Genomic DNA, 110,982 nt, shown 5'->3' on the forward strand with positions numbered 1-110,982 from the left:
GTTTAAGAGTTTTAAATACTAAAATCTGGATATACTTTTTCATTGGGTTCAGAGTTTTATTTTGAAAGGTTTTAAACTGTTGAAAGAGTAGTAAATGAAAAGTCAGAAGAGCAAAAGCTATCCTTTCTTAATGCTCTGAAGTATTCATCTGGGAGCAGTGAGGAAGGCTGCCAGCTGAAATATTGCTGACATGATGAAGCAAATACGGAGCTCAGTCAAGGAAATAACAGTGTATATCTAGAGGTAAGTAGCTTTTTACTCTGTATCTTAATTTGCCATACATTCTCAGACAAATACAGGACTGCTGATCTCACTGACTGTGTCACTAGCAAAATGCGTTTAAGAGCATAAGCATTTTAACTGGCACAAAAATGAGCTCTGTTTCAGAAGCATTGAGAAAGCTGCTAAAACAATCCATTCCAAAGCTGTTGCTTCTCATTTGCGGTGCCTCTGCTGTTGTCAAGGTTGTTTACTCTTCCAGAAGTAGAGGAGTACTTTCTTCAACAGGTCCAGCAGCAGGGAACAGCAGCTGTGCAAATCAGATCAAGCACATTTTCCCCTACAGTGATTGGCCCTACTTCTTTCTTTCATACTCAAAGAGAGCCAGAGGCAAAGATAAATTCTGGTTTTCTGTCACAAGTGTGGGCTGACTACATGCTAGTAAGTTCTGTCATTTTAGTCCACTGAGTAATATTAATTACTGCAGCAGTATATGGCTTGGTTTGGCCATTGGGTTGCAAAGCATTTGATTACACATTAAGTCTTGCCAATTTAATTAAACTACCATAAAAAAGTAATTGTGTATCTATTCAAATACTAAGGGGGAGGATGTGTTTATGTAAACTAGACCTGTGACCTTTTCAGTGTAAATATACAGAGAAACTTTTTAAAGTGAGCTTTGAAAGTTTTCTCAAAGATCTCTTGACACACAGAATTAAGCACAAGCATGTATCTTCAGATCCCAAAAGATCGGTCTTGCTTGTGAATTACACTGCTTGTAATTTTGATTCACCTGGATGTAGCCTTGAGATTATACCTTGAGGAACTAGTCCTAGCTGAGTTACCATAGGAGCCAAAAACCCACAACATAAATGTATGCCTGCACTGTGTTTTCTTAGGAGCTTTCAAATTCTGAAGAGCATCACTTGACAGTACAGACAGCTTGCCAACATGTCAGTGTTCAAAATATTTTGGGCTTTATAACTGAAGACAGTTAATAAAACTTTACCTGCAGACAAAATCTGGAGCACTGTTCGGAGGAGAACATTAATATTTTTTGCACAGCACAAAATTAATTGCTGCTATTTTAAATTAGATGATGCTCTAAAGTAGTCTTCAGGATCACTTACAGCAGAAGCACATATCCATTTTGGAATTGGCCAAACTATGAGTCATGGCAAAAGCAGTCCCCTTGCCCACATTAAATTCTGGCTGCCTGTCAGCTGAGTGTCAGCTCTTCTCTATAAACACTCTTGTCCCTGTATAGCTGTTTAATAGGTATGTGCAAATGAAGCCTAATATCTATATTGGGGTGCTAAAGCTATTTTTTTCTGAGCTTATTTTCTCAAACCCACAGTTTTTGACAATCAGATATTTATTTATTCACTACATTTGCAACAGTTTACTAGAAAAGCATAAAAAAAATTACTAAGTATAAATATACACATTACATTAAAGTGCATTAACAAGAAACAAAATGTCATCTCGCACAAAATTAATTGCTTCCCATAATCCTATAGACGAGTGTGGCAGAGAGACACAGACACACTACATAAGTCAATACTTACATGTTGTAACATGTAAGAGTTTGCATTCTGAAATTCTTCCTTTTGTAATTGTCTACCAAACTAAACATTTTCTTTGGGATGTGCCAATAGGGCATATATGAATTTTGCTTTTTCATTTTGAAGATTGGTTGCTTGATTAGGGGAATGTTCTAATTTATTTTAAAGAATGATTCTACATTGCCTAATACCCATTTGTGTAGATGGAATTTAATATTAGCACAAAATCTCTCCAGTCCTTTACACCATACCTTCATACCATCCATCTCAAGTCTTAACTTTAGGGAACTGGCTTATTTTGAAACAGCTGCATTACTTTAAGACTTCTAGTTCTGCGGAGGTCTTCTAGGCTCCAAATGGGTACAAAATATTTAATTTAGAATTTTCAAAAAAGCAAACTGATCTTTGTATAGGAGGAAGAAAATAATTTTAACTCTGCTCACTGTCTTATAAATGGGCAAACTGTCTGTAATCTACTCCTGTGGGTATTTTGCGTGTTTACGTATATATTTTTATTCATGTATGTATGTATGTATATACACACATATGTACATATGTATGTGCAAACACACGTATTCTTTTTTATCTAGTCTCTGTGTATTACTGGCATTTATGCACATTTCATCTCCTTGCATCAGGCCCTTACTTTCCTAAGACCCATTACATAATCAATCATACAATACTTTGCCAATAAATCCTATAGTACACAATTTATAGAATGTGTGAAGATCCAAAATGCTTTAAAAATTTCGCTAGCCTGCGGGGTAAAAGACTATTCACTACTTTCAGAGAAAGAATCTTGGAAAACTGTTTTGGTTTTTTGATTGTTTACTTTCCAGACTTCTTAGATATATTCATGATCTGTGTGTCAAAAGAAATTATATATGTTTCAATAGTGTATGATGTAGGAGTAAACTATAATCTTTGGATGCTTCGCAATTTGGTTGCATAATTACCTACATTCCCTTCCTTTTCCTTTTCCCATTTTTCAAATCACAAAATTTTAATCAGGTGAAGGTGGAACAAAGGTTCATCTGGGTAGATGTTGCATGAAACTGTTCTGCCTGTGACCCTGAGCAATCAATGTCTCCTTAGCAATGCTTTATGGCTTCGACGTGTACATCCTCAAAATATGTGGATGAGCACATCTCGCAGACCGCTCTTAAGGGCCATCTCAGTGGTATTGAGATTAAAGAAATAGAGTAGCAAAGTATCTGGAAGAATTTTAAATCAGTTCCTTGCTTTTAAATATACAAAATATTTTTTTTAAATATTTATCAATCTATTTAAATATTTACAGTAAGCAGAGTTAAATTAAAAAGGAGCCTGGCTGGACAGTGCTGGGAACCTAAGGACTAGATGCTTGTGGGGTTTAGTTTTGGTTGGTTTTGAGTTTTTAACACACTGGGGTAGAAGGAGAGAGATCTATAAAACAGGAGATGTATTGACATGGACACAAAGGGTTATTGGAGCAGTTGGGTACATGCTTCAGCCCAGTCTAGTGTAATGGCCAGCAGGTGTTCAGCCTGGATATCTGGCATGGAGGTTTCCTTCCCATCAGTTTAACGAATCTCTTTCCAAGAAGATAAAGGCAGCTGAACAGAAGGAGGACTGGAGGGCTAGCACACACTTCGGTGTTACCTTGAGTGGAACTGAATGAGAGCAAGGAGCTTAACTGGCTCTAAAACTCTGAAGTACTCTCAAGCCTGCCACTTTGGATGTTGCTAAGAGAGCTACGTTAGGAGTTTCTCACCTTTGTATTGATGCTTCTTGCAATTAATTAAAATGATAAAAGATTTTACACTGATAATATGTTTTTTTTAAACTGCTTAGTGAATTAAATTCTAACCCTTTTTTTCCTCACAGTCAATAAAGGAGTCCTTTGATTTGACCACTGTCATTCAGTAAGCATCTCCTGCTGTCATAAATACTGCAAGCCATTGGTAGGCCTGTGCTGAAAGCAGCACAAGAGCATTGGCAGTACCAGTCAATGGGATTGGTCTTTGAGTGGAAGAAAATAACTTGTATTGGCAAATGAGGCCTTTCTATTAACACCAGTTTGGCTTACAAGATGATTTATGGTTTCTTGTTGAACTGTGTCTCCTTGTCTTCCTAACTTCTTTTCCTGTCTCAAATCACATAAAATTACAACATAAAATTTTTTCCAGCTTAACTGTAAAAGTATTATGTATGGAAAATGAAACATAGTCTGGAAAGTCAGTATGATAAGCACAAATTACATTCTGTCACCTATAAAGCAGTCTGGACAATTTGCAGAATAACCATTTCATTCTGTGATAACTGCATAGCATTATCTAGCAAAGAAATCCAGTGATCAAAGCACACAGTAAGTCAAAAATGGCTGTCTGAGAATCTGAATTCACCTTTGGAAAGGTTTTTAGTTTCTGCTTTTTGAAACAACAGGGAACTCCAATCTGAAAGCTGTATCAGGCTTTCATGTATCATCTGAAGCAGCCTCCAAGGGTATAATAAATTACTCTGTGGATTCAGTTTTTCTCTTGCCTTCTGGAGCTATCAGTGTTGTGCTTCAAGTACCAATTTAGTCTTTAGCAAAGTGGAGCTAAGTTCAGTAAGCATGCTGTTACAACTGGGAAATACCATTCGCTACAATTGCTGCCACTAAATTAATAAGACTTTAAAATAATGCACTACATAGGATGTAAAACCAGTTTATTCTATGTAGCATTCATTTCTTTTTAAAGTTATATTTCTAACCTTCCGATTTCTGTGCAAGGTTGTCCTAACAATGCAAAACCATTTTGAAGAAACTTCCAAAATGGAAGTTGGTATCATTCATTAGAGAATGGTTCTTGGTTTTGGCACTTTGTTTCCGTTAGAAATTTTAAGTGGATACTGAGTTGTAAGGGATTAGGGTCTTTCAGTTTTCAGTTATTAAGCAGAACAATTTTGGCACCTGAAAGCCAATATTCCTTTGCTACTACTAAGAAAATTGAATCTGTTACATTTAGTCTGTTTTGAAGATTGTTACTGCAGTTACAAAGCCTATTCAGTTTTTTATAAGCAGATTTAAGAGATGAGATGCAGTAGCATGATTTTATATTTTAAAAAGTTACATTTCTTGAGTGGTTTTGGGTGGGAAAAAAAATACAATGCCTTTCTTTTGCCTTCCTTTTCTATTCAGTACCATGCCATCATAAAAATTATCAACAGTTCTATCATGTTTCCTCAAACAGCAAGAATGGCACTTTGAACTTCTATAGATTAAGCTGGGGGGTAGGGAAGTGGGATAAATGGGGTAGAAAAAAACCTCAAAACTAAACATATTAAAACCTTTCCATGATGCTAACATTGCATTTTATGGATGACTAACATGTTTCAAAGTAGTTCACTCTCTTCCCAAAGTCTATCCACTCTGTAAGTCATCCGGAAACTTGCACCATCATTTCTTTTGTATGCAAAATGGACACTTTTTCAGACTATTCTACTGATCATCTTGTCCATGTTACTTGTAATATTTTTCAATGCTCTAGGGAAATTTTACTGAAAACAGTGCATGGAATTGTGGACTAATTTTGTTTCCTCAGGGTCTGTCAGGATCCATTCTGCTGTTTGGGGTTTTTTTAGTACTATCTCAGAATACCACTTGTGTGATCTGCTGAGGACACTGTCTATAATGCGCCTTTCCAAAAACAGGATTTCCAGGTGATTATTGCAAAGGTTACAGGTTTAGGCAGAAATGCATTTACATAAATCAAAGTTACAGATCTTACCAAAATTAAATTAGGGCTGAGCCAATTATCTAAAAAAAATCTAAAAAGGTAAGAAATTCTAAAACCTAATGGAGACCTTTAAGTTCCTGAGATTTTTATCCATCTCAAACTCTTTTCCCTTCACAGAGAACGTAGGGAAATTATATTTTGCCACACAACACAGCAATTTCATCAATATTGTCTGAAAACATAATTCCACTTTTCTGAAAATATGCTTTTCCCGTATCTTCCAAGTGAGCAGTTTCTGGTGATGCATAGCAAGAGCCTACTTGTGTTCAGAAAAGCTTTTTTAGTTTACATAAAATACATAACCACAATGTTCCACCTTTTACCAATAAAGCTATTTTTCCGGTAAGATGTTGTCCAGCTAATCAGCTTCCAAAGAGACCTGATGAGCTGACTAGCCCCAAGTTACTAAAGCAGATGGCCCAGCCCTAAACTATTTCTGTTTCTAAAATAAATAGCATTGGAAATATTTCTTTTCTAAACACTTCTCAGTTCCTTGTTATGCTCATACACATGTTTCTGGGTTAGTTACAACTTCGCCATTTTTTTCAGGCTCATCTTTCAGAAACTGCTCCACTTCAATAGAGTCCACTTTGGCATCTTCAGGAGTTTTGTTTTCGCATTTGTTTAATTCCTCTCTTTCTGCTGCTTCTTCTTTTGTATGTGGTTCTTCTGATTTTTTCTTAATGCAGAAGAAATTCCCCAAGGCCAATACAAGGGCTGAGGTGGTAACTTCAATTCCAGCAATAATGAAAACAAACATGTACCTCCCTGTTGCATCCAGGAGTTTTCCTGAAAAAGGCAACATTCCAGGTAATTAACAAAAGTGATTATCTTGCAGTGAATATTTTTCTGATTTTTAAAGCATTTTGACTCTCCTGTCTAGAATCACCATGACTACCTAACAAGATTTTTTGAAATAGGATTAAAATGAGTTTATAACAAAATATTTCTCAATTATTTCGGTTCAGTTTAACAGTCACTGACACTACATGAGATATCAAAACACATAGTCTGCTGCACACAGAGGCATGCAGTTCATCTGAAAGTAAAACTGGCCTCGCCTTCAGATGCGAAAGATCAAACAGATGCTTTGTATTTCAGATAAAAATATGTGCATCCATGGATGGTATCTGTGTCATCTGTATCATGATCTGATCATCATTATCCTCTTGCTCCCAATTTCATTTACCTTTCTACACGGGTAGTGGACTGCCTGCTTAAAACGAAAATGTTATTCAATAGTCAGTCTGGAGTAACTGACTGGTTCTGACACTGGGAAAGGTAAATTTTTACAGGATGCGGTGGATGTGAAAGAACAGGTGGGAGGATATGAAGGAAGTGCCTCTCCAAACCTGAAGATTGGAGGAAGTGCTGCATAATACTGGTTTTCCCATGAAGGGGCTTTTGTTATAATAAAAATACTTGTCTGGTATAATAAACATTCTATGGCAGTGACCTGATGGGTCTTGGGAGGGAAAGTGTGTTTCAGTTCAGGGTCTGTAAAATGTATGTTCTTTGATTAGTAATTAATTTGTGTTTTGACTTCAAATTAATGAATTTTACTATTTTGTCATGTCCCCTTATTCTTGGGTTGTAAGACGTGCAGTAGAAGCACTCCACCTTCCTTAAATCAGTCTGGTTTTATAGGCCTCCTTGTAGGATTTTATTTTGTCCTTCAGATGTTTTCTTTCCTCCTCCAAATCTACCATGGATATAGAAAATGTATCCTAATATTTCCCAAAGAAAATTGACAGGTTTCATATTCTGAATCCCTGTCAGCTATCTACCAATAAGAAGATCAGTGCAGGGTTTCAGAAAGAAATAGCAGCATCTCAATATGGCAGTTTAACCAATCCTGAAATAGACGCAAGAAGGAAACAGGTTATTCCATCCCTTCTTGGAGTATTTCAGAGTGCAACTGCAGAAAGCCTTTGAAAGATGTGCAACACTAGCACAATCTGCACTTCTTGAGTGACTCGCATCTTTTTCTCAGCTCCCTTATATTTTGTGTAAATGAATGCAATGCACACAATTTTAAATTCTGAGCTAAATGGCATACTTGCCTGCTGATGGTGGGCCAATCAGAACAGCCATAGCTTCTGCCAGGAGCACTAAACCGATAGCACTGGAAAACTTCTGCGTACCAACGATAGCCATGAGAACTTCAAACTGAAGAGCACCTACCATTCCATAAGAAATGCCAAAGAAAATGCAAAAGACCACCAGTCCACCATAATCAACAGACATAGAGCCCATGAGATCTGTAAAACCATTAAAAATCATAGCAAAACTGAAGAGGTACACACAGCGTGGTCTAACCCATTTAAGACCAGCTACCATTCCACAGATTGGGCGAGCAAAGATATCAATGAATCCCAGAATAGTCAGAAGAAAAGCTGCTTTGGTGTCTTGATACCCTAAATCCTTGGCATAACTCACAACAAACACTGGAGGAACAAAGAGGCCAAGCACCATGATAGATGCTGCTAGTGTATAGATTACAAAACCACTGTCTTTAAACACACTGAAATCCAGAAGTTTTTTCTTCACTTTCTTCTCAGCTGGCTCTTTGGTAGCTTCAGCCTTTTTGGGTGGCTCCAAAGGTCTCATTAGTGCTCCGCATACACAGCAGTTGAGCAGCATCCCACCCAGGATAAGGAATCCTCCTCTCCAACCGTACTCATGCTGTAATATCTGCCCCAATGGTGAGAGAGCACAAAGAAACACTGGACTCCCAGCAGCAGATAGCCCATTGGCTAAGGGCCGGCGTTTGTCAAAGTAACGGTTTAACATGATGAGTGAAGGCTGAAAGTTTAGTGCCAAACCCAAACCTGTAGTAGAGGGTACATAAAAATTAATACTGGCCTACAATATCATTGTTAAAGATATTCTAATTACAGTTTTTCTGACTCATGACTTAAGAGAAAATAGTTTTGTTCCAAATGGACAGAAGAATCCCAAGATAACACAAAGTATTTTACCCCCATAGTGTTATTGTACTTTATGATTACACTTCATGCTAATAACAAAAATAAATGACCTTTTAATTTCACACTTATCTGCCATCTTTATAAAAGCCCAGTTGGGTGATCCTTATGCTTCGGGTATTTTTCACTTAAACAAAACTTCAGCCTAAAGATAAGATATAAGTGAACTCATTTTCAGCATAGTACTTACCAGTAATCACACCTGCAGTTAGATATATCTGAACGATGCTTGTGCAGAAGGAAGCTATCACCATCCCCATTGAAGCAAAAAGGCCACCCACCAGCATGACAGGGCGACAACCAAAGCGATTGACACATACGCTACAAAGTGGACCTAGGCAAGAAAAGCAAATTACAGTTGCTACAATAAACCAACTTTTACAACTGATTTTCTGATACTTTGTATTTCTTTGGTAGATTTCAAAGTGCAACGTTCATAGTAGGAATCAATGATCTTAAAGGTCTAAGGTCTTTCCAACTTCAGTGATTCTGACTTGTTTTGTACTTTGTCCATAAAGTCAGGCCAATCAGGAAAAATGTCCTTCCCTCTGTAGTCAAATACTTTTGTAGTCAAATACTTTTGACTATTTGTAGTCAATATTTTTTGTCTTCATAGTGCCTTGTGATTTTTCTTTTTCATCATCTTTAGCAGCTACTGACTTACAAAGACATAATTTTAAATAAACTGGATGGGCTTAAAAAATCTTCTGATTGATGTGATTATTAGTAATTCTTCCTTGGAATGCCTTATTTGCACACAACTAATGATATGCAGTCATGATACAGACTGTAAACGGCTGTAAGATTTACAAACTTAATTGTATGACAATAATAACTGTAATAACAATAATTGTAATTAAAAAATTGTAATAACAATACTGTTTCAAAACCAGATAACTACTCACCTGTTCCGTAAAGCATGGCCAACAGAATGGAGGAAATCCATGCAGTGTCGCTATATCCAATGCCAAATTCCCGGATAAGTTCTTTAAAGAAGACACTAACTGCCTTAGGAAAGGCATAGGAGAATCCTGTGATGATAAAACAGCCGAAAAGGACAGCCCAGCCCCAGCCTCCATCAGGGGCTTTAACACCTGAGGGACCATCATCAGCTACTACAGCTCCCATGATGAAGAAGCTTGTGTGTTCCCTAAGAAACAAAAAGCAATTAGTATTCTAAAATTGCACTACCATTTAAACTAAGGCTTGGAATTACTTTTAAAAAACAGTCTTGTAAATGCAGTGCAATTTTAACTATTTCTTGTTTAGGTTTTTACAAAGCTTGCAAAAGCACATTAAAATGAGATGCACGCAGCTGAGTTTTAAATTAATGGCCCTGCACAGCTCTCAAAGTCAAAGCTGGATTTCATCCAAAGCACTGCTTCATCAAAAAACTGAAGCTGTAACAGCATTTCAGGGGTGTATCTGACTGTCACAAATATGTAATAATTACTGCATTAAAGTCTGCAAGATATTTTATATAAGACCTTTTTACATGAAGCTCCTGGCCTATTCACTTAGGAGACCTGTTGCATCACAAATGCTCTGTGAAATGGAGGACTAATCACCTAGATTTTTTTATTCCCCACTGAGGACAGCTGTACAGCCCTGATACCCTGTTATCTTGAAAAGATAGAAAGGTCCCCTTGAGATGATGATGAGCTATCATTTTTCACACATCAAGTTCAAATGATAAACTGCAATGAAAATCCCCAAGAGCCATTTTTGTGGATGCTGGGAGTTAGTAACTGAAGCAATGCTCAGTACAGCTGCCTGCCTGACACAAATATTTGCCATTGTTGTTACTACATGATCAGTAAGAAAAAGTAATATTTTATGAATCTCGGCTCAAATGTATAAAGAACAGGAATAAGATGTAAAATTGAAGCACTTCAGGGAGTACTGTCACTCGCGCTGCTTTCAAGTTGTCCAAATATTTCATTTGAAGTGAAGGTTGAAAATATTGGGGGAAGGTTTGGGCAGTTTTCCTTCATTTCCATTACCCGTCTAATAGCAACACAAAGTTAGTAATAATACATGAGCACGCTTTGTTGAAATACAGCAACTGGCAATCTCTCCAGACTGCTTATACAGTGCTGGGTGGGGATATTCAGTGCCTTACAGCATTCGCCTCTGGGCACAGGCTGGGACTGTCTCCTTTACTGCGTCTACAGCAAAGTTGTTATAAAGGCAGTCTCTGCAGACCTAACAGGGCTGAACCCCGATAGCAAACTACATCCATGCCATATGAAGCGGCGAGTGGCTTTGAGAAGAAACACCGTTAAGAACTATTTGGCAGCACGCTTCTTCCTTTCAGAAGAGAACTGTCCAAGATTTTCAGGGGGAGAGAAGTCAACTCGGCACGCGGCGCAGGGAGCCTGGTGCGGCCGCGGTTCGGAGGAAGAGCCGGCTCCCCGCGCCGCACTCCGACCCTCGGGCAGAGGCTGCCGGAGCCGCCCCGCCCGCGGCCCCGCCTGACCCGCGCGGTGATGCCCCAGCGGGGCGCGCGCGGCCGCCGCACTGAGACGTGCGGGACGTGACTCCCGGGCCGGGGGCGGGCGCTGCCCGCCAGTTGCGCGCGCGGCCCGGGCGGAGCCGGGGCCGCACCCCCGCCCAGCGCTCGCAACCGCCGTTGCCGGAGCCCGGTGCTCCCACAGGAGAGGGAAATATCCTCCTTCCTGGCCGTTCTTGAGCTCTTCCATGCCCAGCAGAGCAAGTCAGCCTGAAAGAGACACATTCTGATGCACCTGCCTTACGGAGCTTACCATCTTTGCCATGAGGAGCAGTCTCTAAAACGGTTTTATGTTTTGCTGTGATGAAAGAGGTAGACTTGCTGATGTGAGGGAACCTGGCCTACTTTCCAGCATTTCATAAAAAAAGGTCTACAGGGGAACACACAGTAATATCCATTTACTCTTTACATCACGACTACTACCACATTTGGCTAAAAATCACCATAAGCCAGCACACCAGATCTTCAGGCACCATCCTTTCAAGAGTGATTCACGTTTGCACACGCGCGCCTCAAAAACAGCTCTCTTAAAGGGAAAGGCTGAGAGAACTTGGATGGTTCAGCATGCAGAAGAGGATGCTCTGGGGAAGCCTTATTGCACCTTTCCAGTGTCTGAAGTGGCTACAAGAAGGCTGGAAAGGGACTTGTTACAAGGGCATGCCGTGATTGAACAAGGGGGAATGACTTCAAACTGACAGTAGATTTAGATTAGGTATTAGGAGAAATTCTTTAGTCTGAGGGTGATGGGGCCCTGGTTGCCCAGAGAAGCTGTGGCCGTCTCATCCCTGGAAGAGTTCCAGGCCTGGTTAGACAGGGTTTGGAGCCATGTGGCCTGATGGAAGGTGTTCGTGCCCACAGCAGCGGGTTGGAATGAGATTAAAGTTTCTTCCAACCCAAACTACTCTATGATTCTACAATCAATGTTATTCATCTAGTTTTGTCCATTGGATATTCATGTTAACACATCAAAATAAAAAGACCATTAACCAGAACTAAATGAACCCTGTCTCCATAAACACAGCAAGAATGTACTTCATCCTGTTATGGTGTACCTTACTAGGCTGGGCTGCATTCACCTCCTTAAGAGGTGAATAATAAATAATAAGGAAGTAGTGCAGAGGTTCCTTTACAAAATGTATAAACGAGGGGTACCACCTTTAGAAAAGGCAGGCTTCTGGTTGATCTGCACTGGCAAAATTTTTACTTAGGATTTCACTACAGTGCTGGGATGCCATCAAAGCCTGCTAAGATAGAAGGCTACTGCCTAACTATTGCAACAGCTTGTTTTGCTTTCTGCTTTTGCCAGCTCAGCTCTATTTTAGAGGCAAAGGATTACATTTAACTGGCTGCAGCTCAGTTTCATATTTCCACAACAGACATAACAGTATTGTCAGTATTTGTTCCAGATTCCTTCTATCATGAATGGATTCTTGCTTTGGTAAAGGGCAAAACAAAGGTAGCATCTGGGGTTTCATCTTCCTGATATTATCTTCTTCTTGTCATGGAAACTAATATAGACTCAGTTAGGAGGAAATATTAGGTAGCATTGTGGGTGGTGTGATGGTGTGGTTTCTGGGATGATGTATTATAAAAAGGAGCAGCTAGAAAAGGGAAGAATCTATTATTTCTGTTTAGCCACTACTCTTATTGGCAACATAGCTGTACTTCATGGTCAGCAGTATGGGTAGGAAGGACACTTATGAGCATGTACACTGACTTATATAGCTTGAGAACTTCGTGTTCTCAAGAAGAATTAATTTCAGGAATTTTCAAGAATAATTAATTTATTTTAACTACAGCTGAAATCTACACGACCTTGACTTTCTATGATACAAATAAGAGATGGTTATCAAAAATAGAACATAAGCCTCCGAGTAGGGAACCCAGTTCAGCCTAGACTTCAGTCTGGAGCCACACCCAGGTAAGATTTGTATAACTACAAAATAAGGAAGATGGTATAAGCTGAGTAATGTAGACATCCTCCTTCAGTTTTTCTTATCTGTGAACAAAGAAAATAATTTCTCTCTTCATAGAGTGTTGGGGGTATGAATATCTTGAAAAGCATAGGCTGCTTAATGTTGTGCTAACAGGAATTATAAACCTCCTGTATTTACCCAAAGGTATTAAAATCTAAGTAAACAAAATATGCATGTTATTCTTGATTTTAAGGATTCCTAAGACTAACCAACTCTACTGAAATTTTTCAGGAAATGATTCCTGAAAAAAAGTTTTTATTTTAATATTCTCCAGACCCTTATGATAGCCCTCTACATATAGAACAACTACCCTTTGTATTGACATCACTGACATCTGCCTATTCAGCATGACTTTAACTCCTTCCTGCTTCTCCAAAGTACAAATGCAAAAATCTTTAAATCAGATTTTATTACAACTCAGGTAACTCATAGTAGCCATTTAGATGGGCCACTGGTATAACCCACTAGTGCATTTCCTGTGGCTTACCTGCTTAAATATTAGCCAGTAGAATTATATGCTCATTCCAAAGGCTGTTCCCTACAAAATCATTACCATATTTATCAATGCCTATTTTAACCTCCTGTCCTCCTTGCAAGGCCCCACAGTGACTGCCACAGTCCCATTTTGGCCTCCTCCATTTCAAATCAGACAATTTTTCGAGGTCTGCTGCCTTTCTTAAGGGTTTGCCAGTTTTCAGAATTCTCTCATCTCCCTCTTAGAACGCTTAGAATAATTCTGTGCTGTCTGTAGCTGTAAGTGGTGTTCCATACCAAATCTTGACTATTAATTATTCTCCAGTCCCCATTTAGCCTCAAAACAGCTGTTCACTGCTGCTGCACAGTGAGTAACGTTCATCACAAGTCATTAGCAGACCTCACTGACAGTAAATTCACACTGCAATTTTATGTGTAGCAGATAATGATAACAAGTTTAAATTCTATTATCTGGGTAGAGTGCTCTATAGGCAAAGTTGTGACTATTTATTTGCTTGTCCTATTTTATATCATGAAAAGTTGCAGAATCCCAACTTCACTTAAGAACAACTTACGATTAATTTTCATGCATCATGAAAATTAATTTCAGCTCTGTGGCTGTGATGGCTTTGCAAAATATTGAAGCTTTAGAAAAACGTAAATGCTTGACAATTGCTTATAGTGAAGATGTGTCCTTATATTGTTTAGTATAAATCCAAAAAGTGACAGAGATAGATAAAAACTAATTAAGGGTCGAGTCCTGTCACCAGCTGGGCATCTCTGCTTATTTTTGCAGACTATAATGGAACTACCTTTATATATAAAGTGCTCACATGCACATACACTGTATCTCAAGCTAGGTGAGCACTTGTAGCTGAATTTAGTGAGAAAAGATAATCTGGCTCAGAGGTAATTTTACACTTTGGACAGTGCATTTTCATAATAGGGTGTCACACATTGAGATATGTGAATTGCCACCTTCAGTCACAATTTAAAATGCCACCTTTTTATTTCTATAATATACCTTGAGTTATACTTCTGACTGAAGGTGTACTGTACTAATAGATTCTGATTTACATTTTAAAACCGCTGCCACACTGCTTCCTCTGAAATAAACACTGCAAAACCATACATGGCTTTACTCTATGACATCCTAAATTGAACGGATTGCCCAAGAGGAGTGCATTTCCAATAGTGCTAACGGTCTGCCCCTGTGAGGAAGCTGAATTACTGAAATTCAACTCCACCTTTTTGTGCTTTTTCTTCTCTCCACAGAATTGCTTAGAAGGCAAACCGCAGACCCCTTCAGGTGGATTGCGACCAGCATCAAAACAAGGCTCTTTCCCAAGAGATGGAGGGGCTTCGGCGGCCGCCGCGCGGGAGGGGCCGTGGGGGAGAGGGCTTGGGAATACAATGGTGGCGGTCGCGGCGTCGCCACGGCCACGACCGCTCGCGCGGCGCTCCGGGGCGGGCACGTAGCCCGCGCAGCCCTCAGCCGAGGCGGCTCCCGGGGAACGCTTGGGTCGCCGCCGCAGCCAATGCTCACGCAGACCGCGGAGACGCCGCACGATTCCGCGCCCGGGTGCCCCACCGTTCTTAGTGTGCTCGCTGCACCGACTAACGGGGCTCCTGCCTGGGGCTGAGACGATGTCCCTATGAGGGAACAGTCCCTCAGACTGCTCGTCACTCGCTCTGACGGACCTGAACGGTCACCGCTATGACAAAAAATTCCGAAATTCACCTCCGAGGGCTCTACACTGAAACAGGAGCTGAGCAGTAGCGAAGGGACAGCGGAGGCGAGAGACCCTCGTCCCCCAGTAACGGTGTGAAGCCACGAATGGCGAAAACAAAGCCCGAGCTCGCGGGCGTCCCACGAGCCACCGGTGTGGCACTGTACGTGCCCTCGGGCCGGCGGCACTACGCGCCTAGGCGTGACCCGGCTGCCAGAGGGGAAGCCGAGGGCCACGCTCTCTCGTAGCAGGCGGAGTGGTGCTCGGTGGCCAGCACCGCTCAGCGCCCGGACAGCGCTTTCAGGCTGGTGGCTCTGAGGACGTTGGGCGACCCATACGGCAACGCGGGTTTCCCGACGAAGAGCTGAGCCCGCGTGGCCCCACGAGCGAGGAGAAACGCAGGCAGTGGGACGACGCCGCGCCGACCCTCGTGGGGTGGTGCCAAGGGGTGCGAGAACAGTCGGCGTCGTGCTCACGTCCCCACCGGCGCCAAGCGTAGCCTCTGGGCAAAGGATGAACCCGTGACTCTTACGCCGCGCTTTGCCCAAAGCTTGGGCGGCGCAAGGGCTCATCCGCCGGCCCGGAGACCCCCACGCAGAGAAGCGCCCTCGGTCAGGTCGGCGCTCTGGGTTCGGCTCACCCGGCTCCGGACCCCCCACTCCGCGCTCCCCGCGGCGTTCGTCCGCGTGCCCCCTGCAAGGACTCCGCAGCATCACGCACGACGGCCCCGCCTCAGTACCTGAGTCACGTCCCGCGTCTCGGCGCGGGGATGCCCGTGCTGGCGCCGGACCGCAGCCCGCTGTGCCCGTGTGCCCGCGCAGAGCCGCACGGCCCGTCTGCTCCCGGGCTGGAGAGCGCTCCCGCGCGGCGGCTCTGGGGCTGCTCGCCCCGCCCTCCACGCGGGGCGCGCCCTGGGTCCTATCGCCGCCGCGGCGACTCCCCCTCCGCCACAGGTTCTTCGGCGCCCGGGCCCCGGCTGCGCGCAGCGCGACTCCACCGGCGCCGGCTCCGAGCGGGGCCTCGGCGTCTCACAAGGCATCAGCACGAGCTTTGCGCTGCTTGCGTACAGTGCAACGCGGGGCTGGTCCCTGATGGCACGAGTGCTGCGCTGGCTGTCCGGAGGAAGAGGACCTGAGCAGTGGACTTCAACTAATGAATGGATTTCTGCTGTTGAGGTTTGTTCTGTGCTGCCGTTTCTGTTTTATTGGGAGCGATCAGTTTCCTCATTGTCTCCTCCCACGAGAATTACTCCTACTAGCTTCCTTGCTTAGTTGTTTTCTTCTTAGAAATTTGAGTGTGATATTTTGTATATTGAATATTGAATATTCTGATATTGAGTGTGCATTCTGTAGACAACCGTTAGGCTTCCCTCCTCATCCTTTACCAAGGGAGTAAATATTATACTACTCCCTGCAAATACGGTTTCATAACATACTCCTCCTTTTACATCTGGATGGAATGAGCTTTCTGCATTAATCTCTTGGGACTCAACTGGGATTCCTACAAACATTTGATTATAAAACTGATGTGCTGATCTATGAAAGTTGTGGTGGGATTCTTAAAGGCACTGAAAGTAGCACTCCTATGGATACCTGGGGCTTAGGAAATTCAGGAGTAGGTGACTCCATTCTTTTGTGTGCTTCTAGCACACAATCCAATATATACGGGAGTGACACCACACCTTAAATCCTGTGTTTGGTTTTCACTCCCTCACAACAAGACAAACATTGAGGGGCTGGAACACGGCCAGAAAAGGGCAACAGAGCTAGGGAAGGGTCTAGAGCATGAGTCTGATGGACCCTAGCTGAGGGAGCTGGAGAGACTCAGCCTGGAGAAAAGGAGGTTCAGGGGACCTTATCACTCTCTACAGCTACCTGAAAGGAGATTGTACCAAGGCAGGCATCTGTCTCTTCTCCCAGGTAACAAGTGATAGAACAAGAGGAAATGGCCTCAAGTTGTGCTGGAGGAGCTTTAGATTAGATATTGGAAAAAATCTCTTCTCCAAACAGGTTGCCAAGCATTGGAATGGCATGTCCAGGGAAGTAATGCAGTCACCATCCCTGGAGGTTAACAGCTGAACTCAATGATCTTGGGGAAAAAAATTTCTAAATGATTCTATGATTCCTATAACCTATGTGGAATTACACAGGGGTAGGAGTCTAAGTAGGAGAGGACAAGTAGGATACAATATTGTCTTTTGAGAACTAGGATATCGCACAGATTAGTAGCTTCCAATGTAAAACCTACTTGCTGAAATCATGTAATACCAAGGCAGGAACTGAAGCTCTTTTAATGACTTAAAGTTTTTTCTTTCCCTTGCGCATTATGTTTGCATTGGCTATTGGTTCAATTTTGCTGAAGTATAGTACCCATTTGTACATGCTTAAGGATTCATTGCATTAATGTGTGAAGATGAGCAAGGCCATGTGGTTTATTTTAAGTAGATAACATACAGACAATAAGACTGACACTGCTAATCTTAAAGACTAGTAAAAGCAAAACCAGTTTTTGACTGTCCACTGTTATCTGAATTCAGGCCATTCACTTGCAAACTAGGTGTATTCAGATTTCAACATCAGTCCCTGAAATGACATTGTAGTCTGTAATCTTTTTTACTCACCATTAAAGTTTGTCTGTTTGGGACACTACTGAATCACTGTAAGTTATCAATTACTCATTTAGGGAACTAACATGCATTTAACTATGTGACTAAGGGCTGATTGAAAGTACATTGGAGAAGATGACAGCTAATTTGAAAGGGGGGGGGGCAGGGGTGAGGAAGGGTTGAAAAGATAATGTGGTTGATAGGTTAGGCAATGGCTAATATAAGGGTGTAAAGAATGCCAGCAGTCAGAATGGTGTACGGATTGGACGTTTGCCTGTTATGTGCTGATTCTGATGAGGGCTCTGAGGGGCCCACTGCACAATATAAATTATGCTGGGACTTGCACTATAATTTTTGTGTGTTCATATATAGAAAATCATTTTAAGCCAGGTTTCACCATTGTATTTTAAACCAGAGGTGATTCATATAAGTAAATTAACTAAATCTCTTTAATAATTGCAGTATTCTGTAACTATAATTTGCTAAATGGAACTTGCTTTATTTCGAAAGTCAAATTGTTAGTTCTGATTCTAATTTTCATTGTTAGTGGTGGAAATAAACACCTTCTTTCTTTAACTGGCATGGGGCTGGACACACAATTCCGTTCTGATGACATAAGGAAAATTATGTAAGAACTACTGATAATGCTCTATCTTCTCTAAATTAGTGTACTTCAGATATCATTTGGGTGCAGCATTCGAGTTTCTGGAAGTTTATATGATCTAGAAAAACAGAAGACTGACACAACATTACAGGAAGTTTGCCTCATGACTTCCAGACAAGCAAGTCATCTAGTGTGACTAAGGGAAAATCATGCTTTAGGCCTGCTGCACGTTACATCTTCCTCTGTCTCACCTAGACAGTGTAAAGCAGTTTAGTTGATGGATACAGTTTTTAATAATTAAGTGCCAAGCTTTTTGAAGTTTTTCACATGATGCAGTGGGAGTTCAAAGAGGACGGGAAGTTTGTTCATATCTGTTAACGGCTGTACTCGTAAGGGGCAAAGAGTCTCCTTCCTGATCTGCGCTAGGGAGAAATTGATTAATAATAAACGGTTGGATAAACAAAATGTATAGGAAGACAAGTGAACGAGAGAGTGAGATCTGAGAGTATGGAAGAAGTACTAGCTGTCTTTTGGGAGAAGGGGGTCTTACTAAACGAGACGGGGGCTGCAAAGGAGCGTGCCCGCGCTCACACGAAGCAGAGAAGAGGCTGCTGCGTGAGAGTAGTGAGGACGGAACGGGGAGAATGCGAGGAGGAGAGAACACGCTGCCGGTTCCTGGAAGTGAATGCAATACGAGGAACCGAGAAACAGGAGGGGAGGCAGACGGGGGCTGGCACTGCCTCCGTGAGCGAGGGCCGGAGCGGCGGCGGCAGCAGCGGCTCCTCAGCGGCGGCGCCATGGAGACGGGCCCGCCCCCGCGGGGCCCCGCCCGCTGCGGCCCGAGCGGCCTGCGGCCGGGAGCGGAGCCATGCGGAGGTTCGTGCCGTCAGGAGGCCGGTCGCCACTGGGCTTTTCCATCGGAAGGCAGTGCGGTCGCACGGCATCCTGTTGTGCCGCAGGTTGTCCTTCGGAGCTCCCGATGCGTCGCCTGCGCATCTCGCGCCCTCTTCTCTCTCTGGGGACCCTCTTTCTTTTCTGTACTCTTGCTGCAAAGTGCCCTCTCTTGTGCTGTCCCTGAGTCCAAAGCACTATCTTGTGCTCCTCTCTACTGTCTACATCTAACGGGTTTATCTTCGACAGTCTGCCTGCCATCTGCTCTTCTGCCTCAGAGCTGTCCATGGAATCCTTCCTTGTGGGCTCTGCTTCCTGGCAGCCAGTTCCCTTGGCAGTGTTGTCTTTTGCCGACACTCGATTGTCTTTTCCTCCCACTGTGCACTTCAAATTTAGTTAATCTTTTTAACTGTGGTAGCTACCTGATCCATTTGGAACAACTGTTGCTGAAAATGTGATACTAAAACAGCAGATCTTTCAGTGTTGCATGTTATAGGCAGGAAGGCAGTACTGTTCATGAATATCCATAATTGTGACTTTTTAAAAAGTCATCTACTTCTTACCCAAATGAAGATGTTACTTTAACACTAGCACGGTCGTGGGATTTGAACATTGCCAACAAGAATCAGAATACGAAGAGAAAACACTGTTTTAATTAACTTAGGGATAAATGTGAAATCTTGGCCAGCAGAGTTGAAAGACCATCAGATCATTGTGTCATTTAGCACTGTTTGTTCCTCAGTATACCTGGGAAGACCAAACTCGAATTTTTTTATACTTCTCACATCCAACGATCAGTGACTCATTTTTCGATCCCAGAGACCTGGAGTTGTCTAGATTGTTTGTGAAGAAAAATGTTATTTAAATTATGACATCCTTTAGCATAGAGATATTGCGTAGCATTTTCTGATCTGAAAAATCTCTCATTTAAAGATATTAAAGAGACACTATTTGAAAGGCATGCTTGTCTGATTTGTTTTCTGCATCCCTGTGCTAATTCAGAAGGGATTATCTGCAAGCAGTGACACAGAATAATACTGTACAGTGAGAGAAGCTATATTTCCCCAAATCTCTGGAGAGAGCTGAACAGAAATGACAATTTTTTAAAGCATCCATACTGCTTAAAAATGATGGGTTTTTTCATCTACAGAATTTATAATCAGATAAGAGGCAAATATGAAGAATAAACAACAGGAAGAGGTGGATGTGAAGCAAGTAAAGAGTTTTGCATGTAAAAGCACAGGCTCTCTCTGTTGATTATTTTCTTTTTAACTAAAAGCAGACAAATGGGACACAGCAGCTAATATTGTTAATGAAAGAGAGGGCTGAACTGTTCCTTGATTCGTCATACATATCTCAAAGAAAAGGTAAATATGTGTGCAGCTTGCAGGGTGGAGGGAATAAACACTTATTTCTGTTCTGTCTGCACATAATTCTTGTTTAATGTAATTACTGTCTTCAGAAATAACAGTCTCTTTGGGGTTATTCTCTGCTTAAAATGGTAATTGTTAATAAAATGCTGTAAACTGTGCTGGATCCAACTACATTTATAATGTAGAGATGGCTGGCTAAGTTTTAAATATTTTTTTTTTATTTACTGTGGGTGATCTGGTCAAGATTCTGGAATTCATCAAAGATTACTAAATTATTGATGTTAATATGGTGCATATGCAAATTCATTTAAAGTCAGTTTAGGTGTTTTACATGGAGCATGTCCTTTGGGATTGGAATGACGAATTTGAGTCTCTTAAATCCAGCAATTGCCTCTTTGCCAGGCTGAGCTGGATACTGATCACAGTACAGCAGTCGTTCTTCTGATCTGCCTTGCCCTTAAGGGTTTGGGGATGAACAAGGGAGGTGCAAAAATGTATGTCTAGACTACACTGAGACAGCACTTCTGATAGACTTGGTTTGTATACATGAGTGCTGGCTATGGGATTCAGAGTACTTCAGGTGAAGTGTAAATTTATTTTAGCAAAATCTAGCAGAATGTGAAAGTGAATATGCATTTAGCTGTTTGTTACTCTCCAGTTTTAGTTCAGAGTTTTGACTCTGTAGGTATTATATGATCAGTCTTATCTAATCTATTGCAACGGTCATTCAGCTACACAAAAACCCTGTAATATAGAGTTGAAAGTAAATAGAAGGTTGCAAAACAGCACGATAGTAATACAGGTTTGTTTGGCTGTGTGACAGGCTGCTGCAAACCTGTTAAGTCTTTAAGGGATTAATGCAGAGCTTTAAAGGTTCAGTGTATCATTAGAGAACTCACTTGATAGCAGTATCAGCTCCTCAGATTTGATCCTGACGTTACTGGTATTTTTCCACTGGATCGCAGAGAAACTTTTTTGTTGATAGCAATTAAGAATATTGGGAGAGGAGGGGAAAAGATACAGAGATGCTTCTATTTTCAAATGTATCTAAAAGATCAGATTTCTGCTGGTCAGCCCTTGTTCTGCAAATTTTTTCTTAACAGAAAATTTTGGGTGGAGGAGGAACTCAGTTATACTTGAGTGGAGATCTTGCACTACTTTTCAGCAGATCCTCTATATTCTGTATGCAACTAACCTTTGGAAGGATTGTTTGGGAAATAACATATATTGTTATAATTGGTTTCCACTAACTCACGGGGAAAGATGTTATGGTGCCTGTTTCTTTAGGAAATTACAGCATCTTATTGTTCAAAAAATTTTATACGTGGATCCCTCATGCTTTTTAATGTAAATTTATTTTTGTTAGCTCTAAGAATAGTCATATAGGTCATCTGCTTGAGGATTATGTGAACCTGAAACTTCACATGGAGCAAAAGATTCAAGAACTGGAAGACACTGATGGCAGAAATTGGTGTAAGAATGTTGGAAAAGCAATTTTGTGTTGCTGCAGTGCCATCTAGAAATCATTTTTCAGGGGTTTTTTTTGTTATTAGCATGTTCTGGTTTAACATTGCTATAGTTGTATAAGCTTTTTTTTTGGTCTATTGTTTTATCTCTCTAAAAATTGATTACACTTGTAATTACAGTTTAGAAAATTATGCCTTGCTTGTGTAGTAGCTGTTACTTTGCTTGTTTGACAGCTACCCCTTGTAAGGAATTGCTTAGAATATGTTTAGTAATGTGAGAGTGCGTAAGATTATTTTATGTAGTAAGCACGCTGCTAAATTCGTTAACCTTGAAACTACAGGAAAGGTCAGCATCTAAAAAGCAGAGGTAGTCTTAGGCAAGATGAATAAATGTACACTGTTTATCATACTCCTAATTACAAGGTGCTTCCCCCCTGCTTCTCCTTCTTATATTCCTATATTTCACCACGTTAGTATTCTTACTAACGGTGAAATTTTATCTTCAACTGTGATACCCTAGGGAGGCATTATACCATCTCTTTCTATATAACAAACTTTAAAGAAAAACAAAACTTTCCTTCTTTGTCTCTGTATAAAAATGCATTTGATATTGGAATTCCTTTTACTAATTTACATATGAATGTGTTTAGTCATTAGACCTAGAACACTTAATTTTTGTCCTGTCAACCAAACCAATATATAATATAAATGGAAGCGGTATTGTTAAGCAATTATGTCTTCCACCCAACACCTGCCAATCCAAGTCTCGCTGCCCTCAGTATAGTTGTCCTGCTTAAATAATGAATCTTCATCCAGGACTCTCTTTCTCATGGGCTTCCTAAAGACAATTTATGAACCTATCTGAAGAAGTGTGAGAACCAGAAGAATATTTGATAACTGGTTTGGAAGTTATGGTGTTTTCTGTGGTTGAGCTGTAATGTTAAAGGTGGTTAGCTGCTGTCCACCAGCGTAAGGCTACATCATCTAATACACATGACTTCTCTTACCACACTGGAGAAGAAAAAAATTATCTCAGTTGTTTATGCTTACAACTAAAGAAGCACATCTTCCGTCCTTGCCACTGGATCTCCTGCAGTTATTCCCCCTAATCTAACATGACTTTGTATCAATTAGACAAAAAGCCTTGTTATCTCATTCTTTTGTTTTCAGTTGTATTTTATCAATTTAATTCATCTAAGTAGTTTCTCTCAAACACTTTAAAAAATACTTTATCAGTTTAGCCACTGGATGGCAGCTCACTGCAACCATTTAGTTTTTTGGAAAATCCATGGTCTCTTTATGAACAGTTTTTCATACACTTATAAAACATAGGTGTTTTGAGGCAAGAATTTCACATTTGTTCGTATCTTTACTGTGGTATCTTTACTGTTGTCTTTAATTTTCATGTTTTGGAGTAACTTGCAATGTTACTTCAGGAGAATTTCACAGTAAACGCACATTCTGTAGTACTGAACTTGAGTTTGAAATGTAAAGTCTTCTAACAACAAGTGATTCCCCCCCAAGAATGACAAACAAACAAAAAATACCCACAAAACACCCTTAGTTTTTATTCTGCTGAAATCAACAGCTTTGCTCTGTGTATCATAGGTCTAAACAACAACTGTCTCCAGCAGCTGAGCTAGAGTGGATTCTGAAACAGAGTAAAATGCAAGCAGAACTTAACTGGCAGCAGCTCTGTGAGAATGCTGAATGTAATTGGTATCAGAAATCAGAGGATCCAACACACAGCCTATCTTCATCAAGAGAGGAGGTGAGAATTTCAAATTAACACTGTCTAAGAATCATTTACTGCATAGAGAGCTATGGAGTTTGTCACCATGGTGTTTCTCAGGGAAATATGAGTTTACTTGTCTTTCAAAAACCTGTAAAATTTACAATACAGTATTTCTGTATTGTGTACAGCAATTCATTGCATGTATCAGAAATCAGATTAATTTTCATGAACAGAAATCAGATTAATTTTCATGAACAATCTCTAATGGTGGCCTTTTCTCCCTTTCCATGTAAGCAAGTTAGCTTGAGAGATGTTTTTCCTTTGCCATTGTAGCAAAAGAAGAAAGATGTCTCTTAGAGCAGCCCAAGGGCAGAAAGAATTTCAGATCACAGTACCACTTGAATTCTATCAAGGGATCAATATTAGTTCTGAAAAGCTCTTGGGTATTTTTGTGTGGAAAAAACCACCTATTTTGTGCAGTGTAAAAACTTCAGCTTCTGAAAAATTAAATACATGTTTATTGTTTAGAGACTATTAGACAATGGTCTAACAATTCTCAATGCCAGTTGCACTGAACTCACAGGTACAGAGGAAACACTTGTTTCTGAAGTTCATAATGCTGGCATTTACTCTAGTGTTTTATTTTATCACTGTCTTTCCAGAATTTTTCATAGGCATCAATAGCTGCAGCAAGTGAACACATGAGAGAGATAAATCATAATTTTCCATTTTACATGAAGAAGATAAGACAGTTATGCTAAATTATTTGTCTGTTGGGGCAGTTTTGACAGAGACAAAAGGAATGTGCTTAAGTCCCTGCACTATGTTTTAAAGTATTCTTGATTTCCTTCTTTTTCTTTTAACTTCCCTTTTCCTTTCCCTTTCCCTTTCCCTTTCCCTTTCCCTTTCCAGTCCTTACCTTTCCTTTTTTTTATCCCTTTGTCCTTGAGCTACTGACATCCTCTGCCTCCCCTCCATTCCTTCTGTCCCAGGTTCAAGGTGATCTACAGAAAACAGACTACAGGTTGCATGAAGTGAAGAGTGTTCTTTCTGCTTTTACTGTTGAGAGAGAACAGACAATACAAGCATCGTTTAATCACAGTATTTCACCTGAAGGGGAGAAACAGGTTAGACAACACTTAGTGTAGACATGGATGAATTCATTCTAAGATAACAATATTATGGGCCTTGTTTCCACTGAACTTACTGTAGGCAGTTCATCTGTTTCATATGTTTCATTCAAAATATAGGCATATCTGTCCTGGAAAACACATAGATTGGGTGCCATGGGATTAATTATGACTCTCATTCATTACTCACTAGCAAAAGGAGGAAGCTGAATATAGACAGCTGCTCCAAAATGTGACAACATACTGTACCACCGTGGCAATCAAATGGGAAGAATGAATTTCTGGAACCTCATTCCTGAGGTTCTGTGCAGTTCAGGGTAGATTTTAAAGTTTAAAAGTTAAAACTTAAAGGCAATGTTTCAAAATACTAATATGCCAGCCGTTTAAAATATTTTAATGTTTTGTATTTGAATATCACTAGCTAGTTTTCCTTTCATTGCTGCCTCTTAAATTGCTTATATTTTAAAAAGCCATTCAAAGTTTTAAATGTAATGCTGGTTTGAAGTCATGCTGAAGGATAATGCATTAATAGTAGAAAACTGCCTTTGGTAAGAGTGAAAGCAAAGTGTATGCTGCAGTGCACTCTGCTGGGTGGCTACAGGTGCTCAGCAGTGACCAGTTCAGAGCATGTTACCAGAGCTTGCTAAGAAAAAGCAGTTTTGGTTTTGTTTGGTTGGTTTTTGTTTTTTCCCCGGGAATTTTCTTCCCATTTGTTGTCAGGGAGATGGTGAATGGACAGCGATCCAGAGACAAAAGACGTGGCCTTGGCATACCATTGTAATGGTTCCGGGGGAGTGGGAGAAGCAGGGGGAGGGTGCAGACATATTCTGGCAGTTTCTTAGCTGGGGGTGGGTAGTGCTTGCCCTGTTGGGAGCAGAGACGGTCGTGTGGATTTTCTTCGTCTGGGACCTGTCCTGCGCAGTGGTCTTTCAACCCTGCCGCGGAGCTCCGCCTGCCGCCGGCTTCTGAGTCTGTTGCTTGCAAGAGAGAAAGGGCGGCTCCATTGACTGAGACTTCGCGGGCTGCCAGCGCCGACGGAGACCAGCACAGTCCCCGCGGGTGCCTGGGGAAGCCATTCCCTCCGCCCTCCTCCCGGAACCGCCGCTTGGAAGGCCCCTGAAGCTGGAGCAGCACGTCCGCCGCACCTCTTCTCTGTTCCGTAGTGGGACATCATAAAGCCCGGCCTCCCTTCCCAGCGTGTACCAGCTGCCGTCAGCGATGCCGAAGACCGATCACTGCTGGCGTGGGTGTCTGAGGGACTCAATCCTTCTTCCCTCGCTCTCACCTGAGCTGCCATCATCAGCGGGGAGGTCCCGATCTTGCAGCTGACGCCGCGGCAGAGTCACCGCAGCCTACAGCGCCCCTTGTCGGTTGTCGTCGTAATTACACCAATGGGGAAATGCTTGATGGGCGGGCAAAGGCTGTTAGTGGATTTTCTTCTTATCCTTGTAAAGAACTGTTATTCTTTTTTCTACATCTTTGCCTGGAAGCCCCGTAATTTCAAATTCATAATAATTCGGAGGAAGGAGGAGATCTTTCCATTCCAGGGACATTCCCCTCTTCCTTGGGAAATATCTCTGTTTTAAACCAGAACAATGTTATTGTCAACAGATGATCTCCAATGACACTTTCAAGAATTTGACAAGTCAGAAAGGAGACTGCTATTGAGCCCATAAGTTCCTTAAGGGGAAGGTTTACCTGCACATGGAAGACAGATAAACCACACCTGCAGAACACCAGTTATAAAACAGCTCTGGCGCCATGGTCCTCTCCATGTGTACCTCCTCCTATGATGTTCTCAGTACAGCACTTCTTTCCCAGGCAAATCTTCAATAAAAAAACACATTTATTCTCCTTCTATGGTACTTTTCTCCCACATATATTCATGGGTTGAAAGTATTAGGATCTGTGTGTGTGGTGGTGGTGTGGAGAGAATATGTGTCACTTATTAATGAAGGGTTCTTTTTGTCTTGTACTTTTATTTTCCAGATATTTCCGTATGATGAGGAAAGTTCTCTGTATAAATATATCCCTGCTTTGGAAATAAAAAAGCTGCAGGAACAGAACGCCAGCCTTCGGGCTGCTATTGCACAAATGAGGAAAGAAATGGAGAGTCTTGATGAGCAGATGTTGTCTTCTCTTCCTCAAACAGAAGACAGACAGTTTACAGAGCAAGGTGAAACTCTTGACAAAGAACTTTAAATTCAGTTAAGGAAGTTTAGGAGTCTAGTCATAACCTATGAAGGCTCCCCAATCCATGAGTGTGTAAAAATTGTAATTTGATTGCACCATACACAAGAACACAGTGGTCTGAGATTCTGTTTACAAAACAATTATTAGTGAAAAGAAACACACACACACACACACACGGTATAAGTCACTACAAAATTACCACTAGAAAAGCAATCATGTCTTGATTTTGCAAGAATAAAGCAATTATATGTATATTACAGAATTCCTGATAGCGAAGCCAGTATGTAGAATCACAGAATGGCTTGGATTGGAAGGGATCTTTAAAGATCTCCTAGTCCAACCCCCCCTGCCATGGTGGTTTACAGTCCATTTACAGTCTGTCTACTGAAATGGTGTACAAAAGGAGGTTCAGGGGGAACTTACTACTATCTACAACTACCTGAAAGGGAGTTGTTGTGAGGTGGGGATCAGTCTCTGTTTCCTAGTAATAAGCAATAGGACAACAGAAATAACCTCAAGTTATGCCGGAGGAAGTTTAGATTGTATATTTTTAATTAAATATTAAAAATTATGAAATATTAAGTAGTTAAGTATTAAAATTTTCTTTTTGAAAAGGCTTATTCAAGCACAGGCTGCCCAGGGAAATGGTTGAGTTACCATCCCTGGAGGTGTTTAAAAGGTATGTGTGTGTGGACATTTGAAGATGTGATTTAGTGAAGGACTTGGCAGTGTTAGGTCACTGGATTCACTTGATGATTTTAAAGGTCTTTTCCAACCTAAATCTATGGTTTTATGATTCTGTAACTAGACAAACTAGACATTTATATGCATAAGACAGTGTTCTGAAGCAGCTCTTGCTATGAAAGTCTAAACTCTCTATAAATACATATACATTCCTATTATCCTCCTCTTTTAGGTTCATTAAACACAAACAAAATTTCAACTGGAACCACACTGAGCAACATCAAAGTCAGTTCAGCTAAGTTGGATTGTTTAGTAAACCCAGACATGGAAGAGGTATGTTGAGATTTAAACCACCTAAAAATATCTGTATGTATGTGCAGGTGTGTAATTAAATACCGAGTGTATTGTTATTGTTTGAGTAAGTATTATAAATGGAAGTAATATGTGCTTATGTGATTGGTCAGATGAAAGCCAGCAAAGATTTTTTTAGCCAAACTTACTCTTATTCTTTCCAGGCAATAAATTTTGACCAGTCAACCCTTGGCACAAGTCACTTCTGATCTTGCAAGCTGGTCTTGATGGGTTTTTTTTTCCTACTTGCAAATGCTTAAACTACTGTGTGTTACTGCTTCAGGTTTTTCATTGCAAATCCATATTTTAATGCTGAATTACTTATGCTTTATATGTTCAGACATGTAGCAAATAGGGGATATGCAGGCCAAAACTTCAAGTGAATAAAATGCTGGAATTGTAGTTGATGCTGTCTTCACTGAAGCTGGACTATTGTTTCTTGCCTATTTTTTCGGTCTGCTTTATTTTTAGTTTTTTCAGTACATAACAAGCCTTCTTAGACATAGACTGAGCTGAAAGCAGTCCTGAAAATATCTTAAAAACAATGGGCAATACTTAATTTTACTTTCTTATGGGATTTTTCAATTGTTTATCATTAGCACTTTTCTACTCTTTCTCTGTGCTTCTTACATTTATTTTTTAATTGCATACTAAGGATGTACTTAGGGCCATGAAGAATTACAGGCAAAAATATTTCTACCTCAGGGAGCTCGGAATCTGTTGAGCAATAATGGTAACTAAACATAGGGGTGCAGGTGAAGTCAGTAAGCAAAGCCATATAGTGATAGTTTTCTTTTTTCCATTTAAAATAACAGAGTTTCTGTGATTACAATCTGGAAATTATAGGCTTCAGCACTAAAGAAGAAGAGAAAAGTTTATTGTGGAAACTAGTAAAAATAGCATGTAAACTTTTGCTTGTACATATATTTTTCTATTTGTCTTTTGTATCAGCTCCGAGGAGAGTTCTTCTTCCCACTCTTTTTTAGTATCCATCTTTTCAGTGTTTTCTCTGTTTTGTACTGCAGAATTTTGCTCTGGGTCTAAAGGTTAAAAGATTTCTGAGTTCCACTCCTAATTCTACAGCTTACAGTCTGAAAAAAAAAATGTTCTGTGCAATGCTGTGGAATATTTTTCAGAAAAGTTCAGGGAAAATAAGTTTAAGCAAATGGCATTCCTTGCCCCAGCCAGGTGATGTGCTTTTGTCTTTTGATCCAGTGAAGGTGATCCACAGCGTGACAGCCAGTGGTCCCATGACTGGTCATTGCCTTCACCTTGCTTTATGTTAAGCTTTAGTATGCCAATTTCACCAACGAAGGTAGACTGTAATAATTTCACAATCACACACACACAATCACACAGAATCACTGGGTTGGAAGAGACCTTCAAGATCATCGAATCCAACTGAGCCCCAACAGCTCAACTCAACCCTGGCACCCAGTGCCACATCCAGGCTTTTTTTAAACACATCCAGGGACGGTGACTCTACCACCTCCCCATTCCCGAACTTTATCACCCTTTCTGTAAAGAACTTTTTCCTAATATCCATCCTATATTTTCCTCTGTGCAGCTTAAGGCTGTGTGCTCTCTGCCAGTTGCTGCCTGGTGAAAGAGACCAACCCCACCTGACTACAACCTCCTTTCAGGGTGCTCTAAGAGACTGATAAGGACACCTCTGAGTCCCCTTTTCTCCAGGCTGAGCACCCCCAGCTCCCTCAGTGGTTCCTCACTGGGTTTGTGTTCCCAGCCCCTCTCCAGCCTCGTTGCCTCCTCTGGATGCTCTCGAGCGTCCCAAGGTCCTTCCCAAACTGAGGGGCCAGAACTGGACACAGCGCTGGAGGTGCAGCCTCACCAGTGCTGAGTGCAGGGGAAGGATGACCTCCCTGCTCCTGCTGGCCGCACCATTCCTGATCCAGGCCAGGATGCCATTGGCCTTCTTGGCCACCAGGGCACACTGCTGGCTCATGTTCAGTTTGCTATCAGCCAGTACCCCCTGGGTCCCTTTCTGCCTGGGCACTGTCCAGCCACACCGTCCCAGCCTAGAACGCTGCAGGGGGTTATTGTGGCCAAATGCAGGACTCAGCACTTGGATTTATTAAACATCATTTTATTGGATTCTGCTCATCCTTCCAATCATTCCTGGTCTCTTGCAGAGCCCTCTTACCTTCCAACAGATCAACACATGCTCCCAGCTACTTGTGTTACTTGCTTTTATACAAACTGCTAGATATGTGTCAAAGTGCAGTTTATTTTTCCTTTCACTTTGGTGTCTTAGAATTTTTAGACTCTAGTCCTGTACTAATTTCTCTACCTTTCTCCCCCATACTCTTTGTAGGCTGGCATGCTTTCTCAGTAAGTTCTCAAGAGCCTTCCTTTTAATGGTAAAACTATCCAAAGAAATAAGAGCATGGGAGTTGCATGGCACAATAAGGCAACAATGGTTTGATTTTTTTCTCAGTATGGATAATAGCTTTCAATGTGTACTTCTTGAATCATAGTGTTTAGGGTGATTTAGTTGAAAACTGATTGAGATTGCACAGTTAGCTAGTTTATATGTAAAAGGGTAAACATACCAATGAGTAATTGTAAAACAATTTTAGTGCATGTGATACATTCAGATCCTTATGGCAATGTGTGAAATGTAAAATCTTTATGGAGAGATGACTATTCAGTGAATGATGACTATTTAAATGGCTATCAAAAAGTCTCCTCTGCGGGGGCTGAAAGAAGACAGACAGACCTTGAAAAACAAGGATGCGATCTTTTGGGTATATACCTTACCAGTATGTGTATGTGCAGGTGGACTCAGATTGCCAGAGACATAACATTGTAGAATCTTTACTTTTCAGTAAATGTTTTAAGTTATATCTACCCCTTTTGTTTGTGTGTACAAATGATAAAACAATGTACACAAGGATTAAACAAAGAAGGATTTGTAGCAGATTGCTATTTGGTGTGAAGAGCTTTTTTCCACATTTTATCTTAAAATTAAGTGCTTTTTAGTTAACAGTTATACAGTGTTTATCCTATGTGTATTATTTTACACTTACAGTTGACAATATCTGTGGGAATGTCTCAGGCTGTTACAGTGTTTTGCTTCACAGTTTAATTTGCCCAATACTGCTAAAAAAATCTGGAAAATGGGCCCGAAAAAATGGACTGTAGCCTTCAATTTTACACTTTTTCTTCAACTGATCTCTCATGCATATTTGTACAAATCTCTGAACCTGCAGACCGCATTTTCAAAATATTTATTATAAGCATTATCTGTTTTATTTAGGGGGCAGAACCCAAAGTTCTTGAAGAAAACATGGTCAATTTTGGACAACAGCTACCCGATGTAGGTACTGGTAATGGTTGTCAATATAGTGTCAAACACACTCTACAAGGAATGCAAAATAAACTCAAGGAAGCAGCAAGAAAAATTTCAATTCTGAGCCAAGAAAAGCGGCAGCTGATTGAAATGGGAAACAGACTCAGGGCAGAATTTGGAATGGTGTTAAAGGAAGGTAAATTTATTCTAAAGGAAAGTGCTAGCTTATATATTTAGAATAAAATTGACAGGGAATCAGTTCATCCTCTGAGCTGAAGAAAGCTAGGCTACATTATGAAAAAAAGGTGCTGAACCTTAGTGATCCTTGATCTACATAGCTCATGTGAGACTGTGGTACTAATGCTTGTAAGTAAGATTAGGGTTAGGATAGGAGATGCTAAGATAGAACAAAAGTCTGTGTAGTGACTTTTGCTGATAAACATCTTAGATGAAGAACTCTCTGGTGCCTAGATGTCAGTGCGGGAACTGGAACTGTAAGACTTTGTTTATGAGCAGAAAAGAGGTATTGTATTTCTTGGAATAAAAACTAATGCTTTAGGAAAGTGGAAGAGAAAGCAGAATAAGTTTACTGTAAACTTGAATTAAAAGTATATATAATGTAAAAAGATTTCACTGCGGATATCTAAGTTCCATGCACAGTTTTTCTGGCAATGAAATAAAGGGAAAAAAGCATGAGGCCCATTTCTGCATTTGCAATGAGAAGGCTTGTGTTCTGTGGTTCATTTATTATCTGCTGTAAACACTTACTGGAAATGCAATATGGTTGACAAAATATCAACAAAGAATGCCTTCCTCGGTATATTCTCTCTTTTATAGGAGTCTGGCATCCTGTTAGCTCTAAACGCTGCACAGTTTGTATTGCCTCTGGTAGTCTTCTTCCAAGAGAACTCGTCAAAAGAACACAGTGTCAGCTATCAGTTCTAAAGCATCTACAGCACAGACTCACAACACAGGTAATTGTATGCGGTTTGAAATTTAACGATAATAAGCCATTAACCCAGTTCTGATTCCATTAATATAACCTAAAATTCTGCATTTAAATTACTCTGACTGAGTTTAGCTCAAATCTATCTTTGGAAGATTCTGTAGAATCGTTGCATATCTGGAGCTGGAAGGAACCCATGAGGATCTTTGCACCCTGATGTCACACAGGACAACCTAGAAGTTAAGCCATTTAAGTTAGAGGCATTGTCCCAAATGTTTTTTGAGCACAGAAAGGCTCGGGGTCCATGACCACACCCTGGGGAGATTGTTCCACTGCTTGACCACCCTCTCAGGGAAGAATTGTCTGAATTTTTCCTGATGCAGATTTAAGCCATTCCTTCACATCCTATCACCAGACACCAAAAACAAAAATCAGTGCTTCCTACTCTTCCATCATGAAAGGAAGTTATAGAGAGCAATGAGGTCATCTGCCAGCCGCTTCTTTTTTAAGTTGAACAAGCCAAATATCCCCAGCCACTCCTCATAAATCTAGCCATCTAACCTTTACACCATCTTTGTTGCCCTCCTTTGGACATTTTTTCTAATATTTTTACATTCTTCTCATATTGTGGAGCCCAAAAATGCACACAGTACTTGAGGTAAGGCCATATCAATGCTGAGCGTAGTGGGCCATTAGCTTCTTTTGGCCGGTTAGCTGTGCTGTGCTTAACACACCGAAGACACAGCTGGTCCTCCCGGCCAGCAGGATGCACTGTTGACTCATGTTGAGCTTGCCAACAATCAAAACCCTTTCTTCAGGGCTGCACTTCAGCCTCTTGTCCCTCAAATGTATGCAGTCCATGCCTGTAGTCCCAGGTACAGAATCCAGCCTTTTTGCTCTCATTAAATTTCATGCAGCTGGTGATTACCAAGCATTACAGTATATCGAGGTGTCTTTGTAAGGTCTCTCTAGCCAGAAGGGAATCAATGAGTCCTTCTCATTTAGTATCATCAGCCAACTTTGTGCACACTCAACTCATGCATCCAGGTCATTGATCAAAGACTGGAGAATATTGACCCTAAAATTGAGCCCTGGCAAACACCATTAGTGACTGGCCACAAGCCAGATGGTTCCCCATAAGTTTAAATGGTTTGGGACTTCAAAAGTAATATTTTTAAACATTATCTTCAATCAAGGTATTTCAGAAACAAATACATTTATGCAGTGTAAATGCAATCCTAAATTACAAATTTTGTAAGGCTTACTTTTAACTGAGCAGGAAAGGCTGTTTGAAGGATTTGCACTATGTTCTAACATAAACTTTAAAATGATTAATCATTCGGGGTATTTCCAAATACTCACAATGGTGGGATTTTAAAGCACCCATGTCCAAATAACTGTAATAGCACCTTTTCCATCTATAAAAGCAAGATATATAGCTAACCTGTCTCATATATTTTGTAATTAAAATGCAACATTTCATAGTTAAATTGCAGCTTTTATCAGAGAGACTAATGAAAAAAATCCTGGCTTCCCTAGTAGTTAGTGGCAGACCTCCCAGTAACTTCGATAGTCAGGATTTCACTATGTACTTTACTTAATCGATCAGCAGATTTGTTCCTGTGAGGATTGAGTCAGAGCAGTTGATTGTTGTTGTAGTTTTGAAGGCAGTAAACAGTGTTCTTTTAGAAAGGGTGAGGTTGTTGCTCTGAGGTATAAAACTCTAGTAGAATTATTAACCAAGTTTCGCTGAGGAAACACTTCCTCTGGGAACCACTCTGTGCAAGTTGTTCCAGGGTTTGGTCCCCCTCACAATAAAGAAGGCTGTCGTTTGTTTGGGGTTTTCTTCCCCCTTATACTTAAGCGAGGTGTCCTGTACTTACCTTTTTGCTCATTATCCCTTGGTCTTCCACTGTACAGCACTGAGATGTCTCCAACTCAGTCATCCTTATCTCCTTATAACATCCTCATCAGATGCTTATACATGTTGAAAAGATTAATCTATCTCTTCTGGAGGCCAGCAAGGCCAGCTGCCCCAACCTCGTCTTCTACATCCAATGTTCCAATTCACTGATCATCTTTTTGGCTGTTTGCTATTTTGTGGAATGCCTCAGCGTGCTTGTGGATTTATAATTTTTTCTGTATGCTTGTGATCATCTCATTAACCTAAAGTCACAAGATTGGCATCCTTTGTTCACTTGAACTTTCAGTTCTCTGTTTCAGAAATAGTGACCTGTTCATTAAATGCTAACACTGGAAATAATTTTTACAAAGAAATTCAGGTTCAGCAAACCACTTGAGGAGACCTCTTGTGACCTGCTTGTTTCATCTGTGCACTGCTGGTATTGAGGTCTGAAAAAAATTCGCTAAATGGTTATACCAAACATACATAAAAGTGACTTCCAGATCTGGGCAAAATTACCAAAATTCAAAACCACGGTTTTTTTCCTTTTCCACCTCTTTAATTATTCTTTCTTTCATAGCTCACCTTAGAACTTTGCTGACTCTCAAATTAAGACCAATGAATAGTCATATCCATCCATCCCAATCTTCTCTTGCCTTATTTTTAATGAGCAAGATACTGTGTTTGTATTTTTCTACATATCTCATGTCTCCCATGTTCTGTTAAAAATCATTAAAGATGATTCTTACTTTTGTTAGAATAAATATATTTTTAAAATACTGTATGACTATGGCACTTGGAGAGGTAGAATTTGGCTGTGACTTTCCAGATGGTGAGCTAAATGCTGGGAGTAGTAGTTCAACTGCTTCAGCTGATGGGTTGCTTGGAGGTCATGGCTGAAATGGCTGTCATTGAGGATCTTTCCACCTCTGGAACCTTTGAGTCCATAATGCCTATACTAGAAAGCATAGCCCTTCTTACATCCAAGCTCATACTCTCATTCCAGGCCGCTCTTTACTCAGAATATATCTGCTGAGGCTTCAGCTCCTACACAAAAGCTGAGCTCCAGATTGACTTTCCAAAGAATACTATTATTCTAGTTTGGGTGTTTTGATTCTAGGCAACCCTCTTACTGGTCGGGCTACATTTGCTCCTGCATTCCAAGATCTTGATCCTTATAAAAAACCAAGAAAATTTATTACTGTCAATGCTACAGGAATTTTACTGTCAATTACTTTATGTGATGGGCTTACGTTTTTCTTTAGTCTTAATTACATAACAGAAGACTTCAGTGTTTATTTGCATCTCCTTTGACAGGGCTGAAGCAGTTAGCTTTTCATCAAATCTCACTTTAGTTGCTACAAGTTGAAAGTTGGTGAAACTGTGAGAGGTAAATTACTTCATTTTGGCTGCTGACTATTTACTTTTCCATAGCTGCTTTATTTTAGTTGGGGTTTTAGGTATTGTTTTGGAGTTTTTCTTCTGTAGTTTAATCACGGGAAAATATGAAAGTGAAGGACCCCGATGATATAAGCTTGAGCAACAAGCAAGGTGATAGTAACAGCACCAGGAAATGTAGATATTGAACAGATTTGATACTAGGTTTATTATAAAGGTAGTTTGACCCTGTTGATCCGAAGAGAACATAACTTAGTTTAATATTATTTATAACTGATTATTTTAAATCTAGCAGTGTAACAGCAAACTGAGCTATAAGGATTTAGTTTTAGGGACCATGAATTACTTGTGTTAATGTAATATTTCACATTAGGAGCTGCAGTGCACAAGGCAACAGCAACCTTCAAGGTTCACTTCTCTTACTGCCTGCCCTAGCTTAAAGGAAGAGGAAGCTCCAAGCAGCTGTGGAGAAGAAACAGGATTACCATCCAGTGAGGTACAGTGCAGTTTTATGACCAATGTAATTCACCTTCATTTGGCTTTTTCAGTTTGAATTGCTCAACAGTCATCTCCTCGAAGACTTAAAAACCTATGTCTTTTTTAAATGCGTTGTCTTTGTTATGCATTGTTCCTGTACAAAATAGTATTTATTAACACTAAATAAACTAGGGTTTCTCAATCACTGCCATGATGTTGTAATTAATCTTCTTGTACAACCTTTCAAAATTAAAAATAATAATTTTCTTTTGTCTTGCCTCTTGCCGAAATCCTCTTTCTTTCCAAGTCCAAGATGCCACTATGAAATGTAACCAATTTTCTGATCTCTTTGATGTGAAATGTATGTATGTCTGTAAGATTGTGTTTGGATTTTAACAGGTTTTCTCTATTGAAAATCATGGGCCAGATACATTCTCAGCAACAAAGGAAGATACCACCACAGAGATTTTTCAAACGCAGCTGCTCAGTCAGAGTCCTAGTCATGTCCAACAGGTTCAGCTTTCTTCATCTAGAATGCATAATTTCTGTCAAATTTTAGATATGGGATCAAGCCATTCTCTACTCAGTCCTCAAAAGAACACCAGCCAGGGTAAGCCTGCTTTGTAAAGCAGTCACAATATTTGACTCTTCTAGAAGTGTGGAATTACGGTGGATTCTGTTGTCATTCACTAATTCTTTTACATACTGCTCCTGTTGTTACAGCCCTGTGATCAGAATCTGAATGAGTTACTTGAAGGGAATTTCACGGTTGCCAGCAGAAGTAAGAATTAAGAGGAATGTCCATATAGCTGAGTGGTTTAAATGCCTTCATTGCAAATACTTCTTCACTGTTTTTAAGTACTCCTGTAGAATGCAAATTCCACTTTTGACATAGTCTAAAACTTAGCTGGGGCAGATAAAAATGTGTCTGTTTGAGAACTGTACACTCATATTCATATGCAATTAATCACATACAGACTGCAGGAACAAGAATGCAATCACTGGATTAAGGGAAGTGATTTGCTCCCCTAAATTTGACACTTGTGAGGCCACTGCGTCCACCTTTGGACCCTCTTGTACAAAAGTGTGACAAACTGGAGTCCAGTGGAGAGCCACTAAATGGCTGGGGCATGGGAACACATTACACAAGAAGAGGTTTAGAGAACTGGGTTGTTCAGTGTAGAAAAGAGTAGGTGAGTGGTCTGATTGGTGCTTTTTAACTCTCCAGTGAGGGATTTTGGAGAAGACAGAACCAGACTCTTAGAGATGCACCGTGAAAAGTGGCAAATGGACACAAGCTGTGTCAAGATACATTCTGAGTAGGGAGTGATAAGCACTGTGACATTTCACCCACAGGTCCCATCCAGCCTATGTTACATCTATTTTTAAACCAGTGTATGAAGGCAATGAACCATCTTTAGTAGCTCACAAGAAAAAATAATATTTAAAAGGGCTTTCAAAATGAAGAGTGGATTATAAGTGTATTTATTCACAACAGCAATGCATTGCAGGGACAAAGTAATGTGCATTGACAGACCTGTAGGACTGGAATGGACATAGTGCTAAGATTTATGATTCTCATGCTTTTTTTGTGAGGCTAGGACTGAAATAGGAAGAGCATTTCAGGCCAGGCTATATTGACAGGATAAGCAGAAGGATGTCTTTGAAACATTACTGATAGTGCCATGCAGTTTCGTGCTGTTGGATGTGTGATGCAACAGCTCTGGCAGCCTTACAAGGACATCAGTTTCTTAATGTCTAGAAATTTCCAGCCACTGTTGCAAAACTTAATGTAGATTTTCAGGGATCTAGAAATAGCAAAAGGGACAGAGGATACTGCCAACGTGGAACAAGTGAAATGTGAATCAATAAGGGATAATATTTTCCTAAGACCAAGTTTAATTTGATCTCTGCATCCAGATTTATATGAGGCATACCACAGTGGAACTTCTTACTCAACCGTGCAGGCCCAGAAATACTGCATTGCAAGAATACGATTTTTAAACACACTATATTGCTGCTTAGCTTTCTCCTCCAGGAAAAGGTGTCCTTAATTCCACTGGACTGAATTCTGTATTTCAGAAAAAAAATTATGAAAGAAAAATCTTTCTCTTTTTTTGGAACAACATCACCTTAGAAGCATTACATATAAAATTTTCAAATTCTTCTCCTGATTTTTAGCAGAGGCTTGTATTATTTTTCAGGCCTGAGCTATGGAAATGAATTCAATCTTTCCTGTTTAAAACCACTGTCATTGAGACAGAGTGACTTGGAGCTGGGCTTTCAGGTGCAAGTGACGCGTCCAGAGACTTGGAAGCTCAGTGGCAAAAAATGATTTGCAGCAAAGCATGCAAGTTAGTTTGCTTATTCAAACCCTTTTTTTTTTTTCCCAAGTTCAATTCTGTCAAAATTGGTAACATCAGTAGATGTGTTTTGTGGGAATTTCTGGTGAAACGAATTGTAGCTTGAAAATTATTTTTCTGAACCTGTTAAACAGTTTCATTTTTTTCATGTTACATGTACCAAACAGCCTATTGGCACTCAAAATGGTTGGCATGTCAAGTAAGCCCTGCAATTTGTTGTATTTCCAACCTATTACACAATGCAATGACTAAATGTGTTTTGAAGAGTTAATGACTACATCTTAATTACTGAAGTGGACTGTTAATATACTTTATTCATTTCACCATCAAATTCAGACCTTGTGTAAGCTTCCAAGCAAGTCAAAAGGCTATGAGATATTTTAATTTTCTCTCTCCTTACTCTACCTGCTAATTTTCAGTTTACTGTAAAAATTAGATGGATTTCATAGCTTGTATGTTAATTCTGCAGATAAGTAGCAGGAAGATGTTTAGAAGGATCATAGGTCCCTTCTTTAGGGGTTTTTATTGTTCTGTATTATTGAAAGAAAAAGAACCTCCTAGAGATAGACAGATACAAGCCATGATGATATTAAAAGACTACATAGGATGCATAGGCTGTACAAATAAGAAATGCACCTCTGTATTTCTTTACTTTTTAAATGCTCTATCCCAGAGTTTGAGAGCAGGTGGAGATTTTGATCGGTGATCCACATCATATGCACCTTGAATGCTGACAACAAGCCTCCCTCAAAGGAAAGCAGAGCCTTTTTTGATTTTAGAGGAAATGTCAGGCAGGAGGAGGGGAAGATTTGTAAAACATTTAGAAAATGGAAATTTATTTTCTTCTGTTTATCTTGACAAGTTTACTATTCTATTTGCTATTGAAGATACTTACCAGTTTTTCCGAGGGGAAAAAAGCAAACATCACCTATAGAAGTTCAGCTGTAATAATGCATTTAGCATGAAGCCAGTACTGTGAAGGGTTCTGTGTGGTACTGTGTGAAATGCTCCTTATCAGCTCCAATCAGCTATCCTTGGGTTAGCAGAGGATGGGTCAGTGCAGGGGGAATATGGGTGTAAGGCAAGCTGTGTCCCCACTAGTCATTTGACTTATACATATTTAGTATAGATGAAACTTTGTATTTTCACATCCCACACCCCACCACCACAAGTATTCAGAACCCTGTCCTCAGTTTAATAATTTGGGTTTACATTGTAGCCTAACAAAGAAAAGGAGTGAGCTGCTTTGGGGTAAAGTAACTTTTTTATTTACTGCTTGAGTTTAGATTGGGGAGTTTCTTGTACTGTAATTCTCACTGTAACTTGCAAAGCTCTGTTGTCTGAAATTCCACACTTCATGGATCAAAAGTTATCTTAAGTGTTTCCACACTAGACAGAATTTCAACAGCTTTGACATCACTGACAGTTCTAAGAGCAATCCATGTGGGTAAAAAGCTGGCCAGAGAAAGAATCTGGTAAAATATTAACAAAGAGAAACAGTGCTCTGGCTCGGGCTTCATTCCAGCTCCAATCAGAGAAAAACTCATGATCTCTTTTCTGCATTACGTAAAACTTCATCTTTGAAGTGTTTCACAAATATTAACTAATGCCCTAGCTACATTTTCTTCATTTCTGTGTTCTTCTCCTGAATAGGAACTTGTTTGAGTTGGTGTTCCTTCAGAAGCACTGTTAGCCATAAGCAAATATCTAGTGACAAATTTCTTAAATGAAACTTCCATCTGAGGAAATTTCAGTTTGCCTATACAACATGCCTGCATATATATCTTTTATCCTGAGGGGAAAAAATCTATGAATGTTCATTTCTGACTGAAGTTAGCACACATCAAATGGAAGATATGTTAAGCATTTCAATACACTAAACACTTAGTTCCATTTTCAAAAGCAGTTTAGATCTTAGCTATGATCTTGCTAGCTCTGCTTGCCATGGTCACTTGTGAAGTAAGTTGCAGGCTTGTAAATTAGGTGTGTTTTTTCATTGGTGTGCAAACCAAGCTATGGCATTTAAAGAGTATTTCTAATTCTGGGTATTGATTCTTTATCTTTTCCTAATTTTTGGAACTAACCTTAAAAGATTGCGGTGGTTGATTTTAAATTTCTGTGTTAGTACACATTTTTTACAGTCCAAAATTTAAAAATAGCCATGTGGAATGCTTGTATTCTGTGCTGTTGTTCCAAATACCTAACTAAGAAGCCTTTACTAGTTACAACTGTAGTTTCTCTACTAATGACAGGAGACAAGCATACAGAAGTCTTCACAGGAAGGGATGCAGTCATCCATTGGTGCTTGGTTACTTTGCCTTTAGAATTACACAATTAAGGCCTCCCACATTAATTTCTGAAAGTTATCCTCTTGGGTGAATACAAAAGGCCCTTGAAAACTGAGTATTTTAAAAAACAGACTGTCTGTAAGCAGTGTTAACTGTGTGCTATGGAGCACTGGATCTGCTCATTCCTGTTATTTAGACGACCCACAAGAAGTAGTATTATTCTACCGCTGTTCCTGTTCAAGACAGTAATCTTCGAAGCAATACCTTTCAGACACTGCTGCTTGCACTTTTTAAAATGGTTGTTGTTGTGAAATTCTGCTTTCTTATCTGCCAGATGTGGGAGAGGCATTCAAATGATTAAAGTCCATTTCCCATGCAGGAAAATACACCCAACGATCTTCATGGGCTCCAAGCATCCTCTTCCATACCTTCTACATCTGTAGGAAACCACTAGGTGGCAAGCTGAACCACAGGATATCGCATCCACAGCTCAGGAGTCCACTGAGCTTTTGTCACCAAGCTGATTCAGTGCAGAGATCACACACATGAGTGAACATGTGCTTCAAGCTAAGCCAGTGTATAAAAATTATTTTGAAAAGTGTCGTGTTTTGACATTAGCCACAGTGTCATGCATTGCACAGAGCTATAAACCTTCAATCGATCAATCCATTCCATAATTCAGGAACATGCTGTATTTCCTGTTATGTAGAATTTTGTTTAGACTTTTTACCATGTTCAATGGACTGTAAATTTACTTTCTCCTACTAGTAACTGATCTTTGTCAATTTGTGCACCTTTTATTGCTGTGATTGAGTAGTATCTAGGACTGCAGACTGATGCTTATAAAATTAAACTAGTACAGAATACTGTGGGGTGTGTCATCACAGATTTATTGTGATTACTTCTGCTGTCCGCTTTGGCTCTCCATAGAAAATCTGAAGTTAAAGTCTCAATGACTTGAAAAATAAGGGTTAAGTGCCCGGAGCCAAACACCTGTAAATATTATCTATAGTTTACAGTGAATAATGTGAATGAACAGTTCCACTTATCTTACCTAAAGAAACCTGTGATAAGACTGAAGTTCAGTTAGTTGGAGATAATAGTTTTTGGAGAATTATGTGAGAATTGCAAGATGCACTCTGACTGGTATTAAGACCAGTCCCACTGCTTCCTAAACAAAGATGTTTCTTTTTGAGTTAGTCATTTTTGTACAGACAGATATTTTAAATAACAAAACCAAATATTTACATACTAAATGCTTTCCTAAATGAAAGAAGATTGAAAAAAGACCCAAAAGATAATGGTAGCAATACAGCTTTGTCAAGCCAACAGTTACCTCTGAGTCTTTTATATTGTGCATATCCAAACATTTTCTCAAAATGGAGAGAAGGGTAAACTTGTAAAATATGATGTTTTAAAACAGCTGAACAGATAGGTAGTGCTTGACTTGAGCTGTTACACTGACCTTCCAGATGTCTTCCTCTCTTAAGCAATCTGATGCTAATGGAGAATGAACATGTACGGATGAAGGGGGGATTGAGCAGAAGATACTGTGTTATACCATCAGTATGGCAAGCCTTAATGGACTGTTCTGGGCTCCTATGTGCAGAAATGGTCCTGGTAATATAAGATTTTGATAATGTGGCACTATGGCACCAGTATATTTAGAGGAAAAGAGTAGACCAGGTCTCTTCAACTATTCAATCTCATAATTGGATACAAACATAACTACCAAGTATTTTTCTGTCTGTTTTTTGAGCAGGGGAGTTTGAAGTTGTACATTCAATCAAGCAATCTGAAGAATCTTGGCAAAATGTCAAAGCCAAGGATAACCTTGAAACATCAGCTGAAGATTTGACAGTCAGAGGAACAAGGCTGGAAGTTCAGCAGAAGTTAAAATCCAGGAGTTTAATTTGTGCTCATCTATTAAAACCAAAAATCTCTTCCAGCATGACAAAAATCCGCAATTATAATATTAAAGACTGATTTCTGTTGTCAGCATGTTGTAGGTTCACACTTGCTATGAATTTACTTTGACATCTCTATATCAGGTCTAATTATCAGCCTCAGTTTTGTATGTCAGGCTGAGATATTTGCAGCCAGAAGAGAGAACAAATACCCTGCTTCATACAGTGAAGCCTAAAATAAAGGGTTAATCTGTGTGCATTATGAGGTTACAATCTTCGTTGTTGATACTGATTTATTTTAATTATATATATTAAGATTTTCTTGCATCATGGATTTAGAAATACTCAGTTAACACATAGGTAAAGCCTTGTGCCTTCAGGCAGGACTTGCAGGACTTCAGCAGATGTTTTGTTGAGAAACTGTAGATGTGGTTTAAGCTTAGAAGTGGGATGCCTCAACCTACTTGTCTTCTAAATAACAATGCAACCGTTAATCCTGTGCAGCTATCTTTCTACTTGATAGAAAGTGGTTTCAAAAGATTGCATTTGAGTCTTGCATCTTCTGTAGCTCTTTCCACTTGTTCAGAGAGCATGAAAGAATATAAAATTAAATTTCTATTGTCACACCAGTGATTGTATTTTCCCTTGACAAGAGAATGTATGGACTTCAAAGCAGTGAGAAACACTGTTACAATGTTAGAATCATATATTCATAATAATACAGACATGTTGTAAGAAGTAAGTCTTAAAATAGATGAAACTAGAAGAAAACTTGAATGAGTTGTGATGTAAGAAAGGATAGCTATGTAGTAATGATCATGCCAGGACACTAATACAAATGTTCTGGCTATGTTTAAAAAAATCGTTTATTTTTGTAGCATTTCCAGTAATGCTGAGCTGTCCTGCAACATTACAGAGATGACCTTTCCTATAAGTAAAGGAAATGCACATGAAAAATTAAAGAAAAAACTTTTAATTGTGGGGATGGTCAAGCACTGGAACAGATTGCCTGGGTGAGTTATGGAGTCTCTGTCTGTGGAGATACTCAAAACTCAACTGGACATGGGCCTGGCCAGACTGTTCCAGCTGACCCTTGAGTTGAGGGCTTGGACTAAGTGATGTCAAGAGGTACCTTCCAATCTAAGAGATTCTGTGATTCTGCAAGTGGTATCACTGAAGTGAATAATACTTATCAGTTGCTGCTAAATATATAAAATCTAAAAAGGATAAACGAAGGAAGAGAGCTACTTATGCATGAGTGGTTTTTTTTTGTGGAGTGTTTTGTTATAGAAATGCTTGCCTGATACACTTTGCAAGGAAGTGTTCTCTTCAGCACCTGATAATATGCTGAAGAGCGTTTGAGAATTGGACTAATTATTTTGTACTACCTGCTGAAAATATTCTGCTTTAGTGCAAAGGTACAGTGATATTATAATCAGATGCTAGAAATATGCAATTTCATGAGATGTTGCTAAGTTAATATAAGGCCTGAGAGACCTTGTGAGCTTCTTTCTAAACGTTTTCATTACTTGAAAATCCTGTCATTTGATTCAACATTGTTCATAAGCCAGGACAACATGATGCACTCCCTTGAACCAGGCCCTGAATGAGTTCTTTCTGTAGCACAAAGCATAGTGGTTTCTAACAACTACAGGAATTTTGGCCCAGATCACACCAGTTAGAGCACTCACTGGTTATTTCTAGAACTCAATGTGTAAATTCTAGATTTTATAATAGCTGTAGATCATCCTGAAAATGTTTTTGTTATTTACGTGTTTAATATTGACCTACAGAGATACACAGTAGTTCGGTGGTATGAGATTCTGTGCATATGTTAAAAGCAGCATAAAAGAGCAGTTTGTTCCATGGTATTTGTAATACTACATCTGAACCTGGAAAACATTTCTCTTTATTCCTTACACCCTAAGTGTAAGCTAATGGGCTGCAGACTTCAGAAATGCCTTTGTGTAGGTTTGTATGCAGGTTTCTGTGGCTTTTTTTTTTTGTTTGTTTGTTTGTTTGTTTGCTTGCTTGTTTGAGGGTTTTCTGTTGGGTTTTTTGGAGGGAGGGGGTTGGTATGGGTTTTCTTGTTTTGGTTTGGGTTTTTGGGGGGTTTTTTGGTTTTTATTTGTGGTTGTTTGGTGTGGTGTCCCACTTACTCCCCCTCCCATGTCAACTGGCATGCCTGTTCATGCAGACGTCTTGCCAGTAATGCAGCTTTAATTTATTCAGTTTCCCTGAGAAACAGGTTTCCTTAAGTCAACTGTAGGTAAGGAAAGATGATAGCTGGGTTGTTTCATTTTATTTTACTTGTAGTAGAAAAAAAAGTAGTTGAGTCATTGAACAGAGTACATCTGAGAATATAGCATGTAAGTATGAAAATTAACAAAACATGCATAATAATAAATAATATGGACATACTGTGTGGGGCGGTTGTGCTAAGGGTGTACTAAATACAGCAGGAAAATTCTCATATATTTCTCTTATGACCAAAATATTTAACAAACTGGGCACTGATTTCTAAGAAACAGATTAGAAGAGTGGCAGCAAGGTACTACTGTGGACGCTATTGAATTGTACAAAGAAAAGAATGCCTACAAAGAAGAGAATTCAAGCAGATCACAGAGTACTGAAAAGGTAAAAGAGGACATTACTTATTGCTGTCCTTATCAAAGGGTTAAAAACCTGTTATGTTGAGGAATATATAAAGGCAAAAAGTCTGCCCGAGAAGGTCTAAATGGAGCTGTATTGCGAAGCGGCAGTGCAAGCGCGACCCGGGAGCGGGGCCTCTGCCCAGAGCCTGTTCAAAGCCATGAGGGAGAGACAAGGCGGGGAGGCTTTCCTGCGTCCCCGTGTTCAAGCCCACATTTGCCGACCGAAAGGCTTTTTTGTTTCGGAGAGGCAGTCGTAGGCAATACACAAGAAATTTGAGATTCGTTACTGTTCGTGTTTAACCGAAGGAGTGCAAGTTAAGGGAAAGTGGATGAGAGCTGCCCGCACGCAGAGCGACCCGCCCCGTTCCGGTGGGAAGGGGGGCGTAGCAGGGGCACGGCGGGGAGGGAACCTCTGGCGCCCGCCCCCCGCCTCCGGACTCGCTCTGCTGCCGCCAGTCAGGGCGGCGCGACGGGCCTGGGCACGGGGCAGAGCATCCCTGGCCGGCGTGCCTGCTGCCCTGTGGTAACCCCGGGACCGCGCTCCGCCGGGGTGAACGACCGCCGCCGCCGGAGAGCGACGGGCGCTGCTCGCTCTGCGGCGGCCCCAGCCACCCCTCGGCCGTCACCACATCGCCTTATCGCTTAGCAACACCGCGCGGGCCCGCGATTGGCAGGGCCGCGCCCCCGCCCACGTTCCCCCGCCTCCGCATTGGGTGCCGTCCCGGGATTGCGCGTCCTGCCCCGCGTCCTTTCCCATTGTGCGCCGCGGATGCGCGCGGGCGCTGCGCGATCCCACCGGGCTTGGACTGGCGCCCGCCGAGCCTTCGCCTCAGTCGCCGAGCCACGGTGCCGGCACGGCGCGGTCGTACGCCCTACAGTGTACCTACCCGCGGGGAGGTGGGAGAGGGACACGACAAGGTCCGCGCCCACGGGGGGTCGGCGCTGCCGCGTCCCCGGCCAGGCCAGGCCAAAGCCAGGCACGCCCGCAGCGCCTAGTCTTCCACGGCCTCCAGTACGGGGCGGGGCAGGGCGCGAGAGCTTGGCCCGGTGCCCGAGGGCAAGCGGGCCCGCCTATGTCCGTCCCGGCCTGGCCAGGGCCCCCTCCTCCCGCGGAGCGGCTCTGGCGGACAGGGGTTGGCATCACCCCGGGTCTGACCGGGGCGGCCCTGCCCCGGCTCTCATTGGACTGCGGCGAGGCGTAAACTGTCAGCCCATGTGGCGTGGCCGCTGGAGGTGGCGACTGCTTAAATAGGAGTGGGAGCTAGAGGGAGATAGTGAGGAGAGCGCGGAGTATCGGCCGTGCGCAGCCCGGCACCCGCCGCCGCAGCGTCCACCCCGCAGCATCTCGATCCCGCACTGAGCTGACGACAGAGTGTTACCGACACGAAGCCATCCGCACTTGTACAGGTATCGGCGGGAGAGCGGCAGCTTCTGCTCCAGGCTCCGCGGGCCGCTGCGCCCCGCCGGTGCGCTGGGGAGGCTCCATCTTGCCCTCTGCGCCGGGTAGCCGATTAGGGTCCCTGGGTTCGGTGCGAGTCCGCGGGCTCGGTCCGCACGACCGGAAGGTTCTGCTCCCGGCCCTGGGGTTGCCGCGCCCTGTTGCTGCGGGCCGCTCTCCCGTGGCCCACCGCGGTCGTTCTGGGGACAGGCCCCCACTTCAGCGGCCGGTTACCGCGCCGCAGTCTCGCACTCCGCCCGCCCGGCAAGGTGGCTGCATTGTGGTGCTGGCGCTCGGCCATCTTGGTGGCGGACGGGGACCGTCCCGCTGCCACGGCCGCGACCTCCCGCAGCCGGGCCGTGCGGGATCGGGAACGCGGCCGGGCCCCGCTGTCCGCAGTCCTCGCGCGCGCCCGGCGGCAGCAGCTGCGTGAGGGGCCGCGCCCGCCGCGGGCCGGGTGGCCTCGCGCTGCCGCAGTTCGGGCGCCGAGCTCCGCACGGCCTCGAGTGGGCGCCAGGGCCGCACGGGCCGCTCTGCCCGGGCAGCGGGGCCGCGTTCTGCACGCCGTCCCGGGTTAGCGCGAAGGCACGGTCCTGGCAGGCTGAAGAAGCTTGTGCGGGAGGATATCGGCGCTCGATATTGGGAAGGGAGATTCGCCAATAGGTTCTGGGAATCCATCTGAGAAAACGTGCCGTGTGTATTGCTAAACTGTTCTTTCCCACTTCAGTATAAACCAGCGGCCCGCACGAAATAGCCCGGTGATCGTACACCAGTATGGATTTGACGATGCGTTCCTATTAGGAATGTGATCTTCTTCTCTCTTTGGTTGGTTTTGCACCTGCTTGGTTCTTAGTCCGAATTCCTTCCCTGGAATACAGCCCTATAAGATACAAAATGCGTATTGTCCTGGCTAATAGCTGTATTTGGATGCTTAAATTTAAACAGGCAGTATTAAGGGTGTGTAAATTGCCTGCTCCGTCAGACCACCTTTGGGGGCTTTGGAGCATGTCTTGTCTTAAAAAATGGGAGAAGAAACCTCAAGCCACGTGAGCAAAGGATTCACCTTTTCCTGCAGCCTCTATCCTTCTTGAAACAAAGTGAAAAGAATAGTACATTGTGAAAGGCTGCATTTAGTGGGTGAATTCAGAGAATGAGGGCGGTTATGAACAGCTGTTTTACAAACGTGATATAGTCATACTGGGGACTTTAGATTTTTATAACTTCTGACAACTTGGGAATCAACCAAGCTGTGTTGACTCCACGAATAAAGCCTAACTTACTCTTTCTCCAGTTACAGATTTGAACTACATTGCATTTCCCCCTAAGTAGTGCTTTTTAAATATAAACACAATCTACTGCTTTTCATTTGTGTTGCGGTTGACAGGACAAATACTTACCTGAAGCAGAGGCATTTGAAAGGTCTTTGTTAAATTGAATCTGTAACATACAGATTGATGGTAGCCAAATGCTGTCAAAAGAATGAAAGCCAGACTGTGTTTGCCTCTCTTCTGTGAATGGGGTTTTTGGAGGCAAGCATTATAACTCTTTGTAAGTGCAGTTTCTGTGTAAGGACAGTTTATTACAAATTTTAGAAATGATAGCCAGAGATTAGGAAACCTGGGTTGTGATATAATCATACTGAAAAACAAAGAAAACAGTCCTTTTGTCAATATCTGTGCTGAGGAAAGCTATGGAGGAGTCATGAGTGTTTCATTTTACAATAATGAGAGATCCAGAAAAGGTGAAGATTTGGACTGTCTAGAAACAATAGCAGAACTAACTTTAAGGATTCTGTTACGCCATGATGAGAGCTATCAAAATAACAGTGAAATAAATACTTTGATCCCAAGAAAAGGAAATGTGCATCAGGCAAAACAAGATTTGGGTTTTATTTATCATTTCTTTGCAAACAGCTGTTTCTCCCTCCCTCTCCCCTTCCTTTCTTCACCAAACCCTAGGTGAACAAGGTACAGCAGAATAAGTTTATGTAGCAAGTCAGGTATGAGCGGGCAAAGGCATCAGATTATACCTTCACTTTGTGTTTTGGTTTTGGATTTTTTGGCTTTTCTTTCTCTCTGTAAGCTTATATGCTTAATGGTCCGAGGGTAATTTCTGTAGGGAAGCAGTAGAGAAAAGTATTGTAAAAAAGTTGTACAGCTGCCAGGGATGGTAGAAAATGATGGTTAATACTTTTAGAATTAATTTTTGGTGCCCAGTTAGTGAGGGACTGGAAAAAATGTTTTAAAGGCAATAGAAAACAGTATTTCAACTTAAGAGCTGCTTTGATACCAGAAGGGATTGTTAGTTATTACTAGTCACAAACTGAATGAGTCAGCAACACAATAGAATTGCTAAAAAATATTGTGCAAATCCAACAAGATGGTAGTTTAGGCTTAACTGAGGTGTCTACTGCACTGATACTTCGAGGGGAAGGGAGGGAAGGTCGGCTGCAGTGTGTTTGCTTCTCTCCACTCAAAAACGCTAGCTGTCTGAGGAGAATTCACAAACTCAGTTCAAGCAAACGCATAAGATAAACTGAGGAAGAAAAATGGTAGATGTCTGGTTGGATTCAGAAAATACAGCCTTAAGAAACAGAAGACTCCTGTTTGTCCCTCTTTATCTTGTCTCCTATTTGGACCTGTTGCTTTTGAACATTTCACTCATCAGAGGTAGTAGGAGCAGTCTGTTTGTATGTTTTCTGTAGTCTAATCTCCTTTAGAACATCTGCAGAAATAAATGTTCTTTCTTGATCTGTGCTATGCCCTATACTTGAAAATCTGTCAATGTACTGTGTTGCTGCGTATAGTCAAAAAATGCTCTATGGAAAACACGTCTCTAATAAAGTAAAATAATAATGCAATACATCATTTGGGGGCAAAGACAATCAACTTTAAAATGGTTTACCTGCTTACTATTTGTCAAGGAAGACTGAAAACATTGTTGGTAACTGTAACAACTACTGTAATCGCTGTTTAATTGGGGATGGCTTAATATTCATGACTTTTCTTCTGACCACTCTTGTTTTTCAACAGCAGATGCTCTCTGCTGTCTGCTGCTTAATCCATAATTTTTATTTTATCTTAGATGTATGCATTTGGAGCTCTTTGTGGCAAGTCTGAATCTTTCTGGTTCTTTGTGTATTAAAATATTTTAATTTGTGGCTCTTCTTACCCAAGTTAAAATTATCTTCTTGGCTCTTATTCTTCTAATTTTGATTACTGCAACATCTTTTTCTCCACCTTTGACATAGTCTTGCTCAACTACATTCAAAACAAGTTGGCAAAAATTGTTTGGTTAATGAATTTCATTACTTCACTGTCTGAAAGCAATGTTTTGTGGATTGGTTTTACCCAGATAGAGTTTTTCTGATACTTCCGGAAAAGAGACGTGGGATGAGAAGGAACAATCAGATAAGTCATGTTTCAGTCCCCTGAAACAGAAATTATATTTCTCTCCCTAGAGATCATCACCCAAAGAGCTGAGGTATAAAATTGGGTCATACTTAAGTTATCGTTCTTGTATCTCATATCTTAAACTTACATAGTACACTTTGTGCCCAAGATCTCTCTTTCCCTGCCCCAGCACAGAAATGCTGAAAGTGTAGTTGACTTGTGGCCCTTGGTTGGTTTTCACAGGTACAGTGATGAAGCCAGTAATAAAACTGACTTGCTAATTTTGTGTGAGTGGGAAAGCTCTTCAGCTCTGAGTGGACTGGGCCTATTACTACCGACTTGAGTTTTGGGGACTAGTTTCTCAGTAAGGGCTTTTCTCGATTTGGCCCTTAATGTTTTTGTTTTTTTTTATAAACGAACAAGAGTTGAATAGACCCTCTGTTGCTTGGGTGTTTGACACAAGACCTAGAAATCCAAGATGTCCTTGTGGGAGCACTTGTTTCTGCTCCCAGAAGGAATGGACTGGGTGAAGTAATCATCTCTTCTGCTTCGGTGTTAGGTATTGCATAATTCCACAGTTACTCCACAGATGTGAATCAGGATTACTGCTGAAGGAAAGAAGGGTGAAAGAAATCGGGCAGCCTCTGTGGTGTTACATTCTGGCAGAGCTACACCTCAGCTGTACAGAGGCTCTGCTTTCCTTCTGCACAGCCCAGCAACCTCGTGCAGCTATGGGAAAGTGTCATTGTGCCTGAGCAGTGTAGTCCGTGGATGGAAGAGGGGCCTGTTTCTTGCTCAAAGGCATCAGGAAGTCCCAAAAGAGGCTGCAAAACAATGCCCAAATGAAACATCCTGAGTTGGAAAACCAGCCACTAAGCACTCATCAGAGAGACTCCATTAGTGCTGTATTTTGGAGAAGATGATCAAGCCCCAGCAGCACTTAAGCAATGGGCCTGCATGCCACTATGCAGCATAATACTTGATGGAAGTCAAACTTCAGATCTTTCATAACAAACCTTTTCCTTCAAAGGTTTTAAGGCAGACGTGCAGTTGTTTGAATGCCTAGTTTCTTTTGTGTTTTTTACTTGTTTAAAATCCCATGCATTAAAGAATAGTTTGCCTCTGCTTACCAGAAGGATTATTTAAGAAAGTACTGTGAATGTTTACTTTCTCTTTGGTTCCTGCAGCTGCAACTTTTATTTATTTTCATATTTTAAAAAGCTCCCATCATATATATGGGTATTTCCACTACTCCTTTAACTTGTCTACTTAGGATCTAAAATTATAATTTGAATTTAACTTAAACATCAAGTTAACTTGCCTCCTCTCTACTTAGTTGTTAATATGTTTTTTACTGTAGTAGAAGATAAAGGAGTGTATTATACGAGCTGTCATTTGGTGCTGTGGTCTGATACAGGTGCCCTGCCATGCTATGTTATGCAGCATGATGCTCTCCTGTGGTATTTGAGATTGGGGTGTTGAATACAAATTTCTTGGGACAATAGCTGATGGTTTTCATCCTGTATGTATTCCAGATCTGTTCTGCCAAAGCATATCTTAAAGCACCACTCTCTATCATACAGTCAGTACCACATTCACAGTTCTTTAAATATGTGGCAGTGCAGGGTCCAGTTAGGAAACACTTTAGATGTAACACTTAATTCTTTGGTTTTAACATTTAAAATGATCCTGAATTGTACTGTAATCTTTGTGGTTTGTGTGGGTTTTCTCCTCTGTGTGTTTATAGGGGAGTTGTTTGATTTTTTTGTTGTTTGATAGGTTTGGTTTGGGGTTTTTAGTCAGGTTTTTGTTTGCTCAGAGTTAATGGAGGGGGGTTAGGGTTGTGTTACTTACCTGGGGGGTGGTTTTGTGCAGTCTTGTAGTTTTGTTTGTTTGGGGTTGGTTTTTTTTTCACATCCAACAAATCTTTTGATTATTGATTCTCAAGTTAGCATTCAACTTCGGAATGATTGTAGAACTTGTTTTGCTACCTGTTAGGTTTGCCTTGTAATTATGTATTTTACTATATGTATTTCATAATTTCTCCACCCACCTGTGCTCCAGCATGTTAATCTTTCTTCTCTGCTGACTTCATAGAGGCTCCACATTTAGTAGAGGTAGACTTACTCCTTTTCTGATTGTCATACAGAAACTGGTGGTTCTCTGAGCCTGATGCTCCTTCAGGATCGTTTTTTTTTTTCATCCTTATCAACCCCACAGGTCTTATGGTCCATTTGATTAGTTGGGATGTCTTTTTCTTTTTATTTTAATAGTAGAGACTCCGTGGGTTGTTCCTGTGTGGGTGTTCCTGCAAATATGCTTGTTTGTCACAACATGTCAAGAAGACAAGACACATATACTTTCCTCTGTGTGAAATCTTACTAGCCTTGTTGCTTTGTGGATCTCAGCAACAGGGAGAAGTTAAGAGATGGAGGACGTGGTGATTGCAGGCATTGCAGGAAGGCTGCCAGAATCTGACAACTTGCAAGAGTTTTGGGAAAACCTGCTTAATGGAGTTGATATGGTCACAGAGGATGATCGGAGGTGGAAACCAGGTGAGTGCTTATTGTCCCTCCTTTTGGAGCCCTGAGTTCTGAGTGTTTTAGAGGAATTATCCTATGAAAAGAGAATTTATGAGATTGAAATCCTTCCAGACATGAATTAACTTCTGGTAAATCATCGAGAAATTCAGTAACAGAATACTTTTTTGAAGTGATTTGCAGAAGTCAAAAGCAGCTTTTCTTTTTCTTTTAATTGGTGACTGACTGGAACCACTGTTTAGACTATATGTGCTTGGTACAACTTGCCAAAGTAAAAATGGTTAAACTGGATAGGTGTCTTTTGCTGCTATATCCAGGGGAATCCTAAAAATTAAAATTGTTTTTGCTAATGCAGCATTCTCATTCCCAGATGAGGTAGGTCAGTAGATACTCATGCAACCCTCTTGAGTACTGCACATGGGAGTAAGGTTTCATGTGTAATTGAAAATCAACTTTGGTCATTCTGGTCATTCTGTACTGTCTCTCAGCTTGTAGCCACTTCACCGTTTATGGATTTTGGGACTCTGTCAAATTTTTCTTCCCAGGAATTTATGGACTGCCCAAGAGAAATGGAAAGCTCAAGGATCTAAGCAAATTTGATGCCTCTTTTTTTGGGGTTCACCCCAAACAAGCTAACACAATGGATCCCCAACTTCGCTTGTTGTTGGAAGTTTCTTATGAAGCTATTTTGGATGGAGGTAAGTGGCTGAATGACTGAAGAGGGAGAATTAAGCTGTATTGTCTCTCTGTAACAGGTGTAGACATGCACTTGTGTGATGAGAACTCTGACAAGGGAAAGCCATCACATTAGAGAGGAGATCCAAGACATGCTGTGGGGTTCTAGATCCCAGTATAAGGGTTACAACAAAGCTGTTGTCTCTGAAACGCAAACAAAGAAATCAGTGCTGACTGCTAGCAAATCTGTACCTGTATTATATGGTACAACCAGTATGACAGAATGACTTCAACAGTCCATGGTTCTAGAGCTTTTCTGTTTTTCTCTACCCTAACATTCCATAATAATTCCTTTGTAAAAGGAAAATAAGGATGTCTTGATTAGAATTCTCATGCATGGTCTAAAAGAATGACAGATGGCCTGATGTATTCCTGTCTAATGGCCAGATTCTTGGAAAGCCTTTAGAATTTGATCTGTTCCTAAAGAAGGCTTTCCTAGGAAGTGTGCTTTCAGAAATAGGAGTCTCTCTCTTCTATCACTGCCAGTGTTTTGAGATTTTGAGTTACTTATCCACCGAGCCAAGAAGTTTATTCTTCATGTTAATTAGTTTCTTGTCAGAACATAAGCAGATAGGGAAAAAGTTGGAACCACCTCACTAGTACTGACTAGTTACAAATTGAAAGAGGGTGAATTTAGGTTAGATATAAGGGAAAAATTCTTTACTGTTAGAGTGGTGAGGTATTGGAAGACGTTGTTCAGGGAGGCTGCGGGTTCCCCAACCCTGGCAGTGTTCAAGGCCAGGTTGGGTAGGGTCTTGAGCAGTGTGGTATAGTGTAAGATGTCCCTGCCTGTGGCAGTGGGGGCTGGGACTAGATGATCTTTTAAGGTTCCTTCCAACACTTAACATTCTGTGACTTACTGAAATGAATTTTTGCTTCTCTGCTTGTAAGCCCCCATCTAGAGATTGAATATTTGTCTCCAGAACGCCTTAAGCATAGCGAAGAAACAGCAGAGGTTTCTGACAGTAGACCTTGCTATGTGTTTTTTTTAGAGCAAAGTTGTTTCTTGTTCTGGTTGTTGGCTGGTTTTATACTTAAGAATTCTCATGTCTGTCTTGTACTCCAGATCTCAGCTGGAGATAGATACTGATGTGCTCACATGACATTTCATGTGCTGTGATTTTTCTCCCATTCAGTCTGCTCCTTTTCTCTCTACTGGAAATCAACAGTTAGCTTCTCCTGTCAGCATTTGTACTTTTCGTAGTCCATGCACTTTTTTGCACAAGACTCTAGCAATGCCCAGCTAGGCTGAAAAGCTTTGTCAGGGCAAAGTATGTTCTGGCGGAGGCCAATACCAAACTTCTGATGGACTCTGAAGTAAGACATGTAAGGTCTGCAGTTGAAACTGTTGAAAGGTTAGTAAGGGTAAGGGAACAATGCTGCAGGCCTGCCAGAAAGGGGCAATAAAAAGTTTTTGGGAAACTGATGCAAGTGAACCTGATATCTCCCCAGTTTGCCCTTCATTTTGTTTACTGTAATCTACCTTCCAATCCCCATAGGTATTAATCCGGGCACCCTCCGTGGCACAGATGCAGGTGTATGGGTTGGTTGCAGTGGGTCAGAGGCTGGTGAAGCCTTTAGCCAAGATCCAGAAGAGCTTTTGGGATACAGTATGACTGGCTGTCAGCGTGCTATGCTTGCCAACAGGATTTCCTACTTCTTTGACTTTAAAGGTAAGTGTCCCCCCAAACCTGTTGATGCTGATCAGCAATTGCAGTTTCAACATGATTGTACCACAGTTTCTGTAGAGGACTGGAATGGATATTATGGCACAGATCCCTTTTGGAAAGAGAAAATAGCATGTAATTGTTCTTAGTTACATATGAAAAGTAAAAAATATGTAGTGACTATATGATAGGACTCCCTGTAAGGCTTTTTATAACTGAGCTGCTGCTGCTGGTGTTCATTTGAAAGGTGGTGATGTCAGGAAGCCTTTATGGCCTTTGGACTGCTGTTTGGTACCAAGATGTGTGGAAGTCAGCTAGACCAGAGATAGACTGCTATTGACTGTAGCAGTTGGGGTTTTTTTTTATGTAAAGTGGAAGAAGTAGGTGAGCCACAGAAATGATGCAATTGCCAGTATGGGTATGATTCAGTCCATGTATGGTATTGAAGGGAATGGAGAAATGGTAGTTGATGTGGATTGCAGCAGAGAACAGAGATGATGGCAAAGGCAGCATCAGGAAGGACAAGGGATTTTTATTGACGAGAATGGGTAATTAGATGAGACTTGCCTGTAAAGCTGCGTTCTCTTTTTGATGGAGAGACAGAATTTTTTAAAATGCCCTTAAAGCAGATCTGTTCACAATTTTTTCCCACTTTTCTCATGCTATACCTTCTAAGTAGGCAGAGATGGTGATTCTAGCCTCCCATGGCATCAGGTTTATGTGCTATGTTCTGAAGCAACTCTTATTTAACATTGTTTTTAATATGCTTCTTGTAATCCCATCCTGTCATCTTTGGAGAAGAATTTAGGATATTAAGGTTGTTTTTCCTTATGTTTTTTAAGGACCAAGCCTCACTGTTGACACAGCCTGCTCCTCTAGTCTCGTTGCTCTGGAAAACGCTTATAAGGCAATTCGTCATGGGCGATGCAGTACAGCCCTAGTAGGCGGGGTGAACCTCTTGCTGAAACCCAACACATCTGTGCAGTTCATGAAACTGGGTCTGCTTAGTCCTGATGGTGCCTGCAAGGCTTTTGATGCTTCAGGTAAGGCATAAGTACAAAAGCTTATGTTGTACGAGAGTAACTTACTGTACAGTCTGTGACCAGCTACTCTTTCAATACAGCAAAGAGCTAACCTTGTAGTTGTTCCAATGTGCACTGTTTGGGCCATACCCTGATCTATGTTGCATCTTCTATTGAACCTGGAAAATTAACTGTGAGGAAGAAATTGATACATATGGTTCATCCCTCTGCCTCTGGAGAAAAATTAGCTGTCTCTTGATGGAAAATTTCTGTTGTGAAATTTATGTTGAGCACTGTATCTTTCTAGGTCATGACATTTTTCTTTAAAAGAAATAGATATGTCATATTCTCAAAACAGTCTGTTTTAAGCAGTAATCTTCCTGCATGGTGTTTGGCAACATTTTACAAGGCAAAGCAGAAGTTATGACTTGTTCCCTCTCTGTTCTCAGGAAATGGATATTGTCGCTCTGAAGCTGCTGTTGTTGTTCTTTTGACCAAGAGATCTATGGCTAAGAGGATCTATGCCACAGTTATAAATGCTGGAGTTAACACTGATGGCTTTAAGGAGCAAGGTAGGTCTTGAGCTACCTACCTTGTGAGATACCTACAGAACTGTTCAGTCTAGAGTCTTGGCCATAAAAAATGGTCTGTTGTAGCGTTCTTTAGATGTTTTAGAATATTTTTTTTTTTTGTGTTTGGGGATTTTTTTTTCATTTTCTGGTTTTGATAATGCAAAGTTCAGGACCCTGTTTTGTAAGAAACTTAAAGGAGAAAAGCGGTGATTTTTACTGAAGTAACAGCAGTGTTCTCTTACTAGTTCAGCATTCCTTAAACATCTCTGCAGTAACTTCTGCAGTGATGGTAGAAATGTAGGTATAGTATTATAACTGTAAAGCTCTTACCCTGCTGTTGTCCAGCTTCTCCTGCTCTCCAATTGTGGTGACAGAAAGCTTCACGTGTTCCACTTAACCTAGAAATCTAGTATTCTGTTAACCAGTATCTTTCCACCCTAGCCCAACTCATTGCTTTAAGTTAATTCCTGGTTTCTCTGCTCTTCTTACAAAGAGCCTGAGAGTTTGGTGCTAAGAACATGGTGAAAAGGTCTTTAGTTTGGTTTTTGGGGAGAGACCTGGCAGCCTAAAGTAAATGAAAGGATGCTAAAATCAGAACAGGAAGTACCTGATAGGAGAGTGGAATTGATGGCAATTTTGATCCTAGGTGTGACATTCCCATCTGGACAGATGCAGGAGAAGTTGATCAGATCTTTGTACAGCGAAAGTGGTGTCAAACCTGAAGAAGTGGAGTATATTGAAGCTCATGGGACAGGCACCAAGGTCAGCATGGTCCCTTAAGGACTGAGTGTTTTCTTCCCTTGCATTTCTTGCCACACTTTCCATTAAATTATTCTTTGTTTTCCCAAAGTAAAATCCTTTTGCCTTCTACCAATTAGTAGAGTATATTCTGCTTCACAACTTTTGGACTTTGCCCAAACACCATAATCTTTCAGATTTCTCTTTTGGGGTGTGTTTTGGAAGTGCTGGCTAATAGCCATTCTGATTCTCTTCATACTAGGTTGGAGATCCACAGGAAGTAAACAGCATTACAAGTATATTCTGTGACTGTGAGCGGGAGCCACTGTTGATCGGATCAACCAAGTCAAATATGGGTCATCCAGAGCCTGCCTCAGGGCTTGCTGCATTAGCTAAGGTAACAGGAGACTTGAGAAGGAAAATTCGGGATGGTGGGTAACACCAGTGTGTGGGGTTTTGTTTGTTTGGTTTAGGGAAAATCTGCATTGATTTAGGGTGTTCACTGATAATTATAAGAACTCAGATGTTTCTCATTAACTACTTGCCTCACATGTGAATACTTTTAAAAGCTCATGTGGCTGTCCTGCAAACCACCAGATGCTTAGGTGGCCCTCTGCTGTGTTCACACACTTCAGTTCCCGCTTCCTACTGAATTCTGTAGGAGCGTAGCTCTGCTCAGAATGAAGGCTTTGGGATCCTTTTGTTAATCCTTGTTGTTTACTTTGTCAGTCCTTACACTGGACCTTCCAACAGAGCTCTGCTGCAAGTCATTTGGGTTTGAGGCACATACATGTAGAGAGATTTAGATGTTTGGAGTAGATGACAGTGACCAAAGATGAGAGGCAATGTGGGCTTTCAGTGCCAAAAGAGCAGATGATCTTCTGGCTTTCTGTCAGGGATGTGTCATCTCTTCCTCTTCTCTCTTAGGATGGCAGGAAGCCAGGTGAGTTCTCTGGGATGAGGCTACCAGCATGAATAACTGTCTGTCTGTCTGTCTTAGCAACCAGCTTGCTAACTACCGCTGTAGGCAGACAGTCATCTATTGGCTCTGGCTGCTAAACTGCTTAGCAGAGAGCTAGCTAATGTTCACACTTGTTTGTAAGCCTATTACTATAGAACCTTGCAAACCAAAGTCACATATACTGCCACTGCTAGAATTTTAGACTCTTCGAAGTGGTTGCTTGTGACCCAAATACAACTCACTGTGTAGTAGCCTCACCTGCATGGCAATAGCAGTGTCCATCTCTCTGTAGAGAAAAGTTTAGGGTTTTTAGAGCCTTTATCTCTGACTGACACATTCCTCATAGAAAGAATGATAGCCTAGTCATAAAATAAGCTTCTCAATCCATACTGTGTTGTATGTAAGTTTGTTTAGTGTAGTTCTGTGATCTGTCAGGACAGGATCATAACTTTGAGGTACTGTTGCCCCCCACCTCTACACCAAAACCAGTGTTTCTTAGACAGTAACTGTCTCAGTATGTCTTCAGTTTGTATAAGTGTTTTCTTCTGGAATTCCATAAAATGCTGCTATGTGAGGTATCGGGAAATTTGATCTTGAAAGTATCAGGTTTCAGACTTGAAGATAATCCAATAATTATATGGATAGGTAGGAATGAAACTAAGGCTTGCTGAGGCCTCTTCAGTCAAATTCTGATGAGGAAGGGAAAACTCACCTGCATCTTTGAATTACTCAGCCTGTCTAATCACTTGCCTTGCAGCCAAGACAAAGCTTTTTGGTGGCACTGGTGGTATGCTCACTATACTGTGCTCTCAAACCTAGGTAGAAACCATGGCAAACCTAAAGTACAATATATATCAGTGTAAACCAGCAGCACATTCAAAGTGCATAGTATTGTAGGTGTAGGACAGTGTGCATGAAAATCCTTACAGCTTTAAACATGTTGACTATGAGTTGAAGTTGTATATTTATACTGGTTGTTCTCCCAGGTAAGCTGCTATGTCTGATAGTCAACTTGAAGGAGCAGTTCCCAAGACAGTATGTCTCTCTGACCATTCTGGGGTGATGAAGGAGCTGTCAGACATACAGAGCACACTGTGTTTGCAGCTGACCTTGTTGCCTGCAATTTACTGGGCTTGTTCTGCAGATGAATGTGGGCTTGGTGTCATGAGCTGTATGTAGAGAAGCTACTGAGAGAAGGGAGCTCTTGCTTTTTTTGGCACAGATATTTTGGTCCTCACACTGTTTCAGTACTTTCCTTTGGCTCTGCCAGTTCTGCCCAGTCTGCTGTTTCTGCTTTTTTGAATCAAGAAGACAAAAAAAAATGGGTGTAAAGCATCAAGCAGACTTCTTTACCAGTGCTTCAGCTTGATTCTTTTGCAGCAAAGCAAGTGATAGGAGCATTTTGTTGCAATAAGGAAGAGGATTTGTGAATGCATGTGACTGGGAAGGGATGGAGTGGAAAGTGATAAAGGGATAGGATCTGAAAGAGAAAAAAGATGATGTGATAGTCTTAGTACCTAGGCTGTTTTTCCAGCAAGACTGCATGGCTTGCCAGTTAGAAAGAGACTGGAAGCTAAACTTTATGCTACTACGCTCAACTTCCCTGCTGACTTCCTGCATGGTCTGAAAATTTGCCTAGGTGATGCAGTTGCTACCTCAGTAACATCAATAATGCTATTCTCTGAAATGTCCCCTTATCCAAACATAGAGAACTGTTTCAGAATATGCTACATGGTCATTTTTAGTAAAAAAAGTAACAAAAGAATGTGTGTCATGAGACAATGTGGAGCACAGAGCATTCTGTTTTTTCTTTCAGGTCATTCTCTCTCTGGAACATGGGCTGTGGACTCCAAATCTTCATTTCAATACCCCAAATCCAGATATTCCTGCCTTACAAGATGGCTCCCTGGAGGTAGTTTGTAAACCAACACCAGTGAAAGGTGGCCTTATCGGTATCAACTCTTTTGGTTTTGGGGGTGCTAATGCTCATGTCATTCTGAGGCCAAATAAGAACAAATGCCCACCTCTGGAGACTAGTAACATGCCAAGGCTGGTTCAGATTTCTGGCAGAACCCAGGAAGCTGTGGAAACACTAATTCAAGAGAGCAGAAAACATGGAGAATGCAGCCCATTTGTAAGCCTGCTCAGCGACATCTCTGCAGTTCCTGTGTCCTCCATGCCCTTCAGGGGCTACACACTGGTTGGCACTGAAAGTGACATAAAAGAGGTTCAGCAAGTTCAAGCATCTGGTAGACCACTCTGGTACATATGCTCAGGTAGGTGTGCAGCATTGAATCCAGGCTTTTCTATTCCTCTTTAGATCTGGGACTTGAGCAATTGTATTCTGTGCTCTAATGTTATTTTACAGTGTAGCATGAGGAAATATTTTGCAACTCTGTGACGTGTTTAGGAGTCCTGTGTTTTCTGTATTTTATCAAAACCTTCCAACTTACTGTCTTCTGATTATAGTGAAACCCAGCAAATAACAACCAGTGCCCAGTTTAAAGAATGTAAGAAATGTACAATGCTTTGCTCTTAGTTAGAATTCTTTAACTGCCAGAGGAAAGTATGTTGTGTCTGCTCCTGTTTCAGAGTATTACTAAAAGCTCACTTTCTCCTTGCCTATCCTGCAGGCATGGGAACACAGTGGAAAGGCATGGGCCTGAGCCTTATGAAGCTGGATCTGTTTCGCCAGTCTATATTGCGTTCAGATCAGGCTTTGAAGAACACAGGCCTTAAGGTCTCAGAGCTGCTGCTGCAAGCAAATGAGAGCACTTTTGATGACACTGTTCATGCATTTGTTGGACTAGCTGCTATTCAGGCAAGACTCAGTGGGCTAGGGGAGGGGGGTAGTGGACTCAATCTACATAAGCACCTTCTGCTAATGTGTCTGTTTGGCTGGTAACACTTTATATCAATTTATGGAAGCTTGTTTTGTGTAATCAACAAGTGGCAGCTGTTGGAAATACCTCTCTGAGAGGAGGGAGTGCATTGTGCCCTTGGCAGTTTCAGACTTTGCCACTTCGAGGTACATAGCAAACTTTTTGGTATAGATAGTCTTGGTTTCACTGATTTTTTTCTTACAAGATGTTTGGACTAATACTGGTCTGAACTGATTTGCATGTGTTTCTGTATGTATGTGTGACACAGTTTCTTCCATTAAGAGCTTTAGGAATGTCTTTAAGTTTTAGGCAAATGTTTGTGCCAAGGAGCAAGGTTCCATTTAATGTCTTCTAAAATTTGTTCTGAAATGAACTAAGTCAAGCTGAATGAAGCATCTTCATAATTCTGAGTGTCAATGTGGTATTCATGGTTTCTTAATAAACTAGAGGCCAAGCTTTTAAAGTGATCTGGAAAGCTGGTCTTAGCCTCTTACTTTGTACAGATACATTCTTGGCAGCCTTTTATCGTTGGAAATACTTTCTCAGTGGAAAATTACATTGTGAAGAGTCCCAGACAATTCTGGAGTTGCATGATGATTCTTGGGATTGCTTTGAAAGGAGGATGGAGCTGTAGTTGTGGGGAAGAACAAAAGCAGTGAGGCCAAGAATGTCTGAACCAAAAAGTTTATTATGTACTTGCTACGTGTGTGTACCTTTGAGGCCTGACACCTTCTTACTCTGGCATGGAATCTAATTTTACTTCTGCTTGCAGATTGCTCAGATTGATATGCTGAAGGCTGCAGGTCTGCATCCCGATGGGATTGTGGGCCACTCAGTGGGAGAACTAGCTTGTGGCTATGCAGACAACTCCTTAAGTCATGAAGAAGCCATTCTTGCTGCTTATTGGCGGGGACGATGCGTTAAAGAGGCCAAATTGCCACCTGGAGGAATGGCTGCTGTTGGTAGGTACACCCTTACCAAAAGAGTGATACAGGAATGTGCATCTGATCTCTATTGTATGTCATTGGGATAAAACTGGTCTCTGAAGCTATTATGTCTCTAAAATCTTGGCCACTGTATGCTCCTCTTTGTTTTCTTCTGATGTAGAACAGGCTCTTAAGTATTTAAGTGGATAAAATGGTAGTGATCTCTGTCCTGGAATACATCAGGATTTTGGTAACCATCCAAAATTTAAGTGGAAATGGAGAGATTTATTGCCAAGTGACCAATGAAAGGCTTCATAAATAATACCTTAAAACAAGGTAAAAATGTAAAGAATTGGATTTTTTTGCTCTCTATAGATTTGTATCATACACACACAGATGTGTGTGTGTATGTATGTTGGGGGTATTTTGTAATTTTTTTTCCAAAGGAGACTTGTGATTGTCTGCAGGAGTAATGAGATCTGAAAACAGTAAGCCACTGTGATGTAGCGGCCAGCTGGCTAGTGGAATTTACTATGGCCTAATAGCACTTGGGAATAAGCTTTCTCCTGAACAAGCTTTGCTTTGTGTCTGTGTAAGTTGTATCGTTTTGCCTACTGTCAGGTAAAATTTTGGACCCAGCAGTTTTGCTTTGTAGTGCAACTTTATAGTGACTTACATGCTTAAAAGTAAAATAATTATTGGTAGCACTGTTGTTCTTCTGTTTCTTATTGGATGCAGGGTCAATTAAAACCTGAAAACACTTTGGAGAAAAGTTGTTGCAGGTATAATGCTGTCTGTTGGATTAGAACACTTGCTATAATCTCAGATTTCTTAATTTAGGTAATGCTCCAAAGGACTACCTACCTAATTAAGCTTTTTTCCCCCCTTGAGATTAAATAAATTACACTCTTATCATAGAATTTGGAAGTCTACATATAGTATGTTTTTGGTAATCTAATGTTGAGTTCAAGTTCTTCCTGTGAATTGTATCTGTGTAATGTTATGACCAGATGCTTCATATTTAATCTGACATGCCACTAGAGTTACTGATTTGTATGGCTATTTTCTGTCTCTCAGCAATCCAAGCTAGAGCAGGGAAGAGATGGGCTTGGCTCCTAGAAACTAATGGCAACATGAGACTAAACAACCACTTCTGCAGCTTCTTCGAAAGTGTGGGGGTTACCCCCACCTCATTCATTAATGGGATGGTGCAAAGATTGGGCCTTGTGTTCATCTTAACTGTGAAAAATGTTATGGTAAAGCTCTAGGGTAAATATTCTTAGCTTTTGCAGAATTGCTTTGGAGGGGAGAGGGAGGTACCCATCAGTCTCTTGCAAGTATTTCCCAATTTTGCAAAGTGCTGAATTGAGCAGAGTGACTGTGCACTAAATATTTCCTCCTCTTATGAGGCTCATAACTAGAAACCCTTTTGTTTTCCTGTGGCCTTCCTTCTGCAGGTCTGACATGGGAGGAGTGTAAACAACGCTGTCCTCCAAATGTGGTACCAGCCTGTCACAACTCTGAGGACACTGTCACTGTTTCGGGGCCTCTGGTGAGCATGAGACTGACAGAGTGTGTACCGGGATTGTGAGTAGGACCTGCAAAGTTCAAGTTTGAAGAAAGCATGAAGCTTGCTTACAGTGCAGCTGCTTGAAAAGGGGAGCTGATTGAAGTGGTGGAGTGGACATAATACATTGTATAAACTTAAACACTCAAATAGTCTGTGAGAGGAAGTGATATTGGTGCCTCAGTAAGCTAGTAATAAAATGTCTTCTATCCATGGGCATAAAGGATGATAAATTATAAGACTGAGAAGGGCAATAACTTCATCACTGCTGTGGCTTCCCTTAAATGGTAACTGATGAAGGGTATGGAGGGACTACACGGGCATGTACAAATACCTAGTATTTTGTGAGCTTCTCTCTTAGTTCACTTATGTTTTTGTTCTTAGGACTCTGTGAATGAGTTTGTAGCCAAACTGAAGAAAGAGGGTGTGTTTGCAAAGGAGGTGCGCAGTGCTGGCGTCGCCTTTCACTCCCATTACATGGCATCTATTGCCCCAGCACTGTTCAGTGCTCTGAAAAAGGTAATATTGCCAAACCATGACTTGCATGGCTTATGCTCTGACCCCTGGGTTGCCTATAGGTCATTTTCAGCTTGAGGGGACTCCTTTTTTCAGAAGGAAGAGAAAATCTCTTGAAGAACGTGTAGACCTCTGTGAGATCTGATGTTTGAAATCACTTGGCCTGGAGCAGGAGGATGTCCTGAGCAATCAACCTGCAAAAAGGAGGAGCTACTTGCTTTTGCTGATCCTGTTGTTCTCTATGACTTGTAACTCTTTCTCCTGTCCTTCTTTCTTGACTGTCTGTAGGTCATTCCACACCCTAAACCTCGCTCAGCACGATGGATCAGTACATCTATCCCTGAATCTCAGTGGCAAGGTGATCTGGCTAGGAATTCCTCTGCAGAGTACCATGTGAACAACCTCGTGAATCCAGTGCTGTTCCATGAAGGTCTGAAGCATGTTCCAGAGAATGCCGTTGTTGTAGAGATTGCTCCACATGCTCTTTTACAGGTATCCTGCTTGATCATCATGCTGTTACAAGGAGTTTGAAGGTCTGATGACCCTCAAACTGGGGAAGACTGCAGCTTTTTTTTCCCCCCCCCTAGTTCTGAGAGTACTTGTTTCCTTCAGTACTTCTGAGCTTTTCCCAGTTTTAATGCTTGGTTTTTTGTTTGTTTCTTCATGATTTTTTAGGGGGTGGTGTATGTTAATATTAAAAATAAAAAAATAAAAAAAATCCCTAACACACTACCACTTCCTTACCCAGAAATTCACATTACTGCTGCTATTTGTTCCTATGTGCTTCAGATAACTGATAGCCAGCTTTCTGAACTGCATATAATGAGTAAGGAAAGCATTTCATTGTTTGGATCTAAGGGAGAGTCTGTACAAAATTTATGGTGGAGTGAGACATGCAAAGAATTAACAGACCTTCTCTATAAAAAAAAATCTTTTACCATCTGTACTCTGAATTTGGGTTGAGGTTTTGTCTTAAGAGGTGGTGGATAACAGTGGTGTTTTCCCCTCTTCTCCTAGACCAAGTAGACTGAAACCACAGAAGCTTACTTTCTTCTTAAACTCCTTTCTCTAATGAGATCAGATCATTATTCTTTTCTCCCCGCCCTATCAAAATTGATTCTCGTGGAATTAGCTCCATAGTAGAGAGTGCAGAACATGAGGTGCATTGGGAAACACTTGCTCCTCAGGATCAGTGGTGTGGTCTTGTCTGTGTCTCTTAAGTCTCAAGGACTGTCTTTTTTATTTGGTCAGTGGCACGCAAGAGGAGAAGTCTTAGGAAGAATAATAATTACTCATGATCAAGATTAATAGTTACACAGTGCTTCTTAGTTTCAGCCCAGTGTATTTTTACTATGTCATGTTAGTCTTATGCTTTGAAAGTGATTTGAAGGGAGAATCAGGAGTACTGTTTTAAAATTGGGCATATATTTTTTCGATAGAGACTTTATGCCTCATGTTGAAATCATTGAACAATTTTGGACTCTAATGCAAGTGACTAAGACTTCATTGTCTGTGTTTGAAAGTATCCTGATTTTCTCATGTAAAGACCATGGGATCAAATTGAAGAGAAGATAAAAATTGGGTCAGGTGTTCAAGGCTGAGTTTTTTGGTCTAATAGCTTATGCTTGAAAGATGCTCTAGGATACTTCAGACCATAAGGTGCTGCTCCTGGCAAGGGAGTGTGTGCAAGTGGGAGGCATGAGACGGTGACTTAGCAGTTTTTCAAGTGCAGGTTGTGGTTTTACCTCACAGTCTACTTGGGAGTGTTTTGGCAGAATTACATTAATATTGTGTAGGTTCTGCTTCATTAGATGTGCAACAGCTAGGGTTGCTGGAAGGGTACTCTTCCCTGTTAAAGTGGTGTTTGTGCCAGCAGCTAGCACTGAACTCTTGGCACAGATGCATAAGTGGTTTGGACACTATAGACAAAAATTCAGAGACAAAGTAGTAAGTAATGCCTTCCACCAGTGATTTATGGATTCTGCTTGACCAGGCTATCTTGAAGAGAACTTTGAAACCAACTTGCACCATTCTGCCTTTGATGAAGAAAGATCACCAAAATAATTTGGAGTTCTTCCTAACACAGATTGGCAAGATTCATTTAACTGGGTAAGGAGACATGGGGAGGAGGGTAAGTGGGATAACAGAAGGGAATTCAGGTCTCATCTCCAATATACATGTCTTCATATGGAATCAAACACTCCTTCAAGAAACCTTGAAATAAATGGGATGTGCATTTGTGCTTTACATACTTAGCATGCTCACTTGTGAAGTGTTCCTGTGGGTTAGAGACTGCTTGGTCAGGGAAGGTGCCTTCTAAAGAGAAGTCCCATTTTAAAGGCCTAGGAACCTGACACTAGCTTCTGGAAATAAATTTTGCATCTTATAAACTGTTAATTATAAATTTGGCTGCAGTAAGTGTTCATGGTACATCTGACATGGAGTTTGAGACCAATTACTGCCTGACCTCTTAAGTATTATAACCAATTTTTTTTCCTTACTTTTTCTTCCTGTCCCTTCTCCATGTCTTGATTATTTTTGTCTTTTTAGGATAAATGTTCTTGGAAATAACTTGTTCCCATCCATGGAATACCCTGTCCCTGTGGGAACACCTCTTATTTCTCCATGCATCAAATGGGACCACAGTCAGGACTGGGATGTTCCAACAGCTGAAGACTTTCCAGCAGGTTCCAAAGGCTCTGCATCTGCTTCAGTCTACAATATTGGTGTGTTGCTCATTTGGGGTCTGTTATTTGTTTTTCACTTTCCTGCTTTACCTGTGTGTTTCCTTTTGTAATAGTAAGAATAGAATACTCAAAACAGCATCCTGGAAGCCATCCTCTGAAGCTTAAATGTTTGGTTTGGATTGACAAAAACCTTTATCTGTTTCTGAAATGGGATGAGAGAACATGAACAAACCAGGAACCTCTGTTGCTTTAGACTAAGAGTAATTTTAAGGGCTTCATATTGTCAGGCAGGATAGTTGGGGAAACTAGAGCATCTTGTGGATATTGAGGGGGAAAACCTCTTTGTTAGTGTTTTTATTATTTTTCTTTTTCTCTTGGTTGTTTGACAGATGTGAGTCCTGACTCTCCTGACCACTACTTGATTGGTCACTGCATTGATGGCAGAGTTTTGTACCCTGCAACTGGGTACCTGGTGCTGGCTTGGCGAACACTGGCGCGGTCTCTTGGTGTAGCTATGGACGAAGTGGCTGTTACATTCGAAGATGTCACAATTCATCAGGCAACTATCATTCCCAAAAAGGGTGAGTGAGGAGTGCTGATATAACTGCACAACTGTGTAGTGAAGATGGAGGGAGTGGAAGGAAAGGAATGCATGGGAAAAGTGAGGAGGAATGCAGGAGAGAGACTAAAGAGGAGTGCAGCATGACTGAGCAAAGGAATGGGTTCACATAGTCAAGCAGTATGCATTATGGTTGTCTTATTACCTGTTGTGAGTAGTAAGTTTAGCGATAGTGAAGGAAAAAGTTCTGCTTGAGAATGGTAGAGATAAATGACCTCCTGTCTTCCTCAATGTTTCTTGCAGGATCAGTACAGCTGGAAGTAAGACTTATGCCTGCTTCCCGCTGCTTTGAGGTATCAGGAAATGGGAATCTGGCTGTCAGTGGTAAGTGAAGGAAATATAAGTGTATATGTACAATCTTAGTAAATCCATTATTTATAAATAATGGTAATGATCATTATTCTTGTTACTGTGCCCTTCAGGGAAGATTTCGCTCCTGGAAGACACTGCTCAGAACAATTTCCGTAACCAGACAGATGGCCTTCGGACTCAAGCAGACAGGAGCTCAAAGCCTGGGCTCTTGAAAGATGACATTTATCAAGAGCTGCATCTGCGTGGATATAATTATGGACCAACTTTCCAGGGTGTTCTAGAATGCAACAGTGAAGGTAAATTTCCTTTCAAAAGAAGCACAGGGTATCATAATGATGACTTTTAATAATGATGACTTTTAATACCATTTGTATTATAACAGTTCACCTGACTGTGCCTTGTGAGGTAATTATACTTTGTGTGATAGGAGAGAACAACAAAGAGCATTGAGAAAGCTGTTCTTTCCAGTGTAGAACTGTGTGGTGGAATTTACAGGGGAAGCTGGGTACATACACCAAACTTAGCATTAAATAAGCAGTGACATTCTAGCATCTGATGAATGATGAAATAGTGAGGCTTTCTCTTCCTCTTCTGCAGCAACTGCAGGGAAAGTTCTGTGGAATGGGAACTGGGTGACCTTCCTTGACACTCTGCTGCATATGCTGATCTTACCTGAGACTGGCCGCAGTCTGCGCTTACCCACGAGGATTCGCTCGGTCTGTATTGATCCAGTGCTGCATCGTGAGCAGGTGTGCCAATACCAGGACAATATAGAAGGTAATGTCTCTCATGCTTGAACTTCTGCTGGTTGCTTTGACTACTGGGTGAATGTGTGAATTCTGAAGTAGTAGGATGAATTTTGATGAGAGGGTCCTCTTAGTCTCCAAGCTCTTCTGCAACTCTGTAACCTCTCTATGAAAGAGTCCCTCATAGCACTGTTCATCAAATCACCCTGAACAAAATATGTTTTTGTTTCCCAACTTACATTTCTTTCCTGACTTTCAGCTTTGGAAGTTGTTGTGGACCGCTGTCTTGATAGCCTTAAAGCAGGAGGCGTTCAGATCAATGGTCTTCATGCTTCTGTGGCACCACGGCGACAGCAGGAACAGATACCTCCCACCCTGGAAAAATTCTGCTTTGTGCCCTACACTGAGAGTAGCTGTTTGTCTTCAAGTGCCCATCTTCATGCCTATCTGGAGCAATGCAAAGGTAGAGTGAGATTGCTTTCTTGTCATACTAGGAGAGTCTTCTAGCCAGAGAGAAGCTGAATACTCCTTCAGAACATCCAAGATATTAAATATTGGTCTCTGTAGAAGACTTCAGCAAGGGTTCTCTGTATGATTGCTGGAAGCTAAAAGCTAGTTCTGCTTGAGCTCTCTAGAATGTGAGAAAGAGTAAAAGCCATGAAGAGGGACATCTTTCCTTCTATAACAGTCAGATGTGGTGTTAGATGGCACAACCCCTTCTGCAAGCAGAGAGACACAAATCATCTTTAAGGAGAAATCCAACCTAGTTGCTTTAGACACTGACAGGAGAGCTTACTTAAGTGAGTTTTTAACCTTGGTTTGTTTTTCCTTGTGAACTGCTACGATAGGCACTTTGACTGCAGGCACATATCCAAACAGGGAAAATGATGTAGTGAGGCACACATCAAAGGAATTGTTTGCCACAAGAATAGAATAGGAGCAGTTCAGTCTGTTGTGAAACTGGTAGCTAAATATATTGTTTTTTGATGGGGAGACATCCACTAAACTAATCACGTTAAGTGCCTTTTCATCACAGAGAAAAATGTTACTTTTAAAAAAAATTTTTACTCTAGTGATGAATTTTGCTTCATCTTGAGAGAATAATTTTTTTCATTCTGTATTGGTAGAGTGTCTTCATGCTTATCCTTAGATTTGACAATAAATTCTAAAGATTTCCTTTTTTTTTTCTCCTTAGTTTTCCCCTGCAGCATCCAAATACTGTCCCCAGAGCATATTTTTTCTAGGCTGTGGTGGGAATATTTTATTTTTTGTAATCCAGTTCCTGATCCTCAGTCAGGATTAACTATTTCCCATCAGTTTATAAAGCAAAAGGGCATTTTAGTATATTTGTATCTTCAGAAACTTAAAATTTTCCACCACAGCTCCCTAAATCAATCAAAAGTTTTCTGTTAGTTGCCCTCTTTAGTCAGTCTTACCACAGGTAATTGTGGGGGTGTAGTTTGTTTGACTACAAAGCCTACTTATTTGGGGCAACTACTGCACAATACATAATTATGTGAATGTAAGAGGCTGCACTGTATCTGTGTGTCTGGGCTAATGATATAGGATGCTGTAATATGATGCTGTAATATGTGGTGCTGATCAGCTGGTGTAGCAAATGGAGGCAAGGAGGAAAAGAATTCTTGGAAAATCTTGCCTCTTTCTTTCATTTCTCCCTTCTATTCCATAGGTCTGATCCAGAAGTTACAGTCTAAGGTGGCAGTGCATGGGGTCAAATTAGTCATCCCTGGAGTAGAAAATGCAGTGGCTGCTACGGGGTCCTCGTCCACACAAAAGGGCCTTCATCATATCCTCGCTGAGATCTGCCGTCTGGAACTGAATGGAAACCTCCATTCTGAGCTGCAACAAGTTGTGATTCGAGAGAAAATGCACTTCCGAAATGACCCTCTTCTCAGTGGATTGCTGGATTCTGCAGAGTTGAGGACTTGCCTGGATGTGGCATTGGAGAACATGATCAGTCATAGGATGAAGATAATAGAGGTTAGTTGGAAGCCTGGGATGGGACTGTAGCTAGTGTTTCTAGGCCTTCCAGTAACCTGATTACATACTGCTGTTGTTCTGGTTATAATTCTGGATATCAGTCATGTTTTGATTTGGTTTCTGCTTTTCCTTCCCCTTCTTTTTCTCACAGGCTAATGCAGGAAGTGGACAACTGTTCTCTCGTGTGAAAAGTATTCTGAATGCTCAGCCCCTGTTGCAGCTGGACTACATTGCCACTGACTGCATCCTGGAAAACCTTTCAGCTGTTGAAACAGAGCTACAAGATGCTGGTGTTGTCTCTAGCCGGTGGGATCCATCTAGCCCTCCCTCTGGAAATCTGACCAATGCTGACCTGGTGGTATACAACTGTTCAACAAGTGTTTTAGTGAATACCACTGAAATACTCTCTAATTTGGCAGCTGCTGTGAAAGAAGGAGGGTTTGTTTTGCTACATACTCTTCTTAAGGGAGAAACCCTTGGAGAAATTGTCAGTTTCCTTACAAGCCCAGATCTGCAGCAGAAACACAGCTTCCTAAGTGAGGTAAGCCTCTTGGAAGGACAAATACTTTCACCATGGATAGTCTGAGTCTGCTGCTTGTAGATGCCCTGATGGTAAATGTGTAGTAGGCATTGCTTGCATGCCTTTCCATTGAGGACTTCTACAGAAATATCTAATGAACACTTCTTAAGAAGAGAGGACTTGCAAATTACTACATATTAGGTTGAGAGAGTAAACTGTAGGTTCAATCAGGAAAGCCTTTCTTAATGCACTGAAAATTATTAATTATCTTTTGTACATCTGTCCAATCTGTATGAAAACACTGGCCAGGACAATTCCTTTATTGTTAAAATCATGTTGCTGGGTGGGGTACAGCTCTACCACTGTAGAATCCTGAAATGCTTCGGTATCAGACTATCTCTCTTACTTTTGATACTGCTGCTTAGAGTGCGATTTTACAAGCTAGTAATTTCTTCTAATGTTAAGGTCCTCCCAGAAGGAAGGCTTTTCTCTTGTATTTTTCTTTTCTTCCTTTCCTCTTCCCTATGTTATCTGATCCCATAATGAGATACAGTATAATAAGCCCTGAGAAGCTGGAGGAGGGAGAGAAGAGTGTCAGCATTGTATCTTCCAACCAGTATAACATACAGATAAACTAATGCCAAAGCTGGTGCAAGAGGAGGAGAGTGAAAGGCAAGGGTAAGGGTGGAAACTGGGGCATCATCTTCTCTTGACATCTGTTAGACCCAGCAGTAATGGAAAAATGCACCTCTACTGAACTTACCTATTTTTCCTGATTTGAGGGGATGCAGCCTCTCAGCTCTCTTCTTTTAGAAAAAGAAGAGAATAGCGCTTCCAAGAGTTTGGGTTTTGTTTATAATTCTGGGGTGGGGTTGTTGTATTTTGAATTTTGCAATTACATGGATTCTAGCCCTTCCTGAATACATTTTTTCAAGGGGATTTGAGAAGAAAGGTTAAGTTCTTTGCTGTGAATCTTTCCCGGTGAACAGGAGGATAAAGAGAAGGCACTGAGATGCTACCAATAACAAAAACCAGAAATTTGTCATTAGTATCAGTAGCCTGGTATTAGCAAATCCCTGGGAGAAGATATCTGTCCCTTGAATGTTCCTTCTCTGAAGGAAATTATACAAGCCAGGCAAGAGTGTGCAGGACTTACATAGTTCTCAAAGTTTTCTAGATACAGACACTGTCTTTGGACCTTGATATAAGGGATCACACTGTAAAAACCTTCTGCTGGTTTGTGCCTGGCATAGGAAAAGCAAATGGATGCTTTTCTGAGAGACTGCATTCATCTTTATTTCATTCAGATAGTAATCCTCAAGTGTTTCTGGATATGCCAGACATGCATTTACATTCTTTTATTTTCCTGAAATGCCATTTCAGTGTAACTTAGACATATGGGTGCTTCTCCCCATCTCTGTGCAAACAGGGCTTATGTGACATAGGGTCGTAGACACATTCAAATACACTGTGGAATTTGGTGGTATGGTTACAGCTCAGGTTTTTGTTTCTTGCACATCTTCTAGTGTGCTAAGACTGGTTGCCTAACTTGGACTTTGAGGTATTTGTACTCCTACTTTTGGAAGATCCTTTAGGGAAGAAGGAGTAGTCTAGATGTGGATAAAACATTGTTATGTTAATCAAACCTGTATTTGTACTGTGACAATACAGAGCAAGTTTTCAAGAAAAAGCAAGAAAAATTGACTTGATTTTGCTGTTAATTTTGTTGCTTTGCCTGTTTTGACAGGCACAGTGGGAGGACTTATTCAGCAAAGCTTCATTGAATCTTGTTGCCACAAAGAAGTCATTCTTTGGCTCAGTTATTTTCCTGTGTCGTCGGCAAGCTCCTGTCAAAACACCTGTTTTTCTGCCAGTAGATGAGACGAACTTTAAGTGGGTTGAATCCTTAAAGGTGAGAATTCTTGTGTCCTAGGTATCTGAATTTCCAAATCATTATACTTTCTGAATGAGATATTTAGTAGTGTTCAAAGAAGAATGTGCGTGTGTGTGTTCAGTTACTTTTACTAAAATAGAAGTTACTAATCTCTGACAAGGATATGAGGGCTATTTTATTTGCAGTTCCTGGTAAAACAGTTTGGGGTTTGTCCTGTAGGAGATCTTGGCTGACCCATCAGAGAAGCCTGTGTGGTTGACTGCCACCAGTTGTGCGAACTCAGGAATTTTGGGAATGGTGAACTGCCTTCGCCTTGAAGCAGAAGGCCACCGAATCAGGTACGCGAGCATGCCTTTGAGTCACATTTGGGAGATGAGATATTTGTGTTAGCTTCTTCTCAGACCTATAGCAAAATAAACAAAATGACAACTCTTGTCTTCAGGTGTGTGTTCATTTCCAACTTGAGCCCTTCATCTGCTGTCCCACCCACAAGTCTTTCCTCTCTGGAGATGCAGAAGATTGTTCAGAAGGACCTGGTGATGAATGTGTATCGTGATGGAAAGTGGGGCTCCTTCAGGCATCTTACATTGCAGCAAGGTACAGTCTTTGAGAGCTGAGGATCACTTGCAAGGCCTTGAATCTGAATGAACTTTGAATAGAAAATGAGTAGCTATTGTTCCTATGGTTACCTTTTATTATTATTTTTAATTAACAATTTATAATTCTTCTGTTTCAGCTCAAAGTGAACAGTAGAACATTGTGGTGCTAGAAGGGATAGGCTATTTAGGGCATCAGTAGTATTGCAAAGCAAGAAAGGGCTCTCAGGATAGCAAATGGAGAAGGAGGTAGAAATTGCACAAGGAGTTTACTCGTTTTGGAAAGCACGTACCTTTGTTAATATGTCTAAGTTCTTACTGTTCCTTCTTCTGCAGCACAACCTCAGGAGCTGACAGAATATGCCTATGTGAATGTGCTAACTCGTGGAGATCTCTCATCTCTTCGCTGGATTGTCTCCCCACTTCGACACTTCCACACAACTGATCCCAATGTTTTACTCTGCAAAGTCTATTACGCATCTCTCAACTTCCGGGACATTATGCTGGCCACGGGGAAGCTTTCTCCAGATGCTATCCCTGGTGAGTTAATGTTACACTAAAAGGATATGTATTGTGGTTCTAGAATTAATCTCTTGATTGTTAGTTATGCACTGGCTAGACTGTATGCCAGAAAGCATGCTTTTGAGAAGGAAGTACAACTGTGCTGCAGGGCTGTACACCAAAAGGTTCCCAAGTTCTACTTCCAGTTACAGTTCCATTTTTTTCCAATTAACAAACTATGCTCTGAGAAGTGTTGCTTGCCACATTGCACAGATACCAAATGTGAGATAAAATATGTTGATAGAGGTTCCAGAGATGGGCATGGTAAATACCAAGGTGAGAATGTCGAAGTTGCCTTTTGCCATGCTGATGGACGCGCTTGAATTTCAGGGAGGAAAAATGCACGATGAAGTAATTGCCTGTTTACGAAATGGAGGTAGTACTAACTTCATAGCGAGTTAAAAATTAATGTAATGTGTATGAAATGGTTTTAAAATATGTATTTAAAAGAGAGGGGATGGAGCATGTTAAAATTTAGTGATTTGAGTAGGGCTGGGTTTCCTTCATGGCTGAACCACTTGGCATAATGAAAGTTGCCTCTGTGCATGGCAGAAGGTTGGAAGTAGATGATCTTTAAGGTCTCTTCCAACACAAGCCATTCTATGATTCTATGACTGACATAAGTGTCTGCCTAAAACATGAATTATCAAAAATTCATATTTTGCGGTGATCATCTTTATAGTTTATATACAATTCTTTTTCTGAGGGACAGAATTGCCTCTGAAACAAGGTGTTTTCATGACATTTCTCAGATGAAAACTGGAAACTAATGCAATGTCATCAAGGATAAGTGCTCATGATTTAATGAGACCAAGTCCTTTTCCTCTACTCTTGCAGTGAGCCATTAACTATGACAATTCATGAACTGTGTACAGAAGAGACAAATCTCAGAGGTTTAGACTTTCAGGGTCTGCTGCTGTAGAATAGGAATTTTAGAAGATAATTTTCTTTTTTTGTAAAGGGTGTTAATGTTCTTTCAGGTAACTGGGCTTTGCAGCAGTGCATGCTGGGCATGGAGTTCTCAGGACGGGACACGGCTGGAAGAAGAGTAATGGGATTGCTGCCAGCAAAGGGGCTGGCCACAGTGGTAGACTGTGAAAAAAGGTTTCTATGGGAGGTGCCTGAAAACTGGTAGGTCAGCTTCTGTTTTCTGGTTAAGATTTGCCTTCCTGCCTGAGGCTGACGACAGCTCTGATCAAACCTGAGTGCTGCACAATGGCTAGATTCATCTCTGTCAAATGTTAACAGGGTTAGAGTGTGCCAAGAAACTGTAGAATTTTGCATTAGATTCACTGCAGGAGTTCAGCAGCACTGGTTTTTGTACAGTGGCTTACACAAGGTTCTCATCTTTTTTGGGCTCTTAGCTTCACATGTTTCAGGATACTCTGGGATATCGGTGTTTGTTATGTTACTGGTTAGTTAGTGAAATATTTTTGCAGAATAATGAAACCTGTCTGTGTTTGGCAGCTGTGGTAGTCTGCTGTATGATTGACGCTTTCTTATCTATGTTTTCTATCTATCTTATCTTAACACTTTCTTATCTATCTCAGCAGTGGAACCTTTCTGTTGGAGAAAGGCAGATTTCATCAGGAGAATCTAGTAGTCTTTCCCAAGGTTAAAGATACTTCCTTCCACTTTGCTCTTTAGGACTCTGGAAGAAGCCGCTTCAGTGCCTGTGGTTTATGCCACTGCTTATTATGCTTTGGTGGTTCGAGGTGGTATGAAGAAGGGTGAGAGTGTCCTGATTCACTCTGGCTCAGGAGGTGTGGGCCAAGCAGCCATTGCCATTGCCCTGAGCATGGGCTGCCGTGTCTTTACTACTGTAGGTGAGTACTGAGGGCCCAAAGTCATGGGGAGAGAGAGATTATAGCTAATAGAGGAAGCATGTGTGTGTACACATACAGAAATATATATACCTATTTAGGTATATACTTATTCCCCTCCCAATGTGATCTGCTGTAGCTTTGATCTAGTTTCAGGCTGAGAACTGGTTACATAGTAAATACAGCTACTGACTCTGTGCTTGAAAATTCCACAGCACAGTCAAATTTATCTGTCTCTGTACATTATATAATCAAAAGCCTGGAAGAAGAGCATGGCTTCCTCATTTTACATTTAGTAACATGGATCAAATTGGAGCCTGTCAATTGAAAGGCTCTCATCTGTTTCTGGTCCTTGCTCTATCTCATAAATGAGCAGTAGCAACCAGACAGCCTTTGTTCTAGAGTCTGACATCTTGAGAGACTGAAAGCTTGGAGATGGCTTCTTAGATTTACAGTCCTTGGGGGAAAGATGTGCAGTGGAAAATGGGCTGTTTCATCATAAAAATCAAATTAGTGACATCTTTCAACCTGTCTTCTACTTCCAGGTTCCGCTGAGAAACGTAAGTATCTCCAAGCAAGATTTCCACAGCTAGATGCTAATAGCTTTTCCAGCTCCAGAGATACTGCATTTGAGCAACATATACTTCGAGTTACCAATGGAAAAGGTGAAGTTCAATAAATATTTTTCCTTTTTTTGTCAGCTAAGCCACATTATCAGTTGTGCATTCTAAAGACAATATGAGTCACTAGAAGACAGGGTTAGGCTCTCAGCAGAGTTAAGTAGGTGCTTCTCATTTCATTGCAGGTGTCAACCTCGTGTTAAATTCCTTGGCAGAAGAGAAGCTGCAAGCCAGTTTGCGTTGTCTTGCTCGACATGGCCGCTTCTTGGAAATAGGCAAATTTGATCTATCTAACAACAGTCAGCTTGGTAAGATGGGGCATTGAAAAGCACCTCTCATTAGGTTTTAGCTCCTGCCCAGCACCACATGTGCCCTTTTCTGCAGGACAGCTCTCCAGCCTCCCCAAAATTTATACTTATGTCTGGTGTTAGTAGGGCTCAGGTGCACAACTGACATTTGTTAAATTTTGTATCACTTATGATTGCTTGGTGTTCCAGTCTATCCAGACCCCTCTGCAAGGCCTCTTGTCCCTCAAGGCAGTCAACAGCATCTACCAGTTTTGAAGGCACAGGGCAAGATAACCCTGATTTCTCTGCTATGGGAAAAAATTTTTGAATTTTGTAAGGTGATGTGTCAATGAAAAATTACAGCAATGTTCTCCTGTTGTAGAATGATTGCATATAGCGTTGACAGCCTGCTTCCGTATTCTAATTAAATTTCAAAAATCCTATCATATTGGAAAACCTTGCTATGAGGAAGAGTCTCCTGTGGAGGTAGACATGATGTATGCAGGATTATAGCTCTCCTGGGACTCTAACTCAGCTGTCACTAGACAAAAACTGTTCTTTTTAATATCAGACTGACCATGATATAGCTTGTCCTCTCAACACACAATTTTTTGGAGTTGCATTTCTGTGAAACTGGTCTGCTTGTAAGAGAACAACATAATGTTATGAATTGGAGAATATCTGCAAGAATGAGTTTGGAAAATGTAGAATTCAAGCATCTGACTGCTTTACTCCTGTAACCTGCCCAGAAATGTTTCTGAAGCAGAGGGTAGGCTCCATTTTGAGATGTCAGCAGCATCAGATCATAACTAAGTTGCTTTTTCTAGGAATGTCTCTCTTCCTCAAAAATGTGGCATTTCATGGGATCCTACTAGATTCAATATTTGATGAGGGAAACCAAGAGTGGGAAGTAGTATCAGAGCTGTTGAAGAAAGGCATAAGAGATGGTGTAGTAAAGCCCCTGAGGAGTTCGGTCTTCAACAAAGAAGAGGTAGAAGCTGCCTTCAGATTCATGGCACAAGGAAAACATATTGGCAAAGTTATCATCAAGGTAATGCAATAATGATTTTGATTCTCTGATACGTCTGGCCATCCTCTGGTGACTGTTGGGTATTTTGATCCATTTTGAGTTGAATGTCTATGAGTAGGGCAGCACAGGGTCAGTTTTTACTGCTGACACTGTCACAATTGTAACTGTCAAGTCTGGCACTTATTCTACAAGGTCCATTCCTATTGACTGAAGTAGCATAGCATGAAAAGATAAGAAATGCATTATGTATCTGATTATCTAATTGTAACTACCTTCTTTTTTGCGTGTGTGTGTGTTGTTTCTGGTTCTTGGTTGGTTGTTTTTTTTTGTGGGGGAAGGTCCAAGAAGAGGAAAAGGAGTATCCTTTAAGAAAGTCTGAACCAGTTAAAATCTCTGCAATCTCCCGAACCTCCTGTCCACCTACGAAGTCCTACATCATCACAGGGGGCCTGGGAGGATTTGGGCTGGAGTTGGCACAGTGGCTAGTTGAGAGAGGAGCACAGAAAATTATACTGACATCTCGTTCTGGCATACGAACTGGTAAGCAAAAATTGTAAGGGAGCAGGGAATATGACTGCCTTTCAACAGACCTCAGTTTGTAGTTTCTCTCCATTTTAAGGGTCCTGTTGGTGACTAATCATGTCTTGATCTCTTCTCTTTCCTGTATTATCTCATTTCAAGCTGTTGTCTCCTTTATTGTAAAGGAGGAACAATCTTTTCGCTTGACCTTTTATTCCAATTACTACTTTCCCCCTTTTATGCTTCCTATTGCTATCAACCCATTTTCTCTCTTATACAGGGTTTTTTCTGTAGCCTTTCTTTTATCTTTATGCCCTCTGCAAAGTCTGGCTACCTCACTGACTTGTCCACTGGCTGTAGTATGTTAGATCACATGCCACAAGGAAGGGCCTAAAAACTCCTTGTTAAAGATACTTTGTTCCTCATATGTGGATGCTCACTCTTGCTCCTTAGATAGCTCATCTGTAAAGATGAACCTTACTATCTGATAGCATGCATAAACATTTTTACTCAGATTTAAGGCATTAGTTTGATTACAGTGGCAGCATTGAGATTTATCAGTGATAGTCTTCAGTATTTCCTCATACAAATTCACTCATAACTCAAATCCTCTCTGTCTCTACAGGTTTATTCTTTCTTTTGGCAAGTTCACAATCACACCACTTGTGTGTACAAACCCATTGATAAAATACAAATTTTCAATTTCTGGTTGTGCTACTATAATCTGTTGCTTTGCTCTAATCTAACCAGTTTTCCCTATCTCAGTACCCAAATTTTTGTTAATTTCTCTTCACAGTTGTTTGTTTTTTTCCTTCCTTCCTCCCACCACCACCCCAGCCCTTAGGTTCTCCCAGTGCTGTTCTCCACTTTATCTATGTAGAATTTCTGAAATTCAAATGATTTCTAGCTGCTGTTGAAATTTTGTACAATTTTTATCTCATAGCTGAATCAGGAATTATTTAGCTATTCGGTCCCTATCTAGTCAGAGAAGCATAAAGGAGCAGCTTAACCAAAGCCTTACATTTGGGATTCTTCATGCAAGGCACTGTCCACCTTTATTTCTTCTAGGTTATCAGGCTAAACGTGTTCAGGAGTGGAAGGCACTGGGAATCAAAGTGCTGGTATCTACCAGTGATATTGGAACACTAGAAGGAACACAGCAATTAATAGAAGAGGCTTTGAAGCTTGGACCAGTTGGTGGCATCTTTAATTTGGCTGTGGTAAGTGACAAAAATGCTCAGGACTTGTAAGAAGCAACATCCATTCATGTGACTTTTTAACTAAAAGCAGTCAGGCTTCATACAATTTTAGTTAAGTTCTCTGTGTTTCAAAGGACACTATACTTTGGTCCTACCTGGTGACTAAAGGCTTATGGGTCTGTTCCCTTGACCTGAGAAGCAACAGTATTTGGCCAGTGAGTTCAGTTCTGTGATGAGACAAATGTTGTCCTAGCCTCTTGTGGACAAGAAAAATCCCACATAGAGCTTGCCAGAATTTTTGCTGTGTCAGTACAGAAAAAATACTGAAAAAAGCAGACTTGGCAAAAGGCATGTTGTCATATTTTGGGATATTCCAGATATGTCTGTACTGTGAATTTACAAAAATACATTGTGTAGCGATATCCTCTCATATCTCAAGCCATGTGGCATATTTAAACAGAGAAACTAGATATACTGAAACTACACTTTTTTTTTTTTTAATCCCTCTTCCTACCCCCCCATAGGTCCTTAGAGATGGCATGATTGAAAATCAGACCCCAGAATTATTCTGCGAGGTCAACAAGCCAAAGTATTCAGGCACCCTTCATTTGGATTGGTAAGTGTCTGGTAGAAGGGACAAATAAGAACTGTTTTTAAAGTCAAGGAACTGATCAAGCTTAGTTGTTTTAGTCTTGCACTAGCCTTTGACAGTAATACACTAAGCAGGTTTTTCTGATGAGGTGTCTCCTGCTCGGTTCCAAGGGTGACTCGTAAGAAGTGTCCAGACCTGGACTATTTCGTTGTATTCTCCTCTGTAAGCTGTGGAAGAGGAAATGCTGGGCAAAGTAATTACGGCTTTGCCAATTCTACCATGGAGCGTATCTGTGAGCAGCGGCATCATGATGGACTCCCAGGTAAGATGACTTTACTCATTGCACAGTATATACTATCTTGCCAAACATCCAGATGAGGACCAGCTCACCAGAAACCTATGCACTTATCTGGAGTTATAAAGTCTTTTGAAGGCTGTTTTCTGCTCCTAGATGTTATGCTGAGTCATTCATGTGCGAATGAATACTCACCATTTAACAGTACAAAGGAAATGCAGGCCTTAGCATAGCTCATTATTAAGTTCCTTTTTTATTAACTCACTCCTGTTCCTGCCATCTGCTTTAGTTAGCTGCTTAGTGTGTTCTTCTAATTTCTTCTCCAGGCCTGGCAATCCAGTGGGGAGCCATTGGTGATGTGGGTATCTTGATGAAGACAATGGGAAACAAAGACATTGTGGTGGGGGGAACAATTCCCCAACAAATGAGCTCATGCCTGGAGGTGCTCGATGTTTTCCTGAATCAACCTCATCCTGTCATGTCCAGTTTTGTCCTAGCAGAGAAGGTCTCAGCGAAAGCTGAAGGAGGTAGTCAGCGGGATCTTGTAGAAGCTGTTGCTCACATCCTGGGTAAGTGCTGTCACTCAAGTACTACTGGATGGTGCCTACTCTCTCATTACCTTTGGAAAGCAGTGGTGCTGCTGTAGGTCCTCTGCTCAGCATCTCTTCCTGGTCCCCTGTGTTGTAGCAATGTTGCTGTTGTGAGACTGTTGGCTTTTTTTTTCCCCCTTTACACTGCTCCTTCTCTCAAATAAGGACTGTTTCTTTTATGGGTTTTCCTCCGTTAATGTGTTTACATAGATACGCATATATACTCCAGAGTCTTGGGTTTTATTTAGAGTGAGCTGGTACCTTTCTCCAAATGGAGAATCAACAGGGAACAGTCCCCAAGAGCAAAATTCTGGGACAGCATGTAAGACAGTAAATACATAACTAACTTCCTGAGTACTGTTCCAGCTTTCAAATATTCACCTTGATATGTTCCCATGCCATAAAAAATAGCTTTTCTCTACTTATTGCTTGACTGGTATTTTATTCACTTACCAACTCTGTCATCCCATGTGAACATCTAGTAACCATAGCTTAACTATGCATTACAAGTGCCATGTCCTTCTGTCTGTCTTGAATCTGCTTTATTTTACCATTGTGTCTCTTATTTTTGTGTTGATACTGAATAATTGCTGTCAGCTCTGTCTATTATGTCCCACTTCAGTTATCTCTATTGCAGGCAGAACTGTCTAGTGACCCTTTGTTTTCTACCAAAAAAGGTACTGATAAATAAAAGACAGTCTCCTGAGTATTACTTAAGGAGTTGTATGCAACTCACTGACACTGAGAAATCTGATTTCTCAGGGCAGATGTGGCTTTTAGAAGCAATAGGAAAGGGTCTGGGAAACCACACTGCTACGGGATTACTTTGGAAGAGGAGAGTATGAAAGCAACAAAGGAGGAGCTAGTAATGAAGCCTAATGTGGGAAGGGTAGCAACATGGGGCTGTACAAGGTGGAGGAAGGGACAAAGCGCTGAAGATGCAGGTGTTATTATGAGAGGCCTTCTGCAGGTAAGGAGGGAGTGAGAGATTGAACAGTCAGAAAAATAAAGGAGAAAAGGGAAATGAAGCCTAAATGTATCACCTCCTCCTCCAGCGTTGTAGACATCAAGTGTTGCAGCCAACCATCACTGACACTGATAACTTCAATCTTGGTGTAGCTGAGTGTTAGGTCTAGGACTGCAGTTTTCAATTAGAGCCTCCAGTGTGTGGAATCTGTCTAGCTGACTAACTGATCTGTATTTGGTCTAGAGCTGATGTGAAAATATTCACAGCTATTTAGTTGGGAGTGAGGTATCCCCTGTCATAAATCTGTGCACATTAATATGTACTCTAAATACTAGATCCCATATGACAAGGTGGGGGTTATAGAATAGGTGGTTTATGAAAGTACTAGATGATCCTGAAAGGTAAACTGCAGCTCTACAGCTGAAGTTTATTGAGAGATAGAAGAGAGTGGAGAAGGCTGCTAGAGAGACCAAGAGCTGAAAAGAAATTGGCATTATGCTAGTATGCTCTTTTGTTCTCAGGGGTCCGTGATGTGAGCAGTCTGAATGCTGAGAGTTCCTTGGCTGACTTGGGCTTGGATTCCTTGATGGGTGTGGAGGTGCGCCAGACACTGGAGAGAGACTATGACATCGTTATGACCATGAGAGAAATTCGTCTCCTTACAATCAACAAACTGCGTGAACTTTCCTCGAAGTCCAAGACAGCAGAGGGTAAAGTGTCTGAATTAAGGTTGCTACCAGTCACCTGAATCCAAATAATTAAGCTTCCAATCTGTTGCTTTCATCTCTAGTGACATAAACCTCTATCAGATCATGAAATAAGGTTATAATTGAATAGCTTTTAAGTGACAGACATGTCACAGAAGTGTTTTGACCACTAGGACAGGCCCATCATTTCTGGGAGCAGGGTGTACAAGCAAGGCAAGTGTGCAGTCTGCTTTCTTGCATGGCTAGCAGCTGCATGCATGAGTACTCTCATGTAGCTATGTGTGGGATGCAATTTGAGACCTTTTACTTGTCTGGGGAATAAACAATGTAATTTCACATTCACAGGAAGCTAAAATCATATGCAGTTGCTGCAGAGCAGCTGACAGTAGAAAGATTTCTGCTTCTATGATCTGATGATGTAGTGAGGCAGCAGGCTAATCTAGGGCAGCCCTAGCCCTGAAGTTTTCCTTTAAGAGTATGGCTACATGACCAAAACTGACCCTGAAGCTAATTGGGTTTGTCTGGTGTGCTTTCCTTCAAAGAGCTGAAGTCATCCCCACTGATGAAGGCAGGCCCAGGCGAACCTCCAAAACTAGATTTGAACAACTTACTGGTGAACCCAGAAGCACCAACAATCACTCGTCTAAATGATGTTCAGAGCATGGAGCGCCCTCTTTTCCTCGTTCACCCCATTGAAGGATCCATTGCAGTTTTCCACACTCTGGCCTCCAGACTTCACATGCCCTGCTATGGGCTCCAGTGCACAAAAGGTATCTCAGTTCTTCAGCATCTTGAATTTGCAAACATAACATTCTGAACTGTAGTTGCTTTTAGAGAGGGCTTTGTTTCTAGACGATTAAACTTGGAGGAACAAGTATCAGGCCTATTAGTCTGCAGAGGGTCATGTCAAACATCCCCGGTATCAAGAAGAATAATGGATGAAATTGAAGAGTTTATGTATACAAAAGTCAAAGCATCCTGTTCAACCTGTCCTTGGAAGGCAGCAATATTACTATTACTTGTCCTAAATGCAAGTTGTTAACAATAATTTAGTAATTTACCTGCAAAATAACCTGAATGTTTCCAACAGGATTGTTTCTGAGTGCATGAAAACGTAATTTGTCTCTGCCAGTGTCTTTTCACGAGTCTTTCTAACTCACTTCCATGTTCCAGCCGCTCCTTTGGACAGCATCCAAAGCCTGGCAGCCTATTACATTGGTTGCATGAAGCAGATACAGCCTGAAGGACCTTACCGCATTGCTGGATACTCTTTTGGTGCCTGTGTAGCCTTTGAAATGTGTTCCCAGCTGCAAGCACAACAAAATGCTTCCCATGCACTCAACAGTTTATTCCTTTTTGATGGGTCTCATTCCTTTGTGGCAGCATATACCCAGGTAAGGGCACAAAGAGACTCTTCTTTCTGGGGACCCCATCCTCTCTCATCAAGGCTCATTTTTCTCAAAGCTTGCTATTCTGGATATGAGTAATCTGAAAAGCTGACAGACTTTCACAAAGATTATGAAGAAAGCTGTAGACAGTGGGTGCTTAGAGATGGCTGAAGGGTAGAAGCACATGAGAGGTGGTCTTCATTAAATGGAAAGAGTTCAAGCAAAAATGTTGCTCTTGCTATGATAAATCATAATATTAGTATGTCTTCTGGAAGATCCTGGTGCAAGTCAAGGTCCTCTTGTAGTGGTGTGAGGAAACCTTGCTTAAGGGTTCCCATTTTCATTTCATATTCAATTACTTTAGAGAATACTAGGCTCTTAGCAATTGCCACCTGTGGATTTGCTTTCTAATCTGTCTTGAAGGGATTTTCCCCCTTCCTTTTTTTTCCCAGTTCACACCTTTGGTTCTGTTATTGTTTTTATCTGACTTTTAATATTGGGCACATTCCTCTCACGTTCACATTGTATTCTTCTCTCTTCCAGAGCTACAGAGCCAAACTGACCCAAGGAAATGAGGCTGAACTGGAGACCGAAGCATTGTGTGTCTTTGTTCAGCAATTTACAGGCACTGAACATAATAAGGTACTGTTTCTTATCTTCGAAATCCATGTGTCTTGATATTGCACAAGAGAGTGTATGTTTTTTTTTGTTTAATTGAGATGAATTCTCAGCTGTTGAGACTAATGTGAAAAAAAATTTAATATTTCCAGCTGCTGGAGGTTCTTCTGCCCCTGAAAGATCTGCAGGCTCGTGTGAATGCTGCTGTAGACCTAATAACTGAGATTCATACAAACATCAATCGTGAAGCACTCAGCTTTGCTGCTACTTCATTTTACCATAAGCTGAAGGCTGCTGACAAGTATATACCAGACTCCAAGTATCATGGGAATGTGACACTGATGCGGGCAAAGTCTCGCAATGAATATGAGGAAGGTCTGGGTAGAGACTATAAACTCTCAGAGGTCAGTCATAGCCCCATTGATGACTGTTGAATTTCTTCTGGTATTTGGGGAAGCCAAAGGAAAGCATGGGAAATCACCCTTACTGAGAAAAAAAGGACAAAACCAACCTTAAAGACATTATTGTTCTGCAGCTGCTGTGCTCTAACAAGAATAAGAAGTCTCCAAAAGCAAATAAGTTTATTGGTTTCAGGCATTTTCTGTGGGTAGTGAAGGCCAGAAAGTCTTTCCAGTATATAGGAAATGTTTTCTGTAGCTGATTCTTGCGGCTCTCTAGAATGACTTTGGATAATAATGATGTTAAAAGAGAGCAATCTCTTTTCACTGTAGACCCTGAAGCTAATTCACGGAATGAGGGCAGCCTTCTAAAGAGCAAGTGTCAGTCTTATGAGAATAAAGGCAGCTTTTTCTGAGTTACCTCTTCTTCACTTAGAAGGTAGTAGTTAAAGTGGGTTTCTTGTGGTCTAAAAAAAGTTGGGGTTTGGCCCATAGTCCAGATAAGGTTCTTCAGCTCCTGCTCACACACAAGGCTTAAATTGGTGCAAATACCAGGGAAAAGGAAGTGATTGTCAGAATTCCCTTCCTGCTTCTGGCATCTCCTATCCTTTCAGATACCCAGCTTAGTCATTATTGATTCCAGGCTAACTTATACATTATTAAAGTTACATAATGACCTTCAAGGAAGATTTCTGGTGGTGGGAGAAGGCGTGGAGGGGGGGGGGGTGTGTGTGTGTGTGTTTTCTTTGCTTAAGGGCTTGGAAGTAGCTATTTTATCATTCATTCTTTGATACTGTTGGTAAATTATTCTTTTGGTACTAGGTTGGTTAACTTCCTGCCCAGCTTATATTTGAGTGGATCACCTGTCAGGTTGTCAGACTATTGTGCTTTAAAACACCAGTTCCAAACAGTGCACCACAGCTGATCTGTGAAAATGTGTCAGAGTAAAACTGGTGCCATTTTTAGCTGAGTTCGATAGAGACAGTGGTCTGAATTATGAGTAACTTGGAAGACTAACAAACCCAAAGTGGCTAGGTGACCAGCTGGTTGTAAATTGTGAATGAAAAGTTTTTCTTTTTCATACTTACGCAGGTATGCGATGGGAAGGTGTCTGTCCACGTTGTTGAAGGAGATCACCGCACCTTGCTGGAGGGAGACGGTGTTGAATCAATTATTGGGATCATCCACAGCTCACTGGCAGAGCCACGTGTCAGTGTCAGAGAGGGTTAACTTCTACTTCCTCACTATCAATGATGAAGAAAATGCCAACAACATTCCTAGTTATGACAGGCCCCAAGGAACTCTTCCTGTTCAACATCTCATCTGCTCTGCTGCCAGAGCTGAGAAGTCCAGCTGGACTCAATTGGTCTTTTTTGTTTCTTTCTTGCTTATCTTTTCCTTTTCCCACATTTATGGGTTCTGTCTCCTTCCTTTCCTATGGCTGTTTTTCCCCCTAGTCTCCCTGTCCATGTTAACTGCAGTGCTGTGACTCTGTCACTGTGCACTGCAGTGAGGGTTCCCCACAGATGGTTGCTTCCTACACCCTTGGCAGTATAAAAAAAAACAAACAAATTTAGGAGTAGATTTCTTGTGCTTTATGTTGTTTTTGTCTTAACAGTATTCCAAAGGGTATGTGATAGCACTTGTTGACCAAGCCTAGTGAACAGGGAGAGAAGAGGAACTGCAGCTGATTTTGGAGATACTTTTTATCTGTGAAGAATCTGTCTGCAGTTTAGGTCAGAAAGAGAATTCCATTGAGGGTTTTGTAACTATATTTTTTAATTTGCTATATTCTAAGTATTTATTGTGTCAAACCAGAGACTTCTTACTTGGTTTTAATTTATTGTGGGTTATAGGAGCAAAGAAACATCCTTTTTTGGAGGGAAAGGTTTATTCTACAAGGGAAAGTTGCCCATCTTTGAAATAATCTAATTTCTTGCTGGTTTTGTTGGGTTATTTTTCTTTCTCCCACTGCCCTGACCTTTTCAGAAAGCATTAGGTAGAAGGAAGGATTCTTGCCATCATATACTCTTCAGGGGAGAGAGGGGCCTGGTGGATAGGGTGGATAGGTTTGACAGATGCTGCTGTATTGAACAGCCATAACTTGGGCATGATAAAAACAGGCAAAGCTGTCCCTAGGCAGGTACTTTGTTTATATTTGTGCAAGGTTCTGTGGCCTGCTCTATCAGAACCTTAGTAAAGCATTAAGATTATTGCTTTACCTTATTCCCTTTCACCTCCAGTCTTGCCACCCAATGAAAAATTTGGAATGGGGAGGGCGAGGAATAGAATTCCTTAACAATAATTGAACAAATCCTCCCATCCCTGCTCTCCCATAATCAAAGCTCAGGCAACCATACAGGTATCTGCCCAAGGCCCGTAAATATTTTATTTAGCACAGGGCTTGCTTAAGCCTTGTGTTCATTTTCCCTTTGGTAATGAGACTGGAAATCCCACATAAGTTAGCTAAGTAATCAGTTTGATGGTCTGATTTTAAAATACAGTAGTACCTTTTTAAAGGAAATTTGCATAAAATTGAATTGAAAAATTTCTTGCCTTTGCTATGCTGGATCTGTCCTTTCCGAAATCAGTAAATCCTTGTTACACTTATGATACAGAGGAGACCTGGGTAGCAACAAAGCACCAGCTAGGAGGAGCTATTGTTCTTCTCCAAACTGCTGTAAAACCCCTCTTCTCTTCATTCCCCAGTAAAGTATTCTGGTGGTACAGGAGCATTCCAGTGACAGGAACAGATGGCTCTTCACTGCAGGTTCTGACCTAGTGTCTTTTGCTTATACCACCCTCTGTTGATAGTGGCTGGGTTAACTGATTTTAGTTTTATAAAGTATTTCTTTTGTGAAATTGAAATAAAACAACATAATGTCAGCTTAAACCACTTTGAAATGTCTTGTTCTTTTTTCTTTTTCTTTTAATTATTACTTTTTGGTCTGAAGAGTGTCTTTTTGGCTTTTCTAGAATTAAACAGAATTCATCACTGGTTGGATTTTGAATTCTTTTCTACCATTTCTTAATCCCCTGTTTCATCTGGAGTCTCTCACTTCTTGGTATAAAGCAAAAAAACTGCTGCTAACATATCTGATTTGTAGTCTGTAGAAATAATAATAGTAATAATGATAAAAATCATAACAATGAAGGCTTAGTATTCTGAAGCATGGCTTGTTGTTGCCATGATTTTGGTACCTTAGATACAACCAGTTTACAGCCATAATATTCAAGTGGGAACTTTTAGATGGGCTTCTATTTGCAGTATTGGACAAGCCATTAATACTCCTGCTTCAGTTTCCCTGTCTATAAAATGGGACCATAGCATCTGCCTCAGGGCCTCTCTGAGGGTCAGACACGCAATGGCTATAAATGCTCTGAAGTTTTTGGTATGATGTCCAAGTGTTAGACAGTAACAGAAGGAGGAAAGTGTCTGCTGTGTGAGGCATACTGCATACTAATACTGGAGTGGCTGTGTAAGCTGTGTGCATATACCATGGGACTTCACGACATCTACTGCCCACTGTCCCTGCACCTGCTGGCATTGGGTACTACATAAAACAAAACCAGTGGGGACTAGTTGGTTTGGTTTAACTTCTGGCAGTTGTAGTGAGCCTGAAAAAAAGGGGAAAGAATCCTACTTTTGTGTTGGTTATATTTAAAACTGGAAGGAATAAGAAAGGATTAAATGGAAAGCAAACGGGTAAAATAGTGCTGTGCTAATGTGTGTAAGATCTGAATGGACTGTGTGGAAGGAGCAAGGACTACTGCCGTCCCATCTGTTGAAGCAGGAGTTTGATAAGCTCCCTGTATAAACAAATCTGTATGGTTTCATCTAAGCAGAGCTTGAAAATACTGTTTTAGTCATAGAAGTTGCTGAAGAATAACTTACAGCTCATATACTGTTAATGTTCTTGTGGTTGTTATTTGAAAAGCAGAAGATTGTTATGTTTAGGGCTTTTTTCCCCATAATTATCTGATTATGAGCTACTGCCATGTAAACCATTATTATAACTGGCTGCTGGACACAGTGTGCCAAAAATAAAAACCTTATTAGTGCTGGTATTGCTCGTTTCTCAGTAGCCCATCAGATTAGACACGTAGAATAATATCAGATGGCAAAATCCAATATTGCAGTTTCTTGTTTTGAGAAGACAAGGACAGAAGTGAAGTCCCTCATACCTACCCTTTCTGTGAAACTGAAGTGGGGATTCTTGTCAGCTGATGCATTCCATCCTTTTCAGATAGCTTCTCACAGGCTAAAACCATGCTGATCTCAGTCTCAAGACTGAAGAGCAGTTCTCTGACTGGGGAACTGTTTAGGGTCACAAATGCATATTGCCATTTTGAAATGATGGACCATGTACCTTAAATCTGCAATAGAAAGAGTTCAGGAATGTATGGCACACAGCATATATTGTCACCAGTATTAAAGCTATTATTTTCCTTTTCTAGTCTACCACTTTAGAAGGCAAAGAAATACAGCTCTCTTGCTGAAGATAGCAGTAAAAATAATGCTAGAAGGGCCACCGTTTAATAGAACTAGTTACATAAATTAGCACTACTGAAGCGATACGTGGAATAAATAGACTCCACAACCAGAGATAGTTATGAAGTGGGTATGTATGTCGGTGCCCGGCACAAGCGAGATAGCTCTCGTGAAAAACTTGTGCCCCGAGCTTCAGTCTGACCCACCTCTTTATTCACAAGGGTGTTCCATATGCAATAGTTTGCACAATTTTTTCATGCATATTCAACCCCTGGCCCCGCCTGTCCTCGCCTCGTATGCTAAATAGTTCCACGCCCTTCTGGGCATGCGTGGTTCGCTGTGGTGGTCGCACGGGGGTCTTTTGGTGGTCTCTGAGGCTGAAGGTTGTGGTCTTCCTCCTGGCTGAACTTTTGAACTTTTCCCTTTGCGCATGCGCCCTTGGTCTCTTGGTGCTTATCTGAGTGTGTCTGTGGCTTTGATTAGCTTGGAGCCAGAGGAGCTCCTTTATCTGGGTTCCCTTGGTCTCCTCTGGTATTGTTCTTTATGCAAGAAGCTTCAGAAATTTGCATTTCCTATGCCCTTTGCACCATGGCAGGGGTTTCTTAAGTAGAAGGGTTAAAATTCAACACATAGTTCTACAGGCAAAACTTTAAATGCTTAATTCATATTGCTAATTCAAGTGCATTCAAAAAATCTCTATTTCACTACCAGAAAGTGAAGTTCTCTGATGCTGAGAATGGAGGTCAAGTAAAACCCAAAAGACTTAAGGTAGAATAGGAAGCAGGTGTTTGTTTCTTTTGCACTTCAAGAAGTTACAAGACATCATGCCTGCAAATCAGGTCAAAAGAAAGAAAAAATACCCCTGGAGCAGTTTCATCACAGGAAAGGAGAGTGCTAATAGCAGGGGTGCAGAGGCTGTATATTTAAAATAGCAATCTTGTTCTTTAGGCTGCAGAGAGGCAGACTTAACAGGCTTACTGAGCAATGGGAGTATACATGTAACTGTGTAGACTATGGTGCTTTGTTACGATTTTGTTGGAGTTTTTCTCTCCTGAAGAAAAGAAGTCCTGTAACTCAAGTTACATTGCTGTTTTGACTGGAGTAGAGAGATAGAGCATTTTTTATATGCTGGAAGGTATTGGCTGAGAGAAGCAGAACTCCTCCACTGTACTCATACTGGTGATGATCAATAGCTTTATAAAATGATGCAAAATGAACGATATTGCCATGGATGCTGTTACATTTGGTTCAGTCATGTGGACCATTTTCACCTCTCTGCCCCTACCATCCGACACCAAGGACAGGACAGGCCTCGCACTTTGTCCGAGCTCTTGCAATGCTCACTCACGGCGCCTCCCGTCGGCACCGGCTGCGGCGGAGGCCCAAGCGCTCAAAGACGCCGGGCTTAGGCTGGGGGACAAAGGACGGGAGTTGCTGCCGCGCTGCGCGTGGCGCGTACCGGCCGAGCGCCGGGGCTCCGTGCGCCGCCGCGGCACGTGAGGGGAGACCGCCCGCGCACGGCGCCCCTCAGCTGCCCCGCTGCGGCTCCTCAGCCCCCTTTTTGCGGCTCCTCAGCCGCCCCGGGCAGCGCGGCGGGGCCCGCGACCGCTGCGCCTCTCCCGCGCGCGGCCCCTGCTGGCAGCGCCGCTGTTTCTGGAGGGGACGGCGCGCGGCTGCACCGCTGAGCCGGCCGGAGCGAGATGGCGGTGGCACCGTCCGGCTGCGCCGGTGCCCGGCCCGGGCGCAGCGGTCGCGGCAGCCTGCGGGCCTTAGGCCGCGAGCCCCGGGGCGGCGGCGGGGGCCGCCAGCGGCCGCAGCGCTGCACGGGCGAGCAAGCGGGAGATGCCGAAGCTGCGCGGGGAAGCCTTCTGGAGGGAGACGTTGCGGAGCGCCCACTACGTGGTGGCGCCCATGGTGGACCAGAGCGAGCTGGCCTGGAGGCTGCTGAGCCGCCGCCACGGCGCCCAGCTCTGCTACACACCGATGCTGCACGCCCAGGTCTTCCTCAGGGACGCCAACTACCGCCGCGAGAACCTCTACGACGAGGCCTGTCCCGAGGACCGCCCGCTCATCGTGCAGGTGAGCGCAGCCCCTGCCCCGGCTTCCCCTGTCAGCCCTAGCACCGGGAGCGGCGGCGGCTGCCGAGAGCAGCTTCCCTGGGCTCACCTTGCGGTGCTGTTCTCGGGTAACTTTGAGGACGCGAGTCAGCGTTGCCAAGGGCACGTATGCCTTCCACCCGCTCGTGCTAACAAATCCAGGCCTTTCCCAAATGTGCATGAGTTGAAGGTAGTCAGCCTCATCCACATTTTAACGTGATTCTATAGAATGACAGAAATCTCATTTTCTTCATCTAAATACCGCTGACAGTTCATGAAGATGTGTGTTTTTCTGTTTATCCCACGTTTAGCAGAGGATTTGCTGTCCTAACCCAGGGGCCTGGAGCACTCGACTTCTCAGAGGGTTTCAGTCCCCTGCAACTCATCTTTAGAAACAGATTGCAGTTGGTCTTGTAGAGTCTGGGTGTGTCCTGGACCTGGTGCCACTCGACGATCACAGCTTTTTTGAGTATTAATCTGAAACCCTGAGCTCAGTGTTTAGCTATAGAGAAAGGATGCAAGGAAGATAGGACAGCCTTTCAAGCGTATGTTGCTTCTGCTTCTGGTCTACTGTGTGATGTTAAGGTATTTCACTCTAACCCAAAGAGGGAAAGTGGCTTGTGGAGCTGGAGAATAATGCAGGCAAAGACGGCTGTCATGAGCAGAGGAATGACTGATTTCTACACATGGAGCAGTTAAATGGATGAGGACTCTTTACCCTGGAAAAGAAGTGTCTCCCTTGACAGAGGGGAGGGGTAAGAGGAGCCTGTGGAAGTATTACTGGCTTGAGGATGATGAATGGGAAACAAGTAAGCATAGTGGTAGTTATAAACTGTGAAATTCATTGCTGTGGGATGTACTGGATTCTGGAACATTACATGAGTTTAGAAAGCAAATGAAGGAAAACACTTGAGGGTCTTTAGGTGCAACAAGCACACCTTCTGTTTCCAAAGTCCATAAAGAAACTTTTTCAGCTTCTGCTGTTCCCTAGACATTTTGGTGTTGACCTTTGATCTGTCTCAGTACAGCTGTCACAGAATCTTGGAATATTCTGGGTTGGATGGGACCCACGAGTCCGCAGCCCACAAGTCCAACTCTTAAGTGAATTGTCTGTACAGGGATAGAACTCACAGCCTTAGTGTTATTAGCTATACCATGCTGCAACCAAATGAGCTAATCTCAGCATCTCATACATTCTTCTTCTGTGGGAGGTAGTTTCTTTTGACACAGAAAAATAAAAGTGGCGAAAACTCAAGTGATCTTAGAAAGCTGTAAGTCACAGATCTTCAGCTCAGTAAGCTGTGTGTCCTGGGTGACACTACCAGAACAGGATCAGTTTCTGTGAGCTTGCTGTGTTACCCTTCTTCCCACTAACCACTATTGGATATAAAGTGTGGAACTAACTGATCTTTGGATTGATCTTGTGCAGCAGTCCTTAAAGATTTGGTCACACAGACTTGGAATTAGATTAGACAGAGGTACATCTGAGCTCAGCCTGCTCTGAAGGCTTTGTTTACTGTGATAACATTCTCCTTATATGACATGGTTGGAGGCTTTCCATAGTTTCAGTTGTCTCAGAGAAAGCAAAATATTTTTTTTATTTTAGTAGGTGTCAGTCATAATTTAATGTAGTGCTATAGGGTTTAAGTAGCACCTTCTGCTGAGAAGTGTTTAAATTTTGTTTCAGGTTTATTAAAGACATGATGGAATTGCTTTTTGTGAAAAATGAAGTTTAGAAAATCTGTTTAAAACCATAAATGAGAAGAAGAGTTTGTCTCTGTCCTCTTCAACAAATAAGCTTCAAATTAACTAATTTTATTAATTTGCTTTTTGCACAGTTTAAAATGTAATATTAATTACATTCAATTAAGACTGAGCATTTGACTATAGCCCATATGTCTGTTTCACATTCCATGGGAATTCATTTTAGAGGCAGTTTTGCTTATTGGTATCTACAAAGTTTGAGCTGTCTCAAGACCCAGAGACATTATGGGTAACTGTTTTCTTAAGCGCTGCCTTTCTGTACTAAAATGCTATAGCTGTTTGTTCTGCAAAGGATTTTAAAAGTTGTTTCCACTTATTCTTGGGTACAACACGTAAAATATTCATCTGATATTTCTTTGCCTCTTGAATGCTCATCTTTCTCATTTTGTCATTTGAAGGTTGAGAGTCTTTAGCTGGTAAGTGTCACAGATTTTGTTTTGAGGTTTTTTTTAATAGAATCATTGAATATCCTCAGTTGTAAGGGATTCACAAAGTCCAACTTCTGCACAGAGCAGCCACCAGAATCCCACCAGTGTTGTCCAGATGCTCCTTGAGCTCTGGCAGGTTTAGGGCCATGGCCACTGCCCTTGAGAGCCTGTTTCAGTATCTGACGACCCTCTGGGGAAGAACCTTTCCCTGACATCCAGCCAGAGCCTCTCCTGACACAGCCCCAGACATTCCCTCAGCACCCTGTCACTGGTCACAGAGAGCAGAGAGCAGAGCTGTCCCTCTGCTGCCCTTGTGAGGAAGTTATGGACTTCTACGGAGTCTCCCCTCTGTCTCCTCTTCTCTAGGCTGTACAAGACAAGTGACCTCAGCCATTCCTTGTATGGCCCCCATCTCTGTAAGCTCCTTTGAACACTCCCTAATAGCTTTGGATCTTTCTTATATTGTGGTGTCCCAAACTGTCCCCAGGACTTGATGTGAAGCAGCCCCAGAGCAGAGCAGGACAATCCCTTCCGTGGCCCAGCTCCCCAAGATGCTCCCAGATGCCCCCCAAGGACATAGTTGGCCTTCCTGGCTGCCAGGGCACTGCTGGCTCATATTCAGCTTGCCATCAGCCAGGACCCCCAGGTCCCTTTCTGCAGCCCTGTTCTCCAGCCTTTTGTTCCCCTGTCTGTCCATACATGCAGAGTCACCCTGTCCCAGGTTCAGAATAGGCTGCTTGTCTTTTTTGAACTTCATATGGTCTGTGATTGCCCAGCCCTCTTATTGTCACAGTCCTTCTGCAGCGCCTGTGTGCCTTCCAGGGCGTGGACAGCTCTTCCCAATTTAGTATCCTCAGCAAGATAACAAATGTCAGCAAGGTTACAAGCCATTTATGAAGCTGTTAAAGAGCTCTGGCCCTGTCTAAGATGGAGCCCTGCGGAACCCTAATCATGACAGGTCACCAGCCTGATGTCATCCCAGTCACTGTAACCCTTTGCACTTGACTCATGAGCCAGTTGTTTGCCCATCACACAGTGTGTTTGTCCAGCTGTGGGCTGGACATTTTGTCCAGAACCATCCTGTGAGAAACAGTATCTAATGCTTTACTGAGGTCCAACAAGATTACGTCATGTGGCTTCCATTGATCATTTTGAGAAATAGTGTTTGGTGTTATTAACTCTGCATATTTGCCTGTTTTCTGTAGCAGGTAGTTGCTTCATAACTACATCATAACTTTGTGTCAGTACTTGAGGAAAGCTATTGCCTGATTATTCCACTTCTCTTTGGTTTTCACAGTTCTGTGCCAATGATCCTGAAGTGTTTGTCCAAGCAGCACTGTTGGCTCAGGATTACTGTGATGCCATAGACCTAAATTTGGGTTGCCCCCAAATGATTGCAAAGAGAGGTATGTGCAAATCTGAACCTTGGATAAGCAGAGAAATGGCAAGTGGCATTTCAAATGGGAATGTTGGCAGTAGAATATCAAGAGGGCCAAGTCATGCCTTGGGGAGGCGACAGTACTGCTGAAGACAGACTTAGTTACACCCAATGTAGCAGGTAATGCTTTTTGTAGTACCTAAAGCAAAAATTAGATATAATTAATTCTGATTTCTCTTAAGTGGCAGCTCCTGTGTCTAGAATATCCTTCAGAAACATTATTTTTAGTAAGAGCTTGATTTTCTTTCTGATTTTTGCTCAAACAGCCTATTTTTGAAAAACTGCACTTAAAATTAGATCATTCAGACCCTTAGGATCTCCTATTTCCCTGACACTTGCAGAGTTTTTTCACATTAGTGTAGAAGAGGATGACACCTACTGAATCCCTTAGATACTGCATGTTTGAAGACCAGAGGCAGTGTTTAAAAATTTTGGATCAGTTAAGATATTGAGAAAATATTTGTTCAGTAACTGCCCATTCTTCTTCTAAAATACCTTTCAAAGACTTATAGAAATGATTAATGGTACAAATAGATCGTTCAGTCTGATCATCTGTTACCTAATAGGATTTATTAAACATCTGGTATAAACCCTTAGAAGTTGGACTTTGAGCTACAAGTGTCAACACATCAGCCTTGGGGTGTACCAGTGAAAGTAGGGTGTGGGTATTCCTTGTTTATCCTGTAAATTTAGGATGACAGGGAGAACAGAATGATCCCACTCTTCCAGTTGGGGCAGGACAGAGCAATTGTGTTTCTGCCAGTGAGGCATATGAGTGTCTGGATCTTTGTGAGAGTTTATGAAAACTGTGCTTCCGGATTTTACTCTTCTGCGCAAGTCTGTCATGTGCTATTTTATCATAGGTCACTATGGAGCATTCCTGCAAGAGGAGTGGGATCTTCTTCAGAGAATGAGTAAGTATTTAGAGAAGGAATAGGATAAAGTAATTATTGAGAGGAGGTTTGGGGATTTTGGGGGACTGGAGATGCATCATATTTCTTTAGGCAGAGTTGTGTTTGGGTTTTGAAGAGGTAGTTGTATTCTTTTTTTTGTTCTTTTATTTTTTTTATTTCATATGGTATTCCAGTGGTACCCTCAAGATACTTGGTGGTATCCCACGGCAAACTCACACTACATCTGCTAAAAAACTTTTGTACCTGAAACAGACTTCAGGTGAAAGTGAGTCATTTAAGTCCCAGTCTCATATGATAGCTTAGTGGCTCTCCAGCTCTAGAAACAGTAGAAGTCCCAGTGCCTTACTTTTTCACATTGAAGTTCTCAGGTGCCAAGGGTCATGTTTCTGCTTGAAGCCACAGTTTCCCTTTTCTGATCAACTCCATGTACTCTTTCTGTCCAGAATATAGCAAATTATGCCTTTCTTCTCCTAATTCATGTAGGTTATTTTCAGGCTATCAGTAGCTGTTGTGATCAGTATCATATTTTTTTAAGAAATACATTTGTAACTGATATAAAAAGCAAAGTTTTGGTGATTTTGTAGAACTGAGAATGTGCCTTCATCCCACTTCAAAGCAAATGTTGGAACCATGAAGTTAGACAGTCCTATTTCTGTTTGCATTCCCAGTGGTCTGGGGAATCTTGAGTGATGTTTGGTACAAAGACACTGCTGGGAACCTGGAAGATAAGACAGTGCATCCTTGCCCAGCATGTAGTGTGGCTGTTGAGAAATATGCAAATCAGAATGGCCTCAAGGTGTGAAGAGAACCCAGGTCACCTAGTTGGGTGAACCTGGGCTGTCTAGTAAGAGAGGTATCTTAGGCTGTCCTCTTCCTCCTTCTTTTCCCAGATGCCTTTAAATGGTGGAGCACTCTTTTCTGCTTGCATCTGTATACACCTTGCTTGCTCCTTTGAAAGGGTGATGGGAAGTACCTATCATTAGAGCTCATAGGATTTAGATTAGAAGACAGCAGGTGACTTCCTACATTGTATATCCAAGCTCTGTAAGAGAAGAGAATTTCAGACACAGCATTACTCACTGTTTTCCAGTTGGTTCTCTTTGTTAGCTCTCTTTTTGGTATTTTTGTGATTCCATGTACTGTGTAAGGACTGGGAGTTTACCATGTTCTAGATTTCACCCTGACTCTATAACCTACATTTACTACTTGATTGCATCTGCAGCCTACCTCACTTGATAAGCCTCTGCTTGCCATGGATAAGACTCTACTTATAATGATATTTTTTGGTGATAATTTGCAAAGAAGTGAAGTACCTTTTTGTGGGAAAGGTAGACAAGGAAGTGTTAATGTTGGAGGAGTACAAGCTATGAGGACTGCATAGCAGTAACTTCTTGGGCTTTTTACATACCATACCCAGTATCAGATCTTGAGGAGAGCAGACACTTTTCATAGCATTGTGCAGCCCACTTACCTGTGTTTTCAATCTTTCTCAGTTTTACTGGCTAACGAGAAGCTCTCTGTTCCCATCACATGCAAAATCCGCGTTTTCCCAGAGATTGACAAGACAGTGAAGTATGCACAGATGCTGGAGAAAGCTGGCTGCCAGGTAAGAAGGCAGCTGCTCCGTCTCCTCCTGCACTGGACACGTATCTTTTTGTAAAGTATTTGTTGACCAGTTCTTGGTATACTGTGGATATGAATAGGCTGCATTATTTTACAGACAGAGCAAACAGAATGCAGACAGATTCTCTGTGTTTGCAGCCCTAGGCTACAGGTCAGTGGTGTGGTACAAAAGACACAATGATTTCAGTCTTTTGTAATCACTGCACTGGGCAGCATCCTTCACTGTGGTTGAGCATCTCAATATTCACATAGTGCTGCAGGAGGCAAGTGTGAATGCATAAAATCCACGGTACTGTAGAAGAAAAAGGGTATCAAAAGGTATCACTAGAAGAAGTAGGCAGCCTTCTAGGATTTAACTCCAATTAAATTGGAAGAGATGGTCTGCAGTTAGAAACAGTACTGACAGTATTTGGACTTTCTGCTGAGGAGAAAGGTAGATCAATATATCACAAATTCCAAAGTGAATCACAAATTGAATCCAGTAGGAGAAGGAAAGGAAACATGTAGGTTCTCCCATGATAGAATCTTTTCATGCCATGGAATAGCAAGATGAAAGGAGCCTAAGACCATGCCACGGTAGTTGAGCTGCTGATACTTTTTGGTGTTGCTAAACTCCCTGCACTCTTCAAATAGCAGCAGGAACTCAGTGGCATCCCTGAAGTGTAGGGAGCCAAAGGAAATTTTTTTCAGTGGATTTATTCCAGTGGTTCATACACGTGGAAAGCAAATGTAATGTTGTGTTCCAGCTGCTGACTGTGCATGGCCGTACTAAAGAACAGAAAGGACCACTTGCTGGTGTGGCATCTTGGGAGCACATTCAAGCTGTAAGGTTAGTGAGCAGTACCAGTCTTAGTGAATTCCTGCTAACACACTGGATTTTAAACAGATTGTACAGTGGTATTGAAGAACAAACAAATTTATGTGACAGGAGGAGAATTCCTGGGTTGACTCTAATTCTCAGTTTTATGCATCTGTTTTATTCATTGGAATAGAAAAGCTGTAAACATTCCTGTATTTGCAAATGGAAACATCCAGTGTCTCAGTGATGTGGAAGAATGCATCCGTAAGACAGGAGTACATGGTGTCATGAGTGCAGGTAAAGAACATTAACACTTCTACTCTGATGAGAATATGAGTTGTTTCTTATTCCCTTAGCAGCCTTGCATACATTTGTTAAAAACTTACGTCAGATTGACTTGGTGAACAGCTTTGCTTGACAGCTGAGTGGCCATTCTCCCTCATCTTACACTGGTCACCTCATACCAAGAATAGGAACTCCTTAAGATTGGTAAAGAATCGTTATGTTGGACTTGCAATACCATTGACTCATTGAGCTCAAATGTAATTACCTGACATATGGGAGGCATATGGGGCTCCTGTGGTCCTGGAATATTTTTGTGACATCTGTTAATCAATGGAACAGTTTTTGAATGGTTCTCAATGAACTAAGTGCATCTGTGGGTTAATATTCCTGCAGGTGGTTCATGTTGGGTTGGGACAAGAAAGAATTGACATAACTTCCTACAGGAAGAGCTAGGATAGGCGTCAGAAAAGCTTCTAATCACTCACACAATCAAAGAAGGGCTGTAGAATCTTGGTTTTAGATAATACTGGTTAACAAAAAGCTTGTGAAGCCAGTGGAGAAAAGCACAGTGAGAAGCTGTATTTGTGAATTTGGGCCAGACAAATATCAATACAGACATAAGGCAAGACACCTGTCATTTCAGTGTTTAACCACTGGGCAACAAAAGCAGTGATTTCTCTATCTATTAATTGGTTTACTGTCTTCCTGTCAAGGTTATATGCCTTTTTAGAAACAGAACTTTAATTAGATATGAGCTGTTCAGTGCAATTAGGAATTGCATAGTGAAATATACTATCCCAAGGTCAGGCTGGAGTATTACGGACCTTGTGTTCCTTTTGAGAGTACGTGGGTGATGTGTCTGTGGCTGTAGGATCACAGAAGAGATGATCAAACTCCAGAGCAGAGATTTTGGCCTTTGTTTCAATCCTGAAATGAAAGTTTGAGTATTTATTTTCGTTCCCTAGAAGGTAATCTTCATAACCCAGCTTTGTTTGAGGGCCGGAACCCATTGGTGTGGGAGATGGCTGAGGAGTACCTGGAGATCGTGCGGAAGTACCCCTGTCCATTGTCTTATGTTAGGGCTCATCTCTTCAAGCTCTGGCATCACACGTGAGTATCTCCATAGAACTCTTTTATGTTTTCAGGGCTCATCCTGTTTAGAAAGTGTCTGGGTTTTCTGGACAAGGATTTGTTTGGCCAGAATGAGTATGCTGCAAAGTTTTCTTTCCTGGACCTGGCTGGAGAGGGTGTGGGCTGAGGTCTTTACCGTTTATTTCGTATCAGGGAAACAGGGCATGGCGAATGAACAAGTTGCCACAAGATCAGCCAGGGTGTGATCTCACAGCACGCCAGCTGCAATGTGGTAATTGCCCATCTGCACACACTTCATGGCAAGCACAAGTTAACTATCTCCTTGTTCATTGTGAGGCAGAGTGCTGTTGCATTTGTTGTGGAGTAAGAGCATAGCTATGGACAGTTACATAGTTATGGGCAGAGAAGCAGATGATGGACTGTACATTCACGTTAGTTTATGTCAAAGTACCTTGGTTGTCTGCTGAGTCTTTATCTGGAAGAGACATATGTGTGCTTCTCTCTGGACTTACAAAGACAAATATAAGCTTCTACCAAAGGCAAACAAATCAGGAAAAGTGTATAAAATGTTTTTATGCAGTTATTTTTAGTTGATTGCAGTCTAAATATAATTGATGTTTGGGCTTTACCTCAGGCTTCAAGTTTACCAGCAGCTGCGTGAAGAATTAGCAAAAGTGAAGACTCTAGAGGGCATTGTAGATGTCAACAGGGAGCTGAAACTGCGATGTCAGGTACCAAGATGGGCTCTAATCTCCCAGAACAGCACTGTCTGCACTTGGTGGCAATGTACCAAGTATGTCATAGAGTTAACATCCATTACTCACTTCTCTGGGATTTGTGGCTTACTAACCTTGATATTCGTAGCTTACTAGAGTAGCATCCCCTTAAGCCTGGACAACTTTATGTGGGATAAAGTTGATTTAGGAGTTAGAAATGTGCTTCACTTCATCTGTCATAGATGTTTTTTAGCCTATATGTAATAGTCAGTAATTGTTAGCCTAAATTTCAATTTGTGATTTCCTGGAGTTTGAAGTGTTATTTAGTGTATTTTCTGACAACTCCAAGAAGACTGACTGTAACTCTATGCTGCAGGAAGAAATAGCTAATCAGAAAGAAGGAGAAAAGCCAAAAGAAGGGTTGCCTTTTTTCCACTGGATCTGTCAGCCATACATCAGGCCAGGGTAAGTTACTTTTATTGATACTTACAGGTACTCATAGGCCTTTCCCACCCATACCGTTAAAAAAAAAAAAAAAAAAGAAAAAAGAAAAGAAAAGAAAAAACAAAAAAAAAGCCTGAAGAAGACTTTGCATTATCTGTATTCTAGTTTGGTTTTTTCCTAGTTATTGCTTTGTTTGTGGGGATGTTGCTCATTGTTTGCATCTTCACCTTTGGATCCTCCTCAAATTTCTCTCTCTCTCTCTCTGGAAAGTAAAACTTTGGAGTCCCACAGCAGCTAGCAGCTGAGAACAAGAACCTGATGTGCCTAATTTAGTGGGCCAACTTTAATTGGCTTTCCTACTGATATATCTGATAGTGTGTCTGTTATTAACTGCTAGTGTTAACCAAAACAGCTAGGTTTGTCTATCCCATTTCTAAGGGCAATGACACTTCATTTCCACAATAGAAAGGTTTATGGTTTACCCAGATTTCTGTAAACCAAAATAATGGTCAGGGAACAGCTACTCCTTCCCTTCAGTCAACTTAGGATGAAATTCACTGTTTCAGGCCAAAGGAGAGATGCAGGGAGAATGGAGATAGTGGAACTGAAAAAGGTGTGCGAGGAAAACGTGCTCTGGAAGAAGAGGAAGATGGAAATTCTGAGCTTCTGTCAAAGAATAAACAAAAAAAGAAGTTAAGAAATCCAAATAAAAGCTTTGATCCATCTTTAAAACGTAAGTTCCATTTATTGGCATAAATATATGGAGATATGCTGATACCACTTTCGACATAACTTGCCGCTAAGAATTTTCCTGGCTTGTGTACTTGTAGAAACTTCTTTGAAAAGAGGAGGAATTGTTGCTATTGAAATTTCAATAGCAGGCAACATGATTCATATAATGTTCACTAGTAAAGGAAACAACGATCAAAGTAGTAGGTCACTGATTCTCTCTAAGCATCTTTTTAAGATCAAAATTATTTACAAACTGTATTGTAGCTATCATTAGCATTTGAAGTAGAAATTTTGTATGAATTTTAAGCTGATGTCCTCCTGTTTTATGCTTGACTTGAGGATTAAAATTTTCAATGTTTGGATTTTAGCATAGAAGCACTTAAAAATTCAAAGTATTTTTACCTTTGCACTGTTACTGGAGGTACTGTATTTTTATTTCAAAATGAGTCTCTGTCTAGAAAAGCACCAAGCTTTTCTGGTTCTGATTTTTTTTTTAAACTTACTTCTTCCACATAAAAATACCATTGGTGAAATCAGGTTTCTCTCTCTCTCTTTCTCTCTCTTTCTCAGCCAAGTATGCAAAATGTGATCAATGTGGAAACCCTAAGGTAAGTCAGTACAGGCGTCCATCAAAGCATTTCCATTAAATGGAAATTAAATGTCCATTCAGTGTCTTGATGGAGATCAGTGACACGTGGTGTGCCTCAGGGGTCTGTACTGGGACCAGCACTGCTCAATGTCTCCATCAATGATGTGCGTAGTGCGATCAAAGTGTCCTCAGCATACTGGCAGATGACACCAAGCTGAGTGGAGTGGTGACACACCTGAGGGACCTGGACAAGCTCAAGCAGTGGCCTGTGGGAACCTCTGAGGTTTGACAAGGCCAAGTGCAAGATTCTACACTTGTTCAGGGCAACCATGGTATCAAATCCAGGCTGGGGGGAGGCACAGACTGAGAGCAGCCCTGCCCAGGACTTTGGGGTGCTGGTGGGAGAGAGGCTGGTCATGACTCACCAATGTGCACTCACAGCCCAACAGCCCCTGTGCTCTAGGCTGCATCAAAAGCAGCATGGACAGCAGGTCACGGTGGGGGGCATTCTGTGTAGCACCCCTGCCTGGGGCTCTGCATCCTGCTCTGGGGCCCTTGGTGCAGGAGACACAGGGAGCTGTTAGGGCAGGCCCAGAGGAGGCTACAAAGATGATTGGGGGATGAAGTCCCTCTGTCAAGGAGACAGGCTGAGAGACAGGGGGGCTGTGCAGCCTGGAGAAGAGAAGGCTCTCTGGGGAGCCTCACTGCCCCTTCCAGTGCCTTGAGGGGACTTAAAAGAAAGACAGCGGTGGAATTTTTAGTGGGGCTTGTTGGAGTAGGACAAGGGGCAATGGGTTTGAAGAGAGGTAGAAGTCGTTTTTTATGGTGAGGCAGTGACCCAGGTTTCCCAGAGAGGTTGTGGATGCCCCATTCCTGGAAACATTCAAGGTCAGGTTGAACAGGGCTCTGAGCAACCTGATCTAGTTGAAAATGTCCCTGCTTTTTGCCTGGGATTGGAGTAGATGACCTCTACAGGCTCCTTCCAACCCAAACTATTCTTTGATTCTATTCTGTTATTCCAAATCCAAAGGTAGGTCTGTGCCAGTGCCCAGTGACACAGGTGCATGCCAAGTCCTGCTGATAAGTGTGTGTTTGGGGGGGAAAGCCCATACTTGGGCAAAAGATTTTTAACCATTAACTGTAACCAATCTCTGAGGTTGAAGGTGCTGCACAAAAATCCTTAACATACATAATAGATTCTTTGAGAGACTTTGCCTTCCTCTCCAAAAAAGTGCAGTCCTGCTGCTGCTGAGGGTATTTATTGCTGAGACAGTTGAGTGAGTTAATTGAATTTCTGAAGATATCTTGGAAACAAATCTCCAGACTTCTACACATGTATGACATGCATATTTTACTGTGAAATGAAAAACAACCCCCTCTTATTGGGGTTAGTGGTGGGTGGAGTTTTTCTGCAAAGGAACACCAGTTATTCAAATAACTGAATTTCTGCAAAGGAAATTCAGTTATTTGAATAACTGGTGTGGTTCTTAGTGTAAAATAAAAATACTTCATGTCATCGCAGTACAGCCTGCAGTGTCAGGCAGCACCTGCAGCTGTTTTGTGTTGTGTTTGGAACTCTGCCCTTATCAAAACAAGCCTAAGCACCTCCTCATCCTCAGTCCTGCCTTTGCAATAAATTACATTGACTTTCACTATTAGCAAAGCGAAATGAGGCAGCTGGTTTTACAGGTTCTGTATTGAAATTTCAAATATTTTGATATTTGCAAAGAGTTCGTTTTGCCTTTGCTTGTTTATTTTTTCTCTTGGGGGAACATAGCTATTTGCTTGACAGGGTGATGTTGCTGAGCTGTGTAAGCAGAGTTATTGCTGCTAATATACCTGTAAAGTGGGGTGTAAGATATAAGTAATTTTGTGTTCTAGCTTAAAAATTAGCATTACATACACCTCAGGGGCAGGGGAGCCTGCAACACAACCATATGATGTTGCTCCTTGTTGTAACACTGTTACTGCAGCAAAGCAGTGGCAGCCAGCTGGGGCTTAATTTGAAGTTGCAGCTACTGAAAAAAATGGGATTTTTTTTTTGCTGTGTTCATCATTGGGAAAGCATTGAGCACTAGGCTGGCCTGCTTTCAAAGCCATCCTGTTTCATAGCTAATCCAGGTGTCATTGCTTGGTGCATAAAGCAAGATTGTCTGCACCAGGGCTTAGACTTATTTTTGTTTTGCTGTTGCATCACTGTAATGCTGCAGGTAGCTCTTGAAATCTTCTGACCAGGTCTGTAATTATTTTTTTTTCCGCTAGATTATGTGCTTCTGAGCTATGTCATTAAATGGGGTAGGGGTGAGTGGAGAAGGAAAAGGATAAGGAACTCAACTAAAGCCTCCCTAAACATGAAAGGTTTTCTGACTAGGGTGAAGGGAACCATGGTACACAATATCAACCCCCTTTTCTAAACTGTATGTGAGCAAAGCAGCCCCGAGACCTAGGCTCGTTCTGCCACCTCATCAGGTAGCCAAGACTCAGCTGCTGCCGTCCCCTAAGGGTCACACATTATACTTTTAATAAATATGCAGGTGTATTTTAAGATACAAGTAGGGAAGTAATTCTGGTGGTAACATATTGTAGGCATAGATGCAGATGGTAGCACTGTGTTTCATGCTGCAGAGAACTAGAGCAGGCTCGCCAGCACCAAATGAGTTCATGCTTGTTCCAGAGGGCTTATGGCATGTGGCTGCTTGTGGTGGGTAGCTCGGGCTGCCCAACAGGCTGTGGGGGCTGCACAAGTTGAATGTGGGTTGTTTTTTTTTTTTTGGTCAGTTGGGTTTTTTTTGTTCTTTATGTGCAAACAGCAGATAGCACCCAATATGACATCAACTCCATCATCTTCATTAGGCTGAGTACACGGTTTTTTCCAAAGATCTGAAAGTGCAGAGCTGTATTGTTACTTATTATAGTAAACAGTAATAATTTTATTTTCACTGACACAAGCTTCTTTATACCACTGTCCCAACCCAGGGCACTAAATGTGTGTTTAACATGTGCCGAGGATGCTGTAAGAAAAGAGCATTCAAGGAGGTAGCAGATTGTCCAGGTAAGTGCATCTGGCCTTAACAAGCAAACATCTTATCCATCTCCCATCTATATTCGTTACTGAATCTTTGGGTTATGGGGTGTAGGTGAGTGTTAAAATCTACATACTACCTACATGTTATGTAAAAGTTTGTAGTACCATTTTAAAAGACTGCTCTTCCTTCTCTATGTCATTGCTCCTGCTTCTAAAGCCTTGGGATGTGGTTTCCAGTCTGTAACGACCCAGTCTTTATAAGGAATGAGGTATTCTGTTTACCACTGTAGTCACCTCATTTCAGGATGTTGGTTTGGGGTTTTTTCCCCCTTTTGCTTTTTCAGGTCATGGACTACTTTTTAAGACCAAGTATGAAAAATCCCTTTCATGGCAGCACAGTCAAAGAGGAATTCAGACCCCAGAGATCAGTCAGAGAGGAGACACAGAGGTGGGGGAGACAGCAGTGCTGAAGGAGGCTGGTGACAGTACAGGGTAAAGCTTTGGAAATGAACAGTCCAAGAGCTCCTGCCAGACCACTACACTAGTTCCCTGGGCCAAAGAATGTGTCATCTCCAGCTCACTGTCAGCTGTGTGAACTTCTTCCACATAATTAAGTTCTGGAAAAGTTTTATTTAAGTAAAAAACTGCTTACTCAGGGAATTATCCTGCATTTGAAATAAAAGAGATGCAATTAAATGTGTAATGCTGTATTTGAAAGACTGAAAATGCTGCATTTTTGGGTGGAGACAGTTTCTGTAACCTGCCATTACACTCTGCCTCCTGTATGCTCATTAACCCTTCATGTTCTGTTTTTAATACTGGCAACTAAGTTTATTGTATTAGAACAGCCTTCTGGTATACTAAAAATAGCAGTGTCACTTCCTCACAAACAGAAAATGTGTCACATTTGTTAGTGTTTTAGTAGGCTTCATTTTTAATGCAGAAAGGAAAGCAGCAGTACTTGGAAAATGTGAATGTAAAACTGTAAGATCTTGCTATATCCACATTAACAATTATTAGTTTCTTACAGTATGATCACACTTAACAGTCTTCCATGAGCCAAAGGTTGGGGGAGGATGAAATCTCTATTTTAACAGAGAGGGTTATCTAAAAATATGTGGGAAGTTGTAACCAAGTCCAGTAGTATTTCCTTGCTCAAGGTCTCATACTTCATGATGTAGTCATTTGTCCTTTACATGTGATAAATTCTGAGAGATGTGACAAAACCAGATGCAGGTCCTACACATGCCTTTTTTAAAGATGGAAACTGGAAACCACCTCTTCCACTTCATGTGGAAATAGTCCACTTCTTCCCTTGCACAGGCATACATGCTAAAGCTGTCAAGTAGTCTGTGTTTCCTGGTCTGTTCCCCCTCTTGGAGTAAAAAACCCAAATATGTATTATCCTAGAATTTCAAACTGTTTAATTGACCTCTCCCCATTAACAGTTTCCCAAAAAGATCAGAAAGCTCAGACATTCTCCTGTTCAAAGTCTGCAAAGGCAAAACAGCCAGTTCCAGCACAAGAGAACTGGGGCTGTGTGAAACACACAGATAGAGTTTAGATCACCCCTCCCTCTCATAAATACAGTGTTGTCACTGTATTTATGAAGTACCAGAAGTACTAGACCAGTGTGAAGGAACAGTCAAGGTGGCTTTTGGCTCCTAAATTCAGGAGGAGCCTTACACTTGAGAGTAGTAATTGGATACCATTCTATAAAGAATTAGTATTTAAGGTATATTTGTCCCTCCCTCCATACCAAGGCATTTCTTAACAAGCACAATGGAGAAGTGCAGGTAGACCTTATCTTGTCCACTCCTGTCCATGGCATGGCTGGAGGCTGCCACACTCCTGACACAGAGCTGAAAAACTGCTCAGTTTGGCACTGCAACATAGACCCACCTCTGTGCATCCAACTGCAAATCACCACACTAATGGAAAAAAGTTTCAACCTGAACTTTCAGCAGCTGTGCAAGAAGATGCCAGCCTTGCAGTACTACGGCAAAGCTGTCCAGATGAGCCACGGCTCACTAAGCAATGCTTGTGAACTCGGAGCCCCAATTGCAACATGACAAAGCCAAGCCACTTACTGTTCACACTGAGCACACCTGCACTAACAAGGGATTACTTTCAGGCTAGGCAATATACTAATTATTCTGTTTATCACTAATCAAAAGATTGTAGTTTGCCAGCTCAGTAAGGTCAAGGCCTGTTTTGTTTCTGTTTCACAGGCCCTTAAGGAGATACACACTATTTTATTTTCATGGAGTAGGGGGAAGAAAAGGCAGTGCTCTGAATGTAGAATGATGCTGAAAATGATGCTCAGTCTTCAGGAAAATGGGTTCTCACATCTAAATTATTTTCAGAGGCACACAAGAAAAAGCTGGGGTATTTCACAAAAGAAAAAAAGAAAGCCAACTGCCTTTATTTGAGAAACAGGTTATGACATGAGATATGAGAAAGCTCTAAAAAAAAATTTAAAGACAAAAAGGTGCATCAAAACAAAGACTGAAACTCTGAGATTTCAGCATGTATTTACGGGGTACAAACCTTGAAGTGCAGAGAGTTCACAGTTGTATCGACTACAGACAAAGGGAGTACAAAGCTAGAGCTGAAGGCTTAGAGAACTGAAACAGTGGTACCTGTAGGGTCAGGGATAAAAAGAATACCCAGCCTGATCTACCACCTAAGCCAGACTTTTCAGGTCCTGCCACTTGAGTTCTTGTTTGAATTAGACCATCTCTTGCTAATGTCCTGCAGTCTGTAGCTTCAGTAACTCTACCAAGGCCTAAGCTTGAGTTACTTCTTTGATGTCAAGAAACTTAATTGCATTATGAAGTTACCAAGCTTCTAATTAGTGAATCTTGTACATTTTCTCTTAGAGCTTGACATGACCTATTAGCCAGTTTCTGTTCCCCTTTCTAATTAATTTAGCCTAATCAAGTTATCCTATGAGAGAATCTAAAGCTACACAGCAACCCTATGAAATGTTGAATGGAGTTCAGAGATCCTTAAGAACACAAAAGCCAAAACAACATTACTTTAACTAAAAAGCTCATTTGCAAAGCAGACAAGTAATCCTTTCCCTATTCTCTAACAGCATCAGAGGAAGCAGAATTCAGTTCCACGCCAGTTTGGTGGTTTTCACCCTACTGCAAATTCACAGCTGATGGAATACCAGAGAAGTAAAACACTGACTTGTCTCAACCTCAGCTGTCACAAGCAGATGGTTATAAAACATACTAAGAGCACTGTCTCATGCAGCACACTGCTGCCCCACTGCTATCTGCTTCATAAAGAGTAATGAAGATGGCAGAAGAATCTCAAATAGTCAAATTTATTTGGCTGAGACTTTAAAAGAAAAATGAATCAGTGCTTGACAAGCACTTTCTACCAATACACAATGGGTCTTTGTCAGATTGAAGTTTCCTCTTTATTCTTTCCCTGAAAGTTTATATTACATTGCACATATCAGAAATAATACCTTATTCAGTGGCAGTTTTTGGGAGCTATCCAGAGGATGGAACAGTGCTGAGACCTTTGCTGCAGAGTCACAGAAGAGATGTACAGGTCACACTCACATGGCCTGGGACAAAGACTGAGCTCTGTTATTTTCTCCCTCACTTAGTGACACCTTTCAGCCAAAAGCAGCTCATAGATGATGCTGCAACAGCCATGGTCCTCTAAACAGACCTCCCCCTGCAAAACCTAGCAACACAGACCACAGTGCTGGACAAGTTCGGGGCAGGTAATTACCAATCACCCCAAACTAACACTAATCTCACAGTGGCAGCTTCTACATTACCACTTACAGTGAGTGTGCTAATTAAAACTGCCTTTGCCAAAAGAATAAGGTTTTTTCAACTGTTTTTCCTTTAGTCCTAGCAAGGTCATGTAAAGAAAGCAGGATTTACACTGCATGAGGAACCTGTCATGGCCTACCACTGGCACTTCCTTAACAAAAAGGTGCTGCACAAGTTCATTAAATCCATACGAATGGGCCTCTCTGATCATATCTTAGACATACCAACATGCTACACATTCCACAAAACTTCATCACTGAATGACCTTGGTGGTCACAAGGAATCACTGAAAATTCAATCTATGTGGGTCACTATTTCCCCATTTATTACTTGGGAAATTACATAGAGATTTAAAGTAAGAATCATTTTTACTGGGGGAGACTGCTTATGAATGCAATTTTCCTAGAACTATATCCATACTGTGTTGTATTTTGTGGGGTTTGAGACTGGCAGGCAGTTAGGACTGAGGCAGGTGTTGAACAATGTCTAGAAGAAACATGCCTGTACAGCCCTGACTCCCATCTACAAGATCCAAAAGCAACAGCAGCTTCTTTCACAGGCTAAAGGAGAGAGTTACATGCCAGTAATTCTGCACAAAGCACCCACAATGCCAATGTAATAAAAGAGAAATCCTTGATAACTCCCAAAGAGGCTGCAAGCACTCTTGTCTGGGGGGACAAAAACTTAACCACGCCTGCCAGCATACAGAATGGCCTCCGGCCACAGCCAGAGCTGGAAACTGCTGGTGCCACCTTGTGGGCCCCTTGTGGCTGCTGAGGGATGTGTGATGCCGCTGGTGTCTGGAAGTACAGAGACTCCAGTCAGCTCAAGACACCACTGAGGAGTCCTGCAGCAGAAATCCTCCAGCAAGGGACTGATATAAATAAATAAATAAATAAAATAAAAATCCCAAAAGTGGGAGCACAGACGGTCACCTGGCATGGTGCACTTCACTGGGATGCAAAACCACCTCCTAAAGAGCAGAGTGTAACATCTTTTCCTGATAAATACTATCACTGGCCCATCTGTGGAAGAAAGCAAAAATGTTTGAGTAGCATTCAGGACTGAAAAGCTTCCCTTCAACACAAATAGAAAATGTAAAAGTACTTTCCCTGCATTTCTGATAAGGATGTACAGCAATTTACCCAAGGACTCAACTTGCCTTTCTCACTAAACTGGCCATCAGCGATGCTTGACACTCAGTTCTTCCCTCAAAAATGAGAGAATTTTTCCATGCCAAATGTAACCAAAGACCTTACAGAAACTATTGCTTCCATTTTCAGCACCTAAGTAATAAAAAGCATGGAAAGCCAGG

General features: G+C 41.5%; 4 protein-coding genes across 5 annotated transcripts; 3 read left to right on the plus strand and 1 right to left on the minus strand.

Moving 5' to 3' along the window:
* Nucleotides 1–903: 903 nt before the first annotated feature.
* On the minus strand, nucleotides 904–16,064 carry SLC16A3 (solute carrier family 16 member 3). Its single transcript, XM_058038645.1, has 5 exons — nucleotides 15,964–16,064; nucleotides 9,438–9,682; nucleotides 8,723–8,866; nucleotides 7,609–8,376; nucleotides 904–6,334 (listed from the first exon to the last, which is right to left on the minus strand). The coding sequence occupies exons 2-5, from the start codon at nucleotides 9,658–9,660 to the stop codon at nucleotides 6,048–6,050; spliced, it is 1,422 nt and encodes a 473-aa protein (XP_057894628.1). The 5' UTR covers nucleotides 9,661–9,682; nucleotides 15,964–16,064; the 3' UTR covers nucleotides 904–6,047.
* Nucleotides 16,065–19,257: 3,193 nt separating this feature from the next.
* Nucleotides 19,258–36,463, plus strand: CCDC57 (coiled-coil domain containing 57). The gene is made up of 8 exons (XM_058039069.1): nucleotides 19,258–19,309; nucleotides 23,772–23,934; nucleotides 24,891–25,025; nucleotides 27,018–27,204; nucleotides 28,138–28,238; nucleotides 31,534–31,762; nucleotides 32,404–32,540; nucleotides 36,187–36,463. Exons 1-8 carry the CDS (start codon nucleotides 19,302–19,304, stop codon nucleotides 36,364–36,366), a joined length of 1,140 nt encoding a protein of 379 aa, XP_057895052.1. The 5' UTR covers nucleotides 19,258–19,301; the 3' UTR covers nucleotides 36,367–36,463.
* Nucleotides 36,464–46,784: 10,321 nt separating this feature from the next.
* Nucleotides 46,785–88,425, plus strand: FASN (fatty acid synthase). Its single transcript, XM_058038541.1, has 43 exons — nucleotides 46,785–46,909; nucleotides 52,741–52,887; nucleotides 53,418–53,570; nucleotides 55,107–55,280; nucleotides 56,117–56,317; nucleotides 56,746–56,868; nucleotides 57,515–57,630; nucleotides 57,869–58,003; nucleotides 60,384–60,843; nucleotides 61,201–61,388; nucleotides 62,222–62,411; nucleotides 63,833–63,927; nucleotides 64,327–64,461; nucleotides 64,747–64,950; nucleotides 66,452–66,567; nucleotides 67,009–67,184; nucleotides 67,535–67,726; nucleotides 68,008–68,088; nucleotides 68,187–68,372; nucleotides 68,674–68,853; nucleotides 69,082–69,285; nucleotides 70,513–70,823; nucleotides 70,975–71,364; nucleotides 73,091–73,255; nucleotides 73,457–73,575; nucleotides 73,680–73,834; nucleotides 74,170–74,373; nucleotides 75,375–75,525; nucleotides 76,042–76,220; nucleotides 76,763–76,882; nucleotides 77,023–77,145; nucleotides 77,952–78,175; nucleotides 78,493–78,694; nucleotides 79,742–79,893; nucleotides 80,397–80,488; nucleotides 80,635–80,786; nucleotides 81,086–81,328; nucleotides 82,838–83,026; nucleotides 83,566–83,793; nucleotides 84,197–84,417; nucleotides 84,955–85,053; nucleotides 85,182–85,433; nucleotides 86,520–88,425. Exons 2-43 carry the CDS (start codon nucleotides 52,761–52,763, stop codon nucleotides 86,655–86,657), a joined length of 7,545 nt encoding a protein of 2,514 aa, XP_057894524.1. The 5' UTR covers nucleotides 46,785–46,909; nucleotides 52,741–52,760; the 3' UTR covers nucleotides 86,658–88,425.
* Nucleotides 88,426–91,708: 3,283 nt separating this feature from the next.
* Nucleotides 91,709–106,574, plus strand: DUS1L (dihydrouridine synthase 1 like). 2 transcript variants are annotated; one of them, XM_058038915.1, is made up of 13 exons: nucleotides 91,709–91,998; nucleotides 95,505–95,613; nucleotides 96,509–96,559; nucleotides 98,113–98,165; nucleotides 98,929–99,011; nucleotides 99,175–99,278; nucleotides 100,232–100,376; nucleotides 100,993–101,089; nucleotides 101,451–101,539; nucleotides 102,085–102,251; nucleotides 102,821–102,858; nucleotides 105,816–105,891; nucleotides 106,209–106,574. In XM_058038915.1, exons 1-13 carry the CDS (start codon nucleotides 91,762–91,764, stop codon nucleotides 106,358–106,360), a joined length of 1,401 nt encoding a protein of 466 aa, XP_057894898.1. In that variant the 5' UTR covers nucleotides 91,709–91,761; the 3' UTR covers nucleotides 106,361–106,574. The 2 variants fall into 2 exon arrangements, with proteins under 2 accessions (XP_057894898.1, XP_057894897.1); XM_058038914.1 differs by having other exon boundaries at nucleotides 91,710–91,998; nucleotides 98,053–98,165.
* Nucleotides 106,575–110,982: the final 4,408 nt, after the last annotated feature.

Source organism: Melospiza georgiana, chromosome 21 (genome assembly GCF_028018845.1).
Source record: "Melospiza georgiana isolate bMelGeo1 chromosome 21, bMelGeo1.pri, whole genome shotgun sequence".
Lineage (NCBI taxonomy): Eukaryota > Metazoa > Chordata > Aves > Passeriformes > Passerellidae > Melospiza > Melospiza georgiana.

What these genes read in the sequence shown, in the direction of transcription:
- SLC16A3 (XM_058038645.1), bottom strand. Translation starts at nt 9,660, where the DNA reads ATGGGAGCTGTAGTAGCTGATGATGGTCCCTCAGGTGTTAAAGCCCCT. An exon ending in AACTGCAGGTGTGATTACTG is followed by an intron (nt 8,377 to 8,722) that starts GTAAGTACTATG and finishes CCTCTACTACAG; the next exon opens with GTTTGGGTTTGGCACTAAAC. An exon ending in GATTGGCCCACCATCAGCAG is followed by an intron (nt 6,335 to 7,608) that starts GCAAGTATGCCA and finishes TGCCTTTTTCAG; the next exon opens with GAAAACTCCTGGATGCAACA.
- CCDC57 (XM_058039069.1), top strand. An exon ending in TATCTTCATCAAGAGAGGAG is followed by an intron (nt 23,935 to 24,890) that starts GTGAGAATTTCA and finishes CTTCTGTCCCAG; the next exon opens with GTTCAAGGTGATCTACAGAA. An exon ending in CACCTGAAGGGGAGAAACAG is followed by an intron (nt 25,026 to 27,017) that starts GTTAGACAACAC and finishes TTTATTTTCCAG; the next exon opens with ATATTTCCGTATGATGAGGA.
- FASN (XM_058038541.1), top strand. Translation starts at nt 52,761, where the DNA reads ATGGAGGACGTGGTGATTGCAGGCATTGCAGGAAGGCTGCCAGAATCT. An exon ending in TGGGAATCTGGCTGTCAGTG is followed by an intron (nt 68,089 to 68,186) that starts GTAAGTGAAGGA and finishes TGTGCCCTTCAG; the next exon opens with GGAAGATTTCGCTCCTGGAA. An exon ending in TGGGAGGTGCCTGAAAACTG is followed by an intron (nt 75,526 to 76,041) that starts GTAGGTCAGCTT and finishes TTTGCTCTTTAG; the next exon opens with GACTCTGGAAGAAGCCGCTT.
- DUS1L (XM_058038914.1), top strand. Translation starts at nt 91,762, where the DNA reads ATGCCGAAGCTGCGCGGGGAAGCCTTCTGGAGGGAGACGTTGCGGAGC. An exon ending in TGGAGAAAGCTGGCTGCCAG is followed by an intron (nt 98,166 to 98,928) that starts GTAAGAAGGCAG and finishes GTTGTGTTCCAG; the next exon opens with CTGCTGACTGTGCATGGCCG. An exon ending in ACATGGTGTCATGAGTGCAG is followed by an intron (nt 99,279 to 100,231) that starts GTAAAGAACATT and finishes TTCGTTCCCTAG; the next exon opens with AAGGTAATCTTCATAACCCA.